At 36.8% G+C, this 130,690-nt stretch overlaps 15 protein-coding genes across 25 annotated transcripts; 12 read left to right on the forward strand and 3 right to left on the reverse strand.

The window, feature by feature from the left end:
- The first annotated feature begins 1,671 nt into the window (after positions 1-1,671).
- Positions 1,672-7,350, forward strand: LOC141607010 (MLO-like protein 9). Its single transcript, XM_074426387.1, has 15 exons — positions 1,672-1,879; positions 2,152-2,209; positions 2,541-2,794; positions 3,387-3,503; positions 3,763-3,823; positions 3,997-4,085; positions 4,219-4,293; positions 4,371-4,459; positions 4,596-4,645; positions 4,730-4,770; positions 4,970-5,143; positions 5,658-5,693; positions 5,783-5,850; positions 6,029-6,089; positions 6,779-7,350. The coding sequence occupies exons 1-15, from the start codon at positions 1,748-1,750 to the stop codon at positions 7,049-7,051; spliced, it is 1,578 nt and encodes a 525-aa protein (XP_074282488.1). The 5' UTR covers positions 1,672-1,747; the 3' UTR covers positions 7,052-7,350.
- A 541-nt stretch (positions 7,351-7,891) lies between these two features.
- On the reverse strand, positions 7,892-25,208 carry LOC141604633 (AT-hook motif nuclear-localized protein 10). 4 transcript variants are annotated; one of them, XM_074423064.1, is made up of 7 exons: positions 25,101-25,208; positions 24,408-24,892; positions 22,749-22,801; positions 21,643-21,774; positions 20,724-20,885; positions 13,909-13,997; positions 7,892-8,158 (listed from the first exon to the last, which is right to left on the reverse strand). In XM_074423064.1, exons 2-7 carry the CDS (start codon positions 24,844-24,846, stop codon positions 8,146-8,148), a joined length of 888 nt encoding a protein of 295 aa, XP_074279165.1. In that variant the 5' UTR covers positions 24,847-24,892; positions 25,101-25,208; the 3' UTR covers positions 7,892-8,145. The 4 variants fall into 4 exon arrangements, with proteins under 4 accessions (XP_074279165.1, XP_074279164.1, XP_074279162.1 ...); XM_074423063.1 differs by having other exon boundaries at positions 7,892-8,296; XM_074423061.1 differs by lacking the exons at positions 7,892-8,158; positions 13,909-13,997 and adding an exon at positions 19,687-20,299.
- Positions 9,828-13,334, forward strand: LOC141604632 (uncharacterized). The gene is made up of 3 exons (XM_074423060.1): positions 9,828-10,195; positions 11,045-11,364; positions 12,408-13,334. Exons 1-3 carry the CDS (start codon positions 9,961-9,963, stop codon positions 13,065-13,067), a joined length of 1,215 nt encoding a protein of 404 aa, XP_074279161.1. The 5' UTR covers positions 9,828-9,960; the 3' UTR covers positions 13,068-13,334.
- An 866-nt stretch (positions 25,209-26,074) lies between the features above and the next one.
- Positions 26,075-29,016, forward strand: LOC141604646 (psbP domain-containing protein 3, chloroplastic). Its single transcript, XM_074423080.1, has 9 exons — positions 26,075-26,307; positions 27,261-27,455; positions 27,535-27,600; positions 27,674-27,760; positions 27,850-27,932; positions 28,019-28,094; positions 28,232-28,350; positions 28,443-28,487; positions 28,583-29,016. Exons 1-9 carry the CDS (start codon positions 26,202-26,204, stop codon positions 28,607-28,609), a joined length of 804 nt encoding a protein of 267 aa, XP_074279181.1. The 5' UTR covers positions 26,075-26,201; the 3' UTR covers positions 28,610-29,016.
- Positions 29,017-30,142: 1,126 nt separating this feature from the next.
- Positions 30,143-36,040, forward strand: LOC141604634 (3-hydroxy-3-methylglutaryl-coenzyme A reductase 1-like). Its single transcript, XM_074423065.1, has 5 exons — positions 30,143-30,963; positions 31,691-31,966; positions 32,091-32,272; positions 34,794-35,140; positions 35,479-36,040. The coding sequence occupies exons 1-5, from the start codon at positions 30,335-30,337 to the stop codon at positions 35,719-35,721; spliced, it is 1,677 nt and encodes a 558-aa protein (XP_074279166.1). The 5' UTR covers positions 30,143-30,334; the 3' UTR covers positions 35,722-36,040.
- Positions 36,041-36,721: 681 nt separating this feature from the next.
- On the forward strand, positions 36,722-38,934 carry LOC141604636 (uncharacterized). Its single transcript, XM_074423067.1, has 3 exons — positions 36,722-37,273; positions 37,825-37,899; positions 38,576-38,934. The coding sequence occupies exons 1-3, from the start codon at positions 37,109-37,111 to the stop codon at positions 38,627-38,629; spliced, it is 294 nt and encodes a 97-aa protein (XP_074279168.1). The 5' UTR covers positions 36,722-37,108; the 3' UTR covers positions 38,630-38,934.
- An 81-nt stretch (positions 38,935-39,015) lies between these two features.
- Positions 39,016-44,474, forward strand: LOC141604635 (AT-hook motif nuclear-localized protein 27-like). Its single transcript, XM_074423066.1, has one exon. It carries the CDS (start codon positions 43,144-43,146, stop codon positions 43,780-43,782), a length of 639 nt encoding a protein of 212 aa, XP_074279167.1. The 5' UTR covers positions 39,016-43,143; the 3' UTR covers positions 43,783-44,474.
- Positions 44,475-46,242: 1,768 nt separating this feature from the next.
- Positions 46,243-54,620, forward strand: LOC141604638 (squamosa promoter-binding-like protein 14). 4 transcript variants are annotated; one of them, XR_012526178.1, is made up of 12 exons: positions 46,243-46,679; positions 47,221-47,925; positions 48,376-48,569; positions 48,661-49,403; positions 49,512-49,589; positions 49,678-49,785; positions 50,435-50,552; positions 50,846-50,981; positions 51,247-51,388; positions 51,866-52,465; positions 53,413-53,907; positions 54,006-54,620. XR_012526178.1 is itself a non-coding variant. In XM_074423069.1 (12 exons), the coding sequence occupies exons 2-12, from the start codon at positions 47,318-47,320 to the stop codon at positions 54,017-54,019; spliced, it is 3,096 nt and encodes a 1,031-aa protein (XP_074279170.1). In that variant the 5' UTR covers positions 46,243-46,679; positions 47,221-47,317; the 3' UTR covers positions 54,020-54,620. The 4 variants fall into 4 exon arrangements, 2 of the variants coding, with proteins under 2 accessions (XP_074279170.1, XP_074279169.1); XM_074423069.1 differs by having other exon boundaries at positions 53,413-53,767; XR_012526179.1 differs by lacking the exons at positions 53,413-53,907; positions 54,006-54,620 and adding an exon at positions 52,613-52,779 and having other exon boundaries at positions 51,866-52,570.
- An 865-nt stretch (positions 54,621-55,485) lies between these two features.
- On the forward strand, positions 55,486-60,435 carry LOC141604639 (pentatricopeptide repeat-containing protein At3g06430, chloroplastic). The gene is made up of 2 exons (XM_074423071.1): positions 55,486-55,890; positions 58,685-60,435. The coding sequence occupies exons 1-2, from the start codon at positions 55,540-55,542 to the stop codon at positions 59,825-59,827; spliced, it is 1,494 nt and encodes a 497-aa protein (XP_074279172.1). The 5' UTR covers positions 55,486-55,539; the 3' UTR covers positions 59,828-60,435.
- A 307-nt stretch (positions 60,436-60,742) lies between these two features.
- On the reverse strand, positions 60,743-66,410 carry LOC141604640 (uncharacterized protein At1g76660-like). Of its 2 annotated transcripts, none has more exons than XM_074423072.1 (3): positions 66,155-66,410; positions 63,239-64,310; positions 60,743-61,362 (listed from the first exon to the last, which is right to left on the reverse strand). In XM_074423072.1, the coding sequence occupies exons 1-3, from the start codon at positions 66,191-66,193 to the stop codon at positions 61,154-61,156; spliced, it is 1,320 nt and encodes a 439-aa protein (XP_074279173.1). In that variant the 5' UTR covers positions 66,194-66,410; the 3' UTR covers positions 60,743-61,153. The 2 variants fall into 2 exon arrangements, with proteins under 2 accessions (XP_074279173.1, XP_074279174.1); XM_074423073.1 differs by having other exon boundaries at positions 63,239-64,305; positions 66,155-66,245.
- A 4,527-nt stretch (positions 66,411-70,937) lies between these two features.
- On the forward strand, positions 70,938-80,987 carry LOC141604641 (filament-like plant protein 4). Of its 3 annotated transcripts, none has more exons than XM_074423075.1 (6): positions 70,938-71,299; positions 74,799-74,930; positions 75,382-75,643; positions 76,083-78,324; positions 78,930-78,990; positions 80,106-80,987. In XM_074423075.1, exons 2-6 carry the CDS (start codon positions 74,808-74,810, stop codon positions 80,538-80,540), a joined length of 3,123 nt encoding a protein of 1,040 aa, XP_074279176.1. In that variant the 5' UTR covers positions 70,938-71,299; positions 74,799-74,807; the 3' UTR covers positions 80,541-80,987. The 3 variants fall into 3 exon arrangements, with proteins under 3 accessions (XP_074279176.1, XP_074279175.1, XP_074279177.1); XM_074423074.1 differs by having other exon boundaries at positions 74,802-74,930; XM_074423076.1 differs by lacking the exon at positions 70,938-71,299 and adding an exon at positions 73,896-74,064 and having other exon boundaries at positions 74,802-74,930.
- A 1,110-nt stretch (positions 80,988-82,097) lies between these two features.
- Positions 82,098-86,631, forward strand: LOC141604647 (ATP sulfurylase 2-like). The gene is made up of 5 exons (XM_074423081.1): positions 82,098-82,791; positions 84,457-84,862; positions 85,246-85,506; positions 85,591-85,677; positions 86,137-86,631. The coding sequence occupies exons 1-5, from the start codon at positions 82,241-82,243 to the stop codon at positions 86,269-86,271; spliced, it is 1,440 nt and encodes a 479-aa protein (XP_074279182.1). The 5' UTR covers positions 82,098-82,240; the 3' UTR covers positions 86,272-86,631.
- A 1,508-nt stretch (positions 86,632-88,139) lies between these two features.
- LOC141604648 (5'-3' exoribonuclease 3-like) lies at positions 88,140-100,308 on the forward strand. Of its 2 annotated transcripts, none has more exons than XM_074423084.1 (24): positions 88,140-88,573; positions 91,166-91,268; positions 91,356-91,432; positions 91,517-91,708; positions 91,816-91,935; positions 92,020-92,082; positions 92,188-92,334; positions 92,445-92,609; positions 93,109-93,186; positions 93,306-93,392; positions 93,815-94,075; positions 94,231-94,527; positions 94,684-94,779; positions 94,975-95,070; positions 96,174-96,244; positions 96,911-97,039; positions 97,110-97,186; positions 97,551-97,591; positions 97,750-97,824; positions 97,930-98,087; positions 98,484-98,588; positions 98,714-98,789; positions 98,888-99,057; positions 99,521-100,308. In XM_074423084.1, exons 1-24 carry the CDS (start codon positions 88,370-88,372, stop codon positions 100,083-100,085), a joined length of 3,453 nt encoding a protein of 1,150 aa, XP_074279185.1. In that variant the 5' UTR covers positions 88,140-88,369; the 3' UTR covers positions 100,086-100,308. The 2 variants fall into 2 exon arrangements, with proteins under 2 accessions (XP_074279185.1, XP_074279184.1); XM_074423083.1 differs by having other exon boundaries at positions 88,191-88,573; positions 98,472-98,588.
- A 1,907-nt stretch (positions 100,309-102,215) lies between these two features.
- Positions 102,216-107,549, reverse strand: LOC141604649 (endoglucanase 10-like). The gene is made up of 6 exons (XM_074423085.1): positions 107,125-107,549; positions 106,124-106,407; positions 105,082-105,516; positions 104,273-104,420; positions 103,573-103,739; positions 102,216-102,919 (listed from the first exon to the last, which is right to left on the reverse strand). Exons 1-6 carry the CDS (start codon positions 107,342-107,344, stop codon positions 102,587-102,589), a joined length of 1,587 nt encoding a protein of 528 aa, XP_074279186.1. The 5' UTR covers positions 107,345-107,549; the 3' UTR covers positions 102,216-102,586.
- A 3,407-nt stretch (positions 107,550-110,956) lies between these two features.
- On the forward strand, positions 110,957-113,901 carry LOC141604642 (putative HVA22-like protein g). Its single transcript, XM_074423077.1, has 6 exons — positions 110,957-111,288; positions 111,762-111,821; positions 111,928-112,026; positions 112,200-112,256; positions 113,078-113,141; positions 113,257-113,901. Exons 2-6 carry the CDS (start codon positions 111,790-111,792, stop codon positions 113,764-113,766), a joined length of 762 nt encoding a protein of 253 aa, XP_074279178.1. The 5' UTR covers positions 110,957-111,288; positions 111,762-111,789; the 3' UTR covers positions 113,767-113,901.
- Positions 113,902-130,690: the final 16,789 nt, after the last annotated feature.

The raw sequence follows: 130,690 nt of genomic DNA on the forward strand, positions 1-130,690 counted from the left end.
CGGGTTATGGTTAAATTTGAGTAAAAATATTGTTTCTAACACCATTTTTTAATTTATTTTTTTTAAAAAAATTATAACATATTTAATATTTAATATATGGGTGGTTGGTAGTGTTGATTTGTTGGGATGGTGGCTATGATGGTCAAGACGGTGAAGATGGTCGTGGTGGTGATGAAGGTGGTGGAAGTTGTTGTGGTGGTGGTGGAGGTAGTGGTGGTGGAAACGGCGGTTGGTGTTGTTGGTAAGGTCGGAGTGAAGACGACGAAGATGGTCATTGGGGTGGTGGAGGTTGTGGTGGTAGAGGTCGTGGTGGCGGCTATGATGGTCAAAACGATGAAGATGGTAGTTGGGATATAGTGTCGATGGTGGCGTTGGTAGGGATGGAGGTGATAGTAAGGGTGGTTGGTATGGTCGAGGTAAATATTGGTTGAGGTAGTGGTGGTGGAGGTGAAGGTGGAGGTGGTGGAGGCGGCGATAAAGGTGGTTGGCATGGTCCGGGTGAAGATGATAAAGATGGTGATTGGGTGGTGGTGACGGTTGTCGCAGTGGATGCAAACGAAGGCACCAACGAAAACGAAGGCGTAAGCAGAGCTCGAGGTGGGGGTGGAGTCAAGCAATGGCGGAGGTGGAGGTGGTGGTGTTGATTTGTAGTACTCCGGTGTCCGTAGCTAATAATTGTTAGTATTAAATTAAATAATTGTGATGTTACGTAGTAGTTAAAAATAGAGTTGCAATGGTCTATCACTCAATTGGGGTGTTCACAAAATGAGACTGAGGGTTTACATTTATTGGGGTGTAGTTCCATAATTATTAAGGAGTATTATTATTACATTCGTCTTGCACGATCTAAGTCAAGCAAGAATTACTCCAAACGTTGTTCGTGTTTAGAGAAACGAATAAGCATCTTTAGTACTCGTATTATTCCTTTTAATTCAGCCGTAATGTGCGTTAAACACATCTAACATAGTTTCGCCTTCATGGCTTCATCCTCTTCAGTTTAAAAATAAGATTATGTAATTTTTTTAAGACTGAAATATATATATTTCTTAAACCTTAAGCCTAGACAAATAGATACAAGAGATAATATAAGAGGATGATACGCGTGGAAGACTAAGGGAAGTTGGGGGATTTTTTTTTCTTCTTTTCTTTTTTTTTTTTTTTACTGAAAATTGGCGTATGAGAAATAAGAAAGTTACCGATAATTTATGCTACATAGTTGAATGGTAAATTTTCTTTATCCTCAAAATTAAACGGCCATGCAATGCTCCGTGATCATTGCTGATTTAGAGAAAATGTAGCCCTAAATTTGCTAAAATAAGAAGAAATATATAAATAATTTATTTTGTTTTACTTTTGTTCTTTAATCACCTTTTCCCCTTGAACAATAATCTTAGTTCTCTAGTTTTCATAGAAAAAAATAAGCTAATTAATAAAAAAAACAAAAGGAAACAAGTTTTTTGTCTTCATAATATTTTATACAAAAACTTTAAAATAAAATGTATTTAGAATTGTTCAAGGTTGCAAAAGATTATGTTAATCCTAGGATAATATTATAATCCGTACATTATTTAAATTGATGTGGTGAAAAAAAAATAGGGAAATTGTATTTTTTTTGGTGTTTGAGAATGAGAAAAATTAATAAGAGGGTGATTATAATTTGGTAAAAAAAAAATTGGGTGGAAAAATTACATTAAAAATCCAAGAAAATAATAATAATAATAATAATAAAAAAAAAATATAAGGAAAAATGGGAGGAGGAGGTGTTGGGCTTAATCAAAGGGATCTTGATCAAACACCAACATGGGCTGTTGCTGCAGTTTGTGCTGTTATTGTTATCATCTCCATTGGTTTAGAGAATGTTCTTCATCATATTGGAGAGGTAATTCTTTTTAATTTACATTCTTTGTGAATTCTATTCTTTGTGAATTCTATTTGTTGAAAACTCGAAAAAGTTAGTTTTTTGTAAGACGGTTTTACATTAAAAAAATGCAAAAGGAATCAAGACATAACTATAAGAGTGGGTATAATTTTTACAATAATCTCGTGTAAGACTGCCTTAAACAAATACTCTGAATTTGTTGTTTAAGAAGAACTAGGGATGCTTAATCTATTAATAATAATAATAATTTCTTTCTTTGTTGTTTCAAACAGTATTTTCATAAAAATCACAAGAAAGCTTTGTATGAAGCTCTTGAGAAGGTTAAAGCAGGTAACACATACAAAATTTAATGTTTTTTTTTCAAGACTATCTTTATAATAATAATAATGACTGTTGTGTGGAAGCGTTGATACCTCTTGTTGGAAGTCTGCTGCGCTGCTGTTCAAAGTCCATAATAGTCCGATATTGTCGCTTTGGGTCGAACCCTCACGGATTTACGTCAGCCAATCTCAAATCATTTTGAGAATATGGCTTTGATGTTATTCTAGTTGTTTATAACAATAATAACAAAACTTCAATGGGCTACCAAAAATTACGTGGATAAAATGATCAGATATACGCAACCTTACTCATAAGTTTGTTGTCTTAAAACAAAATGCAGAGTTGATGGTGTTGGGATTCATATCTTTACTACTTACATTTGGACAAAACTACATAATTAGGATGTGTATACCCATAGAACTTGCAAATACAATGTTGCCTTGTCATATGGATCGAGTTCATTCAGAAGCCCCTGAATCGGCGGCTGAAAGCGTACCGGCTGAAGCTGCTGCAGCGGCCGGTCATCGCAGGCTTTTATGGTACGACCGTAGAATGTTGAGTGGTGGTGGTGGTTCTGAAGAAGTTTGTGAAAAGGTGATTCAATTGTCTTCCCTTTTGTTGATCTTATTTGTTTAGCTAAGTCCACATTTTTTTCTCAGTCTGCATTGGAGAACCTATATTGCTCAGACTCCTTTAAAAGTATTTGACACGGCACACGGATGTGTTTCTAAGTGTTGGACTTGGCCATTTACAGTTTTATGGAAAATATGCATACTTTGACTTAAAATGAATACCCTTGTCCGAGTGGCGTGTATCGTACACGGGTACGTGGGGTAATCTGAAGAGTCGGGGTAGCATGGGGGATATAACATCATCCACTTCGTGAGTTACTAGAGCCTGTCAGGATACCATGTCAAGAAACCATCTCAACCAAAACCAAAAGTTTAAGCTGCTGGTTGGAGACTTGGAGTCTCATGATCGGTTTTATATTCTAACAACATTAATGTTAGGGTCCGTCTGCGTATTATGGCTTATTCGACAATCGTCCTTTCTATAGAAATAAGGTTAAGGTAATTTGTAGTGATGGTGTTGTAACCTGTTTAGTTTATTAGTTGGTCTTGCTTATGACTGTTTCATTTTAAGATCTCTCACAAACTTCTTTTATTTTCACCGCTATTTTGAGCAGGGCAAAATTTCTCTCATATCAGTGAATGGATTGCATCAATTGCACATCTTCATATTCTTTTTGGCAGTGTTTCATGTTATGTACAGTTGCATAACTATGTTGCTTGGAAGAATGAAGGTAAAATGTTCTTCCTTTCGGGTTCGACTATATGAATGAACAATTAGTCTTCTTTATTTAATGATAAAAAATTATAACTAAAATTGATGGTAATTTTTTATTAGGAAAATGTTCACATTTTGTGCGTCTTAATTTCATGGAGCTGTGAATTGAGAATTTGCGATGAAGTTAACCTATTGGTTTAATTATATATATAGTTTACAAATAGTTGATTTTGATTTTTGAGGCCATGGTAAAAAGATTTGAGTTATTTACGCAGATTCGTTGTTGGAAAGATTGGGAACGAGAGTCAATAAACGAGAAAGGTGAAATCGACTCTGGTAAATTGTGTTATCCATTTAAACTCGTTCATTCCTTCTTTTCTAGGTCTACTTGGTTCTTTCTGTCCCTCTCGATCATGGTATTTCAATCAGAGATAAATAAATGATTGTGACGGAGAGTGTATAAACCGTCAAATTTATCTGTGTTACATAACAATGTCGAAAATTTGCAGATGCTCCAAGATTTCGGCTAACTCATGAGACATCTTTTGTTAGAGGACATACCAGTTTTTGGACAAAAAGTCCCATCCTCTTTGTTCTCGTAAGCTATATTTCTAAATAAACTTTCCGTATATTTTTGTATAAGACAGTTTTACATATAAAATCGTACATGCACCGTACCATTTTCAACAAATTTGATGAACCCGATGCTAAAAACAATTAATTTTGAGCAGGGATGTTTTTTCCGGCAATTCTACCGGGCTGTTAGAAGATCAGATTACTTAGCTCTACGACATGGATTCGTTAGTGTACGTTTTTCTAACATTTAAATTAATTTATTTCAATTTTCTCGCTTCGTTGTTTTAAACTCTTGACTATTTTACAGGTTCATCTAGCTCCAGGAAGTAAATTCGATTTTCAAAAATATATTAAAAGGTCTTTAGAAGACGACTTTAAGGTAGTTGTCGGTATAAGGTAATTGCTTAAGCGCCCAGATCTCGTGTCTCATTTACATGTTCCATCTTATGCTCAATTACATTTTCAAATGGGACAGAGATTCCGCTCTCAATGCTGTAGTGAATTAACACGTGTTTGTATATGTTTTTGGCAGTCCTTTATTATGGGCATCGGCGGTCTTCTTTTTGCTACTTAATGTTGATAGTAAGTCTAAAATTATCTTATTTTGTTGGGTTAATCGGATTAAATGTAAATTTAATTTACTAATCATGGTAAAATTTGTTGCAGAATGGGATTTGATGCTTTGGTTATCCTTTCTACCTCTCGTTGTAAGATTCTAATAATTGATTTCCGTAATTACATTATCTTACTGACGCAATTTCCATCTTGGGTCTTTCGAAAACAGCCTCAACCAACACAAGGTTTCCCACAATTTATGGGAGCCATGATGGTGATTGCACGATATATATCATGTTATGAAACGGTCTTATTTGAAAAATCGTATAATGATTACGAGTACAATGGTAGGTGATATTGGCAGTTGGAACAAAGCTTGAAGCAGTAATAACAAGGATGGCAGTTGAAATCACAGAAAGACATGCAGTGGTTCAAGGAATGCCATTAGTTCAAGTTTCTGATCGACATTTTTGGTTTTCTTGGCCACAACTCATCTTATATCTCATTCATTATGTCTTATTTCAGGTATTTTCATGCCACCAACTCCCTTGTGTAAGTCGGTTTTACACTTTTACACGGTGGTAGAGCTAGGGGAGGGCTAGTAGGGGGGCTCGCCGCCTACTGGCCAATAGAAATTTCGAAGTTTTTGGTTCAAGTTTTCGAACATTTTCCAAGTTTACCTTGTACTATTATTCATCCGCCCCTGCTAAGTTAAAATCCTGGCTCCACCACGTACTGTTTTTACACACAGAATTCAGAATGTCCGTATTAGCGAAAAAGTAGTTATGAAAGAATCCGTTTTACAATATCTTGCATGCATGTGTAAGGTTGCTTAATACAAATATTTGTGTTTCGAGTTTTGAAACACATAGAATTCAGAATGCCCGTATTAGCAAAAAAGTAGCTATGAAAGAATCCGTTTTACAATATCTTGCATGCATGTGAAAGGCTGCTTTATACAAATATTTGTGTTTCGAGTTTTGAAACACGTACTAACTCGTCCTCTTTCACATTCCTTGTTTATTTTTTTTTTTTTCAGAATGCGTTCGAGATTACATTTTTCTTCTGGATTTGGGTAATTAAATGAATAAATTTCTTTACTTTTGTGAAGTTTAATTTCCTCGTAGTACTATGTTAACTTGAATGGTATCATCATTTTTGCAGTATGAGTTTGGTCTAAGATCTTGTTTCCATCAAGATTTTAACATGACCATTCTCCGAGTTGCTCTTGGGTATGTAATTTTTCCGGAGTATAACTTTAGTAAATTAGTAATCGTCATTTAAACAATTTCCTACGTAGTTATTCTTATAACGAGTCATTAGAAAGCAACCTCTGTATTTCTAATACGAGTAGTATAAAGCTGCATATATCCGTCCTTCAATTAATACGATTATATTGATCCTTGACAGGGTAGGAGTTCAATTTATGTGTTGCTACATCACATTACCGTTGTATGCTCTTGTCACTCAGGTAATTAATTAAGCTACTTGTACATAATTACTCGAAAATTAGCATTTACTTGGGGAATAGAGCACGGGAGATGCAACGTTGCGCCCTTAACTTAATGTCATGGGTATACATATGTGTAAAGTAAATTCATTTTTAATGAAAGGGTGATTCATGGTGGTAGGCTGGTAGCTAGAGTTGTCCAACGGTGTGGGCCAGATCGGCCCAACCCGGCTTAGCCCGCATTAGTGGGTCGGTTTTTCTAGCCCAGCCTAGCCTGCTCATGTATCCGGGCTGGGCCAATGCCCCAAATTTCCGGCCCAGCCTGCTAAAAATTCAAAAAACACTATATGGGCCCGGGCCAGACACTATGGAGCCCAGCCCGACACAGGCCAGCTCGGCCCTATTTAGTGTCGGGCCTGGACTACAAATTAACAGCCCAGCCCGCCCTCATCCCAGCCCAGTGTACACCCCTAGTGGTAGCATTGCTATAGTCACATTATACAATAATTAAAGCTTTCAAAGCGTGATTAAATACGGGTTTGAGCTGAACACGAGGAGGAGTGGCATGGATTCTATGTCCTACAAACGAGTGAGTGAGCGACCTAGGTTTGGGACGGGTTAGTAAACAAGCCATTAACAATGATCTCTCCGAATCTATACAAAATAATCACTCTAACATGTTGAATTGTTCTTTAATTTGGCTTTTGTAGATGGGATCGACGATGAAGAGGTCCATATTCGATGAGCAAACATCAAAGGCACTAACGAAATGGCGTAAAAATGCAGCAAAGAAGTTACATGATGGAAAACCCGGTCCCATGCCAGTTCAAAACCTTGGTGGAAAACCCGGTTCACCATTGGACTCACACGAAGACCAATTTGCCCAAAGTACCGCAACTATTGATGTACACGAAGATGAAGTTGAACCACCTCCTCCTCCGTATGACAATTCCTCATCAAATAACAAACCCGATTTATTATAAATCATACAGTTGTCGCGATTGAGTATTGCTATAGAAGTTTGATTGAGTGTATACCCAAAGACCGATACAAAAACTATACCACCGATTGTATCTACAACTGGCTCAATTTTTAGATAATTCCGAACTTATAGATTGTAATTAGTTGTCCAAAAAGATTGTTGACATTGTTTTACTCTATGATTGTAATTAGGTTTTCCAATATGCTTTTTAACAAAAGTTTTGGATTGTAGGCATAGTTTTAAAGTATTCTAGGCAAAGTTCTTGAACTTATACAAATATACAATGATTAATGAGTTCTTGAATACAATTGAATTTTATTTGAAGCATATGTTAGAGCTTCACAAAGTTTTTTTTTTTAGATGGAAATCTCTATGCAATGAATCACTTTTTTGTTTAAAGTGAGTCACAAGGGCATATATGTTGCTGACGACATTTAAAATCAGGTCATACTCATCCCTCACGACTTTATTAGCTAAGCTAATTGCGCCTGCATCTTCGTGCATGTAATAAATATGAAGATTAGACCATCTTATCGACATTGTTTATTGATATTTGAAGAAGTAGATTAATTTCCTTTTGTTTATAGACAGAAAAGATATTGGGTTCCTTTTATTTCTTCTTAACACGTGCCCTTAGATCACATTTTAGAAAAAAACGTTATTAAAAACAATCAATGGCTTTGCAAGTGCATAACGACGCACAAAAATATTAGAAAGCAATAAGTCAATATAAACGCCAAGTCGATAATTAGTTTAGTAAATAGTATTACAACCACATAAAATTTCCCACACAGTTAATTAAAAGGTGATAACATCAGATAGTAATAATTTTATCGCGATAACATCTCTCAACCAACTTACGCATATACATTTTCAGTGAAAACGTCTCTCAAATGACTTCCTCATATTCATTTACAACAGATCAATGATTCATTCCATCCACACGTTATTTAAATTATCCGATTTTTACAACGATAACCCAAATACGAAATAAAAAGAATTCAATTTACATGAAAATTTCTTTTCAATCGGGTCGGTTTCAATTCGAGTCGATTTTCAATATTCATTCCAATCCATTGCCATGCATGCCCAATTTTATTGCCCATCCCTAGAGAACCATTAACATTGTTTATAGGGCATTGAGCCTAGTTAGCTAAGCAATGAAGGATGATATCAGCATTATAATGAAAGAGGAAAGCCAAGCTTCCTATTTGGTTGGCTACCATTTGCACCTCGGAATATAAAACTGAAAAAGACATGCAGCCTCCACTTTAGAGTAAGTAAAACTAACGTACCATTTTAATATTCACAAATTATATTCTACTGACGCGATAAAAATGACTATTTTGCGATAAATAGTGACTATTTTATATTAAAAAATAATCGTTATTTATTACTCCCTCTTATTTCAGATAACCGTCTCATTGTGAATATGGCACAAGAATTAAGAAAGTGAGTTTAGACCACACAAAACGGACAATGGGACAGTTATGTGAGTAGACGGAAATGGAATTGAATTTAGACCACACAAGACTTACCAAAAATGAACAATGAGACATTATTGTGAATAGACGGAAATGGACAATGGAACGGTTATCTGGAATAGGAGGGAGTATTATAAAATGATTGCTTTTGCAAAGTGGCTAGTTTAACACGAAATGGTAACTGTTTAATATAAAATGGTCATTTTTTTTACGTCACACTATGCAGTTGTCGTACCCAATAATTACTATTTTTAATATTATATTGGATTTATAGGATATCATGGTAACACCCACACGCATAAATCTTACAACATCTCTGATTTCTTCTGATGACTCGCATTTACTACACCCCCAATCTGAATGAAGTGAGGCTCCACTTTTTCACATTTCACTATTCATCTTTTTTCTTTTATGACAATCAAATCTAGGACTAAATCCTCTCCATCAATTACCAAATCTATGCTCATTATCATTATGGTTCTTTATAGAAAATGAAATAGCATTAGGTAATATTGAGTTTCGGTATTACCTTTTATATACGGAATAAAACTGATAGAATTTGATGAATTTACAGATTTATGTGAGAGAATGGTATCGAGACTTGGTACCATCTGATAACGTTCTATTATTGTTCATTTTTTACAAAGAAATAATTTAGAGTTTCTATTAAAATGAAAAAACGAAATTATTAAGTTAATTTTTTTTTATTATAGAACTAATATCTCTCCCAAAATCGAGTTAGAGAAGTGAAAAATCATTTTGTATTAGTTGATATCAAAAGAGAGACACAAATTAACCAATAGAGTAAGCTACTTTATTATGATCGATGCGAAAACAACGAAAATCACTTATTATCAACATCAAAGTTATATGTCTCATTTATTTGCTAACAAAATACTAAATCATTTATCTAACTAACATTGTTAATTTTTCATTATTAAGCAGGGACGACTTCTCCAACTAACCGACTCATTTTATCATTTCGCTAAACAAAAAACTCATAAATTAATAAAATGTCCCAGGCAAACATCACCCTATAATGTTAGTATATATTACTCTTTTTATCCACATAAATCCGTTAATCAAATCACAAATATAATTCTTTGTAAAACCTAACTAATAAATCAAAATCGTTATTTCTATTGTTAAGCATAGACGATTGCTCGTACTAATCGAGTTATTTTATCAATTCACTAAACACAAAATCCCATAAGTTAAAATATTGTCCCATGCAAACATCACCCTATTATCTTATTCTATTACTCTTTTATCACAAAAAAAAAAAATTAATTAATTCTAATGCTATATATACACACAAACACAACTGTTACCATCTCACCAAAAAGAAACTTGTAACTTTCAACTCTCTTTCTCTCTAAAAAAAAAGTCAAAAAAAGTCAAAACAAAAACAAAAAAGATAGAAAAAATGTGGACAATGGAAGATGTATTAAGTGAATTAAATGAAAAAGGAGAAAATGGTGAAAAAAATAAAGGAAAAAATAATAATGGAATGGCACCAGGGTTTAGATTTCATCCAACTGATGAAGAACTTATAACATTTTATCTTGCTTCTAAAGTTTTTTATAATCATAATTTTACTACTACTCCTTTTCATATTGCTGAAGTTGATCTTAATCGTTGCGAGCCTTGGGATCTTCCTGGTATGTACATTTCTCGAGTTTACTCTATTACATTACTAGTTCGTATTACTAAAAGTTCGGTTTCTGTTTTAGGTTTTCTAATTAACCTTAAATCTTGGTTTTGCCACTTACATAAAAAATCTCGATTTTTCCGAGTTTACTCTATTACATTACTAGTTCGCATGATTAAAATTTTCAATATGTGTTTTAGGGTTTCCTAACTTTAAATCTTGGTTCTGCCACTTAAATTAAAAATCTTAATTTTTCGAGTTTACTCTATTATATTACTAGTTCGCATGATTAAAATTTTTGATATGTGTTTTAGGTTCCCTAACTTTAAATCTTGGTTCTGCCACTTAATTAAATTAAAAATCTTAATTTTTCGAGTTTACTCTATTACATTACTAGTTCGCATGATTAAAATTTTCAATATGTGTTTTAGGTTTCCTAACTTTAAATCTTGGTTCTGCCCTTGTCAAGTAATAATGTATACTGTTTTTTATACGAGAAATATAAATGCGTATTATGAATACTAATAAAAGTAATAATACATCCTCCTTATTTTTCTATTTATTTTAATTTTTCCTCATAAATGAACATGTAAAAGAAGATAAAAAAAATATTTGGTATTGCAAATATGCCATTGTATTTCTTGTATAAATACACGTATTTTTCGTACAAATTAAATGATGAGTTACCCTTAAATGATTAAAATACACATTAAAAACCTAATTTAGCACATAAGTAACCTAAAATTTATTTTAGCTCAATAATTAAAAAGACAGACATTAAAAATATATACTCGTACTATTTAAGGGATAAAACACGTATAAAAATCGACTTATCAAATATAATTGTTTAACAATGCAGAAGGAGCAAAAATGGGAGAAAAAGAGTGGTATATATACAGTTTAAGGGACAGGAAGTATCCTACAGGGTTAAGGACAAATAGAGCGACCGGAACCGGGTACTGGAAGGCAACCGGAAAGGACAGGCAAATACACTCAGGAGGGAACGGAAGTGCTACCGGAGGAGCCGGTAATGGGTCATCATCATCAGGAATGTTGATTGGTATGAAGAAGACATTGGTGTTTTATCAAGGACGTGCTCCTCGTGGTGTTAAGACTCGTTGGGTTATGCATGAGTATCGTCTTGACGGTCTTTTCTCGTCTTTTCGACTCTCGTCTAAGGTATTTTTCTCGTTACTTAGTACTTCTTCCGTTTAAGTCATTTTATTACGCGTTTTAAATTTAACCCCGGCCTAATTTGAGTAACAAATAAAAAACATTTTGTAAAAAAATCGACTATTTTATTTAGGGTCAAGGATAAATAAAGATAATGGACCCTTTAGTATGTTATTGCTCTATCAACCGATATAGGTGTGTGATCACAGTCTTGTTTGAGATCGTTGTATTTATACAATTAAGTTATTAACATGACATTATAATTTATAATGATGCATGCATTATTTTATATATGAATTTTTGTCTATGTGTATATGATTTGTTATATATTTGGGATCGTCATGTCACATTTTGTTAATTCAGTAGGTCTCACTTTAGACAGCCTATTTCGTCTAAAATGAGAATTTGTGTTGTTAATCTACCATGCCAAAGATATAGACTAATCATACTTGTGTGTAAAATAAGTATTCTCGACTATTCTCTTCGTCTCAATCATCTTTTTCCTATTTTATTGATGAAATGTAAGGAGTAATGAATTAAAAGAGAACTTTATGAAAATGCATTATTGATGCAATCAAGCTGAAACATAAAGGTTTTTTTCACAGCAAGTAATTAAGGTTTCATTTCATAGTTCTACTACCAAGAGAATCTCATGGAAATCCAATTAAATTTTTTCAAGTCCCTAGACCTTTTGTCCTTTTCCATAGTTGACTTATTCTAATTAAATTACTCCATAATGTAATGAGTAAACATTTTTACAATTACCCTCTTTAGCTTAAAGGGTAACTTTGAAAAATTTACACCAATATATGCTCCATAATTCTATTAATGATCGGTTTTTCGATAGACGGTTTAACACACATTACGTGCAGAAAACGATGTACTTGTGTAAAACTGTTTTATACATGTAATTATCCTAATCTAATTATATTGTTGATTGAGAGTACCTGTATGACCGAATAATTTAATTTTTTGTATTCAATTAATTCTCAAGTTTATCTTCAAATTTCGCAATTATTATCTAATGAAATTTATGATTAATCTTTCAGGAAGAATGGGTAATATGCAGAATATTCCAAAAGCATGGAGGGGAGAAAAAACACTTTCATCCACCACCACCACCTTTATCACCTTTCCTACGGTGTTTACCACCGTTACTCGATGTCCCAACAACCTCCTCCTCATCATCGACAACACAATCACTTCAAAATCGTAATAATAATAATAATAATAATAATAATAATAATAATAATAATAATAATAATAATAATAATAATAATAATAATAATAAACCGAGTCATTTTCCAACTTATAATGACTCGAATTTCCTACTTCAATCCTTATTAGAAAACCCTCTTCCTAATTTTTCCTCTATGACTAACGACACCACCCCCACCGCCACCCTATTCTCCCCCCATTCCGCCATCAATCCCGCTAATCCGATTGCGTCCACCACGGCCGGCCCCACCGGCATTGACCATCTACTTAAACAGAAGAGGGATATGCAACAATATCAGAATAACATGGATAAAATTTGTCATGGTACTACAAATGATCCATTATTTAGTATGGCGGGTGACGTGGAAGATGATGTGGCGGTTCGATTTGACATGTCATCATCAGTTGCTACATTGGATAGGTTACTAAATCCACATCAGCAGCCTCATCATGTCAACTTTTCTACAGAATCTTGGCCTTTTCATCAATGATGATATATCTATCACTTTTATTAGTTTAATTAATTAGTAATATTGTCACTTAATTAATTAGTGTAATAATTTATAATTAAAATGGTTGGATTTTATTATGTATGGTGCAAATCTAAATTACTTCAACTCAAATGCTAATATATTATATTAAGTGTTGTAATAATTTGTTGTTATATTATGGCCTATGGGCTTAGCTTCTATATAATGTTAGAATATTAGAGTATGGTTCTTGTGACGAAAAATGAGCTCGTGATATCTAATAACAATCTTTTCTTTTTAACATTGTTTTAATCAGTTGTGATACGTCAATTTATGTATGAAATATTACATGATGAATTTGAGTTTATGTAGAAATGAAGTATATCAGTCTCAAGCTAATTAAGGGTCATTAACAATAGTCCATGTAATAAGTAGACATCTAAGTAATATACGGATTACAGAGTAAAAGAATAAACGAAATTATCTAATTTGCGCGATCTTATATATATATATATATATGCATATATTATGCATCATATTGTCGTAGCACGGTGCATGGACCATGCTACAGTGGCGGAACCAGGATTTGAGCTTAGGGGGCGAAAAAATTTAGGGGAGGCAGATGAATAAAATAATAAAAGGTAAACTCGAAAAATTTAACTAAAAATTTCGAAAATTATAACCGCCGGGGGGGCGATATATATTGTTAGAACATACATAGATTTAAGTTGGTTTATTAATGGTGTGTTAGCTATTTTCACTATGTTGAGTCGTTTAAAAGAAGATTTAACGAATTCAAAGCATATTCTAACAGATACGGAGTATACAGTATGTAATTCGCAAGAGAGCACAGTGCACGTACCATGCAGCAGCAGTAGTCCAGTACCACGTCCATAAATTATTATTAACATGGATGGATGGATCATTAATCACTTGCTTTATCCGGTTATTCTATGTAATCATGGACAAAATGAAATAAAGATCAGATGTTACCCTGGCTAGGAAGTGCTACTACTATTTTATGAATTTAATAATTTAGAAAGTTTAAATGAGATGAAATTATCATAAGGAAAAATTTACAAAAATTAAAGAAATAAGGAGAAAAATTATAATTGAGTAATTGTTTATAGAAATTGATTAGTTTTGCTTAGCTTAATAAGTGTGTAAGAATAATACTCATAACATCGGGAGTTTGATTAAGAAATTAGTCAATACGTTCAATACACTCAAAGCAATACAAACTCGCTTCAATTCAATTTAATCCTAATCCAAACCTGAACCATGGTACTCGTTTGAAAGCTATATTTTTTTAGTAATATAGCTCGTAACTTCGTGAGAGCTTGAGAGCTTGATTAATAAATTAATTAGTTAATACATTCCGCGTACTCATTAATCAATCCAAATTCGCTTCAATACAACCTAACCCTAAGCTGAACACGATCCCGATCCATGGAACACGTTTGAAAGCTATATTAGTCATGTTATACACAAATTCTTGTATAGGACGATATTATCTGTTTTAATGGTAAAACGGATTCAAATATGTATCATATGATAAGGTTGATCGTCTAGGAATAACAAACAGTTTATCTTATTATCATCAAGTGGTAATAAATATTGATCCATTTTACCGATAAAACAGATATTACCGTCTTGGACAAGAGCTCGAGTTATGTTTAGAATACAAATGGTTGCTTCTATCTGCACAAGAAACATTAAATGAACCAAGTTCATGTAAACGTAACTCTGCAAGCAATATACATATAAATATCCTCTCATTCTTCTCTAAATCCAGTGAAAAATCCAACAGAAAATAAGACATAAATGAATGTTTATTACCAAAAAGGAAATAAAAAAATAAAGCAGTCACGTGCAGAGCGGCTGAGATATGATATCATAATAAAGAGCTGTATAATCAAAGGAAAGATCATCTGTTTCTGTGTCATCACAATCACAAAATAAAAAAAAGACTTGTGACAAATAAAGAGATAATATCATAAAATTAGTCAAAAAAAAATTGAGCAATAAATGAAAAATGTCCAAGAATTGCCAAAAAGAAAATATATGAGTAACAAGGTTTGATGTGATGGATTTGAAAAGATAGAAAAGATCAAAAGAGTTGGTGAAATTTGTAGACTATGGCAAAGCGTTATCGAGTGGTATTGAGTTTTAATATGATCGTCTCAAATGGCAGTGGCTTGCCCAATCAGTTATTAGTGGCGGAGTCAGGATCTGAGTTTGAACTTAGAGAGGGTAATGATATATGTAAAATTGGAAAAAAGTTCAAAAATTTAACCACAAAGATTAAAATTTTAATCTTTCACGGCTAGTCTTCCCTTATCTCCGCCTCCGCCAGTTACGAGCCTGCCAAGCCTTGTTAAAATTTTAGCTAAAATGTTGATTTGTTTTCGCTCTATTACATTAGTAGTCCGCACATGCTGAATTTCTTACCTCCTAACATACAGAATGTAGCATCTTCATTTAAACGCTAATTAAATTCTGCTATGTGAGAGTGTGACACCTAAACTCACTCACTATTCATGAATGCCGTATTTCATTGCCCTATTTTATCATTGTTTGAAAATAGATTCTGTGTATTTAATAACTTAAAGAACCATCTCTTGCTATAAAACCTACTTAGGTCTAAGTCTGTTCATTTCGGTTGAAAAGAGAGCAAATCGAATTTAATGAGGTTGAACTAAACTGAACTGAATTGAAGTAAGAGATGAGCTGAACTGAATAGAGTTAAAGGAAACTGAAATGAGAGTTAAAAAGAACACGGATCTTTGAATCCAAAAGGTTTTTCTTGTAACCGTCACAAGCTTATGATTTCTCACAACCTCGTTTTTACTTGCTCTTCCACTTGCTCTCCAACTTGCACATCATGAGAAGTTACAAGCTTGTGACAAGAAGTGTCCGTCACAAATGAGAATCTGTGCTTTGAATAATATACTTTTTCCTATTCGAAATAACTGTCCCATTTGCCATTTCCGTCCTATTCACGTAACTGTCCCATTTGCCATATTTGACATGTTTTTTTGACTTTCCTACCCTTGACTCTTTTCTTTATTTAACACCTCAAACACCCCTAAACCATCATATTTAATAATTTTCATTATTTTAATATCATTTCTTAATTTTTGTGTCATTGTTCAAATGAGATAATTATTCGGAATGGGAGGGAGTATGAAATAGAATAACAAGGTTAGATAGTGATGGGATATTGAAAAGATGGGAAGGGAGTGGGTGAAAATGAACCATATTTTCACCACAAATGATGTCACATTAGAAGTTGGCTTTATTAATAAAGGTGACTTTATATTGACAACCCTATTTCCTGCAAATGCAACAGGACTACAGTCTACATACTAGACCCTATAGAGAGAGTACTATGCCTATTCTCTGTGCACACATATGGGTTTGCACGAGTGTGGAATGGATCTTCTCAGTTTTTTCAGTTCATTTATTTACATTTTTTTGTTTTTGAGTACATGTTTTACAACGGCTGGGGAATAAATGCAGAGTTATATGACAACCCAAAATAATAGGGGGTAATAGTATATGGCCACAAGAAGACAATGCATGTGGAGGTTGAGATGGTAAAAGTTGATTCCATTCGAGAAATTTGAGTTTCAACTCGATTTGGCCTCGTTTTTTTCGACTGAGAAGAGTTGAGGTAAACTTAGTTGAATGGAGTTAAATTGAACAGAACTGAATTGAGCTGAAATAAGAGCTAATTTGAGTAGAATTAAGCTAAGCTCAACTAAATGGAGCTTAGCTGATCTGAATGAAGCTGAGCTGAACTAAAATAAGCGGAAATTAAGCCAGAAAGAACAAGGCTTTATTAAAGCTTTAAAATAGTTGAATCAAAATCGATCTGGCCTAATAATGCTAGTCCCGATAACTGACGTCAATATGATTTGTTTTGATCTAACTCGACTAAAAGCAAACTGAGAAGGTGTGTGACAAGGTAGCGATTCTACCTTGTTTGTGACTCGACAACAAATTATCTTATAACGATGGAGCTTGAACACGATTCAATAAAGCCTATAAATTGTTCAATCAAAATCGATTTGAGCCAAGGTCAATGTCGATAACCGATGTCTGTTTTATTTGTCCTGATCCTACTCGAACAAGCAAAGGTGAGGTTGGCGAGTCATGCAATGTCTTACACTACTCATCAAATAGCCTAGGTTCCGTCATTAGCCGATCATCCTTATAACATAGCCTTGTCGGAATGTAACAAGTAACACGAATAGGGATTAAGGTATACAGTAACCAAAACGAAAGATCATAATGTCGCCGATGCAATACTTTTCGAAAGGAAGTATAAATTTAGATACTCATATGGTCATATCCCATACACATTTGACACAAAAAGAAAACCACACAATCTCATTGAAGAAGGCGATATCCGTCACAAACTTGTGACGGATACCGTTTCCTCTCATAAAATACTCATTGAGAGGTGAGTGAGAAGCACAGGGGGTGTCCCACCTTGTCCCCTCTCCCTTTTTATGAGAAGTCTTCAACTTGTAACGGGATTAGCCCGTCACAAGCAAGACGCTTTGAAAACCACACAGGGGATGGTCTTATCTTATACGGAGTACAACCAATTTTGATGATGCACACACACTAACACACGAGCAAAGTATCCAAAACATGTAAAACAAAAAGGTGAACATCTCCAAAAACACATTTTGGGAGAGGTGATAGTAGTGTTACCGTGCAAAGAGGGTAAACTCTGTTGTAAATCCAAACAATAACCGCATCAATCCCAAAGCAATTCATATTTTTGGGGAAAGGGTAAAAACTTACAGCAAGACCCTCTCTTTTCTGGTACAAACCAAGGCTCCAAGTTTAACTTGGTTTTAAACTTTAAAAGTTAAAAGTACTCCCTAAGTCTTAGTGTCTTCATGTAGCATCTACAAACTACAAAGCAAAAACATAGGGTACACATAACTCCACTCGTAAAAATGTCTAGTTTTCGGAATTTGTTTTAAAATTACCGAAAACACCCGTACTCATTGAGTAAACGGTTACAAACTACTTAAGATCATCCCCAAGCAAGGTTAATTTGGTCATGACCTTGCTTGGTCATAGTTAATCAAGTAATTAGCATTGTTAATGTGTGACCAAAGGTAGTTAATTTGTGACCAAAAATAAGAAATGGTCAATTTGTGACCAAGGTTGATCAAAAGATATGGTCTTATTGACTTTCTATGTGTCAATTTCTTATTGGTTGAACAATTTTAAAATAATAAAAAAACAATGATTGAGAATGTTATAAAGTGGATAATGATTGGGTTGATGACCTAGGTCGCGACCTTCTGTTTGAGAGGGTGAAAATGGATCAAGGTTAATAAGGTGAGATTAAGAGTAAAATCGGGTCGCAACCTAGTTAGCGCGACCACTGCTTGGGGATGGTCTAAGAGGAAATGTAAGGGCACCACGGACCACGGTCATACGTAATAAAAATCTGTGAAGAATCATATGTAGGTCTTCTATATCGAAAAAATAGAGAAGTGATCTAGCTTATAATCCAAGAGACTACTCCACTCATTGCCAATTAGTTTTGGATAGAACCTCCTTGGACTTGTAAAATGGACACTCTCTCCTACTCGACAGGTGCGGCTCAGCCTCATGTGCGATCTAACAAAATCCATCGGCTTTTTGAATACTAACAATCGAAATTATGTTTCCATTGGAGTTTTATTTGGTCTTTTGTCTATTAAGATATATCAAGAGTTTATTTTTATTTTTTATTTTTTTTTGGAATCCGGATGCGAGTCGGATAAAAGCACTCTTTATGAGTTTTAACACTGTTGCATTGTCAGAAGTATAACCCAAGACCTCTGATTAACCTAAAAGAACTCCTTACCCGTTAATACCTTAAGGCTTAAACTGAAGATTGCTCTTGATTAAAACCTGTAAACAAGTTATTTCCAAACCCGCTAATCCGCTTGTTTGTGGAATATAAAATCTACATTAGGCCCCTGTCAATGTCCTACTTGGATCTTCATCTCCGCAGAAGAGGCTGCACATTAAATGTGAACTACACAAAACCACCGACCTACCAAAGAGCTACAAGGCCCCCCTTCTTCCCTTGCATTCTTTACATTCACATTCCCCTTTCAATAATTATACACCCACCCACTCGAATGTAACTCTTATTGTACCATAAGTCGATAACGACGTAATACCGCTACTCTTTCTAGTTTTCAGCTCCCTTTTCAACACTCGTGTGTAACTTGCTATACGATAAGTTGATAACGATGTAATACCGCTATTCTTTCCGTTTTTCAGCTCCCTTTTTCGACAATCGAAGGTCATTTATTGGTTGGTAAAATAATAACGGGAAAATACACACAAAGGTCCTTTTCTTTTCAGCTGAAAAGAGCGGAACTAAATGAAACTAGGCTGAGATGAACTGAACTTAATGGAGCTGAACTTAAATAAGCGGAAATTAAGCTAGAAAGAACATGGCCAAGTTCATATATAGCCATATAGGTCGTTTAGTCATGAAGATAAGTCGATTTCTCGTACAAATAATTGATGGATATGATGAAAATTTAGATGGTCTCACAATAAGACCGTTTCACCGTTATACAGAATAACTAGCCTAATTAAATAAAATGAGTAGCATGAAAAATCAAAATATTCCTCGAAGCATCAAAACATAATTAGTGTTAAGCTACATGGGTTCGGAGTTTTAGAAGCAAAATATCACTACGATTTCTCCTCCGAGTATGACTTCATACACGACTTCTTATAAGAAGGATGTCGAGTACATCGGAGCATCACTGTGATTAGCTAACAAGATGCATACATGATGTTTAACAACGAGCCATTACAAAAGCTAATTTCAATATGTCTATATCGCTACACGCTCGTGAACCTACACTTACTACAGACTAATCACTTTTTGGACAGTGAAAGTGATTCCTTAAACTACACAGGCATTTACATTATCATCCTTACTAGCATTAACATAATAATTAGTGAGAGTCAAGCACATAGCTTTAAAGCTACTTCCATGGAAGGTTGGCGAAGTCTGGTGGAGCGGTTTGGTTAATTGGGCTATCAGGCTCATCAGAAGATTCACTCAAAGTCCCATGTGATGGTGGGCTGTTGGGTCTTGGTGGTGGTGGTCCAGTACAAGCGTGAAGCCTAGATGGCGTATACAAGGGTTCCATCGGATTTGAGATCTTTGGTTCTTTCCCCCCGTCTATGATAAAACTACCGACCACCACCTGCCATATATACACACTTTTAAACTGGACACACATTATGGTCAGAGAAAAGGAGGGCATCGCTCCTCTAGGTGATACGAGGATTTGAAGACTCGCCTATGTTACTCCGACACTTCACTTAGCTGCCGTGTTGCGTGTCCGACACCTAGTGTGCCTGACATGATACCGATACCGACACTTTGACACTTCACTTTAGACTAAAAAATTGAAAAATACACACAAAATATCCGTATCCGACACTCAACACGTGTCAGACACGATACCTGTGTCGGGGTAACATAGAGACTCACTATTCTTTGATTCTAGATTTGGATGGAAGAAAGCAAAATGACGCACTAAAATAGATTATGCAGCATTGTGGATGGGGTAAAGTTGTTATTGTATTTAACTTGCATTGACAGAAAGAGCTGAAAAGAGATCAAACCTGTACAGGAGATGCAGCAGTTAACAGACCAGCCACTCCACCTCCTACAACAAAGCCATCAGGTCCAGCTAAGGAAACACTTAACCCACCGGTCCTGCTACGTCCACCGCCATTTTCTGAAAGCATGAAAGAACCTGAGAGCGACAGGATTTCGAAGCGCCCCTGCAATTACAGATGAGAATTTTTTTAATAAAAAAACATAAAAACTGTAGTAGCAGTTCAGAATCCTTCCACAAATAGGAGCAAAGGCCCGTTCATTCTGAGTGGCAATACAGACTACTCCACAAATAAGAAAGAAGGCCTGTTCATACCCAGTAGCAGTGCTCTGTTTCTCCAACATTAGGAGTACAGAAACAAAATGCAGCGCATATAATACAACAACATAAAGGGCTTCTTTCTTTTATTGAAATTCGATTTTGCAACGGCCTCAAAGGCCTGTCAAGACATATTACAAGGCATGAAGGCAATATTATCATCTACGAAAAGGTGCAAGTCACAATCAAGCATGTTCTTTCAGTTAAAAAGTGTAATACATCCAACTACCAAGTGCTTGCAGTAGCTTATTTCTCATGCAAACCAATCTATTTACTCCCTTTCTCAAACAAAAATCTAACAAGCAGCTCGAAGAAATAACCAGGATGAGTGAATTTGTAAGCAGAAAATGCATCCACTCATAAAGACTTTTCAAACAGAAACCTATAGACATATACAGCAGATGTATTACGTCCTTAAATTTGAAGAGTACAGATTTCTCTAATACGGCAAAATTTCTGACCCAAAGCAGTCAGAATTTTAAATTACTTCCAGTTCCAACATAATCTAAATATTTTGTGAAGCAAGTACCGGTAAGACAAGGATAGCTTTCAACATAATAGGTTCTGATTATGCTACAAAAAAAATCATAAGTGACAGCACAAACCTCGTATGTCACTGAGCCACCAGGAGTTGCTGCCTGACTTAGAGTCACACTTGATATGGTACCGATAGCAGATAGAATGCAGATAGCCCTTGGACCATTCTGGGAGAATGACATGATTTTTGATGACACATCCTGAAGCAAAAGCAAATGGCATCTGTAAATCAGTTCAAGTAAGCAAAATAGTCGACTTGCACACCTGAAACCTTTATAATATAGAATATAGCTCATCTCGTTTGGACAATGAAAAACTGAAGAGTAAAATATAACAAACTTGGAGACCTTAAGCAAAAATATAAGCATATCATGCGCACAATTAAATGATTGGTTGAGATCTCGATCATGATCCTATTTACCACCTAAAAATATAAAGTAGCAAGAGAAAGCTCATTAAAAATAAGTTCCAGAAGGGATGGGCAAAAGAGCATCATAAATAGTATGGAGTATTGTATAAGGGCTCCCAAGTCTAAACTTTAATTCCTATGAAGTAAAATATACTTCTGTGACTGTGATATGCTAAAACCTCCGATAGGTAACACCGCCAACATAACAGTAAATTTGAGACATGAACAACTTGGGGAGTTTATCGTGCATTACAACCTATGAATAAATGGAGGAAAGATAAAAAATGGTAAGAGGCATATTGACCTCTCATTATCCAGCATACATCATTCGATCAATTTGCCATATTGATATAAATGACGAGGCTTAGGAGAGTAAGCTGTAAGCATCTGCAGAGTTAAGAAACTCTTCGACAAAACTATTTGGGAGCTGACAGTATGTGTTCAAGCTCGACTTATTCTCAGGCGAGATGAGCAAATTCAGATGCCTTAGTAAAGTTGCTAGTGTTTCGGTAATTCAAATTCATTCATTATGTACATACTATGCATTAAGTAGTATGCACTACAAAATTACAACTATAAAAAGGAAATTAGGTTACGACCCGAGAGTATTTCAGTACTGCAAATTCATTACGTACCAACAACTACAAGTCTTAATGAGCAGCATACTTAAAAAAAACTTCTCATGTTTGTGTCTCTTTCTTTTTGTTTTTTTAAGCTCTTTCTTTTGTTTTCGAAGTAAAACCAAAGAAAAGATTAGGTTAAGACCTCGCCTGTATTCACAGTGATAACATGCGGAGTGAAACCAGTCCCAGGTGATCCTGCAAATAAAATACAAAATCAGCAATGTAAACTAAACTCTAGTGATTTGTTTGGTGGATATCAGATCTCAAATAAAGATATGCATTAATTTTGCTTAGCAGGAAAGACGAACAAATGTAAAAAAACGTTAAGAGGAACAATCCAGATTTTACCAATTTTTTTCACAGCATATAAGGTTCCCCAAGTTTTTAAACATTACACCCAGGTCATCTAAGCTGACGAGGTATATACAATTACACTTAAGTAACCTAAATATCAAATCTTTAACACACGATCATCGACACATACTGCAATCAAGTTTAGGTGAACCAACCATCTTTGAAAAACTTGATTAATTTGTATTACTTATGTTCTCATCGAATTGGTTAAAGTTAACCCAAATCATAGAACAGCCAAAGTAAGATCGTCCAGAAAATTTACTGAAGTACTGAATTTCACTCAACTTTGCCTTATACACCACTCTAAGTGGAAATGATATATGCCTGATGACATCTAGTCTAATTGTGCCATTTGTGTGATTTACGTGCTATTTCTAGCGTGCACGCTTAGCTCTGACTTCGAATGTAGGCCAATGCAGCAGCAGATTGCTCACAACTGCAAGCTTAGCAAATCTTCAACTAATTCAAGTGATCCATCAGTGGGTGATTAGCTCGCACTTGTAAAGCCTTATATTTATAGAGCAAAATGTGTATTATAGTAGACAGGAACTGGATGCCTTGCCACCTCACTAGTCACAAGGAATGACAGAAACAAACAAGAAGAGGTCAACGACTGACCAAATGAACAAGAAATGAGACTAAAACATAATCAGGGACAAAGCTGTAATTTCGCAACAAGTAATAGGAGAATCTTAAATTCAGAATGCAGCAAACTCATGTTGTGTACTACAGTACTTGTGTCTTACAGACCAGAAAGCACAAACATAATGCAACACCTCGGCTTATTTGCATATTTACATGTATTTCCATATCCTAAACAACCAATGGACCATTTTCTATGTTAATTAGCCTCTTCAGTTTGGATCAAATTGCCCATCAAAGACATTCTTAAAATAGAAAGGTAAACAATTGACTGAGACACTCCAAAATGGAATATGTAAACAAATGACCGGGAGGGAGGGAGTAGTTTTCTGTTTCAAAGGCGTGTTCTAGTAACCATATCCTCACATAGTAGCACAAGGTCCCCGTTTGAGTCCTACACTTCAATTTAAGCTCTTTTCCTACACCGATACCAACTTCTGAGTAACAAACTAACATGGAGCGTGCGTCTTAATAAAGCAAGTAGAACTTTAATTTAATACAGAATCTCATTTGAGAGCTTCTTAAGCTTAAGACAACCTCTTTTTATGCAATGCAGACATGCAGTTCATTCAATGCTAGCTAAAATGACTGTTGTAAACTTAAGTCGGTCTTGAGCAAGACTAACCCTTAACCCTTAATCCAATTGCCAAATGTTACTGCAGCACACAATGTCATTAAACAGCTAATAATACCATACCACTACTAACACTGTAACACATAACACAATACACATAATTTGAGCCAAAACGATACTAAAAAACCGAAAATTTAATCAAAATAGCAAGTATGTCAATATATCATATACCCAAATCATCCAATTGTTGCTGCTGCTCATGGACCTGCTTCTTATTAACGGAACCAGGTGGTCTCCCCCCCTTTTTCCTCATCGTCTCGACCGCTCCACCTCCCTGTTCCCCCACCTGCTGCTGCTGATTCTGCAGTCGCACGTGATCATCACGCGCCGTCTCAAACACGCCGGAAGTAAATTCCACAGCACCACCTTCCGGCTGTGGTGGCGTATATTTCCTCGCCCGCCCTCTCTTCTTCCTCCTCTTCTCTCCGCCACCGCCATCGCAACTTACCACATTAATATCAATCCCCTCGCCGTTACCGGCAACCGGCTTGTACACAGCGGCGCCGTCAGAATTAAAGGATAGCTGCATTGTTCGAATTCCCGGCTGTTCCGGTAATGCCGCCGGCGGATTTCGAAACCCTAGATTACCGACGCTTGCGAATTCCGACATTTACTCCTCTTTTTTACTCAATTTTTTTGCTGAATTTGCTACAATACTGCAAATTTCAAGAAAAAAAAAGTTACTGTCTTTCTTTAGTAAATAATGAAACAAATTACTGATAGTAAAGTAAAAACTATGCAGTTAAAAACAGGGTTTACGATAAATCCTAGCTCAAAGGTAAAAAATTGTGAAAGTAAAGTTCAAAATTTTGTACTTTTTTGAGAATTTGGGGGGGAAAAAAATGAGAGCATAGAAATACTGACCTAAATTAGGTGAAAATCAGGCGACGATGAAAGGAATTGTTGGTTGGAGCTTCGGTAGAACTGTAGAAGTGACTGAGTGATAAGGTAAAGAAATGGGACCAATTTAAAAAAACACAAATTCTCATGTTAGACGGACATTATCCGTCTACAGTAGTGGGTCGTCTCATCCATTAAACCCGGTTCATTCCGCTCGCCAAATAAGCGGGTACGGACAAGGTATTTTAAGAAAATTACAAAGGCCTAGCCCATTAACCCGTCCCGCACCCGCTTACAAAGGCCTAGCTTACTATACGAGTTGGTCCTTAGTTTACTAAAGCTCGGATAGTAAGCTCCTTTAAACTATCTTTTTTTTGTTTTATAATTTGATTTTAAAGAATATGTATTTATAATTTAAAAACTGGAAATAATATAAGAGTAGGTCTCCTGAGAGACGGTCTCTTAATAAGCTTTATTGAGAGACCATTGTACAATTTTAAGAAAAAGTGGTACTAAAGGTAATAAAATAGGTACAAATCATGATTAATGATAAAATAGGTACATTTATTATGTAAATAGGTACGAAATTACTATGTTACGATCAATAATAAAAGAGGTACGAAATACAAATAAAAGGGTACGAAAGATTGGTCTCTCAATAACTTAGTGAGAGACCGTCTCTCCCAAGTTTTAGTGATAATATAATAACAAGGTGAGCACAAGCTTCAAATTTATAATAATAAGGTGAGCACAAGCTTCAAATTTTGGAAAAAATTAAAATGGACTCAAATTCGAGTTAATCTCAAGCTTATTAAAGCTCGAGCTGAGATCGACTAAGTTAATTCATCCTTAATTATACCTTGCCGAGTTAGAGCCGACCCACCAGACGGACCCATGAGCCTTACCTTTAAATTTGAACCCGGGTGCAAAGGTCAACTAACTTAATTACTAAGGTTTAAAAATCGTCAACATTAAAATCGCTCTTATGGCGTCCCGGGTGGGGCATGTGTGGTTACTTGCCACAAACCAAATGTGGGACACAATGCACCCAAAAAAAATGCATATCTAAATAGATAATGAAACCAGCAACAACTCTTGAAAAGCTAGGAGGAGAATCCTGTAAAGATGTCAGCTTCTACAATTTCAGCAGCAGCAGCTGCAGGAACATCATCCCTTCTCCTGTCTCCTCCTAACTGCTGCTTCTCCTTCACTTCATGCATTCCTACTTCAGGTTTTACACCTTTATAAATTAAATTATTATACAACCTTCTTTATATGTAGATATAGCTAGGACAATGTTGATGTCTGATAGCTCAGCTGGTAAAATCATGAGCGGTGATATTCTTTACCTGTGTTCGAATCCCGGCAGCATCATATCGCCCTTGTGGTTCCCTTTATACCCAAAAAAAAAAAGATATAGCTAGGAAGCCAGAATCTTTTACCTGTGGGTCTATTTTAATGTAATTGTTTATCATTTCTTATTACGGGGTCTTAAAGACATAAAATTTTCAAAACGTACAAATTTTAATGATAAAAAAACGTCAACTGTCGAAAAGTTGTGGAGTCTCAAGACCCCACAACCATATATGTGGCTACGCCACTGTAATAAATAAATTACGACTCAGTACCACCCTCTCACATACGTTGTGAAGAAACCCAAAGTTCCCACATGTGAGGGTTGTCCCACATTGATAAAAGAGGAGAAGAATTACCACTTTATAAGGCAAGGGGCTACTCCTCTATAGCCAATTGGTTTTAGAGTGGAACCCTCTTGGGCCTCTGTTGTGGACTTTTTCTCCTCCGTTTGGGTGCGGCTCAGGCCCGTTGTTGAATTTAACATACGCGATGTAGCCCCTATACAGTGAATAGTGAGAATTGTATAGGATTAATCAGGTGCATATGAGAGGGTGGTACCTAAACTCAGTATCATCTGTTGACGCTATCTCAATAGAATTTTATGGCTCTTTTGGACAATCTCGACCAAAAGGTTAAGCGGATTAATTGAGACTCATTCAATTGTTCTATATCTTAATACACTCCCTTACTAGCATGCCCTTTGGGCTTGAAGAGTGAATAATGCTCATGCTTGTTCACCCATGTTGAAATTCCGCTTCTGAGATTTTTGAGTCTCTCAGGGTTCGAACTCAGGATTCTCAGTCGAAAACTTAATCTGATCATTTACAGTATATTCACCGAGTATAACAAGAAAGCAGCATACAACATTATGCTGTCATGTAAGGAATCAAAACACTGCATCAGAAGGCGGTATTGAATGTGTTGGCACTAGTAGAAGAAGAGAGGCAATGCTTCAGATGGGCTTTACTGTTGCTTTGAATGCTACCGCCTTGGCTATTTCTTCTCCTGCTCGCGCTCTTGAAGGTCAACACTTTAAACTCTTATCTGTTTTAGTCTCTGATATGGATGCTCATCGGTTTTGTAAGTGACTGTGACAATTCAGATGCTGCTGCTGAATTTCGGCTTTTCTCTGATGATGTCAACAAGTATAATATCTCTATTCCTCAAGGTAAGATTGATTCTGAATGCTTCCCCTTTCTAACTTGTCACGAAAATAATCAGAAAGACGGTTTTATCTGCAGATTGGGAAGTCGGAGTTGGAGATACTGACGGGATTAGATCAATTACAGCATTCTATCCTAACAACGACAAGGGTTCTTATGCAAACGGCAAGTTCTCTCCCTGTTTGAAGTTGAACCAATGAAACGAGACGACAATGTATTTCCTGCTAAATGTCTATAAATGAACATCTCTGCAGTTAGCGTATCTATCACAGGCATCGGTGCTGATTTCACCAGATTGGAATCATTTGGAAAAGTGGATGAATTCGCTGAAAGTCTAGTAATTCTCGTCTTCATTGTTCTTTGCATAAAAATTTCTTCGAAGATCTGACATGGGAATTACCTGATAATCCTAGAATTGTTCAGGTAAATGGACTGGATAGAAGTTGGCAGAGACCACCCGGGATTGCAGCAAAGCTCGTCGACTGTAAAGCCAAAAACGGTAATTATTTAATTAGTCTCACTATAGACGGATATATCAGTCTAAAGTGAAATTTAGCAAAATGTAGACGAGTACTCCGAAAACTGCTCATATCTGTCAATTTTTATTTTTTTTCCTGAATACCTGTGCAAATCTAGGACTATATTACCTAGAGTACACGCTACAGAAACCTGGAGAAAATCGACGACACATCTACTCAGCAATTGGGATGGCAAGCAGTAAATGGTATAACCGGCTTTATACCGTGACTGGACAGGTTGGTCATGTCTGACTTTCACTCGAAGAATTGTATTACGAACCCAACTCATCCTTGATGCTTATTCATTTGCTGTTTGCATATTATTGCAGTTCGTTGAAGACGTATCCAACGAGTACAGTTCAAATATTCAAAAGGTATGTCAAAAAGTTCCGTTCCCACTTATTTAACAGATGATCGGAAAAACGAGTTCAGAATTTTGTTACATTCTATTTCTGGTACATCTGTGCAGGCTGTGCAGTCGTTTCGACTGAACTGATTCAAGCGACAATATTTGGCCAACATTCAGATGCCTTTTGGCCGCGGCTCTACTACTTTACAAGTTTTGAGGATAAAGCTACAAGCCGACAACAACCATTAAAATACAGTCCAGACACAGTTAATAAGATGACGCGAAGATTCTCATGACAAGGCCTAATACGCGAGTTCACATTTTCCGAATATAAAAACAGGTTATTATAATCTAAGGAATTGCTCATTTGCTCTCAACAAGCTACTCCCTATTATTATACAAATGTCATTAACAATGATTATAGTCAAGAGTCAAGACTAAAAGATTATTTATCGCGTCTTTAGTGTGCGAGTTTTAAATTATGTAATATACTCCGTATATAGCTATGGAATTTACTGATATACATATTACAGGCTGCAGTTTTGTATTACAAACTAGAACAGTAAAATATGACAGTACAGGTATGAATACCGAAATTACTGCGCTTTAGCTTAAGACCGTCTTAAATTACAGGTATCGATTTGTGGAACTCCTGGGTTGAGAAAATCAAATTGATTATTATTTGTGAAATTAGTTGTCAAAGTCCTTTGATTGATACCATTTGAAACAGGAAATAAAGGTGTATTATTATTTGTGAAATTAAAGTGAGAAACATGTGTTTGTAACAACACAATTATTGATTTTTAGAGACGTGAGTGTTTGAGTGAGCTGGTCAAAGTGGTCATTGCCCGGTCCGGTCCGGTCCGTTCAACAAACCCTCGAAATTTATTCCGTCAAAGAACGATTGAAACTAGTTAAATCAAGTCGATATTGAGTTCACGAATCACGATCCCATGTAAGTCTAACCTAAGTTTAGTAAAGTTCATATAAGAAGCTCGGTTAAACTTGGTAAATTGAGCTGAATTCGAACTTTAACCTTTAAAGGTTAACGAGGATATAATCTAGACCGAGTTTGAGCCTAGATTTCGAACCTAATCTCAAGTTGATCATCCCCACTACTAGACTTGGAGTAAACTCCTCCTATATGGGGGTAAACTCAACAACTTTAAGAGATTAAATATCATTCAAAATGCATTTCTCAAACCTTATCCAGAACTACATCGTATTTGTATCCGATTTCAACAACGTCTAACTCAAACCTAGTTTCCTTTGTCATCGTCACCAAACTCCCGTCATCTTATACAGATCGCTCTATATAACACACGACATTGTCTCGGATAACCGTAATAACTCTAGAGCTAATACGTGCAACATTGCCCGACTTCTAGAAGGACTGCATTTATTACATAAAAGGTCAACGCGGGCTTTGCCCGTTGCTCTGATGATTCATGATAACTTGACGGACCGCGCCACCGACGCATCGCATCATTCAAATTTCTGCACTATCAACTTTCGAGGGTAGTGGCCTACCATGGTGATGACGGGTGACGGAGAATTAGGATTCGAATCCCGAGAGGGAGCCTGATGAGATACTCCCTCTATTCCAAATTCTTAGTCATTTATTTATCGTTTTCAAATAATTTAATTTAAAATAAATAAATAATTAAGACGGAGATAGTTATCGAACATGTAATGCTTTCACACTCTTAGGTGGTGCCCTCCCACACCCACTGTCCCTCTCAGTTCTCTCTCCCCAGTCCCCCACCATTTCTTCTCTTCTTTTAAATCCCAACCTCTCGTACCATTTCCGACACTCTCTCACCCACCCTTTCCCTCTCTCTTCTTCTATTTCCGTCGGTAACAAAACTAACAATGAATACCGACGTTTCTCGCCGTCGGAAACCTCAACTTCCGACAAAACAATCCGTCGATAACACAACTCTTCCCAAAGCGTCCGACGCTTTACCCTTACCTTTATACCTAACCAACACCATCTTCTTCACTCTCTTCTTTTCCGTCACATATTACTTACTCCAACGTTGGCGCGACAAAATCCGTCACTCCGTTCCTTTACACGCTGTAACCTTCCCCGAACTTTCCGCCATTGTTACTCTCATTGCTTCCTTAATCTACCTCCTCGGATTCTTCGGCATCGACTTCGTCCAATCCTCCGCCGCCGCCGACGCCAATGACGGCGATTCAGCCGGAGAATCGTCGGAGAGCGTCGGCGCGTCGTCGGAGGTTTGTGGCGCGTCGAGGGAAGGGGAGGGGAGGTATGTGAGGTGTGGTGCGGAGGTGGAGGATGAGGCGGTGATCGCGGCGGTGGTGGAGGGGAAGTTGCCGTCGTATGTGTTGGAGAAGGAGTTGGGGGATTGTCGGCGAGCCGCGGTTGTGAGGCGCGAGGCGGTGCAGAGGATTACGGGGAGGTCTCTTGAGGGTTTGCCGGTTGAAGGGTTTGATTATGAGTCGATTTTGAACCAATGCTGTGAGATGCCTGTTGGGTATGATTGATCAATTTCCTTTTTTAATCGCGTTAATTCTTATATGAGACGGTTTTATGATATGTTTATTCCCCGACTTCCTATTTTAATTGTGCTGCAGCTAATTCTATATGAGACGGTTTTATGATATGTTTATTGTTAGACCTCGCACATTAAAGGGAGTTACTTTTTTCATGTTAATGCGAGAAACATGTGAGACCGTGTTTCAGAAGACTTATGTTTTAAATTGTGTTGCGCTAATTTTTATATGAGACGGTTTTATTTTCAGGAGACTTTGTGTTTTAACTGTGCTATTCGGTTGATTTACCGTCTCATTAATAAGTAAATTATCTATATTTTATGTGAAATGGCAAATTCTCAGTGTAAGAATGTTACACAAATAGAAGTATAAAGGGTTAGAAAGTGGAATTGGTCACGAATCATATAGAATTGTTCAGTGGTAGTAAAAATGGTCACAATTAAGACAAAAGAGTTACAGTACGAGTATCAAAAATGGTTTTACGATAAGTTATTGTAATATTGTCTTTTACAAGGAATGGTGAAGGAGTATACGGCCATACGGGGTGAGGTTTTTAGCTGAATGGATTTATCTCATATTAAAATGAACATTAGATGGAGTTTCAGATATGTAATTGATTTGAAATTGCGCTGGAATTTGTGTAATACTTCTATAGGTTGGGTTTCAGATATGCTTATTTTCTGATGAGGTTGGGTTAACTATTATTAGGTACGTTCAAATTCCCGTGGGAGTGGCTGGGCCGTTGTTGTTGGACGGGTTTGAGTATACGGTTCCAATGGCGACAACTGAAGGGTGTTTGGTTGCGAGTACAAACCGTGGGTGTAAAGCTATATATGTTTCTGGTGGTGCTTCCAGCATTATATTGAAGGATGGGATGACTAGAGCTCCTATAGTTAGGTTCCCTTCCGCTACAAGAGCTTCTCAGTTGAAGTTCTTCCTTGAGGACCCCATCAATTTTGAGACACTAGCCATTGTTTTTAACCGGTGAGTAGATCATTTTCATAAATCGTGGTATGTCTTGGTTGAGACGGCATTTACCAAGTCTTGTAGGTTTATGGATCGGTTGATGGGCGTTTTTTTTAATATTGCTTGGAATATGATAATGCAGGTCAAGTAGGTTTGCGAGGTTGCAGAGCATACAATGCTCAATCGCGGGAAAGAATTTGTACATGAGGTTTTGTTGTAGTACTGGGGATGCTATGGGAATGAACATGGTGTCCAAAGGTGTACAAAATGTTATTGATTTTCTCCAGAGCGATTTTCCTGACATGGATGTTATCGGCATTTCAGGTCTGTACCTTGTTTCTTTCCGTTCCTGAGCACTATTTTCATTCAAAATTTATTGTTCCTATATATTTCCGATTGTTCATCGATATGAACTTTGACTATTTAGCTTCTCCCAATATGTACAGATACAGTGATAGATTTTCATGTTTGATTTATCCAACAACTATTCTTATTTTCACTTTAAGAAATTGTATTCGGAACTTTTATGTTTTGTGAAAAAATCTGTGAAACTCAACATAAAGGTTGTCCTTTAAAGTTAAATTATGACAACATAAAGGGATGGAGAGAGTATTATTTACTCGCCAGTAGTTGCTCGTGAATATCATGTTGTGTCATAGAGCGTAAGTTGGACTGGTCGACAAGAATTGACACTTGACATCAGTAAGGCTAATTACTAGAGCTAGTTTTTTCTTTTTTTGTTTGTTTGTCGGAATTTACGACATCTGTTATACGATCATTGTTAGTTGTCGTTTCCATAAATTGCCACTTCTAGAGTCCTAGATAATATTTGTTTCCCCTACTTGGATTAAATGCTGGTAGACTGTCCTCGTCACTTGGTCTGTCTTTCATAATAATTTGTGTTTTTGATGGTTTCTGAGAAGTTCCAGTCGGGTCATTGTCTTACATGTGTATCATCTGGCATATTCCTGGACTTTGACTATTATTAGAAGGTTACGTATGGGTTTGTTTCTAGCAACTGATTACCTTATTTTCAGGACTCCTAATATGAACTCTCAATCCCTTCTCTTTGTAACTCATTTTGCTGTATAAGTAATTAAGGATTGATAATGTAGTTAGAAGTTGGATGAGACGACGTAATTAATTTTATTTATACAGTTGTATCAAAATGATGTTTAGAGACAACATTTACCGTTATGGTACCTTACCTCTGAAGAGTGGGATCGCGATTCTTTTACTTTTTGCTTGTGTCCGTAATATTTCCTCCTGATTCGACCAGTGGTGTTAAACTGTTAATCATGCTCATCAATTACTTCTAAAAGTAATATTTTATGTTCTGCTTCAAATCAGTGTCGGAGCAGTTCTTTAATCATTAGCACCTAAGCCACCTATAAGTCTTTTCCTTGAGCATGATGTGATTGCTTTTGGCTCCTTTTGTCTCATTCATTTGTTTACCTTTCATTTAATACCCCTCAAAAGAATAAAAAAGGTTAACAAATGACTGTGACAAATGGGATACTTCGCAAGTTCGTAGTAGCAAACTCGCAACTGTTGAACTGTCTCAGTCTACTCTATTCAAGTATTGGTGAATGGTGAGATCATATAGCGTAAATAATGGCTACTTTCCCTCAAGTACCACTTAACTACTCCCACTTAACTACTTTTGTTGTTTCTGTTACTTCTCTTTTTTGAAGATTTGATGGCGAGACCATTAATTCGCTCTTTTAGGTATTTTGAAATGCTATAATCTCTCCTCTTCCACTAGCAATAACTGATTGTGAAACTGAAGGTGCTGTATCACTGTATGCATTGGACCCTTATAACCTGCAGTAGTATGAAGATGTTGATATGTAAGCATTAAGGCATTTTAATTAGTGGAATCAGCTATATTAGCTTTTTCCCTTTCCCATTTTGATTGGCCAGCTTGACGGGCCGACATCGGCTGATGTCCAACATGTGAATTTTGCTGCATTCCTGTCCGTCAGCTACAGTTTAATTTGTTACCCCCTTAGAATGAAGTATAAGTCAGATTGGCTGATGTTTATAGTGTGTATATGTATGGTATTGGCAGCATGGTATTAAATCTAGGGCGCAGCATCGCATTTTGACCGAGTTTTAGGGTTACCTCATTTACCATGACCACATTTTGAGACGAATCAGCACCATTTATGGCAATACAACCGATATCAGGTCTGGTCAAGATCAAACTCAACTAATATTTAATACCTATGATTGACAGTAGTGTTAATACCCTATTAATTTGTCAGTTTGCATAATTTGTATATTTTGACACCACAGAATCAGTTCCGCAACCATTTTTCAGTTAGTTGTGCATCTGTCACGTATTTCATTATATTTCTCCTGATATTGATGTAATTCAAATTATTGCATTTTGTATGCCTGATGAATTGGATGATTCAGCGAGATTCTTTTAGCATCTCTTAGATTATTTGCTTCCAGCACCATTAGAAATCTTCAGATTTATTTCACTAAATAAAAGTTTTTCGTTTCGGTATCTTTCAGAAGTCCACCCTTGCTGAACTCATATGGCTTAATAATGCATGCTTGTCCCATGGACCACCTACCTGCCTCTTTTTTTTTTCTTTTTTCTTTTTTGTGTGTTTGCTGTTTTTTTTTTTTTTTTTTTTTTTAAATTCGAGCAAATTGCAGTATTTTGAGGTTACGAGGGTTTAACATGTCGTTAAATGGCAAGATTTACTCGTGTACAAGTCATGTTCAGTTGATCTCTCTCTTGCCATTCGTTGCTACATGGATACAAGAAAAGTCAAGTTGAAAGTGCGGAGTATATATGTTAATAATTGGGCTTGTTATATATCTATTTCAGGAAACTTCTGCTCTGACAAGAAACCAGCCGCTGTAAACTGGATAGAGGGGCGTGGAAAGTCGGTTGTTTGTGAAGCAATCATCAAGGAAGCAGTAGTGAAGAATGTGTTGAAAACCAGTGTAGCTGCCCTTGTAGAACTTAACATGCTCAAGAATTTAACGGGTTCTGCCATGGCTGGAGCACTTGGCGGTTTCAATGCTCATGCTAGCAACATCGTCTCCGCCATTTTTATTGCCACCGGGCAGGATCCTGCTCAGAACATTGAAAGTTCACACTGCATCACCATGATGGAAGCTGTAAATGATGGCAAGGATTTGCACGTCTCCGTATCCATGCCATCTATTGAGGTAATTTTTCTGTTTCCAATCTAATAATCTATTTCCTTTCAGGGTTTCAGCGGACTTTTTCCCCATACGTGTAGATTACAGCATCTATTTTTGCATCGGTGGGCTTATTTCCGAGGGGAAAATGCCGCCTCCAACGGTGATTTGGGAATTGTCTGAACACACAAAACTAGAGTACAACCAAAACAACTAAAATTAAATGCGGCGTTGTGGAGCTGTGGGACAAGCATTTTATACTGTGTTGCGAGTTTCAGTAGCTTATCTGTCTATTTGTCTTTGGCTAGCAGCGGGAAATGGGAAACGAGTCTAAAGCTACTATGTATGTGTTTATTTTTGTATAGGTAGGAACAGTTGGAGGGGGAACACAACTTGCATCGCAAGCTGCCTGCCTAAACCTACTCGGCGTGAAGGGCGCAAGCCGAGCGTCACCAGGAGCAAACGCGAGGCTACTTGCCACCATTGTTGCCGGTTCTGTTCTAGCCGGAGAACTGTCCCTTATGTCGGCCATAGCAGCCGGTCAATTGGTTAAGAGCCACATGAAATACAACCGATCAAGCAAGGATATTTGCAAGGCCGCTTCTTAAATCCCGAGGTAAGTTAATTGGGACGACCAGTGAACACAGAGAGAATCCAATATATGGAAAGAGGCTGGAACATGGCTAGCTGTATAATGGTCCATTATTTGTCATCAATTCGCCGAATTGAGCTGGGTTGTGGTGTGGTGTGTATAGTTGTTCAACTCAGGTGTCGTGTTTTTCGGATGTTGCCCACCATGTTGAAGGGCCAAGGTTGGTTGTCTTTGTTAATGTTGTATAAAGAAGTTTTAATAACAGGCTGTAGATTGTGTAATCCTTTCTGCAGTTTCTGTTGAGGATAATGTTATTCAGTGTGATTCAGTTGTCCCATCTATTTTTATACCCTTTTGGCAATTTTTTTTTTTTTTGGTTGCCTCCTGTCCGTGAGAGTCGTAATCATCCCAAGTTTGATTGAAATAATGTCGATTTTTGTTTCACACGTTCCAAGTCCGATTCACGGTGAATGTTGTATACTTCATACTCCCTTTGTTCGGTTTTCCCAATTACTTGTCAAGCTCTCAAAAAAAAAAAAAAAAAAGAATGGTACCCAAGTCTAATAAGTTTGCTATCAGTTATTGCTACATTAGTTATCAATTAAACTACGGGTCGGCTCGATTTTGGTTCGCCCGATTTCCGAGTTCTATGGAGTCGAGTTTCGGACAATTTTTGTTCTTGGGGGCGGATTAGCTTTTGTCAGTCGACCTTCGACTTGAGAACCAGAGTTTGGTCCGTAACCCGAATTGACCCGACCAATGTAATTTGACCTGGTTGTTTATTGTCGCACGCTCCCATTATTATCCCTAAATAACTTCATAATAACTCATAGAACTCGAAATGACCGACGCAACCCGATGAGACCCGAGTTTTGTCAAAACCCAAAATAACCCGACTCGAAATAACAGAATCCCACGCAACCCAATTCACATATATGAACCATTAATTCCTACCGAGTTATTCTTTACTGGAACTCAAATCTAAAATCCTTACGATATTCATTTAATTTTAACCACTAAACAACATCGAACCAAATGAGCTAACAATTGACACAGAAGTGATCAAAGTAAACGTGGCTAAACTAGACATCACATTCACATATTATCTCCACTCAATCTTTTATTCGTTCATCACAAATTCCCTTCTTGCTCCTCAAGACAATCCTCAAAATTTTACATCCCAAATTTTTCCTCAAAATTCAAACTAAAATTCAATTTTTCAAATTACCCTTTTCAATTCCTCACCCTAATTACCCAAATTAACAATCTTTTTTTACTATTACCCTAAAATTCGTAATACTAGTACAATCTAGCACTATATTTCAAGTTCATTTCTAATGATCAATTGATTTACCGATTGATTGATTGATTGGTTGATTGATTGATTGGAAGTGTAATAAGAAATGGGTAATGAATGGAAAAGGAATTTTGGAAACGTAAGATCATTTATAGGGAATTCAATGGGAGGTTTAAGAGGTGGGTCTAATTTAGCTTCATGGGTTGTTGCTGGTACTTTGGCTTATTATCTTTGGGTTAAACCTGCTCAGGATCTCAAACGTGAACAACAGGTTTGTTCTTTTTAGTTTAATTCTCACTCCATCTCAATTATTTGTTTACCTTTGATCAGGAAGTCCTAATGATTCATATATGTGAATTTGGGTTCTTTTCAGTTTAATACTCCCTTTCTCGTGATCGTTTTGTTTACCTTTGATTAAAATACCGCTTACAGAGAATGAGAACAGTAAACAAATGAATGAGGCGGAGGGAGGAAGTTGTAATGATTCATATATTTGAATTTGTGTTCTTTTCAGTTTAATACTCCCTCCGTCTTGATCATTTGTTTACCTTTGATTAAAATACCGCTTACAGCGAATGATAACAGTAAACAAATGAATGAGACGGGGGAGGAAGTAATGATTCATGATTTCATATTTCTGAATTTGTGTTCTTTTGAGTTTAATACTCCCTTTGTCGCGATCATTTGTTTACCTTTGATTAAAATACCGCTCACATAGGATTAAGAAAGGTAAACAAGTGAATGAGACCTAGGGAGGTAGTCGTAATGATTCATAAATTTGAATGGTTAGATTGAAGTCATGTGTGGGTTTGTGTTGTGTAGGAAAGGGCAGCACTTGCAGCAGCTTCAGATCCTTATAGATATGTTGAGAAACGCAAGCCTATTCCCGATCCTCAGGTAAAATGTGCTTTCTTGATGCTATTGTGTGCTGTGGTGTAGTTTTTGAGATGATTGAAAAGTTTCCCATATGAGTTGTAAATGTATTGTAGCTAATAGCCTTTGAAAGTAGCTCGTAACACCGACAATAACACGTTACCTTAGTGCCCCAAGAGCTCAGGCAAAGCGAATTACAAAATTACAGGGTAAGAAGGGGGTAATGTGTTACAGACTTACAGGGTAAAGGGGGTTCAAAAGTATGCAGCTTTACGCGCGTTAGTAACACCTAGATCTTGTTTCTTGATAACACAAATTGAAAGTTGTGAATTACAGGGTAAAGGGAGTCAGAAGTACGCAGCTCGACACACATTACAGGGTAAAGGGGGTCAAAATTATGCAGCTTTACACGTGTTACAGGGTATATGAGTCAAAAGTATGCAGCTTTTCACGCGTTAGTAACACCGAGAGTGTTTCTAGATAACTCAAATTGAAAATTGTGTCTACTGGCTGCTACTCCACTATAAGAATAGCGCAGTTAAGTTGATGTGCTACTCAAATGGAAATAACTTGGCATTTAAATTATGAGTTCTAGTTTGGTTTCATAAAATAATTTTTTTCCTGCTAACTGGGTGGTGTCTGCACTCTTCTTGTTTCATTTACGACTGCCATTTTGATTGGGGATGGTTGATACTTGCAGGACAACGGTTTGATCTATGGCAACAAGAATAAAGCTAAAGATTCTGAGGGTTAATTATGCTCTTTTGCTATTTTTGTAAGTTTATAGAAGTTTATGAACTTTTCCTGGAATACTGTCCTAGTAGCCCAGTTGCAAATCGATGTGATATCGTGATTTTTTTGCTGATCTTTCTAAGTTAGGTAGTTAGATATAAACTCATATGTTATGTTATAGTTCACCAATAATTACTTGGTGGAATATATATACTATAACCGCTGTTTCTGAAATCTGTGCTGACTTATGAATAAGGGTGATAAGCTTGATGCTGTACACAAATTTTCATCGTATGTTCTGAAGTATTAATCATATTTTGGAGTAGATATGGTGTTTTGACTATTGAGCTTCTTAATTTCATCCATATATTTATCGATAGTGCTCCTACGTTTTGTAATGGGGGTACCTATAACCTGATGCAGCAGAAGTTGCATGTGTAGGTCATTTTTAATTCAGCATACGTTTTTATCAGTCAGCTTTGATTAGCGTGTTATTAGATTATGTGACCTAATTGCACAAGGTTTGTCTTGTTGTCAAACATCTTTCGTAAAACCATATCTTTCTCTTGGTGAGCCATTGTCTAGTAGTCGTTAAGGCGACTGCGAAATATTTACAGAGTATTTAATTGGCTTCAAAACCTTCAGTACTTCTAGATAAGGGGCTGCCTATGTTTATGCTACATGTTCTAAATGACGGGTTGGTTTGAAACTTTTGAATACTCGGGTTTGTACTCCTAATTTGTCTGGTATAACGACACGTCTTGCTGGCTGCAAAGGGCATCCACAATTCCACAGTAATTATCTTTAACCAATAACTTCTCATCGGAAAACTTCTTGGGAAGAAGTCCTTACTCTTACCGATGACTAATCCTATCCTTCACGTTCTTAATGTCGAAATTGATTCCTCAATTCTTTCAATGGGAAAGATGGGAAGTTGTGGTTCCATTTAACAAGCTATTTGAGCCTTTGAGGTTTCTTTATTGTTGGATTTATTGTTTTTGGAGAGATGTTTTTTTATTGGGTGATGTGGGATGACATGGCAGTGGTAATAGGGACGGAGTTTTACCATTTGGCAGTTCAGAATTGAGAGTATAGGTAGTTTAGTGGGTTAGTGTGTTACGGGTTGGCCGGTATGGAAGTCCAGTAAGCTTATCTAATTGGTCATGTGGTAACTTGGATTATTACCGTCGGCCCTAACTTTTATGGCTGTCAGTATATCAAGTTGACTTTGCTGTAGTTCGGAGTTTGACATAAACACTGGCTAGTTTTTTTTTTTTTTTTTTTTTTTCCGGTGACAAGTATTTAACTCAAATAGGTGAAGTACTTTAGATCAAAGATGCGGAATTCCTTGAGGCTTAGACTAGTGGATTTACATGGACGGGAACTACTCGCCACTTTTTCCTAGGAATGGAGCTCTCGTTTTTTTTATTAGCCTTTCGTTTTCTTTACGTCAGATCTATGAACTCGATACAAAATGAGATATATGCTCCCAACCAAATGGAGTACCATCTCCAGACATCTAATTTCCGCTCACATAAAAAACACATGTGATCTTCCTCCTGACCATTCCATTTTCGCTTTCTCTGCTTTGCTTCCTTTCATTTGCACAACAAAGGGCACCATGGGGAATTCGGGATGCAGTTTTTCCTTGTGAGTAGTGATGAATTTATTCTTCACTGGAAGTGAGATTGAAGGTTGTTAACTAGACAAATTAGACAATGTCGGTGTTTTCGTTCGGAAACGAGTTTGTTTTTGTGTGTAGAGGAAGTAACAAAGACAATTCCTTGATGCTGATGCGTTTAGAACCATGTCATGATATAAAACAGGGTTTATGGGATTGTAATTGTGTTCATTTTTGAGGTCCTTTTTTGCGGTCATATTTATGGATTTTGGAATCGGACTGGTGGTTTGGCGTTGCCTCCCGAGTTCTTGTGACTGAATCAAATTAAGGAATAGTGTTACTTGGAGAGTTATTCTTTGAGAACTATTGTACTAGTGATTACACTGTGTCCCCATTCAAGCCTTCTTTACAGCCATAAAGATGATTCTTCTCAGAGCGATCTATCACAATTGTGCTTTGTTCCTTAATTCAACGGCTTTGGCGGATGGCTAAAGATTTGATGTGAACAATATACTATATACCCGTCTCCCAGATTCTTTTTCATGGTATATGTCGGCAAAGGTTGCCCTTTTGGTATATGTTGTGTTGGTTTGAAGCTTGGTCTTAGTATTTGTTGTCGTTCCCTGCCCTGGATATCCTTAATACCTATATACCGGATATATACAAATTCCCGAGTTCTTGGATAGCGGGTTATATAGCTATAGCAGCAGTTTATAGCAGCATGGCACGTCTAAGAACGTGAATTAGTGACTACATAAGTGGCGGGGAAAGATTTCGCTTAGCTGCCACGTAAGTACGGGTTATCGATTTAGATGCTGTCTGAATCTTCCCTATTTTCTTGTTTGAGAATGTTTGACATTATTGAATGGAAAATGGGTAGATGAAATGAATTGGCAAAGATAGAAGGGAAAGTGTCCAATACATTATGGAATCATGTTCACATGGAGTGGGGTTGTATGAAAGATAGTGCTGTATTGGAAATTTGGAATTCAATTATGATAGGTTCCGTCACTCGTCATGTGAAAGCATTATTTTAATTTTTAATAGCGTAACTTTTCTAAAATGTTTTTTAGCGACTATTTTTCTTTTTCACCTCGTTATGTGAAAGCATTATTTTAATAGCGTAACTTTTCTAAAATGTTTTTTAATGACCTTTTCTTTTTCACCTCGTTATGTGAAAGCATTATTTTAATAGCGTAATTTCTCTAAAATGTTTTTTTGTGACTATTTTTCTTTTTCCCCTCGTTATGTGAAAGCATTATTTTAATAACGTAACTTTTCGAAAACCTTTTTTAGCGACTTTTTTTTTTCGCTCTTCCTGCGTCGATTTTTTAAATCATCACTATTCACCAACCACCAAGGTCCTCCTATTTCTTTTTCTTTTCTTTTTTTTTTTTTAAAAAAAAAAAATAAGGTTTTATTTCTCAAGATAATTACTCTTATCTCAAGCAAGCCTTCGTACATTAAAGGGAGCGAAACATTTTGATGAAGATGTCGTAGAGTTTCGGTCAGTAGTTACATTATTAAGATAGATACAGAGTATCTCTTGAGGAACACATGGGGACATTGGACAGCAGACAATATCACCTGATGGCACCTGATGACTATGATATAGTAGGAAGGAAAGTCAAAAGCTATGTTAACCACCCAATATTAAAGGGATCATAACAAGGTTTATCGTTTTCGACATTTCCCGTCACATAATGATCAAAGAGGAAGATTACATTGAATAGGAGCGAGTCGGATGAAAAAACAAAACACCGTGATTCTAACTGCTTTAGTAACAGCCCATCTTAAAACTGACTTGACTAAACCTAACTCATACCCAAAATTACTTGTGGAAGCACACCCAAAGGCGGAGCCAGGATTTTAAGTCAGCGGGGGCGAAAGGGTAATATTATAAGGGCACCTCGAAAAAATTCGAAAGTTTTAACTAAAAATATCGAAATTTTCAAACGCGGTCGCCCCCTGCTAGCCTCCCCCTCGCTCCATCACCTTAATGTTTTGCCCCAAAAGCGGTTTGACTTGAAATAGAGCATGTTTATGACAATAGTCCTGTAGAGTAACTCATGGATAGGGAAAACTTAGTTGTATGTTTGGTGAAGAAGGATTTGGTTGATAGTTATGGGGCGATTTAGGACTTTCTTGAATTTGGATCGGATTTGGCTCGAATCAAGACGAGATCAATTACTGTGCCTGTCTGGTCTATGATCAGCCCGGCCTCATTATTAGTGTATATCAGCATGCACTTATTAATTCACTTTCTTCTGTATAAATTATAATGCATATCTTCAGACAACTGTTTGCATTGTCATATATCCACCTTATAAAACTCTCATTTTTCATTTGTTTCGAACGTAAGAATTTTAAAATCAAATAAGATTATCACATCTTACTCTAACTTCTCTACTGCATGGATTATTTCTCCTAGTAAACCGCAGAACTCCTGAACGATCAACTGATATGCTTCAAAAACCACAGAACTCCTGAACGTAAGTGATTAGTTTTTTTTTTGGTTGTTGACGATGAGTATTATGTAGTCTGTACCGACAGTTGGAGTAGTCTCTTTCCTAGTACTTCCCAAGGTTGGTTTTTTTCGTTCAAAAGAGTCGGGAATCGAACTTAGGAGGCATGAGACCGATAAAGCATGTAGTCTGTAATATTTTTTTTTTTTTTGGTAGTCAAGCCTCCAAGAGTAACTCATTTCTCATCTTCTTACAAAAAATAAGCATTCTTACTTAAGAGTAATACTAGCTATGTCTTCTTAGGTTAAAATTCTGTGCTGAGGAGTCGAAATAGTCGAATTTTCATTGGAAAACATAGAAAAAACTGTCAAAATTGTTAGCCCTGCTAGAAATATAAAATTGCATTTTCTGACTCCGCTACTGGTTTGAGCGCTCTTCCAAACTCGAAAAATGGAGAAATCATTGGACCAGGCAGAACCCAGTTCACTTTCCGGTAAAATGAATCGGGCAAGAGCTCGAGGGCGGCCGACTGGATCAAAGAACAAGGACAAGGCACCCACTGTAGTAACCAAAGACACTTCAAAAGCTCTTGAATCTCATTTACTGGAGATATCTTCAGGAGCTGATATAATGCAATCTTTGGCAAATTATGCTTGTCAGAGAGGTAAAGGTATTAGTGTTCTTAGTGGGAACGGAGTCGTAATAAATGCGACTCTGAGAAACAGTATCGAGAGTAATGGTGTTGTGACCTTAACTGGCAGGTTTGAGATGCTGTCATTGACAGGAACAATTTTGCCCCCGCCTGCACCACCTGGTGCAGGCAGGTTGTCGATTTTTCTGTCTGGAGGTGATGGGAGGGTGGTGGGTGGGTCTGTTGTTGGGCCATTGGTAGCGGATGGGCCTGTTTTACTGATGGTAGCCTTGTTCTCAAATGCGGTTTACGAGAGGTTGCCGTTTGATCAGGAACAGCTGCAGCTGCAGGAGGTGCATCAGGAAATGCACGGGACTGGTGCTGGTGGTGGGTACCCTTTTCCTGGTGGTGATGGTCTGTCGGAATGGGATGGTAATGCTCCACGGCCACCATTTTAGCTTGTTCTTCTATCGTGGTGGTGTTGGTGAAATGGTAGTCGTCTGACTGTTCTAGGCGGAACAGTCAGGTCCAGATTGAAATGTGCCCATCTCTGACACTCCGACAGGAGGCAATACTTCGACACATTTTTCGTCAAAAACATGAACAATTTCACAAGACAGTTGTGGTGCATCCGACAGTAAGAGGCTGCAGCTGAACTGGGGTGACATGGCGAAAAAGGAGCTGAAATATTCCGATAGCAGAAAATTTAAGTGCCAGCAGAAAGAACAGTACAGTAAAATGATATATACTTTAGGCCAAATGTTGCGCACCTTGTCGAGATACTTCAGTTGTTTGACGTGGCCCATATAATCGGAGTCTTCAGTACTCAAGTTAGCTAATAGCGGCGTGACCTGCGCTAGCACCAGGAGTTCAGGACCCGTGTCACCAGGGTTCTGTTGTTAATCATCAACAAAAGGCTTGCAGCATTCAAGTGATCAATAAACCAGAATTATTGATCTTGTACAACTTGTTTGACATCACTCTGACACAAACAACTGGGAGCAGTACAAATACAACACATGCAGCAATGTCAGGTTTTGAAATCAATCAGATTTTTCAAGATTCATAATAGTGTGTGTATTTATTCATGCATGAAAGTCGCAATTGAGTCCTTTACTTTGTTATATCGTGAAATTAAACTTCTTAAGTTTTTCGAGGGATTAAGCCGGTAGGCTCCATAAGTTATGCAAACAGTTTGCGCTTATAGTTTCTTAGGCTCAGTCTGCAGAGTCCAATGTTATTTATTCATCAATTGAACTTTCTTAAGATAGACATTTTCGTCTTAAGATTAAAACGGGTCGAATAGTAAGTACCCCACTTGGATAGATGAGACAAACGGGTCAAGTTTTTAATTACACGACATTTGGAATCATATAACACACGGGTTTAAGACTTGTAAAAAATTTGTCGACTTCAATTTTGATCAAATTCAATGCAAACTCAAGATCGAATTGATATTGAGTCAACTAAACCAAACAAACTTAGGCTAGTGAAACTCACTAAACTCAGTTGAACTTATAAGACCTAAACGGAAGTGAATTAACCTAAAGTTACACAATATGACCTATACTAAAGAAAAACTAAATTTTATAAGTTAAAAGGAGTTTTTGATAACTGCTACCACGTATAATCCAAATACGTATGAAGGATCTTTTTTTCATTTAAAGAGTTAGACCTACCCTAAATCCAATCGAAACGACCCTTGGGCTTTGTTCTAAAGATTTTGGACTTACCATGTCTTGGTCGAGTCTAGGTCCAACATACATGACACGAATCTAGATAATATAAGACCCGATTCAAACCCGACTCACTATCATCTAGATCCGTTAAACGGGCCAGGTGAGCGGCTTACAAGTTCGGATGAAGTACAAGTTATGCCCGTTTCAGGTTTATATGAGTCGGTTTTATACGAGTTTTGGCTTTTCGAGTTGAGTTAGGGTAAGAAGCTAATCAGTTGCAGTTGCTTTAAATACAAATTTTAAATAAATTTACTTATTCACGGTTAGGTTAGGGGTTGCGCGGGTCTTAAGTCTTAACCCTAAATATGCAGTTATTATCGGGTTGAGTTGATTTCAATGTTGGACTAATGGACTAGGCTCTAGGCCCTAATCTTTTGGACTTAATTTTAGCACATTTCAATTCAATTTAATTCAAGTCTTTTATGTTCAGTTCAGTTCAGCCCAATTCAGTTTAGTTCAACTTTTCTCTTCACAAATTAACTCTCACTCCAGTTCAGTTCAATTCAACACCATTAAGATCAGTTTAGTTCAACTTCATTAAATTCAATTCAGATAGTTTTAGTCCAAAAAAACAGAACCTTAATTTCGGACAGGTTCTCCTGTCATTTTTGGAAAAATTTAAATCGATTTTTCGAGTCGGGTCATTGACACTCCCCCTTAACCCCCTTATTGTCCATGACTATTATAATTAGGTCAAAATTCCTTGTCCAAACTCTAACAATTGGTCTCCCTTGTGATGGGTTACCATTTGTGGCGGATATTTTGTGAGATAAAATGGTAACAAAATGAGTTAGTGGAGAAAGGGGACCACATGAATAGTGTTGCAGAGAGAGAAAAAGTGGGTACTTTGTGAGGTAAAATGGTATCCGTCACTCAAAAGTGACGGATATGTGCCGTCACAAGAATTTGTGAAACTCTAATCAAAGATTAACACAACTTCATTAATCAACTATTCACCCATCACCATTCACCCCCCACCCCACCACCACTCACAGAATTGCAGAAATTATCAAAATCAAAATTATTATTCCGTAGTACGGAGTAAAATAATTTGACAATTAAAAAGTCACCGAAAAAGTACTCTCTACACCTCACTTTAAAATTAATAATTTCATCATTATTTTTCCCAAAATTTATTAAATTTTTTCACCTTTTTAATTGTACTATATACTTCTATAATTTTTTTTTTTTTTGGTACGACAACAAGTAGGACAGCTGCCTGCATCATTTCTTATTTCACATTCATTCATCTTTATCTTCCCTTTTTATTTTTCCCATTTTTCTTCTTATTTACTCTTTCTTCAGATCTCTACCCATATATCAATTTCTAGCAAAGATCCAAACTTTTTCCCAAATTTTTTCTTCTTTTAATTAAAAGATCCTGACCCGTAATTTTTTTTCTTTTTTTTTCATTCTTTTTTTTGCATTTTTTAAGCTTTTAGAAATGTTTAGTATTGTATTAATTAATAAAATAAGTTTTTATTAAATATTTGGTAATAATTTTGTAATTTTCTCTTTTTTCCCGATTTTTTTATGGTTTTTTTTTTGGTTAATTTAAGCTTTTAGAAATGTTTTGTATACAATAATGGGCTCCTTAATCCATCCATGAATAAAAGGTAAGTTTTTTATTTTACTTTTGATAATTATTTGGTGTTAATTTTGTAATTTTATTGGTATTTGATTTTGTTGAGATGTAGAGATTTTTGTGTGATTAATTGATTATGTGATTAAATCCTAGATATTTGGGATTTTATTCAATTTAATTTGTTATTTTTAGATAGGTATGCCTTAATCTTTGTGTGACTATTTTTAGCTAATTTTATGTGATATTTAATCTTATTATATGATATGATGTTTATGTACATATGATCAAAATGGTATAGCTAAAAATTAGCTAAAAAATATGTATATTCCTTGATTCTTGTGTTGGGATGTCCCTTTTGTGTAGGCCTAATTAAAAGTTGGTGACTTGATTCTTGGTTAAGACCGTCTTAAGTTAAGATGACACTCACAATCGATTTAAGTAAAACAAAAATAAAAGGGGGTTATGAGCGGTCTTAACTTAAGGCGGTTTTATTTAGTAATGATTGACCTTATTGTGTGTGGTTGAGAATAAAGTTGGTAACTTTGGTAGCATGTGGTTGTAATTTTTTTCAGTGTTGGTGAACAAGAATCTGTGTAAATTGAGTTGAAAGAGTAAAGAGACAGCGATACGGATTGAGTTGTGTGTGTAGTTTAAGATTAGTTGAAAGGGATGGAGGAGGTGACTACCCAAGTGGCACCTTTGTTCATACACAAGAATATCGCGGGTCGATTTTGTAATGGTGGATTGATTGGTAAAAAGAGGACTCATTGTTTTAATAATAGTAATCAACACTTGCAAATTGAGCTTAATGGGGATGGGTGGAACCCTAAAGATTGGGAATGGGATAGCGGTCGCTTTGTGGCGAAAGCTAGACCTCCACAACCTGGCATGCTTGGCCTTAGTACGCCTAATACGGGTACAGTAGATAATAATGCCTCGAGGAGCAGCAATTTGCGTGACGAGGCTGATGAAAATGGTAATGGTCTTCGGTTAGAGCTTGGAGGCGCTAGCATGAGATCTAGTAAAAATAATGGTGGTAATGTTCAGAGCTCTAACTCTGCTGAGGAACCAGCTACTTCGAGACCGAATAAGAAGGTTCGGTCTGGATCTCCGGGTAGTGGTGGTACCTACCCGGTTTGTCAGGTGGATAATTGTAATGAAGATCTCTCGAAATCGAAGGATTATCACAGAAGACATAAGGTTTGTGAGATCCACAGCAAAGTCACTCAAGTGATTGTAGGGAAGCAGATGCAGAGGTTCTGTCAACAGTGTAGCAGGTGTTAACCTTTCTCTTTGCTTATCGTATTCGTTTTCTTTACGAAAATTTGCATTTGTGGTTCACACACTTGTCAAACACATAATGACATTTGTGAAACAAAGATGCAGCTTTTGGTATTTTTTTTATTTATTTACTTCTCATTGTCGTATTTTCTATTTCGAATGGAGCCAAATACTCACTATTCGTTAGTCGTGGTTCTGGATTACCATGAAATAAGGCAAAATGGCTCATTAAATTGGTTGCACTTTTTTTGTAATAAAGTAGCAGTCATTCATAAAACTCGATGCTTTGCTATGGGTCATTCAGAAACGGCTTCTTGTGTCTTTAGCACAAGGGTAAAGATGCGTATATGTGGCCTCCTCCTTTGCTCCATCATTTGTAGGAGTTAATGAGGCACTATGGTAGATGAAATAATTCTTATCTTTTATCGTTATTTTGCTTTTCAAAGGTTCCACCCACTTTCCGAGTTTGATGAGGGGAAAAGAAGTTGTAGAAGAAGACTTGCTGGTCATAATCGACGGAGAAGGAAAACTCAACCCGAAGATGCCACATCGCCTGTCATGCATCCGATTAACAGCAATAGTGCTGGCAGTGGAAATTTGGATATTGTCAACTTGTTGACAGTTTTAGCCCGTGGACAAGGTTTGACTTTTAAGAGTGTCCAAATCATATTCTTCTTGATTCCCTCTAGCTTTCTTTAACTATTAGAGTTCTTATATTTTCTTTAATCTAGGGATTGTTGAAAAGAATGTTTCGAACTCCCAGTCTGTGCCCGACAAAAATCAGCTGATTGAGATACTGAGCAAGTTGAACTCATTACCTCGGCCAACAGAAGCTCCAAGAAACCCTGCTATTCCTTCGAGCACTAGCCCTAACACCTCAGAGCAAGCTACTTTGGGTCAAAACAACATGGATGTAAATCCAGCTCTTGTGTCATTTCCTCAGAGAACTAGCCCTGGTATTTGTAGGGATCAAAATAAATCGTCTCTTGGGTACAAAGATTCTATCCCAGATGTTAACAATAAGCCTAGAACGGATCTGCGGTCTTTATGGAGACGAGAACCAAGTAGTTCTAGCCATCAATCTCCAGCTGAGAATTCAGAACCACTTCAAGACACTCAAATACACCTTCCACTACAGCTCTTTAGTCCTCCACTTGGAGACGATAGCCCGCCTAATATGGGTTCTTCACATAAGTATTTCTCATCCGATAGCTGTAGTCCTCCTGAAGTGAGGTCTCATTCACCATCTGTTCCTATCACTAGAACGCTGTTTCCATTAGAAACTACCCCGGAATTCAATAAGCCTGATAGAATGTCCATTTGCGAAGAAGAAAATATTAACGTTGATGCGAACCCAACTCGAACTTTTGCTTCTGGAGTGACTCTTGAACTCTTTAATATGGGAAATAAGGCTGGGTACACATCATCATCTGGCTCTGATCATTCTCCACCAAGTTTCAATTCAGATCCTCAGGTATGTTTATTCAAATTTATTTTCAAACCGTAAAGATTCCTTTGAAATTGTAACCTGACTTATCTTTACTTCTTTGGCTTCCTGTATACTTGCTCACAAAATGTTCAGAAGGATCGAACTGGCCGGATAATGTTCAAACTGTTTGACAAGGATCCCAGTCATTTTCCTGGAGAATTACGTACTCAGGTTTGAAATCGGTATTGTGACACTGTTTGTCTTTTGGTTCTATTTGAGCAATCATGCCTGACACAGTCGATTCGCTTATAAATTGCAGATCTACAATTGGCTTTCTAACAGCCCATCAGACATGGAGAGTTTCATCAGACCTGGTTGTGTGGTTCTGTCAATATATGTATCAATGTCATCTGCTGCTTGGGAAAAAGTGAGTTGACTACTAAAGGCTTGTATGGATTGAGAGTAATTTTTCCAGGGTAACGGGAAAAGGCGATAGTAAAATAGGAGGTAGTGGCTGGTGACGGTGGTGGCGGTGGGGTAGAGGGAACAAAAAAGACAGAAATAACCATCACATAAAGGAGTAGTAGTTATCCACCTACCCACTAGGGTAATGCATTATCCTCATGTGGGAATAATAGTTTCCGCCACCTTTCAGCGTCCCTTCACTGCCTCTTTATCTTCCCTCCACGCCGCCATCTCTTTGTCAACGTTACTCTTTTTTTGGATGCAAAAAGAGGATGGAAGGTGGATAGAGGGAGGGAGAATGGAGCAATATAATTTTCCTTCCAAATCTTTTGTACATTGGAGGGATTGTGATTTGGATTGATGGGGGGAAATGGATCTTTCCATTTCCCTCTCCCTTCAAATCCTTTCAACTCAACTTGATATCCAAACAAGGGAAATTGTCTCCTTGTTTCCTCCCTCCCTTTCCCCCCAAATGACTTCATCCAAACAAAGGGTTGTTTGATTTTTAGTAAGTCTTGAACCCGGTAAAAACTACTTTGAATCCCAAGCAAGCCCTAAGATGCAAAACACCCCGTCAAATAATGTTTAATGGATGTTTTTTAATGTTTCAGCTTGAAGCAGACTTTGCTCAACAAGTTAGCAGCTTAGTCCAGGCTTCAAATTTGGAGTTTTGGAGAAATGGAAGGTTTTCAGTGAACATCGGCAGACAGTTAGCATTTCACAAGGACGGTGAGTATTCTACATGACTATTTTATGCAAGAAAGAGCTAGTCTTGTATGAGAGAGTCTCCCATGTGACACCAACCTAAAGAAGTATTTATTCCTCAATTATATGGTTAATGAGTTGGTCTCAACTCTCACATGTCAGACCTTGTCATTATGTTTTTGTATTAGAGGTCATTAGGGATAGGGCCATAGAGGAAGTTGCGGGTTTGCATATTCACAGGACTGGACTGTGTATATTGCTGACGATTCAAACCTGTTCCTGACACATTAGCGAACCGTTTGGTTGTTGCTCTCCAGGAAAATTTAATTATTGCAAGCCTTGGAGTACACCAAACTCTCCTGAGCTGGTTGCAATTTCACCTTTGGCCGTTGTAAGCGGTCAATGCACGTCTCTTGTAATCAAAGGCAGGAATTTGACTTCCCCGGGAACAAAGTAAGTCAACTTTTCTTATATTTGCAGTAGTGGTGGACCCAAAAAATTGTAAAAAACGTATGTTATTAAACAGTATTGCTATATAGGTAAATCATGATTTTAAATTTGTTTACTTCAAAAATTGGGCAAAATACATAAAAACAATAATTTTCTGGTGTCCATGGACCTCATGTTGATATGGATCCATCAGTGCACCCCCAAACAGCTGGAGCACCCATTTCTATTTGTCGAGTATTTGAAACTTATGCATCTGATACTTCACTAGGATACACTGTGCATATATGGGTGGATACTCATCAAAGGAAGTATTGGGATCAACCTATCAAGGGATCAATTACGATGAAATAATAGTGAGTGACTTTAAGGTGCATGCCGTCACTTCTGCTCTGGGGCGTTGTTTTATTGAGGTATCAGCTTCTGGAATCTTATTCTTTGTTGTGTGTTTGTTTCACAAACTATGTTGCTTCGACTCTTCACTTGGGGTTTACTCATGTCTGACATGACGCTCGAGGAGATTGATACAAAATCTGTTACTCATCCTTGCCAATTGGACCATACACCTCAAAGAGCCAAAATAGAAGATGATTGTGTACGAAAGTATGAACATACATGATCTTTAATGACTTTAAACCTTATTTCTCAATCTCCCATGTTTCAATTATAAAAAAAACACCGAATATTTTCCTTCTGTTTTTAAGACATGTCCCAGCACGGCCGCACTCATATCCTCATTCTAGTAAGGTATCTCTGGATCTAAAAACCTTAAAGCATGCCAAATCCAATACCTGTTGCCCAGTCTAAATAACATGATCACAAACTGACACAAGTACTTTCTGCAAAATTTAAATCCACAGAAACTGATGCTTTATCAAATGTCTGTACAGGTAGAAAATGGTGTCAGAGGTAATTGCTTTCCCGTTATAATAGCAGATGCAAAAGTATGTCAAGAATTGAGACTTCTTGAACGAGAGTTTGATGAAGAAGAAAAACTCTATGGTGTCATCAGTGACAATCAGACCCAGAATATATCAAGTCCCGGGTCAAATGACGATATCCTATGCTTCTTGAACGAGCTTGGGTGGCTTTTTCAGAGGCAGATTTCTTCTGATATCGCCAACCACGTTTTTAAGCCTCACCGTTTTCAGTACCTCTTGACGTTTTCCATTGAAAGAGATTACTGCGCTTTGGTCAAAACTCTTCTGGATATATTTCTTGAAAGGGATTCTGGAAATGAAGGCTTATCGACAGAATGTATAGAATCACTTGATAAGATGCATCTCTTGCATAGGGCAGTTAAGAATAGGTCCAAAAAGATGGTGGACATGCTCATCCACTATTCAGTGCCTTATGACAATGGTGCTTCCAATCAGCATGTTTTTCCTCCGAATCTCAGAGGACCAGGGGGGATCACTCCTCTGCATTTGGCTGCTTGCATGTCAGGCTCGTATGATATCGTAGATATTTTGACCGATGATCCCATGGAGGTAATTGCATATATCATATGCTTTCTAGCATTTAATTTACAATAGAACTCTATATTTATAAACTCGACTAGGGCTGTAAACGAGCCGGTCTGAGCTTGAGCTCGGGTGGGCTCGGGCTCGGGCTCGGCTCGAAGTTTTTAGCTCGAGCTCGGGCTCGGCTCAAAGCTCGTCGAGCCTAAAAAATTGAAGCTCGATCTCGGCTCGGAAAAAGCTCGATCTCGGCTCGAGTTCGAATCGAGCTTGTTTTATCTTTATATTATTCACTTTTTCGCCTTTTGAATCTAACTAAATATAAATATTTTTAAAAAAACAAATAAGATTGTAAAATACTAAAAAATATTATGTTATAATATACTTATAAATGGCTAAATAACATATAATTTAAAATAAAATTAATATTAAAAGTATATAAATTTTACAAAAAAATTATAAACGAGCCTAAACGAGCTTCTGAGCCGAGCAAGTCGAGCCTTGCTGAGCTCGGGCTCGACTCGAATTTAGCCAAGCTCGGCTCGAGCTCGTTTTGACCTAGCACGAGCCAAGCTTTGACCTAGCCGATTCCGAGGGCTTGTCGGGCCGGCTCGGATCATTTAAACCCCTAAACTCGACCAACGTAACATATGTTACCTTTACTCTTCACATATGGTTATAGAATTTATATTTGTTTTTGTTTTGGAGAAGTGTGCCTGCAGTGAGCAGGGTGCACACCCTATTCTAATTTTAAAACCGAGCCCCCTTGTCTGAAAATCTGAATACTTATTTTTTATATGTACCCATGTCCGAGTAATCTAGTCTGTCACGTGATTCTACGGAGAGGAGGTTAATATTTAGCTAACAGCTGCCATGTATTTTCCAATACAATCATGCATTCTGAATTTCTGATGTTTTAGCAAGCTTCCGGTTTTATTGAGATGTTAATACTCCGTTTAATCTATTCTCTTATGTAGATTGGATTGCATAGTTGGAAGTCCCTTCTTGATGATAATGGGCAGTCTCCTTCTGCTTATGCTATTATGAGAAATGACGATACTTTAAATAGTTTAGTAGCTCAGAAACTGGTTGACCGAAGAAACCTTCAAGTGTCTGTATCAATTGGAAATGAGATAATTGAATCCGCAGTCAATGCTGAGGTGAGACAAAGGTCAAGCCTACAATTAAATAAGAAGCCGGACTCGTGTTCCAAGTGTGCAAAGATGACTTACAATAGAACGCCGGGTTCTTATGGGATGCTTCATCGTCCCTTTATTCATTCGATGCTTGCCATTGCGGCAGTATGCGTTTGTGTTTGCCTGTTTTTCAAAAGTATGGCAGTTCCGTTAACCTGGGAGAATTTGGACTTCGGATCAATGTGATCCAAGGCCAAGTTCCTTGACATTTTGAAGGTAACCTTTGAACAAGAAGCGCAGAGAGGTGAATTAGGTCAAAATGACTGGCGCCAACCGGTGATTTGGAACTCAGTACCACCATACTCACAAAAAATACTATATTAATATAATACTCCCTATAACGCTCGCATATATTAATATATATTTTATGTGAGTATGGTGGTACTGAAATCCCGTCATTTTCAATTGGACGAAAAATTTCAAGTGCAGGATATGGCAATGGCGTTGAAGTAGCGAGATGTTAATTATATCAGACGGGAGCAGTTTTGAGCCAGGTTTATGCTGTAGTGTGGCTCTAGCTTTATGTAATTCTCGTCTCATTGTGAGTTATGCTACAGTTAGGATCGGAATTTTAACCCCGTCTGTTGGTTCTTTTTTCTATTGATGACAATATCTAGACTTTTGAGACTTACTAGTCTTTCCGACTTGTTGAGACATTTTGATGATGACGCCAGTTAACCAATGTTGAAACGTACTAGAAACGGGAAATGGAAGATTTAAAGCCGTCTGTGGACGGAGGGTGCGTGAAGACCGATCTTTGCCTTGTGGAAAGCAACTCTCCTTTCTCTCTTGTTTTACGTTCCTGTGTATCGCTATTTCTTACGCTTATTTATCCCTTGTTCAGGATAAATTGTAGTTTTTTGTCAAAAAGTTCATGTAATTTTAATTGTAAAGTGGATATGTAGGATTCATAGGTAATTTGTTGTACTTTGGTGTATATTAAACTAATTTTATTATGTACAAGTAATGAAACAATAATTAAGCACCAATGGAGCTATTCATATATTAAGAGGTTTCCTTTTTTTGCTGGGTGTACTCCGACCATTCTCAACCTACAATATCCCATGTTCCGAATGTGCGCATCTGTGAAGATGTACCTCGTAAGAGGTGAAGTGGTGAACCAAGGGACGGGTCTGAGATCTACTGGACCACAGTGAGGGCTTCCTACACCGACTCCCAATACTACAAAGAGGGATTATCAAATACCACCTCAACACTATCAAAGTTGGCTGGCGTGAGTGATAATGTAAGTTAATCGCTTGTAAAAAAAAATAAAAAATAAAAGGTTGGTTGGTGTGAGTGATAAGGGCTCTCATCTCTTAAACAAGTGGTCAGAGGTTCGATTACTGACTCTTGCGAATGAAAAAGCCAAACTTGGGAGGGGTTAACTCATTAAATTGCGTTCAGTACCGTGATGTCCTAACATTATACAAAGAATAACTGGGAAAGGGAAATATGGAGACAACGGGAGTAGTGTATATGAATAAGGGTGTAAATGAACAAATCTAGGCTCGGGATCGGCTCGTGAAATTTTAAGCTCCGGCTCGTAGCTCGAGCTTGATTTGTCATATGTTCTTTTCAGTTTCTCATTTTAAATATAAGAAAATATTTTATTTTTTTAAAAAAAAAGGCAAACATAATTATAAATTCCCAAATAACATATTCCGTATAATTTAAAAATATTAAAATTATACTACAAAATTAAAAACGAGCTTCTGATCCGAGCCTTTGAGTTCGGGAATTGGGATCGGCTCGGTTTTAGATGAGCTCGGCTCAAACTCAAGTCGGGTTTGACCGAGGACCGAGCTTTGACCGAGCCGATTCCGAGCCCCTCAGGCCGACTCTATACATTTAGAGGCAATTAGTAATTCTTGCAAGAATAGCTCAAAACCTTAGCATCATCCACAAATGGCGACAACTTGTCTCTCTTCACTATCATCTCTAATTACCAGTACAACTCCTGTATCTCACCATTCCAAACCCAATTCAATGTCTCAATTTTCAAGAAGACGATCATCAACGACAATCATCAGGTGCGGAACCGTGTCGAAACCGATTGAAAAGAAGAGGGTTTGGAAGCGAGATGAATTTCCAGCAATATCTGAGAAATTAATTCCTGGTTTTCCAAACAAGAGAACTCCTATTAAAAATGTTAAGAAGAAGATTGATCGAAAGACGAAAGCTGCTGCTTGGGCTAATACTGTTACTGAAGCTCTTTCTGAACGCATTGCTAATAAACAGTGGATTCAAGCTCTTCAGGTTTTTTCTTTTTATATTAATTTGACGTAATTTACAATCCGTCTCATTCTAGACGGACACTACCCGTCTAAAGCTGTAGACGGATAGTGGCCCTCTCACAAAATGCAAATGGACACTACCCGTCTAAAGCTTTAGACGGATAGTGTCTGTCTAAAGTGAGAATTTGTGTTTTAATTACGGGTCTGTGAAAACAGTGTTTTTTAGCTGTAAGCAGTGGCGGATTTTGGCGTAAACGACGGTTAATAGTAACATGCCCTTAGACTTAGCTGGTACTGAGTATTGTCGCGGCATTAACAAAAAGTGTAGTGACATTATCATTTCCCTTAAATTATTCATTTTGTGGGTTGATATTTAAGACTCAGTCATTAAGTAAAGGATGGCGGCTGATAATTTTACACTATACTCCCTCTGTCCCGGTTATTTGTTGTCCTATTCTATTTTATGGTGTACGAAGTATTAGTCAATTGTTGTCCTTTCTATTTTAAGATTGCATTTGATGAGCAATTTGATCCTTCACCCTCGATTTGGTTTACTTGTTATCTTATAATTGCCCCCCTCCTCTTTCCTTGGTTTTTGTGTTAAAATCAAAGGACAACAATTGACCGGGACGGAGGAGTATAGTATTATGGAAAACCAGCTGGGCCAGGTACTCTCCCGGTCAAGAAACCATCTCAACCAAAAGCTTAAGCTTATGGTTGGAGTCCCAAGATTGGTTTTATACTAACACTCCCGATATAACTAAGGTCCTCCATTGGCTGTGACTCTGTGAGACAGGTGGAAACAATGTCTTTATGTCGTTAACTACGATATGGTTACATTCATCCGAACCCTTTTAGCATGTCATGTACTTGAGCGGAGCCTTAATGTTACTCCAATAGTTTACGTTTACTTTATTTTGTTAGGGGAAAATAAAATAAACGTCAACTATTGAGGGGGATGGAGGGAGTATATTATTACATGGTTCAAAGTAATGTCAGGAAATGATAGGGTCTTGAATTAAAATAGGTTGTATGAGAGGACATGTTGCTGTGACAATAAATGATACAGTATAATTTAGCTGATAATCATAACGGATTTGAATCGTTTAGCCGTTAGATGCTGATTACAGACAGCGTGTTTAATTTTGATGTAATTGGTCCTTGAATGAATAGTTGAGGAGGATAAGTATTCACCTATATGCAATATTGGGTATTCGGATGGCTCTGTTATGAAAACATCGGCTAAAGCTCTAAATTAAATTTACAGTAGTCAACTCAATTGCGGTAAATGAGCTCAACCATTTGATTTGGATTGATGTTCAATCATGATGCGTTGGTGATGAACAGTGTTATGGTAACATATTTGTGCTAGTACAACAACACTACCCTAGTGACTCAAGGGCTCCTGGCTCCTGCCTCCTGCCTAAGGCGGTATGCTTAAATAATATGGAAAGGCTGTTTCCGAGTATGAGAGGTGCACTTAGTTTAATGAACCATTTTGTACTATTCCATCAGTTTCCAAAGCTAAAAAAATGGAGTATTTAGTATTGGATTCTATTGAAGTGAATCTCAGATGTTTGAGCCAATGCGTTAAATTACTGTAGTAAAGATAACGGCGCTTACTGAGGCATAAAAAAGTATTTGGAGGTTGTAGCAGAAAGGTGATAGGTTATTTAAGCAAGTGGTGTTGTCTACTGCGCCATCTTTTTGGCCAGGGGCGGCCAATGATATTTGGAGGCCCTGTTCTTTATTTTATTTAGAGGCCCCAAATAATATGATTGCGAAAAAAAATATTAGTTTTACTTTTTATTTATTTTTACCATGATTAATACAATGTATAAAATGCTAGTAGACTAATTTATATCAAATCAACATGTTTCTGTTGGTTTAGTCGTCCTTGAAGTGTTCATTAAAAGTTTTTGTTACTCCTTGGTGCAAGGATCGACCCCTAGCAAGAGCTACTCTTTAGAATTTAGAGAAGCAACCCCTACTGAAATGTCTACATTTAAAGGCCAAAAAAATGCTTGCAAGAAGATTTGAACTCAAACACTCTAGGTATGCAAGTTCCAATTAAACCACCAGACCACTCCAATATCATGTTACCTTTCAGTCTTGAAAATATATATTATGAGGCCCTTTCCTCTTTGGGCCCCGGTTCAAGGAACCGAATTGCTCCCCCTATGGGCCGCCTCTGTTTTTGGCTAATGCATTTCATGACCGTAAGGGCGATTAGTTGCCTAATGTAAAGTCCTGTTTGGAAGGCTTTTGTGCCCTTCGTTACTATCAGATCTTGTACCATTTCACGCAGTTGATGCCTTTCAACTACAATACTATGAAATATCCCCCTCAACTGATGCGGCAGGGGAATTCATGGTATGTGTCGTAATCGCAGTAACACTCTTGTCTGGGGTGGTAACATTTAGTGACACGGGGGACACATTCCATGTCATGGTTTATCGCGTCTTCTTTTTGTTTCAGTCATATGAGGCATATGAGATTAGCTTTATATTTTACTCATGATATGCCAATTAAGTTTAATTTTTCCTTGGGAAGTGTAAGCTAAGTATTGACTATGTAAGTCAAATATCGGCTAATTTTTGCAGTCCTTTACACATCGTAAAATATTTGCTTCACATGCTGAAAATCCTTTACTTAATGCCACACACATCGTGCCGTGCTTCCGATAAATAGTACCATGCGAAAATGAGGCTTGTTATCTTTGTTGGTGAATTCACTATTTTGTTCCGTTACTATTCAGAATATTCTAGATGCTTCTGTTATTTGGTCGTTTTGAAATTGAATTTTTGATGGCATAGGTGTTTGAGATGCTGAGAGAACAAGACTTTTACCAACCGAAAGAAGGTACCTACATGAAACTCCTTGGACTACTTGGGAAATCCGGACAGCCTCACCGTGCCCATGAACTTTTTTATACAATGGTGGAAGAAGGGATTGAGCCTACTATTGAGCTTTATACTACATTACTTGCTGCTTATTGCCGGAGCAAATTGATTGACGATGCGTTCTCAATTCTTGCTAAAATGAAAGCTCTTCCACTTTGCCAGCCTGATATTTTCTCTTACAGTACCTTAATTAAGGCTTGTGTTGATACATCTCGATTCGATTTAGTTGAGTCCCTCTATAAAGAGATGGAACAACGAGGAATTTTGCCCAATACTGTGACCCAGAACATTGTGCTCACTGGATACGCCAAGGCGGGAAAATATGACGAAATGGAGAAGGTCTTATCTGACATGCTTCAAAGTTCCACTAGCAAACCTGATGTTTGGACTATGAATGTTATCCTCAGTGTCTTTGGTAACAAGGGTCAGATTGAAATGATGGAAAGATGGTATGAGAAGTTTCGGGATTTTGGAATTGAACCCGAAACACGTACCTTTAACATCCTTATTGGTGCCTATGGGAAGAAACGAATGTATGATAAAATGTCAACGGTGATGGAATACATGCGAAAACTTGAATTTCCTTGGACAACGTCAACTTACAACAACGTGATTGAGGCATTTTCTGATGTTGGAGATTCAACGAACATGGAATTCGCTTTTGATCAAATGCGTGCAGAGGGTATGAAATTCGATACTAAGACCTTTTGCTGTCTTATTAGAGGATATGCGAATGCGGGTCTTTTTCATAAAGTGCTGAGTATTGTTCAGTTGGCTGGGAGAATGGAGATAGCTGAAAATACGTCATTTTTCAATGCCGTACTTTTTGCATGCGCCAAGGCGGAAGATTTGTTAGAAATGGAACGAGTTTATATGAGGATGAAAGAGAAGCATTGTCAGCCGGATGTGACTACTTTTTCTATCATATCCGAAGCTTATCAAAAAGTAGGTATGACGGATAAGATATATGATTTGGAGCAGGATATGGAGAAGATCCTCGCTCCTGGTATTAGAGACGAGTCTAGTGAAGTACTGGACCCTATGCACGATGTCTGATTGCTCCGGGAGCGGTTTAAGTCAGGTTTATACTGTAGTGTTGCTCTAGTTTTACGTTATGCTCATCTCATCATGAGTATGCTGCTGATAGGATCAGAATCTTAACCCCGTCTGTGGCTCTAGTTTTATGTTATTCTCGTCTCATCATGCGTACGCTGCTGATAGGATCAGAATCCTAACCCCGTTTAGTTCTTTTATTCTATTGATGACTATACTTTAAGACTTGCTAGTCTTTCCGAGTTAAGACACTTTGAAGATAACGCCACAAAGCCAACGTTGAAACGTATAAGGGACGGGAATTGGAAAATTTTAAAGCTGTGTAGGGACGGAGTATGTAAAGATCGATCTTATCCTTTGAAGGAAGTACCTCTTGTATTCGTTATTTCATACGCTTATTTATCCCTTGTTGAGGATAAATTGTAGTTTTTGTCCGAAAATTCAAGTAATTTCAATTGTAAAGCGGATGTGTAGGTTTCATAGCTTATTTGTTGTACGTTGGTGTATACGGAGTATTAAACTTATTGTTTTTATGTACAAGTAATGAATAATAATTAAGCACTGATCTTGGCATGTTTTTCTATTGAAGAGATTACTGATGAAGCTATTCATATTGAAGAGATTTCCATTTTCTGCAGGGTGAAAGAGCCGATTACGATTTTCTGTGATCTTGGCATGTTTTTCTAACCTTGTATGTGTCATAAGTATTGGTTTTGCGATCTTGATTGTTACGATACACACTTCTTGATAGCTTAAATTTAGTCGTAATCCAGACTTAACATCGTGCTTCAAACTGCAAAATGGAATACGAATTTTTTTCATTGGCAAGTGACGGTCACTTTTATATAGTATAATTGTCACACAAGTGACTTCTTCAGTAACCTCAGAAGCTAAAAGCCATTAGATACAATCTCGTACAGATACCAAATTAACAAATACGATCAGCTTTCAAGTATTCGTACTTCTTACAATGCACTTCCATCAACCCCGGTGTACAAGAACTAAGCTAATAAACAAGCCTACCTAACCTTCCAAAAAAACCCGGAGGCATGACACGTCAAATTAACATTAAGCCGGTGACTTGGCGAGTATTGTATGAAACTGTTAGGTTGTTATACATCTTTCAGTGAATTATAGGGTTAATGGGTTGTGAGACCGTTTCATATGCGTTCTTGTAGCATGGCAAGGCTGCTCAACTATAAGTTAGATCACTCTACGCTCTGCCGATCACATGTAAGCTAGCTCCCGCCAGCAGATTTGGATATTGAAGGCTTGACCAGCAGGAGTGCTCGTGTATGTCAGATACGATGCACAAGTGTTGGAAAGAAACTAATGCCAAGAGAGATCTCCATACTCACGTAAGCTTCGACCTCGCCTGTACTCGATCTCAGCATCAGAGCAGGATTGACCCATGTGATATTTCCTGTTTTTACGGGATTTCCCCATCCCTGAAAATATATCCTCGTCGTCTGTCAATACGATGTTCTTTGGTGCCCTTTGGTTAGAGGCATTCCCAGGATGCTCATCTGGTTCATTCTCTGAATCATATCACAGAAGAAACATTAATTAACGCCAAATAGGAATTTAAAGCGTATGATTCCAATGAAGAGGAACGCGGTTAAAATTATACAATTTGGTTTTAGTCGAGGAATAGCTACTTTCAAATTCCTTGCAAAAAGCTCTGTCTCCATACTGTAACGAATCGCATAACATGAAATACCGAACAAACAATGGTAATCAAAATGAAGAAACAAATACTATGGAACCAGAAGTTACTACTCCCTCCGTACCACACCAAAGGTAACGTAGGGAAAAGTGGAGTATTTAAGAAAATGTGGAAAAAGTAAGGGTAAAGAGGGAAAAAATAGGTGGGGTACTGTGATGCTCGGACTCTTCACCTGACCCTGAGGATCCGGTGGACAGGATCCGGACATGGATCCTTGACGGATCCTTCTATGAGAAATCGGTGTGAGAGTGTTGTTTTTAACATCTGTTTTGTACAGCATCCCTATAACAAGAGTGATCTTCAAGAGTAATCTTGACATGAATTTAATGCTGTAATAAAGTTTTCATTCATGTTAAACATGAAAAAACTACTTTTCCTTTCTTTTCTTTGACTTTTTTAACTAATAATCAATTTATTTTCAAAAAAATAAAACAATAGCCGAGTCCAAATTCAAATTAGGATCCTCGTATCCGAGTCCTTGTTTTTGAGATTTCAAGGATCGGACCCTCGGATCCGTGTCCGTGTCGGATCCTCGTATCCGAGTCCGAGCATCATAGGTGGGGTATGTAATTGTGGGTTTAATTGTGGGTTAGTAGGTGGGGTATGTAATGGCATTTTGTGTAAATATCAAATGGGTATAAGGATAACTTGGTAATGTTGTGGGCCAAATAAGGAATGTTACCTTTGGTGTGGTACGTCCGTTTATAGTAAGTGTTACCTTTGGTCTGGTACGGAGGGAGTATTTCTTACTAACCGATGTATCTTGAACGATGAGCACCTTAGCTTTCTAATTCCAATTAATAGAGTATGCTACAATAAGGACACCTTTACTTTAACAGATTCAGATTTCAGCGGGTCAAACAATCGTAAAGGAAAAACACCTCCAAAGAGTAGCACAACCAACATGCATAATAATCAGTTCGTGCATTCAGCCTTGTCGTAATGTGGACCCATCAGCTCTCAGCCACTCAGACGCAGAGAAAAAGAAAAGTGGGCATACTGGGCATATTCAATACTACTACAAGTACCAAGAGTCGAGAGTGTCACTATTTGTTAATCCATTATCCATACATGTTATAGCTGAAAGGCAGAACATAGGTAAGACGGTCATAAAATAAAGTCGGGAGGAGGATTCAATATTCCGTGGCAAGATTTTAAAGTTCGAGTTGAAAATTGGTCTCAAACCCTTAAAACACACCATGTGTAACATTCTTACTGTATCTTACAGTATGACAGTCTTACCCAAAACGTTTGGTTGCAAAAAATACTTCACTCGATTTATCACAATACTAGTCTTGACAAGTTATTTGTCTGCAATTTTTTCACTGAACATGCACCACGAACCAACAAGTCGAAAGCTCAATATCATTATTGCTCAGAAATGCATACTAGGGAGCAATTAATGTGTCATGGCAGCGAAAATTAAAAGGGTGAAGATCATACATCTTGAAGACGTGAACCACATAACAATTCAGTATTCTTTTTCCAGGTTTGAGACTTTGAGCGAGGGGTGGTAGAAAATCCGTACCATAGTAAATTTCTTTCTATTCTTAATGACAATCATATGGTGTAGCTTCAAAGCCAAACTACATAACCAAAAGCCAATTTACAACACACTACCAGCAGCAGTCCGAAACACAAACATCAACTATTAACAATTATATTAATATCAAGCCAGAATGACTCACCTTCAGATCGGTTTGATGAAACTGATTTTGCAGGCTTTTGACCAGGTGAATAGCAACCTGGCATTCTTGACCTGGATCCTCCATGTCCCCATCCAAGTAACGGAGTTTCTTCAACTTGTGACTTGGTCGATGTGCAGGGATTCATCGTAAAAGAATCGTCCATAACGTCAGCTATTTCCACATATTGACTGGTAGTGATCATTTCATCTGCACTAAACCCAAAAGAGGCTCTGTAAGCTTCAACCTCCTCAACATCTTGCTTGCTATTCTTGTTTTGCTTGCTTGGATTAATAGTACCACCACTAGGGTAAACATCTGAGTCCTTCGAAACACTGAGTCGTCCCACAGAGTGTGGTTGGTCTAGATAGAATTGTGCAAATGTTGCCGGGCAGAAGAAGTTAGAATCGTGAGATTTGGCACCATTTTCGGCACGCCATCCAGAACCATTTCTTGTATAATTTCCGGGTTTGGGGGAATGAGACGAGTCCCACGGAGAAGCACAGTCGCCCGGGGTCCTTGAAATGGGAGACCTAAGAGAGCTGGCAGGACTTTCAGGTGAATATGGGTATGTGGCTTGAAGATCATGTGAACCCACATAATTAACCTTCCCCGCACTTTTAGATGAAAGGAATTTTGCGAAAGGGACATCCGGAGAAGATGGTGTTGTTAGGTGAGCCAGCTCGGGCGGTGGGGTAAAAGGAGCAGTAGAAGGTTCAGTCGTGAAGGTCGAAAAAACGGGGGGAGTAACCAGTTGGGTTTCATTAGAATACGGCCCGGTTGCGTACATAATGGGGGTGGGACAACCAGTTGAGTTGGCAGACAATGATTGATGGCAATTGGGTGACTGAGCTGTTGAAGGAATGCCCGAATTGCTGAAAGATGCGGGTGAAGACGGCGGAGCTAGAAGATGTGGGGCCAGTGACGTTGCTTGGTTCACGACACCTTGTACACCATTAGACTGGTTTATTGAACAGTTACCATCTGGTGCCCTAGTAGCAGGCGCAATACGTGTCCCACTCTTTTGCACTCTGAAACAAGGGAGTCCACCCCAACATCCACCCCATTTCCTTCGCTGATCATAAAAACAGTGTCAATATCTATAAATTGATAACACTTGACCAGCAATACAAACGACAAACATGTCAACTGGTAAAGTCACTATGTTGTGGTACTCAAGGATAAAAGCCCGTCAGCATGAAAATTATCCTTGTGCCTTACCTTACACCAAAACAATACTAAACGACAACATAATTCGAAAACCGCTGTTATAGCCCTAGTATCATTGGACCAAAATCATACAACTATGAATCCAGTTATATACAGTAACACAAAACTTCATATGATTAAAAACTTCCAAAAAACAATTGCAGATCTGTTTAAATGATATTTGATAAATCTAAATCAATAATCAATCCTTTTTCACACAAAAATCATCAGTTTATCAAGATGTTTCCTGGGTAGATGTCATTTTCTACTCACCTCAAAATGTCGTATTCAGATAGTAATATAAATCAGAGAACAGTCATGTCATTTTCGAGAATTGTCATAAAATATTATTAACAAATAATTAATCACAAACCACACAGTTCGAGAATTTATCATTCCATAATGAAACCCTTTAATTACCATTGAATTGCCAAGCAGTCATGTCATTTTTCACTCAATGGAGCTATGAGGGCTAGCAGGGACAGTCGCCCCGCTATGAAAAATTGAGATTTTTAGTTAAAATTATCGACCTTTTCCTAGTTTATCTTATTTCATTAGTAACCCCCCACCCAACCCCAAAAGTATCGTCCCCTAACGACAAATCCTAATTCCGCCACAATCCTAACATCTAAGCAATGGAAAGGTTGAGATTTCTAGTTAAAATTATCGATTTTTTTTCCCTAGCTTATCTTATTCCATTATTAACCTACCTCTCCCCTGCCCAAAAGTATCGTCCCCTAACGACAAATCCCGGTTCCGCCACAATCATAACTTCATGGGAAACTTGGGATTCTTGGTCGATTTTTTTTTTCTAGTTTACCTTATTCCATTACTACACCCCCTCCAAATTATCGCCCCATAACGACAAATCCTGATTCCACCCCAATCATAACATCTAGACAATGGAAAAGTTGAGATTTCTAGTTAAAATCATCGATTTTTCCCCCTAGTTTATCTTATTCCATTATTAACCTACCTCTCCTCATCCCAAAAGTATCGCCCCCTAACGATAAATCCCGGTTCCGCCACAATCATAACATCATGGGAAACTTCGACTTTTTTTCTAGTTTACCTTATTCCATTACTACACCCCCTCCAAATTATCGCCCCATAACGACAAATCCTGATTCCGCCACAATCATCATAACGTGTAGACAATGGAAAAGTTGAGATTTCTAGTTAAAATTATCGATTTATTTTCCCTAGTTTATCTTATTCCATTATTACCCACCTCTCCCCTGCCCAAAAGTATCGCCCCCTAACGACAAATCCTGGTTCCGCCACAATCATAACATCATGGGAAACTTGGGATTCTTGGTCGATTTTTTTTCTAGTTTACCTTATTCCATTACTACACCCCCTCCAAATTATCGTCCCCTAACGACAAATCCTGGTTCCGCCACAATCATAACATAAACATAAAGGTCTAGAACTACAGATCCAAATTCCAATGAACAAAATCACAAATGTAATAAGTAAATACAAGAATTCAGGAAAACAAGCAAAAGGGTTAGCATAAAAATGAGCTAAAAACAGATCTAAGTAAGAAAATACGTAGGTCTTGCTTAAGACGGTCTTAAATTACGACCTCTCACAATCATCTTTTCGTTTTAACATTATTTAAATCGATTGTGAATACATCTTTAAACATAAAGACCGTCTGAAACAAGAATTTGCGAACAAAATACAAGAAAGATTAGTGATTTATACCCTTTCTGGATGTTGAAATCTGGTTTGTTCTGAACCCATTTAGTGTAAATTTTGTTAAATAAAAAGAAGATTATAGTTTTATTAATGCAATTATAATACAGTTAACAAAACCCAGAATATACAATTTGAATTTGTTGCTGAATATAATTTGATAGAGAGGTTTGGATGGATTGATAGTTGAGTGATTTGGAAGGTAAAGTGAGCAAACAGTGATCTCAAGCTTATGCAAGACTAGGGACTGTAGGGACTAGGGAGTACTGAGTAGTGGACCAATCTATTACATTTATCTGCAGCTCGTCTTACTATAGACGGATATATTCGTCTTGTTATATCCGTCTATAGCAAGAGACGCGTCAAATACCTTTTAAAGTAGTAACATTTTTGGGCTCCACAACACAAGTTGTTGTTTGTCTTATGCGTAATGTGGTATGCTGCTTGACCCGTTTTTAGTTATAGACGGATAGTAGCCGTCTATAATGAGATTTTGTGATTTAACTGTCCCCATCAATTATTTACGTTTATTTTTTTTAATTGGTCATATTTATTTCGATTTTTGTTTTAAGTAAGTACGGTTAAACGGACTCAAATGAATAGGTAGAACAAAAGCATAATATATTGGAATACATAAAGATCTAGATTTGAAAACGTCTATTAGTTCGGTTTCGAGTCGGGTCTCCAAGAATTTGGGCTGGGGCGGATCATTTCGAGTTCTGGATATTTTTGGGTGGGTTATTTTCAAGTTATTTAAGGTTAACGGTCAATTTATGATTGGAACAGTTAAATAGGGTCGAGTCATTTAGGTTTGGGTCATATTCAAGTCCTTGATTCGGGTGTGGGTCGATTCGGTTTTATCAAGTTAGAGTGTGTGCCTGTGACAGGCTGATAAGACATGGTTCCCAAATGCCAACTATCCACAATTGTAGTTTAGATCCGCCAAACGAGTCATTTAGGTTGGGTTTAGGTTGGATCAACAATTTACCAAGCCATTTTTCAGTCGGGTCACTTCGGATCGGGTTATTCTGGGTCGCTTTTAGTCATTCCGGGTTAGAATTTCGCATTAACTAAGTCATTCTGGATCTATCGGGTCATTTCAAACCACTTTCAGATAGGGTCGTTTGAAATCTATCGGATCACACTTTTCGGGTCATTTTGGTTCCCAAATCGAGTCATTCGGATCAAATAGGCTTTATGAAGTTTACACAACACACCAATATATTCCGTTTAAAATTTAAGCCTGGTTGTAGTGGGCCTGGTTTAAAATTAAGCTTGATTGGGCTTTATTGAAAGCCTTTACTCGGTTCATGTGGGCTGTCATACGGACCTCATACGAGTCAAAGACCGTTTTGTCTCTTAAAAGGAATACAAATACTTTAATACTTTATTTAAAAACTAATTGAAAATAATTCAAATAATCTAACTAAAAACTAATTAAAAGGAATAAAAATAAATTTAAAACTAATTAAAAGGAGTTTTTTTTTTTCAAGCTTTTAAAGAGTATAAAATGCGTATTTAAGCAATAGGTTTTGCTATAATATAAATTCATAACAAGATTGAGACCTTAGGTAGAGGATGTACTAAGCTCATAACAAAAAAAAAAAATCGATGGAAGGAGGGCATTTGGTTGGAGAAAATAATAAAATGAGAATGTGTCATGTAAAGGTATTAAAATTCGTATTATCATATAGGCTATACAAAAAATAAATATCTGACTATATATATGACTGTCAGTCTATCATGTTATATTGCACTACACAAGATTTTAATTCGACAAATGTTTGTATATAATTCTCTTGTTCCCTATATATTATGCAACTCAATTAATAGCAGGAATATCAATTATGTTGTGTGCATACAACAACAGTTACGTAGTACTTCATCACAATATCATCTTCCTATTTATGTCATTTTCATAGATGAGATAAAAGGATATTATTGCATAAAACTAACGAAAGATTTGTCATATATACGCAAGTGAGAACATATTTGACTCATTTTTATCTTAAAGCAGATACTATATAATAAAATAAATATTAATAAAAATAAAAAATGGGCAAATCAAGTGGAATAGATGGATCATATGTTTGAAATGATGGATGATTAATATGGTGGAGCAAATAATGCACGTACATTCCTTACTACACACACCATATATAAGTAATGATCAAATTAACAATAAAGATGATATAGAAATAGACTAATTAGACCTAGTACTAGTACATATAATTATGTTGATAAAAAAGACGACTTTTTTGATACACTACCTTGTCAAATTTAAAGATCACAAATTCTTATTTAGCGCAGATATATTTGTCTCTGAAGTTTAAACGAGTTAAATAGTATGAATAAAATAAAATAAAATGCATAGAAAAAATAAAAAATTTGCCTTATATATCCTAATAGAATAATATTTAACTTGTTTTAATGTCGGATACATGATTAATTATGTTGACAAAAAGGACGACTTTTTGAGACACACTACCTTGTCAAATTTAAAGATCACAAATTCTTATTTAGCGCAGATATATTTGTCTCTGAAGTTTAAACGAGTTAAATAGTATGAATAAAATAAAATAAAATGCATGGAAAAAATAAAAAATTTGCCTTATATATCCTAATAGAATAATATTTAACTTGTTTTAATGTTAAGACGGATACATGATTAATTATGTTGACAAAAAAGGACGACTTTTTGAGACACGCTACCTTGTCAAATTTAAAGATTTAATCACATTTTATTCAAACATATTTCATCATTTGATGTTGTAGCTAGAAAAAGATTGATGCCCCTTATGTCACTAACCCACGCTCCTACAATTTCCTATCACAAATTGTGTGCTATGATTGAATAAGAAAGCTTGTGTTTTTGGTAGGTAGAATGGTTGTGTATTAAGTCGAGTAGTTAAGGTCATCGATAATTTGATTGATTTTAATAAGGAAGTTAAGTCGGTTTTTAATTTAGAGGGACGAGTGCGACAGAGGTTGATGTGTGAAGTGAAACATATGATTTTGATTTACCTCGTGTGCTATGTTGATTGGGACTCGATTAGATGAGAAAAAGACTGAAATAGGCTTAAGTGTTACAACAACGGGCATACTTAATTTAACGTTTGAAAATAAGAAAAAATAAGTTAGACTGGTGTATCCTTACATAATTATCTTGTTTTTATTTAATCTCAGTCTTTGCCTAAATAAATGAGTGCAATAAGTATAACATTTTATTGTTGGATCACGATATCAAAACTTTTGTCATGTGCCATTTGTGCATCACTCCACTAATGTCGGAAATTCGGTCATAATCTAGTAGGTTATGTTTGGAGAGTTGTTCTATGGTTTAATTACCGAGTTTTACGACTTATTTTATAAATTACAGGTTATAAGTTGGTGATATATTGGATTATAACGACTAAATTAGCAAGTATTATCTTAAAGAACGATGATAAGCACAAACAAACAAATAAGTATACACATCAAACATCAATATCTTACTCATTGATTCCAATCAAATGTTATATCCAAACGAAATACATAGCACCCAACAATCCAAATAATCTATACACTTGATTACACAAACCAAACACTAATCCCCACTAATCAATTACGTATAATTGTGATTGATCACCATCCAAATACACAAATCCTTTCTAACACGAATCTACCATTAATTTTTTTTTTTATCATTTTAAATGTTTATATATTTGGAGCCTTTGTATTATTTCTTAAGCAACACATTCGTATAATTGTGATTGATTTTAACACGAAGATCAGGGAAAAGGGAGGAGATCATTTGTGAGAATGACAAGTTGACAATAGGTTACGTGGATGGTCAAATTAACCTTCAAAAATATTCCTTATATAGAAAGTTAAACAAATAAATGAGACATCTAATTATGAAAAGGTAAATAAATGACTAAAACGGAAGAAATAGTTACTTTATTTTAGCCTTTCCCTAAACACCACAAGCATGATAAATAAACAATCGATAAACATACACACAAACAAGAATACACACTGAGTATCAATATATAACTCATAAATTTTAATCAAGGTTATATCTATATCAACACAAATTCTTTTCTACTACAAAAATTTCCATTTTAAAAGTAAAACTGATCCAAATACGTATCACATAATAAGGCTATTTATCTAGGTAATAACAAAAGATTTATTTGATTATCATAATGTGATAATATTTAAATCCGTTTTACAATTAAAACAAATATTATCGTCTTTTGGACTTAATTTCAGTTCATTTCAGTTCAATTCAGTTTTATTCAATTTAGTTCTGTTCATTTTTGCACAAATTAATTCATAATTCAATTCAATTTATCTTAAATAAATTTAGTTCAATTCATTTCAGCCGAAAAGAACAATACCTAATTAACAATCAGCCCACATAATCTACACTTATTTACAAACCCAAACACTAATCAAACAATCCCCACTAATTGATTAGAGATAATTGTGATTGATCACCATCCAAATATACTAATCCTTTCTAACATCAATCTACCATAAAAAAGTTGACTTTTCATTAAAATCAACAATAGGTCTTGATATAGACGGGTGGGGCGAACAGACGGGTAAAGACCTCTAATAAAATGGGTATGGGGAACAAGGTGGGGCACCCCCATGTGCTTCCAATTTATGGCAAATGGGTATTTTGTGAGACGAAATGGTATCCGTCAATACATATAGACGGATACTGTCCGTCTATAATGAGAATTTGTGTAAAATCAAATATATTTTCAATTTCTCATCAATTTTAAATGTTTGTATTTTTGGAGCCTTTGAAGTGACACCTAAACACCTCCCTCCCCTCTCTACTCTACTCTCCCTATTTTTACTCAACAAACACTACACCCACACTCCTTCCACTCCTCTCTTTTCCTATCTCTCTCTATCCTATTCTTTCTCTCTCCACCACAACAACCACCACACAAACCACCACAATAACCACCCTATAATCTAACTTCCCACTTATTTTTACTTCATTATTAAATTAAACTCCTCATTTTTTCAAATAATACTTTAGATCTCTTAATTTTTCTTCATTAGTTAATTAATTACTTGTATTATTTCTTATTATTATATTATTATATTATACTCTCTGCTCATTGATTGAAGGCATTTACCCCAAATTAATTGGTGAGTTCTTCAAATTTCATCTTATTTTTGAGTTTTAATCACATGGGTATTCTTAAATTTGCTCTAATTTATCTTGGTCGATTTTGTTTTTTCAATTTATGTGTTAATTTTTCTGGGTTTTTTTTGAATTAATGCTGTATATTGTTGTTTATTAGTTTATTTATTTTTCATAAATAATCTGTAGCTTTGAATGTTACTTAAATAACTCAAATTAAATGCTTATTATATTCTTCTGAATTCGAATTTTCGATCTTATAATTAATCAGCATCATTTATTTATTTTACCAGAGTAGTTCAGAATATTTAATTTTAATTATTATTGCGGTTAATTTGAAAAATATTCATTTATAGTAAATTGTTCGTACATTGATTGGATCTTTCTATTTTCAATTTATGGAAGTTTTGTTGAATTAAAGTAGTAATTCAACTGTACTCTCTAAAAAAAATACTATAGCGGTTTCTACTATAGCTAGGTCTAGATTTCATAGCCTCTCTGATTTTGTTGGGTAAAAAGTTAAAAAGAGCACTGTTATGGACGGTCTCTTTCGGGTTTTTTTCCGATCATATCTACTCACAAGTCACAAACTACAAACCGATAAAATAATACTCCCTCCGTCTCAATCACTTGTTCACCTTTTTTATTATCTGTGAGTGGTATTTTAATCATGGATAAACAAATGATTGAGTCGGAGGGAGGGAGCATATAGTGTCCCACTGTCCTGTGTCCGCGTGCATCTGTCATCCATATAAGCAAAATGTAACGATTTTATTTATTTATTTATGAGAGCGGAAGGTTGGCCGAGTCAATAGTTTACGTTTTTCTTTAACTCAAAATTAAGTAAATGTAAATGATTGACTCGCAAAATGTAAGGTTTTATTTAGGTTGGTTTAGTGGAAACTCGTAAGAGAAGGTCCTTAAGATTGTTCAAATATACTCTGTTCGTCTTGGTCAATAGTTTATGGTATATTTACTCGTAAAATAAAGTAAACGTAAATTATTGACTCGGGAATGGACTGTACTACTAATTAAAAAGTGAGACATGGATTTGGTATATCAAATCAATAATGAGTGAACATTTACAGTGTCTGAATGCAAGAAAAAGGAAAAAGGAGAGTTGGGTTTTATTACTTTGTCCTTGGATTCCCGAGAAAACCGTGGAAAAAAAAACAACACAGTAATTTAAACAGTGGAATTGTAGTATTGTAGAAATCCCTTTTTTAGTGTGATTTTAATGTTATGTCTTCAAATATTTTTGTTGTTTTTCATGCCAATAAATTTAAGTACTCCCTAGTCCCTACTCTTACTCACTGCCTACTGTCCGGTTGCCGAGTCTATAATTTACGTTTAATATATTTTGGGAGATTAAAATAAAGCAAACGTAAACTATTGACCGACCCGGAAGAAGTATTTTCTTTGAGCTCTTCGTCAAGTCATTTTAGATTGATGGGGTTAACTGTTAAGGCCGTGTTCTTTTAGACTTTATTTCAGTTTTGATCATTTTTGTTTAGTAATTAAATTTTATTTACTTAAGTTTAGTGCAGTCCAAAAGAACAAGACCTAACTGGGGTTGTCGAGTCGACTCATAAATGACGAAAAAACATTTAAATTATTGCATTATTGATTCGTACACCCAATTTTTTTGATATGTGTTTAGCCCCCTAGCTTTAGCCTTTTCCTCCAGCGTTGCTTTCGAGTTAGTTGGGTATTTGATCTTGTCGTCATAAGGTCATTGATTGAGCGATTATACGATTGTTTTAGGAAAACGGAATAGAATGAAATGTTAAAATTTTTGAGTGAAATATGAAGGAACTGGGAAGCGCAATATATGGGATGAGTTTGTTTTTGGTTGGATTTTAACACTTGGGGAAATATAAGTGTGTGTGTCTTTTTCTGTCCTTTTACTCCCCTGGCCATCTGCATTAAAGTTTGTACATGTGCTGTTTGCTTGTGGACTACAGTATTAAATTTCTTTGGTGGTTGAGTTTTTGTTTTGCTGTACTGAAATAGTTGCTAGAATTCTGGGAAATAGGCCAGATATATAGACTAATGTAGCTAAATTTTTATTTTTGTTTTTAGTCTAATATTAGTTGTAGTTAAAGATTAGTGGATTATTTGCGAATATTCAATGCAACGCGCTACAGTTCATAGGGTCAGTTGTTGAGGAAATGGAACGTTGTAGAGATTGCTATATTGGTGCGTAAAAGTAGTGACCATTCCGCTGTCCAGTGGTGATGCCAAAGAAGCAATGCTTTCTGCATTGCGGATTTGTGCTTGTTAAGAAGTTAGTCTATGTTAATGGTATGGTAGTACATTGTGTTTTGTAACGTGGTTCACTAATGTCTTTATATCTTAGAGATGAATGGAAGTGAAGGGGTTCATTAGAAATTTGCTCGGATCGCTTCTCTTCTAGCCAGAGAGTTGAAAAAAGATTTAGTAGCCTACTATCCACAAATTATTTGGAGAAAGGTGGAATAGTCTATAAAAAGCTTAACATGGCTAGAAGAGAAGCGATCCAGGCATGATTTTAGGCAAGAGAAAAGACGATTCACAAACTTTAGGCAATATTTGATACAAAAGGGAAAAAAAGTGTCTAGACTTGTTCGTATGAGGGACACGACTGACGAGGACGTGCATGATAGAGTACTAATAGAAACAATTTGGTGGAATTAGGCAAAAATCAAAGGTGCTTCACAAAAATAGATTTGACATCATCAAGCAATTATAGGAGGGAGTTAATACGAGTATGCAGACTAGTGTTGGGAAGGTATAAAAGCTCCTTTATGATTCTTAGAGTGCATTAACGTTTTGCGCTCAGTCATTTTATTGTCGCCAGAATCCTGGACTTCTGGATAAATATATTAGATTAATTACGGTGTTTGTACACAATATTGTGTTGATTGATTTGATTATAAATGTTGAAAGTAAGGGTTAACTTTTGGATGCTGAGGTTGCTTGGAGTGTAAATTTGGTGAGGTTAGGGGAAGAAAGACAAGGGGAATCGTTTTCAATGGAATGACCGTCAGTGCTTTTGTCTATTCTATCATCATTTTTTATTCAATAGAATGGGAAATCAGATTGAGACTTCGGATCCTCTTCGTTATATTTCCCAATATTATCTATTACTACTTTTATGCTCTTAAAAATTCTGTTAAAAAAGTTTTTTTTTAATTTCTTGGTCTCTTCCTGGTCTTTTTTTTATACTTTTTTTTTTTTTTTTTTTTTTCTTTTATACTTGTTTCTCTATATATGTTATGTACTCATATTCCTTAAATGTTGATCAAACTTAAAATCGATTAACCAAGTCAAATGTTAGATATTATAAATGGGAACGAGGGAGTACTTTAGAGCCTTTCATGCTGTTGCATGCTTTTGTTTGGAATAATCTGCTTTATCTGCATAAAGTAAGTTGATGTGGGTAATATGTAGCAGTAACCTCAGTTTAAGCGACATTTAAGTCAGTTTCATAGTGCCTAACTTCTGTAATGTGCTGGCAAAAAGCAGTGAAATATGGACCGTCGAAGCTGGCCGTGGAAGAAAAAGTCATCTGAGAAGTCAGCTGCAGAAAAGGCTATTGCTACACTTGATTCTGCTGGTGCTTCTTTGCCTTCTGGTGGATCTCATGCTGATAAGGTTTGTTTCTGCTGTTGACCTATGACAGTCTTCCTGAGTTCTCAAAATGTATGATTCACAAAGAACTTTTGTTTTGAAAAATGACACAATATTGAAGAAAATGATTTACCCTTAAATATTAGTACAGTAAGGCTGTTTTACTTCTGAAAAGTAGGCCCACAGAGAATATAGAAGGATTTACGAATCAACCAAACAAGAAAAATCAAAGATAATTATGTAAATGTGAATCGAAGGGAGTTAAATTTCAGTCAATGCGACACTATGGTTTCAAGTGTTATTAATTTATATACTTCTGGTTTGATATTTTTGAGTTATAATGTTAGAAACTAGTTGAGCTGTACTAAAATTATTGGGATCATTTTCACATATGGTTCTATAACTGTATCATTATTCTTTTTTTTTTTTTTTCAAACAAACTGACATCTTTTATTTTCCGTCTTCTTTACCCCAGGATCATAACAAAAAATCAAGCTATGTTCAAATTTCCGTGGAATCTTACAGTCATTTGACTGGATTGGAAGATCAAATAAAAATCTATGAGGAGAATGAAAAGATGTTTGAAGATCAAGCAAAAGCGTATGAAGACCAAATGCAAACATTAGAGGAAGAAATTGATGAGCTAAGGGAGAAGCTTTCATCTGCCAATTCGGAGATCACTACTAAGGAAGAACTTGTTAAACAGCATGCGAAGGTTGCTGAGGAAGCAGTCTCAGGTACAGTCCTAGATTGTTTCGTGCACGGGAATTAATAGTTTTGCCGTCGGGAATAATAGTTTTGCTGGGCTAAAGTACTGTCTCTTTATACTTAATTAAACAGTACCCATCTGCCTTTTTATATAAGCCGTTCACATTTCACTACACTTTCTTTGAAGTTAAATATCTTACCTCTCCATCCCTTTTATATCTTCCCGATTGGACTTTTTTGGTCAAGCGATGTCAGCTCAACTTTGACTAATAGTTCTCTCATTATACAAGTCAAGGAATACAATTCCACCGCCCCTCCCTTTTCCTCCCCAATTGTTATGCAAACACACCCTTGATCTCAAACCACACTAGAACGAAATAAGCCGTAATATTTATAAATAACAGAGATGTAGTATTAGTTTTTTTTTATCACCGTAAGTGTATGAGGATTAACTTTTCTCTTCTTCAGGTTGGGAAAAGGCTGAAGCAGAAGCTTTAGCTTTGAAAAATCATCTAGAGTCTGTGACCCTAGCAAAGCTCACTGTAGAGGATAGGGCAGCCCATTTGGATGGAGCTCTTAAAGAATGCATGAGACAAATAAGGAACCTCAAGGAAGATAATGAAAGGAAGCTCCAAGAAGTTGCAGCCACCAAGAACAAGCAGTATGATATAATGAAGCATGAATTGGAAACGAAGATTGCTTGCTTGGATCAAGATCTGATGAGGGCTGAAGCTGAGAGCGTTGCTATTTCCAGGTCATTGCAGGAGCGTTCTAACATTCTTATAAAAGTCAGCGAAGAAAAGTCAAAGGCTGAAGCTGAGATAGAACTCTTGAAAAGCAATGTTGAATCCTGTGAGAGGGAGATAAACACTTTAAAATATGAACTCCATATTGTCTCCAAGGAGATGGATATCCGCAATGAGGAAAAAAACATGTGTGTCAAGACTGCTGAAGTGGCTAATAAGCAACAACTGGAAAGTGTCAAGAAAATTGCCAAGTTAGAAGCAGAGTGTCAGAGGTTACGTGGGCTCGTAAAAAAGAAGCTTCCTGGGCCTGCTGCTTTGGCCCAAATGAAGCTTGAAGTGGAGAGCTTGGGTAGAGATCAGGTTGACTCGCGCCTCCGAAGGTCTCCTATTAGGCCTTCAAGCCCTCAGTATTCATCTAATCCTCACATGTTGTCAATGCCTGAATTTTCCCATGACAGTGTTCAAAAATTCCAAAAGGAGAATGAGTATCTCACTGAACGGCTTCTTGCCATGGAGGAAGAAACAAATATGCTCAAAGAAGCATTGGCAAAACGTAACAGTGAACTGCAGACTTCTAGGAGCATCTGCGCCAAGACTTCAAGCAAGCTTCAAAGTTTGGAAGCTCAATTACAAACATTCAATCAGCAAAAGGGTTCAGGGTTTAGGGTTCAAGCTGAAAGATCTTTTAGTCAACATAATAGCAACCCTCCTAGCTTGACTTCCTTTTCTGAAGATGGAAATGATGATGCAGTTAGTTGTACAGAGTCCTGGTCTTCTGCTTTAATATCAGAGAAGAACAAGGATAAATCTTTGAAATCTGAGAACGGGAGCCATTTGGAGCTCATGGATGACTTTGAGGAGATGGAGAAACTGGCTCGTAATGATTCAGATTCATTTTCAGGCAACTCACCCAGTAAGACCGTAGCTATAAATGGGGTTGTTACTAATGATAAAGAACAAGTCAGCCTTAATGGAGATTTGGCTGCAAACATCGAAATGTTGCCGTTGGTGAAATTGAAGTCAACTATATCCAGGGTTTTTGAATCTGTCTCGAATGAATCTGATCTGTCTAAAGTTCTAGAAGATATTCAGCATGCTGTGCGGGAAGCTCAAGATAATATACATCCACACTCTATAATTTGCGTCTTTGAGGAAAAACACTGCTCGGATAGCACAGTTGATCATGTAAATGGAAACAATAAGGAACTTAGTCAAGAGCTAGAAGCTGCCATTTCTCAAATTCACAGTTATATTGTGTTTCTTGAGAAGAAAACTAGAGCAGTCCATGTTGTATCTAATGACGGTGATGGACTGACCCATAAAATTGAGCAGTTCTCTGCCACTTTCAACAGGGTATTGTGTAATGAGATCAGCGTGGATGATTTTATTTTGGCCTTATCCGATGTCATGGCCAAAGCCAGTGAGCTTGGCTTAGATTTCTTGGGTTACAAATTAAATGAAGCAGAAGTAGATAGCCCTACCTGCATTGACAAGGTTGCATTGCCGGGAAACAAGTCGCATCAAGGCGATAGCTACTCGAATGGTTGTGGCCCTACTTCTGATTCTTCTTCAAATCCTGAGGTTCCTCAGGAAGTAAATATTAAATGCTTTGTGGAGGAAGTTGAACAGTTAAAAGCTGAGAAAGCTAACCTGGAAAGAGAATTTGCCAGCTGTTCTCAAGATTTAGAAATGGCTAAATCTCAGTTGAAGGAAATGGAACAAGAACTATCTGAAATCAAAGCGGAGTTGACGTCCTCTAAGAATGTGAATAGCTTGGCTGAGACCCAACTGAAATGTATGGCAGAGTCGTACAAAACTCTTGAGAAGCGAGCTGAGGAATTGGAAGGTGATGTCAATGAACTGCGGGAAAAATTGGAGTCTTTGAACATTGAGCTCGAAACTGAAAAATCAAGTCATCAAGATGCTGTAGCCAGGTGTAGAGACCTTGAAGAACAGCTGCAAAAGTTAGTTCTGGTTTAAATCTTTTTAGAGTAAATTAGAAATTACTCCCTTTTACATACCGGTTTTTTAAAATCACTCCCTTTTATAATTTTTTTTTTTTAAATTACTCCCTTAGATGCATTTTTGTCAAAAATTGCTTCAAACTCCAACTTAAGTCACTTATTCCGTCTGTTTATGAACTTACTACGTTTGTGACTTGGCCAATTTATACTTTGAAAGGCATAACAATGGATAATAAGTTCAAAAACAGACAGAATAAGTCACCTAATTTGGAGTTTTGAAACAATTTTTGATAAAAGGGCATCTTAAGGGAGTAATTTAAAAAAATATATATATAAAATAAAGTTATTTTAGGAAACCCTTATGTAAAAGGGAGTAATTGTTAATTGACTCATCTTTTTATTACTACTCCCTCATCCCAATTTTATTCTGTGAGGAGTATTTTCATAAAAAGTAAACAAATGAATGAGACGTAGGGAGTACTTACTATTTACAAACTCTAGTATGTTAGCAGTGTTTTTGTATCACAATATTACTTTAATTTACAATTGTATTGCAGTTAAAGTACTCTGATTATCTAACTTGTCAGTTTTGTCTTTCTCTAAAGGAGCGGAGAGTGCGCGGTGTGCCTATCATCTGCTGCTGAAGCCGACATTAAAGCCAAACAGGTAAGGCACTAATTAAATCAATTATGCAGTGACTTGAAGGTTCATATTTTTGCTGGTGTAAATTTTTCCATTGTTATCAGCAGGCTAAAGACTTGGTATTCTTTGGGTTTGAATTTGAATTATGACGTAAGAAAAAAAAAATGACTCATTAAAGTGACTACGCTTCTTTTTATAGTGAATTAGGCAATCTATTTGATGCAATTCTAGACGTAGTTTTCATTATGGGTCATCCCATTTCTTTGTACTGTTATTCAGGCTGCATATATCTGATCCACCTTTACCCAGCTCTTTACGGGATCCCATTGTTATAGGACTTGAGATGTTATCTCCCTTTGTCTCTGAGTAGATGAAAAATTACCCTGGAAATATATGTAACATGCCTTTGTAGTATAATGGCCCTCGAAGAAACAAATGTTAGCGCGTGATAACTTATGGATCAGATTATTCACCACTAAACTATCGAGCTTAAGAGGGCAAGTGATAACTTGTGTACGAATATGTACTCCATGTTATCTGAAGAAGTCAGCTGGGGTCAGATGTCCTGGCCCTCCTCCCAATGTAGCAGTAATCTGTCGTTAGTGTTAGTAGTTGGGTATGCGTCAAGTGCAAGATAAACGAGCATTTTCCTGAGTTACCAATTATACCATGGTATTGAATTTGGGTTCAGACATACACAATTGAGTTATAAATGTTTTTTAAGGTTAGGCAGTATCTGCCGCATTTATGGATCAATCACCTGAGATAGACCAACAGGTCTACAATTACCAATATTGAGCATGTTGTGTCGACGACATTATTACTCTGGTTCCCAGAAGGCTCCCACAGATAAGCATCATAGCATGGTAAGGGCTAGCTAGCTAGCTGTATGTAGCCTGCCTGAGAGCTGAACAATGCAGAGGGGCTGTTTCCACATGGCTCAAAATTGCATCGAGACTTGCATTAAATGACACGTAGTTCACAATAAAATGAAGCCTAACGACATTTTGTTTTATTACATCATAATCGAACTCAATGAATAGCGAGTCTTTGGTGTCTATTGATAAGTGATAACAATGAACATTTTGGACCATGTTTGATACCTAAAGATCGTCTATTTCCCCGTTAATGAACAACAGGAAAAAGAGCTGGAAGCTGCAGCAGAGCAGCTAGCAGCATGCCAAGAGACCATTTACCTTCTCGGCAAGCAGTTGAAGTCAATGCGCCCTCAAACAGAACTTTTGAGTTCGCCCAACAGTGAAAGGAGCCCGAAAAGACACAGTTTTAATGAATTTGACCAAAGTCCCAGAGGCATGGATCGGGTTGAGATGGACACTGCCACTTCCCCTACTCTTCAAAGGTTAGGGTCCGAGTCACCTGTAGGTCTTTACAATGCACCATTTAGCCCATCAAACGGTGAAGGAAACATCACCAGGTCACCTGCATTCTCGAACCATCCAAGGCACAGTCCTACCAAGTCAGCATCTTCTTCCGCTTCTTCTACTCCGACACCAGAGAAGCATTCGCGTGGTCTTACCAGATTCTTTTCGTCAAAGGGGAAGAACAACAATTAGGCTTGCAACATCTAATGATCATTGGTAAAACAGAAAACAACCGGCCATTTGGTAATTTTCCAGGTGATGACGGCCGCCTTCCTCACAGAATGCAGTTTAAAAAACCGCTCAGAAATGATATTGGAGGTAGATGTCCTGAATGATGGATTATGGAGAATTTCAAAAGGGTAAAATCCTATTGGAATGGAGGAAGTAAGAAATTTATACTTATAGTAACCTCGAGCTCGGTTCTTTGTTTAAAGGGCTACATAATGTATGGAATGTTGCTGTATATAGTGATGTGCACATCCATCTAATTTTTCATTTCCCTCCTAAAATTGATCTTGATGAGGTTTGATGAGCTCAATATGGAGTCATGGAGGTGTTTGCATTGTGCTTACTGTATGTGACTGTGTTTGTGCATAAAACTACACATGGACTTTATGAAGTATTTATGATTGCGATTTCCGAGTGTGGATATGTTAGACTTTGTATGTCGGCTTATCGAGTTGAGTCATTATCGGATCATGCACAAAAGCACTCTAGTTCGGATGGGACAAATCGGATGCACATGTACAATTTGTACAATATATGGTATGTACTTTATTTGATGATAACTATAATAAATACTGTATAATAATATACTTTACAACGATCTTATACAAAATCAACTGATTCGAAAAACCTCCCAAGTCCCACGTCCATTCCCAAAGGGAGATTCTCAACTTGATGCAAACACTCAACCATGCAAGTAGCACCCCTAGACCACATATTCTCATTGAAGACATGACATATCCGTCACAAGCTGAAGACGGATATCATTTTACCTCATAATGTACCCACTTTTTCTCTCTCTGCAACACTATTCATGTGGTCCCCTTTCTCCACTAACCCATTTTGTTACCATTTTATCTCACAAAATATCCGTCACAAATGGTAACCCGTCACAAGGGAGACCAATTGTAGACCACAATCAAAAATAGTCCGCCACTTTTCCACTTGAACACTTTGCATTTTGCAATATGGATGGTCCTCACTCCTCCCTCAATGTATACTCCACTTTCTTACAACATGTGGTTAGCTTTTTAATGTAGAGCATATGCCCTAGTCCTCCACAAAATGTACACAATAGTTGCATATCATGATACCTAAAATACAAAAGTGTTAAGGTGACACTTAGCTAGCTTAACTGGTAACATCATGAAAGATAAAGTGTTCATGATCTGGATTCAAAATTGACAATTAGATTTCTACAAAATTGACCTTGTTTGAGTGACCCTTGAATCGAGGACCCGAGCAGCAGTTACGAACTGATCATTATCCTCAAATAACTTGAAAATAACAGATTCGGAAATGACCCGAAGAAATGAGCCCGACCCAAATTCTCGCAACTCCGAAAATGAGCTGACTCGAATCTACCTGACCTAGTTGACCTCCTAATATTCGCCCTCTAACTTTCTTTACATAAAATTAAAAAAATTAAAAACTGTTTTTTAGCGTTTTCGTTATTCTTTTCGACTCAATTTCCGACTAAACCGAATGATATAACAAATTCAAAAAAATTGCTCACATCACAAACAATATTCATTTTTCTTTTCCTCCAAATCCACCGGATCACTACAAAAACTAAAAACTTTATTCTCCCAATACCATTATTAATTCCAAATAGTCTTATTGTACTTCCCAATTTAATTAAACAACAAAAAAAAACCTTAAAAATCATGTCTTTCACCATTAAATCACACAATTCAAGCTACCAAAATTTCCAAACATTTACACACAAAAACCCCACTAAAAATTTCCCAAAATACATCTTCAAAAAACCCAATTTTTTCAACCAAAGTTACAAACTTTCTTCAGTTTCAAAACATTTAACAATGTCTACACCTCAATTAACCAAAAGGGTAATTAAAAGTTCATTAATTGACCCAGATGGTGGTAAATTAATTGATCTAATTGTACCTAAAAATGAGAGAGAATTAAAGACTAATTTAGCTCAAAATTTGCCTAAAATTAGGTTAAATAAAATTGATTTAGAATGGGTTCATGTGTTAAGTGAAGGTTGGGCTAGTCCTTTAAATGGGTTTATGAGAGAAAATGAGTATTTGCAAAGTTTGCATTTTAATTGTTTAAGGTTGAATAATGGAGATATTGTTAATATGTCTTTGCCTATAGTTTTGGCTATTGATGATGTTGTTAAGGAGGAAATTGGGTTGTCTAATGATGTTTCTTTGGTTGGTCCTAATGGTGATTTGGTTGCCATTTTGAAAAGGTTTGTAAACTTGTTCTCGCTCTGTCCCGATTATTTATTTACCTTTTATATTTATTGTGACACTAATTTTAATCATGCATGGAGCAAATTGGGTGACGCTATCTCATTTTCCGTTTTAATATTGTTGCTTAAATTGTGTTATTTTTTTTCTTGGCATTTTATTTGATTATGATGATTAGAATATTAATTAACTATGATGCATATATTCATGAAAATGGCTGATGTTTTTAGTTTAAGCTTTGTGATTGTATGGTAGTTGGTAGAGGACTGGATTAGTGCATAATTTTGGAGATAAATTTCCGTCTCAATCATTTGTTTACCCTTTGATTAAAATTCCGCTCACAGTGAATATAGAGTAGGTCTCCTGAGAGACGGTATCTTAATAAGGTTTATTGAGAGATGATCATTGTACAATTTTAAGAAAAAGTGGTACTAAAGGTAATGAATAGGTACAAATCATGATTAATGATAAAATGGGTACATTTATTACCTAAATAGATACGAAATTACTATGTCACGATCAACAATAAAAGGGGTACGAAATACAAATAAAAGGTACTAAAGATTGGTCTCTTAATAACTTAGTGAGAGACCGTCTCTCCCAAGTTTTAGTGGTGAATATAAAAGGTAAACCAATGGTTGGGACGGAGAATTTCATAGTTGTTATAATACACTAAGCTGATCTCTTTGGGTGTGCTAGTCCCTTTTACTGTGGGTAGTACAAGACTGTTTATTATGGTGTCGAGTTAGCTCGAATATAACTTTGAACTACAAGAAGAAGGATAGTTGTCTTCATGGAGAATTTGATAAGTCTGCAACCAATTTAGTTTAGTAGGCCGAAAACTTGGCAATTAGTTTCAGAAAAACCGAAATGAAAATGTATTGGTGGCATTCTTTTGAGGCAGAATTGTGCAAGGAATGCTTAGGTCTTTTTGAGAAGTTCATACTGGTGAATGTTAATATAGGTTCGTAATTTATGATGTTTATGTTTCGGAAAGTGACGTTTTTGGAATAATGTATGCTGATTGCTGAGTGAGATGGTAGTGGATGATTGATTAGTTGACTGTTTCAATGACTTGTATAAACTCTGGAAGTGTTTTTGTTTGTCCACTGAAGATTGCTTGACATAATTTGGTGTTGCGAAATATGTCGGTGTTTTGCTATTGGCTGTTGCTAATCTATATAATTGACTCAATTTTGGACCGTTTTTCTCTTAGAGAATCATTATATTAAGCGACTTCAATGAGTCGTCCATAAAGAATATTTCTTATCATCACCATGTCTGTTCACAATCTTGGTCAAATCGGTTTCATTTCTTATACTTGCAAGTCTTAACTAGCGGTCCTGAAGGAATTTATAAATTACTAGTGATCCGAAGGTTTATTTATATTGGAATTAGCGTAATTGTGTAAACTTTGAAGTGAAAGAGCAGGAGAGTCGAATGCTAAACAAGAACTGTAACTCACAGCTTTTTATTATCGAGCTTGTTCTATCTGTCGAGTTAATCACCTGTTTCATTATTTTTTTTTCCGTGTAAGAACATTCCCCTTAACCCTCCAATGGATAGATTGTTTCTGTCACATTCGTTGCTCTCTTAGAACATTTTATATTTTGCATTTCATATTTTGGAAATTCGACAGTCTTATTTGTTACTCGAAATTGCAGCGTTGAAATATATAAACACAATAAGGAAGAGAGAATAGCTAGGACTTGGGGAACTACTGCTCCTGGATTACCTTATGTTGAAGAGGTAATTACACCGGCTGGAAATTGGCTTATCGGTGGGGAACTGGAAGTGCTTAAGCCAATTAAGTACAATGATGGTCTCGATCACTACAGGCTTTCTCCAGATCAGCTCAGGAAGGAGTTCGATAAGCGTGAAGCGGATGCAGTTTTTGCATTCCAGCTACGAAATCCTGTTCACAATGGACATGCGTTGTTAATGAATGATACACGTAAGAGGTTATTGGATATGGGTTATAAGAATCCAGTTCTTTTGCTTCATCCGTTAGGCGGTTTCACTAAGGCTGATGATGTTCCATTGGATGTTCGGATGGAGCAACATAGCAAGGTAATATTTCTCATCTATCTCGGTTCTTGATGTCTTTAGCTAGTTGTATACTGAGAGAAGTAATCATTCAGATTTACCTGTTTTGTCTGCCTTTTAGTGTGAAGGAGCCACCTAACCTATAACTTTACCACCTAACCTAAACAAAATAAACCCGTAAGGTTGGCTTATGAATCGTCCCCCGGCTTTCTCCTACAATCTGATTTATTTGCTGAAGCCATGAAGGAATGTTGAAATACCTTTTCAGACGGTATTGTGTTTTTAGGATTGTTTTTATGTTATTGACACACACTAATGTAAACGAGTGCCTTTAAAAAGATAAATTTCGATACTTCATCTTCCCGTTTTCCTGCTTCTTGTAAAAACTAGTGTTTACGTCCTGTCAGGTTCTAGAAGATGGAGTTCTTGATCCAGACACCACAGTGGTGGCCATATTCCCGTCTCCAATGCATTATGCTGGTCCAACCGAAGTACAGTGGCATGCTAAAGCACGGATAAATGCAGGTGCTAATTTTTACATTGTGGGTCGCGACCCTGCTGGTATGGGACACCCTACAGAGAAGAGAGATCTTTATGATCCTGATCACGGGAAGAAAGTATTGAGCATGGCACCGGGACTCGAGAAGTTAAACATCCTACCCTTCAGGGTGAGTTTGGACTTCTTTATTTCGTTTCTCTTCCCTATTTCAAATAAATTTCTATCTGATTGACATGATTCAATACATCCGCAGGTGGCAGCTTATGATACTGTAGCAAAGAGAATGTCATTTTTCGATCCTTCTCGTGCTAAAGATTTCCTGTTCATTTCTGGGACCAAGGTAATATTATTTAATCTGCTGTATCTAAATTTAGGATCATGTGTTGCCTGATGTTGGTTGCTATTATATCAGATGACATTTGTTGAAGAGGGTTAAAATTGTGGTTTACGATGTTGAAAGTTGTTTTTGCTCCATGCACGATACAGTTAATAATAAGCTTGTTGAAGTAATGAAGTTGATTCAGAAACAGAAGCACTGTTTCGGGTTTATCCCGTCTTCTGTAGTCCTGGTTCTAATAGAGTACCCCGTATGTGTGGTAGGATCACAAGGGCAGTAACTCTCTCCCTTTCGAAACTTAAAACCTTAGTTAAGCGAGATCAACCCCTTACCGGTTGAATTTATACACCGTAAATTGCTAATGGAGTAGTCAAGTCTTTTAATGATTTTACATTTTTTTTCTTAATTTTTGTTATCAGTTCCTTTTGATTTTCATGTTCATTAACTGTTTTTCTTTTGAAGATGCGGACGTATGCAAAAACAGGAGAGAACCCTCCAGACGGGTTTATGTGCCCTGGGGGATGGAACGTATTGGTCAATTATTACGCGAGCCAACAAGAAGAAGAGGCTAAGCAACCAGCTACCGTATCTGCCTAGACAGGCGGCTTTCTTACTTCCAACTAGTTCGATTTCAGGTGGTAGAACCTGTTAAGTGTTGAACACTTTGAATAACTCAAATTGCGAAATGTGATGAAGGAGTTGCGAACATCATTTATTCACTTCGGATGTAGAAGGCAAAACCAGAGACATCTCATGTACAACGCGGTTTTTTCTTAAATTTTTGAATGTTGTATGGAGTAGTTGTTTATAAGAATAGTCGGAGTAACATAAGTTATGCCTTAAGTGTAAAAGACGGTACTCATGGCCCGGGGTTCAAATCCCGTCATCATCATATTTGCTCTTGTGACTTCTTTCAAGGCCCGAAAAAGTAATATTTAAGGTGTGAGCTTGACAATATTATTTTGATTTTCACGATGAATAATATTTAAGTTCATAATCAAATTTTACAGTGAAACATAGATAATATGTCGAGCCATTGCCTTCGGGTGTATAGAAACATGAAAATGAATCGGAGGAAAAAAGTAAGCTTGATTTGAAATCGAGAGGATGTAGTCCCTAGGGCTATAAATGATCCGAGCCGGCTTGTCGAGCTTTTTTCCAAGCTCAATTCGAACTCGATAGTGATAAAACGAACTCGAGCTTCAATTTTTTAGGCTCGATGAGCTTTGAGCCGAGCCCGAACTCAGATCGGGCTCGTTTACAGCCTAGTACCTAATATGGGCTGATATACTTGTCTAATAAAGCAAGAATTTGCGTTAAATTAAATTATCAGGTATAAAAAAGTTTGAAATTGCTTTTAATATTATTAACAAGATAAAGTAAACAAACCTATCCAAAACAGAAATGCGTAAATTATTGACCGAAAAACTTAAAAAAAGTGTAAACTACTAATTAAAACGAAGGATGTATAAATTAGTCCGACTCTAAAACCGGTTCAAATAATCCAAACACTTACTTTTATCAAGCCAAAAACTCAGCATCACACAAAGAATCTACCCAAAATATCCAAAAGCCAGAATTGTACAGCCTAAAAATATCTCACTACGTATTCCTGCAGTCTTATTACTCCTATATACTGTAAAAGAGCACGAGACAAACCTAGCACTCTTCACTCTACAAATTTACCATCTTACCCTCACCCCCTCTCAAAAATACCTCAAATTCTTATATAAGACCGTCTCTATATTATAAATTTTAGACCTGGCAAACAGATCAGATCGTGTCGTGTTCGTGTTCGTGTCAGTATTAAACAGGCCACCATTACCTCAACCCTAACCCGACCCAATTATATACACGGGTCATTCATTTCAACCCTAACCCGACTCATTTAATTTTTCTATAACCCAACCCGAACGGTTTAACCCATTTATCTTTCAGCAGGTCATTTTTAACCCACTTAACCCGTTTAACCCGATAAACTAATGTAATAAACTACGCTTTATAACCATATTATCCCAATAATGATGAATCAAAATGCTAATTTTTAAGTTGTTTTGTTGAATTATTCACTCAAGCCAAATATATTATGACAATTTTAAATAAATGAATTATTCGCGTCGAGTTCGTGTCAAAAGACAACAACCCTAACCCGACCCATTTAAGTTTCGTGTCGTGTCGTGTCAACCCAATTACTTAAACGGGTCACAACGGCTTGACCCTAACCCGCTAAATTCGTGTCGGGTTCGTGTTGTGTTTTCGGGTCGTGTCATTGATTGCCGCCTCTAATAAATTTGCGTAAAATAGATTTATAGTAACCGCTTTTAGTTTAAAGTGGATTTATGGTAATCGCCTCTTTTAAATTTTAACTAAAATCACTAATATGTTGTTTTTGAATCGATTTTAGGGGTATTATCAGTGGTAAAAGTACCTCACAGACGGTATTTACATAAGTAATTTTTTGTTTATGGATCGAGTTAACTCTATATTAGTATAAAACCGTCTCAAAAACAATTTCCAAAAACACACTAACAAAAGGACACAACCGTCTATTCATCCCATCCCGTGCTCCTCCTATTACCTCACCGCCGCGATATCCTAAAATCTCACAAAACAAATTCCAGAAAATTAAAATTAGGGTTTATCTCTCTCATAAATTAATCAATTAAATTAGGGTTTCCGATTTCCAGCGAAAGGTATGGGAGTTCCGGCGTTTTATCGGTGGTTAGCGGAGAAGTATCCGTTGATTATCGTCGATGTTGTTGAAGAAGAAGCTGTTGTTATTGACGGAATTAAAATTCCGATTGATACTAGTAAACCTAACCCTAATAATCTCGAATATGATAATCTTTATCTTGATATGAATGGGATTATTCATCCTTGTTTTCATCCTGAAGATCGGGTATGCTTTTTTTTTATTTTTTATGTAATTTTTTGTTACGTAATTTTGTTTATGTTTATTCTGTTTGTTAAATTTGTGGTTATTTTGAGCTGGTTATCGATTACGTAGGTGCATTGTTTGATTTCGAGGCGTAAATTGTCGATTTTTGTTGATTAGTAATGTTGTTATAAGTTTTAATTTATTATTTTTGGTTGTTGTTACGGTTTCGAGTTATTGTTCGACTACGTAGTTGGAGTTTTAGCTGAAAAACTGTATGTTTTTGGCTTATTGATTAAGCGGAAATCTTCGCAGCATGCGTTAGTGGATTACGTAGGTGCATTATTTGGCGAAAAGGCGTAGATTGTGGATTTTTGTTGATTAAGGATATTGTACTAAGTGTTTGTTTAAGTTTTTTTGGTGGTTGTTATGGTTCGAGTTGTATTTTGACTACATTGGTGGGGTTTAGCTGGAAACTGTATATATTGGACCATTGATTAAGCGGAAATCTTAGCTTGGCGGCATGGTGGTAGAAGATTACGTAGGTGCATTGTTTGGTGAAGAGGCGTAGATTGTGGATTATGGATATTGTACCAAGTGTTTACTTTTAAAATTTTGTGGTGGTTGTTACGGTTCGAGTTGTTGTTTGACTACATTTGTGGAGTTTTAGCTGAGAAGCTGCATGTTTTGTATTATTGATTAAGCGGAAATCTTAGATTGGCTGCATGGTGGTAGTTCACTACGTAGGTGCATTGTTTGGTGAAGAGGCGTACATTGTTGAATAATGGATTCTGTTCTAATTTTTTTTCAATTTTTGGTGGTCGTTATTGGTGGGGTTTTAGCTGAAAAGCTGCATGTTTTGGATTAGTAATTTAAGCGGAAATCTTAGATTGGCTGCATGGTGGTAGTCACTACGTAGGTGCATTGTTTGGTGAAGAGGTGTACATTGTTGAATAAGGGATACTGTTCTAATTTTTGTTCAATTTTTGGCGGTCATTACGTTTCGTGTAATTTTTTGACTACACAGTGGAGTTTTAGCTGGAAAACTGTAAATATTGGATCATGATTAATTGGAATTCCTTAGTTTAGCAGCATGGTTATTATTTTGCTTGAAATATAGAGAGATTCCTGGAATGCTTGTAGAGTTGTAGGGTTTGTAGCGTTGCACTTAATAGTTTAGGTACTTCATTGTATCGAATAAGAGCAACAAATAAAAAGGTATCTGCTTGGAGAGCTAGTTTAAGCTTCTTGCGTTACAAAAAACAAGCCTTTTGATGTTGGTAGGTGCGTAAGCTAGTAGGTTTTCACTGAGTTATGGGTTTTACTTTGTTATTATGTTACTTTTTGCCCAGATGTTAGATTAGATTCTTTTCATTTCGGTTGAACAATTTACACTTTAAAGCTTCCAATGTGTGTCATTCACTATGATGACCTTTTTCATTCAGAGTGACATCCTTGTCGCTTTTAATTTGCTTCACTGTGCTCTGGTTTTGTACTTTTGTTGCATTTGTGTAGTGTAGGTGTCATAATCAGAATTAGTATGTATTTGTGTTCTTCATAAAAACAAAGGGACACTAAAGCAGTCTGACTTTTGTAATTTTTGACGGATAATTTTAGGATGTGACATAAGTACTTCAGCGTAGGTTTTTAGATTATATTCGCGGGGTTTGAAATAATTAAAAAGTGGAACACCTGGGTTCTGTTTTCCAATCCTGCACATTCTACTTGATGATTTTAGAGGCTTGACACTGTTTGGTGTCTGGCAGGTAAGCCAGCCTTCTTTACGTGTGTGGTGGGCCTATAATTTTATTCTATTTGTTTAGGTTCATTTTGGTTAACTGGTCTTATATTCTGGCGTTTTCTAGAAGGTTTGTTAGGTCGTTACTCGTTACCCTGTGCCTCAGCAACATGAAGTTGACACTTCTTCACTCTGATAAGTTGGTTTTTTTATGGGTACATTTTTTATATGTGAAGACATTTGTTATGGACACAATGAGGTGATGCTCGTGTATAGAAAGACACGAGGTATCACTTTAGTGAAAAACACAACTACATACTTTTGCTCTAAAGCTCTCGTGAGTATTAATATCTACATTGAGAAGAAAGTTGAAATGCTAGCGAGAGTATATGGACTCTAACTATCTAACAACTTCAGAAAGCTGAACCCGAACTCTTGATGCATATAAGCAATATCTTAAAAAACATAACGATTCTTTTCGATTCAAATATACCACAAATTGTTGGAGGAATCACCTTACCAACTTCGATAATCCAACCCTTTTCCATCCTTTTCTTCGAAGCAACTCTTCGATGGGATATTAATTGTTGTACGAAAGTAATACATGTTCACCACATCTTTTGTAGCACCCTGTTGGTGGCCACTTGTGTAGGCCTCAAGTCACTGGATATAATCATTAGTAATTGAACATTCATGTTTTGTCGTCCTCCATGATTGTGTCATCAATGGTGTTTTGAAGAAACCCATTGCATAAGTCCTTCAATGGAGAAAAATATGCGGACTAATATTCATTGGCAGTTATAGTAGTTTTCTTGATGCATTTTACCTCATGTGGTTTGGACTTAGTACTTTCTGAATCCTTTCTCTTCTTCATGCAGGCTTCTCCGTCAACCTTTGATGAGGTGTTTCAGAATGTTTTTGACTACATAGATCGGCTATTTAATATGGTTCGCCCGAGAAAGCTCCTATATATGGCAATCGGTTAGTTTCAGCTCTGCTTGATATTCCAAGGTTTTTATGTGCGTTATCATCCGGAAATCACATTCATCTAACATGATCTGCTTTCAGATGGTGTTGCTCCTAGAGCAAAGATGAACCAGCAGCGTTCTAGGCGGTTCAGGGCTGCTAAAGATGCAGCAGATGCTGTATGTACTTTCCTTGACGGTGTTTTTTCCTGTTGATACTATGGGTGGTTTACATGTTCATTTCTATTTTTCGTCTTTGTTTAGCTCGCTGAAGAAGAACGACTGCGTCAGGAGTTTGAACAAGAAGGCAGAAAGCTTCCTCCTAAGGAGTCGTCGCAAACCTGTGATTCCAATGTTATTACTCCTGGAACAGAGTTTATGTTTGTATTGTCTGTTGCGTTGCAATATTATGTCCACATGAGGCTAAATAGTGATCCAGGATGGAAATCCATTAAGGTAGTTCTTTAATTCTCGGATTGTATGGTGTTTATTGTCATGGTAGTTGTGTCAGTGAGTAGTTGTTTTACTGGTTTCTAATCATGTCTGTGGTTGATTTTTACAAGGTTATATTATCTGATGCCAATGTTCCTGGGGAAGGAGAGCACAAGATCATGTCTTATGTACGTCTCCAGAGGAATCTTCCTGGATATGATCCAAATACAAGACATTGTCTCTACGGACTGGTAAATGCTCTTTTAATTAGACATATAGATTTTAAATCGTGCTCCCATTAAAGTCATCTGATCTCTTCTGATGTTATTGAACAGGATGCCGATTTGATTATGTTGGCATTGGCTGCCCATGAAGTTCACTTCTCAATCCTGAGAGAGGTTTGTAACCGTAGATTTATCCTTATGTGGCTGGCACAGTCCATTTGAATGTTAATTTCCAATGTTGTTTGTCTTCTGACACACACTTTCTATATGTCAATGCAGGTTGTATTCACCCCGGGACAACAAGATAAGTGCTTTTTATGTGGCCAGGTCGGCCATTTCGCTGCAGATTGTGAAGGAAAAGCAAAAAGGAAAGCTGGAGAATTTGACGAGAAAGGTGAAGCATGTGTGCCTAAAAAGCCTTTTCAGGTATGTCTTTCGTCACATCTTTTAAAAAATAGATGTCTTCCACTGGGAAGCATATTATGCTTCTGTTCTTTTTCGTATATTTTTCTCCTCATAGGAATTCTTTGTTGCAGTTTCTCAATGTGTGGACATTAAGGGAATATCTGGAGCATGAGTTCAGGATTCCCAATCCTCCCTTCAAGATTGACTTTGAGTGCATTATAGATGATTTCATCTTCATTTGCTTCTTTGTTGGCAATGATTTCTTACCCCACATGCCTACCTTAGAGATTCGCGAGGTTTGTTTCAGATGTACATCATATGTTACTTTACATTGTATGAGTCTGTATTCTCATTCTATCATAGTAATTGTGTTGAAGATGATAATCTGATGGAGAGATTATTTGTCTGATGGTAGCCTATGAATTGTAGATGGTTTAGAAATAGGTCCTTTCTTTATTGGTGTTGATCTTTCATTTCATTTCACCTTGTTAATTTTTAGCTTTATACTTGACTCTGTGATCATTAATCTACAAGGTATATAGGTCAATGACCTTGAACTCCACAGTTGTATTTCTCATTTTTACACGCACTATGCAAAGAATAATAGTTCATGTGGTTATAGTTATCCATGACGCGAACTTTATTCTTGGTGTGTGCGCCAATTCTCCTGAAGGGCATTTGTGACACTTTATGCTTATGACTAATGACAGGATTGATTCATATGAGACATTAGTTTTTCTGTTTGTATGGCATTTAAGCGGGCAGCTTATTACCTTTGCTATGCTTTTGTGACAGGGAGCTATAAATTTATTGATGGCTGTATATAAGAAGGAATTTCGTGCATTGAATGGATATTTGACAGATGGAAGCAAGGTATTCACTTTGAGTTATTTCTCGGGAAAGCCTGCTCTAGATATGACAGCTTAGGTTTCTGTTTTTGTTTTGTTTACTGGATGGCTTTTTGAACAGCACTTGTGTATTCTTGTTTGCAGCCTAACTTGAAAAAGGTTGAGTATTTCATACAAGCTGTTGGGTCATATGAGGACCAAATTTTCCAGAAAAGAGGTCGGATGCAACAGGTTAGTTTATCAATGATGGGGAATAATTGTGGTTGTGGTTGTAAGAACGCTGATACTTGGAAGCTGATACTCGGAAACAGCCTCTTTGTGTTGCTAACACAAGGGTAAGGCTGCGTACATCCGACCCCCCCTTACCCCGCAATTTGCGGGAGCCATTTTGGCACTGGGGTAATGTTGTTGTTGTTGTTGTATTTATGTGAGAGAGGATGGGAAGATGCATATGTACACTTACCCCTTTCTTTTGACTAGATTTGAAATTTATTAATTTCCGTATTTATGGTGAATTACACATTTATACTGATCTAGTGATTATTAGGAGTATTATCTTAGTAAATTCCACGACTGGTTGATGTTTGATTTATTCCATATGTTAGTAAGTTACAGTTTGCTTACTTGCTAAGTTACTCTGTTTCACTGTTCAGCGGCAAACAGACAGGATAAAACGGGAAAAAGGTCAGATTAAAAGAGGAGATGATGCACAACCTCAGTATGTACCTGAGTCTTTGGTTCCAGTTTCACGATTTCATGGATCACGTCTTGCTTCAGCCCCATCAGCTTCCCCATTCCAGAAGGGGCAGAATGGCAATTCAAATAATTCTAAGCCTCACAAAGTAGCACATTTATCTTCATCAGCAACAATTGGAGCTGCTATTGTTGAGGCAGAGGATAGTCTTGAAAATGAAGTATGTTTTCCTGCTGCAGGAGATATCCTTTTTTGTACCTTTGTCTCTTCATCCTGTTCTTGTAGAGCATGGGCTTGAAAAGTTCTCTGTTCTCTGCATTTGAAAATGTAGCTTAGTGGATTGAATGATTGATTGCATTTGTCACTTATCTCTAGGAACATGAAAATATCGAGGTTCTGAAAGCAAGGTTTAAAGAGTCTATTAGGATAAAACGGGGAAAAGGTCAGATTAAAAGAGGAGATGATGCACAACCTCAGTATGTACCTGAGTCTTTGGTCCCAGTTTCACAATTTCAGGGATCACCTCTTGCTTCAGCCCCATCAGCTTCCCCATTCCAGAAGGGGCAGAATGGCAATTCAAATATTTCTAAGCCTCACAAAGTAGCACGTTTATCTTCATCAGCAACAATTGGAGCTGCTATTGTTGAGGCAGAGGATAGTCTTGAAAATGAAGTATGTTTTCCTGCTGCAGGAGATATCCTTTTTTGTACTTTTGTCCCTTCATCCTGTTCTTGTGGAGCATGGGCTTGAAAAGTTCTCTGTTCTCATGCATTTGAAAATGTAGCTTAGTGGATTGAATGATTGATTGCATTTGTCACTTATCTCTAGGAACATGAAAATAAGGAGGATCTGAAAGCAAGGCTTAAAGAGTCTATTCGTGAGAAGTCAGATGTATTTAACTCGGACGAACGAGAAGAGGACAAGGTGTGCCCTAATCTTATTTATTATTTTGAATGAAAGCTGTTTCATGTAAAAAGAAAAATCTGGGTTATCTACTGAAGTGATTTGTTGATCCAGCTGAGCAGAGTGCTGTTCTTAATGATCATTGTAGATTAAAACGTGGAACTTTCCATTGCCCAAGTATTTGGCTTATTATCTATTATTGTGTTTTGTCTGCAGATTAAGTTAGGGGTGCCTGGTTGGAAAGAAAGGTACTATGAGGAGAAGTTCCATGCCAAGTCTCCTGAAGAGATGGAGGCTATAAGGAAAGATGTGGTAAGTTGCATGTAGTTAATTGCCACCAGCATAGTTGCGTTTTAGATTCTTCTTTAGCTACTGTTGCCACATGTTGTCCTTTATTATATTCAAGTGTTGATATTTACAATCGTATACGCCCTTGCAGAATGATGTTTATCAAGCTCTTGGGCATTTTATTTGTCATTGCGTTGCAACTCATCTTCATTTCCTATCTTATCCTTTTAAGCTATCTGTTATATACTGATTGAATGTGTTATCCAGCCATTTCCCAAAAGTCCAAGGATCCAAATTATGCTTTCTCCTCATATACCATTGCTTTCTATGACTTATAGAGGTATTGGATAAGCGGGGTAATGGGTGGAGTGTATGCAACCTTGTCATAATGGACATGTTGATAATGAAAAATACTTGCTGCCATCTAGTTTACAGTTAAAAGAAGCATGATTTCTTTAATGAGTGGCTTTGATTTATACTAGTAAGTAGTAACTGGGTGACATGTTACGGTAAACCACATGATGCTGATCTATGATAACTAACTCATGCCAACCGGCACCACACACAAAACACCCTATTCCCGCCTACGACCATCAAATATCTCCACATTTCCTCCCCAAGAACACCAGATGCAACTGACACCACACACAAAACACCGAGAAGGAAAGCTTTTGGATATGGATGGGTTTAAGCGCACTCAAAGGAAGTATGTTTATTGTAGACAACACAATCATGTTGGACTAGCTCTTTGAGTTCTTCACAGGTTTCTGGAAGGATTTTCAGTTTTACCACCTAAAAGTTTACTAAACTGGCAGTTTAAGGCAATAAATGTTTGTCATCCTTGCTATGGCATGAACGTAAAAATTGATGAATAACACTATTTTTAAAAGGGCTTTAGGAAAGGATGTCGAATACTTGCATTACTAGGACGTATCAATATATTTACACGAAATGAAACACATTTATGAGAAATGTGACCATAGGGTTGTAAAGTGAATATTCATGACAACCATATTCAGCATGGGAAGATTTGACGTTTTTCTTTCTTGGTGCCTTGCAAAATTCTTATCTGTGTTCCAGTGCATTTACTTGATCAGTTTTGAGCTTAGCATGTGTTACTTTTGCAGGTTTTGAAATACACGGAAGGTTTGTGCTGGGTCATGCATTATTACTATGAGGGCGTAAGCTCATGGCAGTGGTGAGTTTGTTTACTTCCAACTCTTGCTGTTTTTTTAGTTTCCTTACAGTATGACGCCTTAGAGCTTCCTATCTCCAGGGCACTGCAAAAATTCTATTGGCATTTGTTCTTGAGCATTTCGTTACAGTATCTTAGTTTGTTTAGTAGATGTATTTGAGCTGCAAAGATTGTCATCTCCCAACCGTGTTTAGGGGCTCTGTGAATGTGTTCAGATATGTTTTTTGACATAATTTTTTTTTTTTTCCATTTACTTGGGAGAGTGGGGATTCTATTTCGAGTAACCTTTTAATTGTCTTCTTTTTGGTTGTTAGCTGTCTGTTTATATGTTACTGTTTGACGGGTGCTTAATTTTGGTCTGTTGGATAGAATAGATTGGCTGCATAAGAATGTTTATATTTAAGTCTTACTGATTAGTCGGTGAAACGAAGGTGGCCTTTTTGGGGGAGTGGGGAAGGGAATTATGTCGTATATTTTTTAGTTAGAGCATCTTAATTTGTTTGATTCTGATTTTTCTCTTCCAGTTTGGTCTCAGCCTATAATATGTAATTATGTATAGTAAAATATTTTAGCATTGTAATTCACTTACATCTCAATTCTCAAGTATCAGAGATATGCTTCAGTTTGCAACTTCTTATGCTTCTCTTCTCATGGTTTTTTTGTATATAGGTTCTATCCATATCATTATGCTCCTTTTGCTTCGGATATCAAGGATATTGCTCATTTGGATATCAGTTTTGAGATAGGCACTCCTTTCAAGCCATTTGATCAACTTATGGGAGTTTTTCCTGCTGCAAGGTTTACTCCTCACCCATTTCTTGATTTCGTACTTGTGTTACTCAGGTTCTAACTATGTTACTTGTTGCAGTGCCCACGCACTTCCACTGGAGTACAGGAAGTTGATGAGTGATCCTACCTCCCCAATTATTGATTTTTACCCAGGAGGTATGTCTGTAATGGAGTACAAATTAAATACCAACTGTAAACAATTTGAACTCATGTTGTTTGTGTTCAAATGTTTATTGAAGAATATGATTGCACAGTACTTGAGGTTAGAAAAATGAAACTAGTATCTGCAGTTAATTTCTGTCTTCTTGCTATCTGTTTTTGTGGTGAAGAGCCGAAGAGGAATTCTTTGATGCCTAATGTAACGTCATGATTGATGAAGGATTAAAAAACCTTTGTCGATAAGTAGTGTAGGCATGTAGTTAGTGGCCTACAGTTCCTACAGCTACAAATATTTTTCTCTGCTTGATGATCTCCATGCTTAAGATGTTTCTGTTAATCATTCACTTTCTCAATTCTTCAGATTTTGACGTGGACATGAACGGAAAGCGGTACGCTTGGCAGGTGTGTTGTCTCTCTTAGTCCTTCCAGCGCTCTAAATATTTATGTATATAGTTCAACAAAGCCTTAGTTCCATAATGATTAAAAGGCGGCCAATATGGCTGGTCATTTTAAATTTTGATGTACATGCTTGTTGAAATATCTTGTTTGAAATTGTGCAGGGGATCGCGAAATTGCCCTTCATTGATGAAGATCGCCTCCTTAAAGAGATAGCAAAAGTCGAGCATACATTAACGGTGCGTGCTATGAAAAAACATACATGCTTTGGTTGTTGACAATTTGCTGCTACATGTCATCTGTGTGTTTTTTACCTTGACAACGTGCTGTGTATCTATCTCCAGGAAGAAGAAAAGAAAAGGAACACAACCATGTTTGACATGCTATTTGTAGCAGTATCCCACCCATTGTCTCCATACATATTTTCTCTTGATGATCGTTATAAGCAAATGAGTGATTCTGAACGGGCAACAGTCAAAGAGAAAATTGACCCTAAAGCTAGGTACGTACTGATTGTTGCGATTGTAAAGGTGTTGGCCTCTTGCTTGAAATAACTGCGGACACTTTCCATTTACTTTTTGACGAATTGACCAATCATTTCAGCAGAGTTGGAATAAATTTGTTCTTTTTTGAAGTGTGACCTAATACATGCTTGTATATTTACTAATAATGATGTGTAGCTTGAATGTGGATATTCGGTCCTATACGAATTGACCAATCATTTCAGTCATTTACTGGGCATTATGCAGAAGTTTACTATGATATGGCAACAGCTTATTAAAAGAAAAAAAATGTGGATATTCGGTCCTATATTGTTGATTGGTGGTTGAAAACATTCTGCATATGATTTTTGAGATCAATATGCACGTTTTCTGATTTTATTTAGGTCTACTTGCAGTGGGGGAATGAACGGTTATATATGCCTTTGTGCCGGAGATCCATGTCCACCCATATTCAGATCTCCTGTTGATGGAATGGAAGATATTGTAGACAACCAAGTCATGTAAGATAATAATGCATTTCAGAATGTTATATTAGCTACATGTTTATTTTTTATTTTTTTTTGACAGTTAGCTACATGTTTATAGAAAGTGTATTTGATATGTTTATTTCATGCTTTCCATTCAGTTGTGCGATATACAAGCTCCCAGATTACCATAAGCACATATCGAAGCCACCTCCAGGGGTTAAATTTCCTGAAAAGGTATATACTTGCCTACTCTTGAGTGTGCAAAGAAATTTTATTTGTTGTATTTTCCCGAGTCGTCTTTGTTTGCTTTCCTGAGTTATTTTTCATGACAGGTTGTTTCAATGGGAGATATCAAACAACCAACACTATGGCATGAGGACCATGGAAGGCGACATTATCAGCAAAATGGAAATCGACATCAGGACAATGGAAATCGACATCAGAACAATGGAAATCGAGAGCATCAGCAAAATGGGGGGAGACGACATACGGAAAGTGGAAGGTATAAACTTCTCTTTGGGCAACATTCCCTTTATCTCAATCATATTGTCCCACTCTTGAGTCCTTGACTTTAGTAGTCAGCTTTGGATGTTATTTTTGGGCAATATTTACTAGTTACCTCGTGCAAGTTTTGTTTCTTCCTCGGTCTCAGTCAGCTCTTACGTGTTCTTTTTATGGGTATCTCAATGAATTATTTGTGTGTCCTTGTTAAACATATTTTTACCTTGTTATATATTTACCAAGTAGCCCTTGTAGAACCCATCTGCAAGTAGACCCTTAAAAGTAGAAGAGTACAAGGGTAACTCTGTAATTTGTTTTAATATGTTGGAGTAGTGGTTGGACTGTGTAAAATCAAAACGTAAAGAGTTCATTGGGACGGAGGGAATAAAAAATAATATGAGATGCTCCATTGCTGGAAGGGGCGAAATTTTGGGTTATGTTCTTAACGATTTTTTTCTGTCTAGGCCGAATCCGCCTGGCTGCATATCTGGTCGTCAACTTGGAGAGGCAGCCCATCGGTTGGTTATTAATAGCTTACAGACAAGGGCTGATCACAGTGGTGTTCCAATACCCGCCATGCCTCCAGCGTTTCCCCCGCCGTATGTTCAAGGCTACAGCACAATGAGACCGCCTACGACAGGCTATGCAGGTGGGCCCCACCTACGACATCCGGTTCCACTCCAAAACGGACATCCGCCGTTCAGACCTCCTATGCTACACCATCATCCTTATGCAAGGCCTCCTCAGCCAGAATTTTATCCACCCGAAGAATACATCCCTAGGGCTGTGGCTCCTGCTGGGCCTGGACCATTCCGTAATCAAAATGGTTATGCGGGTCATTCCCAACAAAGTTACGGAGTTGGTGGCTACAACCAGTGGGGCGGAAGGCCTCCTATTAACATCAATGGTGGTAGAGGATATGGTAACATCAATGGTGGTAGAGGATTTGGTAATAATTCCCAACATGGTGGAAACAGTTTCTCGGCACTGAATCGAAGACCACCACCATCAAGTCATGGGCGACGGTAAGTTGGTTCCGATCCTAGTTAGATATAGCTAGGTTAGTGGAGATGGTGCTGTATAATCTGCAGCAATGTATTGTAGCATTTTTTTCGTTCTAATTTATTGAAATTTTTCATAGTTAAAAAAGCCTTTTTTTTTTTTTTTTTTTTGTAATAGTTTTGTATGATTATTGTGATATTTCATTTGGCCAATTCTCGGAAATATATTTAAAGCAATTTTTTTCCAGCAATTTTTTTTCCCAGGCACGCGTGATTGGTCAATTATAATGTTTTGTATTTTGTTTGGAATGCTAATGTCCCTAGTGGGATATGGTTCGGCTAAGTCGAGTTGATTGTGATTTGATTTAGGATCGGAGTTGTGAACAGGGATTGGGAATTCGCCACCCATTTTTCCGACCTTGCGAAACTTTTTTCTCTTCACATTTGCAAATTTTTGTCTGATCTGATCTCGCTTCTTTTTTTTTTTGTTCTGATCGTCCTCCTTCTGACCGGTGTTTTGGTAAGGTGTTTGGTGTGGCTTTTTCTGAGGTCGTTCCGTTCCGCGTTCCCCTGTCCTGTCAGCGAATGCTATGCAAGCGCTCCAGGGGTGTTTCCCCTCTCCTTCGCCCCTTCCCCCACCCCTGTTATGTACCGGAGTTTTGTACGGTCGTCAGTCTTTTGTTGTGTCTTTTGTTGTGTCTGGTCGATGAGCATAGCTCATCTGGGTGGTGTTTTCTGTTAAGTGGTGGTGATTTTGGGACGATCTGGTGTTCCCCTCCCCCTCGCCCCCTCGCCCCCTCCCCCCACCAGATTGGTCCCATGTCCCGGTCTTTTCTTGTCGGTCTGTTGTGCGTTTGGTTGGTTGAGTTGCTTGTGTGCCGATGGTCCTGGGGGGTTTCGTTTGGAATTTGGAGTCTCAGTGTCTGGTGTTGTGATTGGCGGGTGGGCCGTGTCTTTGTGGGTGGATTGTCGCGTCCGGCTGCTTCTTGGTTGGAGTGAGGTCAAGGTTGATGGGGACTGCTCCTTTCTGGTTGAGGCGTGTTGGGTAGGGTGGAGTTGGGTTTTCGGTGGTGGCGTTGGTTGGGTTAGAGGTGGTGGTCTTCTCGTTTTTTAATGGTGATGCTCTTCCTTTTCCTGTTTTGTCTTTTTTTTTGCTAATAATCTCCTTATATGGGAGTCTTTATCGTCTCTTTTGTGGTAAGCCAAGGCCTTTAAACGGTGATGGTGCGGAGGTGCTTGTGTCTCTGGGGTTTCGGGCTACTCATTGTATGGTGGTTTTCTTGGTCCGTTTGTCCTACGATCAATGGGTGCGATTTCTAAGGTGTAGGAGTTTTATCTCCGCCGAGGGCAGACTCTCTCTTGCTTCTCATCTTTTCTTTCTACGTTCTTTTCGCAAGAGCGTAAGTGCACCTTGTCCTTGTCACTCCATTGTTTGTATGTATCGACGGTATTTGGAGGCCTACTGTGTTTATGAAGCTGATATCAACGTTCGTGACCAAGCTGTCGTCTTTTGCATTTCTTCAATCGTTTATCTTGCTTATCCTAGTGTTGTAGTTGCTCTTTTAATTAATGGTTATGTTATCTCTATGTATGTCTTTGTAGTGCTAGATCTAGATGAGAAGTGTCTGGTGCTACCCAGTCGAGTAGCTTACTTTGTATTATCAATAATGTAAGTTATTCACCTTCTGTCAAAAAAAAAAAAAACTACTCAGCCATTTAATATTTTACTGTTAGTAGTCTCCCTATAAACTCTGTGTCGGATGTGTGGAGAAGGATACGCGAATAAATGTCAAAATTCATCTGTTATTGCGCCTTTTATTTGATTCTAATTCAGACCGTTTTGTCCAAGATAAATCGTTTTGATAGTTACTTTAAAATTATATTCAGTTTTTTTTATGAGTTTGCCAAAATTCGGGAGTTCTACTATCAAACATTATTAGACTTCGGCAAACTTCCTCCCTCCGTCGCAGTCAATAGCCCTTTAATTTCCCTTTATAAAATAAAGCAAGTACAAGCTACTCACTAGAAAGAGGGAGTACATGGAAAAGAAAATGGGAAACAAATAAATTGTGCAGATAAATTACTTGCTAATTTTAACCAATTTTTAACAGAATCCATTCAAAATTTAGAAGTTTTTTAAGCTTTAACTTCGAAAATGAAAAACAAATAGAGTCAGAACTTGATTCACTACAATTGCGCGGTACATAATTTCGAGCAGACCTCAAACAGGACGAGAAAATCCTCAATTAATGCAACAAATGCATAAAACTAAAAACAGCAACACTCTTCAAAACAATGCTACATGAATAAACTACGCTTTAACCGCCTATCACTACGACAACAGAAGGCCCATAATGTGGGACAAATTCTACCTAGATATTAACAATACAAATACGAATCATAGAGCGGATGGGATTTGACAAACCCGGCCTCTCGGTCAAGCAATGTCTAATCTGAGTCCGCTAATGATCACCTCTGAATACAAAAGATGTGGTCAAAATGTATTTATAGTAATAATGGGTTGAATCTTCAAGTGAAAGATTGAACAACGGAAGAAGTGGTAATCAAACCGGAGAGGAGGCCAACAACGAGGGCATTGTTGTATGTGCTTGGTTCAGTTTGCATGGAATTATTGCGGGAATCAATGAATGTTTCGTTCAAGAATGGTCCTCCAACAAGCGCTCCAACTGCGATATTTGGGTTGGGTTTTGTCGAATTTAGCCATATAAATCCATCGTCACAACCTGTTTTTGCGTCCGCTGGAATTGAGGCACCCCTATGGTGCACATACTGTGGATATTTATCTCCGTAACCAACAAGAAAGCTTAGTTTCATAGGATTCTTCCCTAGGACATAATCAGCCTGCACAAAAACCATAGCAACCAGAAATTTCAGATATTTATTCTATTCCGCTACATCAATATATTTTCCCGCTGTCTAAAGGGCCTAATAAATGGCAATTTTTACTTTTCGTAGAAAAAAAAAAAACAGGCTGTTTCAGGACCTGTAAATCTGTAATGTAAATCAGAAGACTATTACAGTGTCAGTATTTACAACTAGTTTAGATCCTGCGCGCGCAATGAATGCGCGGTATTTATAGAGTTTTTATTTTTAGAAAAAAAAAATTGAGTAATGTCATGAAATGTATATATTTTTAAACAAAATTAATGAAATTGTTTATAAATTTTTTATTAGCATAGTTTTTAGTTACGGGTTAGTAGACAAAGAACGAATTTTTTATCACAAAAATCTTAAAGACAAATTTTAAATAAGGGATTATATCAAAATAGGAAAGTAAATAAGAGATTTTATCAAAATAGGAAATGTGCTTTAGGCGGGAAAATTTGAAGCTTTTCCTATTCTTTTAGTATATAGGGGATGAAAAGAAGCGCGCAACCAATTTTAATTCTCAGAGAACCAAAAATCGCAATCTAGATTATAGACGTCAATGTCGATCTAGTGAATCAATTGAATGAAACTAGAGTACAGTTACAGGGCAAGGGCAAGAAACACACCTGGGATATTGCAAACTTTCGGATTTGCGAGGGTTTGTAGGATTTTCCACTGCAAGATACACTTGCAGTTCGAGAAGAAAGCATGTAATCACTATAGACCACGGCCAAAAATGCAGATGCAACAGGATGCTGAAGAGCATTCCAATCACTTATCCATACCAGACCACCTGAAAAAACAATCCACATGTTCAGTACAGAATTTACAGATAACTTACAATAAGAGCAAATTCACTTTATTTTTTCGAAATTATTACCTATCTTTCCACTTTTATTAGTGTCAACGACCCGCTATTCTTTGATTCTCGACTATGAAGGAATGAAGCAAAATTACTCACTAAACAAAGAGGAGCAATGACATTATTACAAGTGCTACAGGATACGGTTATCCACGATATATTTTCACCTGCCTTGTCACCACCACGCTCGAAAGGGCATTCTATGTATAAGAAGAGATCCAATATAGGTAGTAGCGCATAAAAACCCATATCACACGCTCAATATCGGGTTTCAACTAACATCTAGGCCCTCTTATTTGGGAATATCGGGTTTCAACTAACACGCTCGAAACGGCATTCTATGTAAAACACAAACTTTTCTTTTGTCTCTTTTATTCTTGAGGGGAGAAGGGGATGTTGGAGAGGCGGAAGAGGAGGTGGAAGTAAGAAAGTCAGATACGTTATAGACGACATCAAAAGATTACCGTCAGTTCTGCTAGATGTTGCTGTTGGTGAATTTGGTAGCAGACCACATATAACAGCTTCAGCAGTTTCTCTGTAATTCTGAAGGCCAGAATTTGCTGAGCTTGAAAGGTCCTTTGATCCAAACATAGTTACCCTAGAAAGTAATACCTAAAAAGCAATAAATCAAACGTTAAAGTACAGTGATTAGCCCCAGTCGCCAAAACGTAAAAGTGATTATCATGTTTTCTCATCAAGTTCAATGCTAACATAAATAAATAGTAAAACGGCGTGTAGTAAAGAAGGATGGCACCGCAGATCACCAAATGAAAAGCCGTATTGTGAAATAGCCAAATAGGCAACATAAAAGAACCATCACATGATTATTATAAAGCCAATAAGGCAGTTGCAAAAGATCGGAGCCAATGTAAGCCCGAGGGGAAAACAATTTATTCCCTTATGTTTCTCAATGAACTAAAATGAGATGCCGATCAAGTATGACAACTCGAGATACTCACAGAGTCACAGTTATATATGTTATTAACTGTTAACTAGAAGAGCATTTAGAATTTGATGCAATATAGCCAAATTAATGTAGCAATCTATCTAGAATTATAGCAAACAAGCAAGGTTTCTGGTTGGCCAGTCAGTTCCAACTGTAAGCTGTGTCATCATAAAGCACAAACCGACTGTTTTTCAAAACTAGGTATGCGGTATGCCTGTTGTGCAAATCTTGACTACCAGAAATAAAAATATAAACCACGCTTTTGAGCAAACACAAATCAAATGAAAAGCTGTAGTATTAAATATTAGCCACGACAGCGAAACCAACCTGTGTTCCTGCAAGTTTGTTGTCCCAACTAAACCACGATGGACTTCCAAAATTAGCGAATTCCTTCCCATTGTCGTTTACATATTGAAGATAAGTATTATCTTTAGTGGCATGATAGAGCCAGCTGGCAGCCCACAAGAGCTCATCTCCATAACCTGTTGAGTTGTAGTAAGTTGCGACTTTAGGGATGTTTTCACTGTAAGATCCCCTGTACTTGTCCGCAAAGTTAAACAGCTGCTTAGCATGCTTCAAAAGGTTGCTTGAATAGTCAGAGTTACTTGTCTTGAACACAAGTGATGCGGCAGCCATAGCAGCTGCAGTCTCAGCTGCTACTTCTGTCCCTGGTGTAGATGCGTTTATTTGTGTTAGAGGCCTTTTCTCGGTCATGGCTTCAGGTCGCTCCCAACATTTATGGTCCAAGTCAGGATCACCAACCTATATTAATCATCATCATCACCATGACTCATTAATATTATTGCATATTTTACTAAACATTCCCATCAGAGATAACCAACCTACACGAGTTATAGTTGTCGTCTTTATTGTTATCATTGTTATCCTCGTCCGAACATAGTTGTTGGTGTATTATCTATTACCCAACCATAGAGTACTATGCATTGAACTTTCGACTATTTATATTTACGGTACCTGTGTCACAGTCTAACTAGCCATCCAATAGTTTTATAGTCATATTAATTTGAGCAAATACATTTGCTGTTAAGCAAATAATAATTCTACAGTAATTATTGCATGACACGGTCTTACACTGTGAGACGGTCCCATTATGTTAAAAGAGAACTCATTTATTATAATTAAACGAATAATTTTTTTTTTATAAAAATAATCCTTCTCACTGTGTGAGACCGTGTTATTCCATAATTTGTGGTGATTCTAACATGCAAGAGCTCACCTGCAGAGTTGCAGACAAAGGCATAACAAAGTGAACAAGTAGGAGAAAAATTGCATACAAAACCTAATTCTAACATGACACGAAGCAAGCCTGATACTCAACACCAGAAATGAGCCACAAACTCCGAAATACCTGAATGTAAAGAACATTATCTGTAGGATGTGCATTGATGAGATAGTCGGTTATCCACTTAAGGTTATCTTGAGCAGGTTGCAACTGTTTTACAACAGCCATTTGATCCCCATACTCGAGGATTGCCCACGACAAGACAGTGGCAGTGAAAGCCATAGGAAAACCAAATTTCATATGATCACCAGCATCATACAATCCCTTCGTGAGGTCAAGCTTCGCGGAATTACCATCCTTAAGGCCAGAATCTCCCCTCCATGGTATCTGATTGTCCACCAACTTTCCAGCTGCAAGATCAATGTATAAGTATCCTTTTCAACCTAGATCTAGCAACATTAACTAAATAAAAGTAACAAAACCATCTAATTTACGGTCACATTGCACGAATCCATCATCTAAAACCCTCAACAACAAGTAAATTACCATCCCACTTGCAAAAAATCGACAATTCACGAGACGTACAATAAAATGATCATTCAGGTCCACAGTGCAGTCACAATAAAATGATTGGCACGGAGGGAGTAAATAAAATAATCAGTGCGGTGTCATTTGTTTATCTTTGATTAATAAAATACCCCTCGGATTAAATAAAAAGGTTAAAACAAATGATTGGGACGGAGGGAGTAAATAAAATAATCATAAAAGAACTGAACTTCCACTTTACCATACATGAAATGCAAAATGTATCCTAAAAGCAATGTAACAGCAACTTTAAAACAATCAAATCAAAAGTAAAAAAAATAAAAATTTAAAATTCCATCCAACTAACACTCCCATGGTTACATTTACCATACTCAACATTAATGAACTACATCTAACAATAACAAGAACAACAACATTATCCCAGTGTCTCAATAGCTCTCGCAAATTGCAGGGTAGAGGGGTCAGATATACGCAGCCTTACCACTACGTCAGCAACACAAAGAGACTGTTTCCGAATATAAAACAATAAAGTATAAAAACATACAAGAATGTAAAAAAAAAAAAAAAAAAAAAAAGCTCACATTTTTGGATATCAAAAAACTGCATAGACAATTTAAGAGCATCAGAGTATTTAGTAACAATAGCACCAGGTGGACCAGGGACAGGTTCAGGTTTACCATCACCAGAATGATGAATTTTTGATTTAATATAAACACCAATTCCTGCTGCAATTGCTGCTACTACTATTAACACTAAAAACCAACCTAAACAACCTCCTTTTGAACTCTTTTCACCCTCCATTTTTTACACTTTTACAGTGAATTTTTAGGGTAAAGATTGAATTTTGATTGGTACCCAGTAAAGTTTACAATGTGATTAGATCTGGGTTGGAATTTGTTTTGGGTTTGATTCTTTGTTTGTGTTGTTGTAAGATCAAGTGCAGTGTAGTAGTATGGTGGATGGTGAAGGAAAAAGTGTGTTTTTGTCAGCTGAAATGTCGGTGTTCAATTGGCAAACACCTTTTTTTTTTGTTAAGACGGTTTTATACAAGCACGGTTCTTATTAAAAATGGTTATTTAAAACGGCTTTAGCATCTGATTAATATAGAGATGGAAATAAATGAAGGTTGTGAAATATGAGAGGTCTTAAACAGCAAAAAGAGCGGGTTTTTGTTAAAACAAGTGTACGTCCGGACACCCGGCCCTAAGATGGTCTTCAGCAAAACCAAATATTACACAAGAATTTTGTAAAACGGAGATTTACTAATAACTATATTTGGGTTTTGGCAAATTTCTCATTTAAGACGGGTATATTCGTTTTAAGTTTAAAACGGATTTTTATAGATGATTTAAATGTTAGTGGGATACGTTTATACAATAATGTAAAACCGTCTTACAGAATGTGTAGTTTGATGAGTTGGATGTAATGTAATGGTACTAAAATGGAGTATTAATGTTGACTGCAAAAGGGAAAGGTTAGATAGATCTGAGGAAGAGGTGCAAAATGTGGAAAATAAGCAACCGACACTATGAGTCTATGATTAATTAGGTGATTAGTAGTAGTCATCTTTGAGGTCAATGTAGTTAGTTGTCTTAATTTTGATTCTTTATTAGTTTCTTCTACTTGTAAACAATTTAATTCTTTATTGAGTAGTTTCGTCTAAAAGTTAGTGAGTGAATGTACATGTGTTTTTGTGTAGAGGGAGTGGGGTTCATAGACTTGGTAAAGCTGACTCGATTGAATGACCCGATTAAATAAGATTGACTTAAGAGTTGAAATTTACAATGACCCAAAATTACCTGGCTCGAGTATGACTTGAAATTCGAATATACCCAACTTGGGTCAAACCCGACTCGAACTTTGATTGACCTAATGCTGACACTAAATTACCTGATCTGTAGTTTATCCGATCCAAAATTACTCGACATGACCTAAAATAACCCAAAATTACTAAGATTAGAGTATGTCATACTATTAGTATTCTATACATCATAATTCGTAAGTATTTTAGTAACTAAAGTGTTTTAACCTCGATTGTCAACCAAGTCTTACTAGTTACTCTGACAGTCGGCTCATTTATTTATCTTTGATTTTGGCAAATGTCAATTATTGGATGACAAATGAACCAGATGTCCAAATTGGGTGTAAAGATTAAATTGTGCATTAAAGACATTCTCAAAATAGAAAGTTAAACAATTGACTAATTTATTAAGACACTTCAAATGAAATAGGTAAACAAATAACTGGGACGGAGAGAGTACTCCGTTTTTGAATCCCGCCTGCTAAAGGTCGTCGACAATTTACTAATTATCGTCGACAATTTTAATGAACTTCCAAAACTACCCCTCCCTCACACTCCCCCTTATATTTTTTCCGTCTTGTTTTGTTTTCGTAAAAAAATAATTAATAATTACTAATAAACCCCGTTCGGGGATAGTTCGTTTTATTTTAATTTTTTAATTTATTGAAACTTATTTTAATTAGCGATTATCGATCCACGCACCCAAAACTAATTTAAGACGGAAATTAATAATTTTAAAAAAAAAAAAAAAAATTGTTGAAAAAGGGCCTGGATGAAGAAATTTTTCGTCCAGACCAAGGTCCGGACAAAGAAATTTTTCGTCCAGACCATGGTCCAGACAAAAATATTTTTCATCCAGACCCAGGTCCAGACGGAAAATATTTTCGTCCAGACCCAGGTCCAGACAAAAAATATTTTCGTCCGGAAAAAAAGAAAAAAAAAATCCGGACGAAAATATTTTTCGTGGATTTAAAAATATTTTCCGTCCTGGACCTGGTCCGGACGAAAAATATTTTTGTGCGACCATGGTCCGGACGAAAATTTTCTTTGTCCGGACCTTGGTCTGGACGAAAATGTTTTTCGTCCGGATTTTTTTTTTTTTTTTTTTTTTTTTTGAAAAAAAAAAATCATTTTCTAACTTAGATTAATTTTTGGTGCGGTAATCGATAATCGCTAAGTTCTCGTTCATGTTGTTAATTACAAATCCCGCTTTTTTTTTTTTTTTTTTGAAAAACCGTCTTTTTTTTTTGTTTGAAAGATTTTAGTGAGACGTTAGTGAGACGGAAATTGACTTGTGTTTTAGTGAGACGGAAATTGCATTTTAGTGAGACGGAAATGGAGTTATTTTATGGAGGGCAAACTTGGAAATTTACATTAATTGTCGACGAGAATTAGTAAATTGTCGACGACGTATAGCAGGACCTAAGAAAGATAATAGATGACCCAGTCCAAAATTAGTGGCCCAAATTAGACAGGCCTAATACCCAAAGAAAAATAAAGAAAACCCAATTCTTATTTCCCACTTTATCCCAAATCTACAAGAGTCAGTCGCACGCACGTCACAAACTCACAATTCACAAGTCTACATATGTCGCATCTTTCGATCTTTCCCCTACGGTGGCAGTGGCGGTGGTGGTGACGGTGGAATGCTGCATTTGTTAAATCTCGGTCGAGTCGAGAATTTTTAGTAGTAGTTCAATATAAGATCCGTCAAGAGTTTTTTTTTTTTTTTTTTTTGGCAACGTGGAAAAAAAGTTCTTATACAAATGACATTTGACTCGTTGATTGTGGACAGTAATATATATTGTCCTTCGTTTCTCGTATATTGTGGAGAGAAACCGATGATTTGTGTAAGACTTTAGGAATACACTCGTAAAACACGTCAACGTTCTTCATTCCACGGCCGATCGGCTTAGTAATCTGCTATGCAGACTTGGTAGCATGTACACGGTCCATTTGACAAGGATATAGTATGTACAATGTACCCCTTCGCTATTATGAATAGGTGTATTATACATCTTAATCATTTGTTTACTTTTAATTAATATATTTCTATCATTATACGAGTAATTACTAGCGACTTGGTAATTTTATTCCTTTTAGTAAAAGGAAATAGGAATGTCCTATGTTGACATTCTCACAAGGATATTAGGAAAATAATAATACGGTAAATCGTCAATTAAAATATACAGAGTACATAATAATATTCATCTCTTTTAACCTATTTACAAAGGCTAATAATTTTCGAAATGCTAAATGGCAATCAAATGATAGTTCGGTATTTCGTACACTTCTGAATGTCGTAGATTGAAATTCGAATTGATAAAGTCCGGCCAGAACCACACATACAAGTTTTATTCGGTTATGAAGCCAAAGCATTACAATAAACTTTTATTATTATGCATAATTAGTCACAGATTTGAATTCGTTCCCGTATAAATGTATTGACCATGTAAATATATCGCCATTCAAACCGAATTCGACAAACATGCTAATAACTATCAAAGAATATTTCTACAACATTTCTCAATCTCAAATATATAACAAAATAGAATTTTTCAACAACTATTTTTTATTTAAAATTAGTAAACTCAAAACAAAAACATTTTATTACTAAAAAAAATATAAAAAAGAAAAAGAAAAACAGAGGGCCCCAGATTAACAACAAACAGAATTTTCAAACCGCAAAAACAGCAACAAATAACAATTCTAAAGAAACACAAACACAAAAACAAAAAAAAAAAAAATCATTCATTCCTTTTTTTTCACGGTGATTCATAGTAATTCTTCTCCGCCGGTTTCGCAACGGTTCACCGTCGCTACACGGCGGAGATTTCCGCCACCGCCACTGCCTCTCATGTTTCCATTGATATAATAAATCCTCATTTTTCTTTTATTTATTTTCAATAAAGTTTATTTTCATTGAGGATTAATTTTTGTTAAGGTACGTAATTTTTGTATTTGTTACGTTAATTTGTTACAATTTATTTCATATACGAATTGTATCGAATTTGTTTCATGCATTTACAAAACTCAGATAAGATTGTCGTATACGTACAATATCATAATACTACAATTTCATTTATTGTTGACTTTACTAATAAATGTTGCATATACGACAGATCTTACGCAAGATTAACCGCTTTTAATATTTTTATTAAGAATTTACCCGTCAATAAATGTGAAATTTTGTACGTGCATTGACGTTTATATATATTCCCCTTGACCTTGGTTGACTTTTATCGTCAACCGATATGAAAATAGTTGTTTTGATAAATCGAACATAACAAAAAAAAATTATGTATATATTTGGAGAAACTAATGGTCGAATTGACCATCAAAGGCGACAATTAATTTGATCGAGATTATCAGATTGTTGAACTTTAACTCATGAATTTGTCTTGTTGATTATTTCAGGAATAAAAAAAAAAAAAAGAAAAACAAAATGATTGGATTCTTTTTTACCAGAATACTTGTGTAAGTTGCCTGGTCAAAGTCAAATTTATTTCGGGGTTATAAGTTTTCAGTTAGTCTCTCTTGTGACGGAATATTAAGCCTTGTTTAATTTGTTGTGCTTTTGCAGTATGATTTTCGGGTACATGTACCCGGCATACGAGTGTTTTAAGTCCGTTGAGAGGAATAAACCCGAGATAGAACAGCTCCGCTTTTGGTGCCAGTATTGGTATAAATACTACTCGTACTTTCGACAATTTTGGATTCAAATTTAGGAAATCGATAAATTTACATATCCGTTTTTTGTTTACCAAAAACTAATTAATCATTGATTTTAGAATAATATTGATTAGTTATTTAGTTATCGATGTTCTTATGTTGTTCATCGGTGTATTTTTACAGGATTTTAGCTGCTGTATTGACGGTTTTTGAGAGGGTTGCTGATACCTTCGTCTCATGGTATGTAGCTTGTGGTTCTCGGTTCTGAATAGGGGTGAGCAAATTTAGGTCCGGAACCGGAGACCGGACCATTTGGTCTGGACTAAATCTAGACCAATTTATTTTGGTCCGGTACTCGGTACTCGGTCCTCAGTTTTTCAAGGTTTGGTCTTTGGTCCAGTCCGGTCCAAGAACGGTTAATTTAGGTTCGGATCAAATGGAGCCAAATTTCATGTTTTTAATGACGTAACATTAAAATATCACTAAAACTTGGGAGTTCGTACCATTTTATTTATATTTCGTACCCCTTTTGTTGTTGATAGTAATATAGTAATTTCGTACCTATTTACATAATAAATATACCCATTTTATCATTAATCCTGATTTGTACCTATTTTATTACCTTTAGTACTATTTTTTCTTAAAAGTGTACAATGGTTTCTCAATAAAGCTTATTAAGAGACTGTCTATCAGAAAACCTACTCTGAAAATATTATGAATCAAATTAATATTTTATCTTCAAGAGACATTATAAATTAATATTGTCAATGATTTTCATAAAAATAGTCGTCTAATTATTTAAATGAATTTTATTTAGCGGAATTAAAATGTAATTATCGTATAAGAAATAGTGAAAAAACTAATTTTAGGTCCATTTCGGTCCAAGACCGGGCCGGACCAAATATTTCGGGTTTGGTCGGTCCAAGACCGAAAGTTTTAGGTCCGGTCTTCGATCCACTAATAAATTTTTATTTTCGTTCTTCGGTCAGGTCTTGGACCGATTCTCAGCCCTAGTTCTGAATTCTGATGTCGCTGTAAAACCTGCAATTTTTTTTTACCAGGGTTCCGATGTACTGTGAGGCGAAACTGGTATTCATTATTTACCTGTGGTACCCAAAGACAAAGGTATTATCAATCAGAGCATCATATATTCATTGCATTCAGATTCAGAATGTCTGGTTTAATTTCCGTCTCTATGAAAATGTCTTACGCTCTTATGTCGACTGATAATTTGTTTCAGGGAACAAACTTTGTCTACGAGTCCTTCTTTAAACCTTTTCTTTCGAAGCATGAGACAGTAATTGATCGGAATTTGCTGGAACTGAGAACTCGAGCAGGAGATTTAGCTTTCATGTACTGTCAGAAAGCTGTAGGCTATGGTCAAACCAGAATTTTCGAGATTTTGCACTTTGTTGCCTCGCAATCTACCCCTAAGCCTCGTTCTACTAAGACTCGAAAGCCTCAGCCACAAGACGAAGAACCAATATCTCCGACTACAAGTACATCTTCTAGTCAACGGGAAGACGAGATGGAAGACGAGCAGACATCTGTTATGTCTGCTGTCCCAAGCTCACTGAAAAAGGCAGCATCAGTGCCATTTGCTCCTAACAGTCCCAGACGACCGGCTACTCCGAAAGCTGATAAGCCGCGAACGGCTAAGTCTCTTAGTCCGGAAGATGTTGTAATGGAGGACACTATTCAGGCTACACGAGGCCGATTGCGGAAGACAAACTCTACTGTAAATAAATGACAGGAATTGCCTTATTGTGTTTTTATATTTTCATTTTAATGTGAGCAATCTGGTTTTTGCTTGGCTGTTGTGTGACAATTTATAAAAAATTGGGTAAATTGATTATTACTGTCTTATATAATTCACTTTTTGAAATTTACTCCCTTATATAACTTTTTTTAAAACTTACACAATTTTTATCAAATATGGCTCTCATTTAATGATCCCAGCAACAAAAAAGAGACTAGCTTTTATTTTTATGACGATATTGTCCTTAGCCTTACTTTATAAAAGATTTTAACTGAACGAAGGGGAAGAAAATGATTTAACAAATTTGAGAGAAAGAAGATGAATTTAACAAATTTGGGAGGAAAGGGTGATTTAAATTGAGCATATAATAAGGACATGCTAAATATAGTTATTAGTCAAATTTCCAATTTTTGACGGAATATTTCTCTTTTCCTTTGTCGGGATCATTAAATGGGAGCAATATTTGATAATAGTTACATTTGATGGGAGTAAGTTTAAAAAGAAAATTATATAAGAGAGTAAGTTTTAAAAAGCGAATTATATAAGGGAGTAATAATCAATTTACCCTAAAAAGTTTAAAAATTTTAAAATAAAACTTAAACTTTAGGTGCACTGATAAATGGCGAAATAATTAGTCTTTTGTAACGCGGTTTACAATAATATAGAGTTAAACGAACCCTTAATAGATTGTTAGGGGGTGGGAGTAGAGCTAGCCATCAACACGGGCTGACCGGTCCGCCTTGGCCGCCATTTAATGCAACTTAGTGTCACGGTCCGGTACTTTTTCCGGATCGTGGCGCACACCCTTGCCCGTCTCAAGGCAAGATGCCAGCGACAAGGATCTTCGTACTAGTGAAGGATCGCTCACTAGCACGATACTCGGGTCTCGGCAACACTCGACAGGATTGCAACGAGAGCGTCAAGCACTAGTGTTTGTCAATCACTTGGCATTCGTAATCGGTCTCGGATGTGTGAGTCGGGATCCTAGTGTCGATCCAAAAAACACGGCTTGTTAGTAAAGTGAAGGCAAAGAGTCATTCACAACAAAGCAACAACAAGCAATACGAAGGCACAAGGTAGGAAGCAGATTTTCATTCACTAGTACTCCCTAAAGAGGAAAATATGATAGTTACATCCTGGTAGCAGGAAACATTGAAATTTCAAAACTAGTGTAGAATAGCGATATACCTATTTATGGAAAGCTATTCTAAAACTATGCAGTACTAAGAAAGTATTTACTACAAATGTACAAAGGGAAATGAAATTACATAAGCATAAATAAATCTAAGGGTTCGAAGTGTGCGGATCGTCACACTTAGCCCGACCCAGCCTAGGTCCTAATATTTCAGCCCGGCCCGCCATTTTAGTAAAAAAAAACAAAATACTCCCTCCTATTCTAAATAATTGTCTCATTTGCCATTTCCGTCTATTCACATAACTGTCCCATTTGCCATATTTGGACATGGTTTTTTTTACTTTCCTACCTTTAGCTCTTTTCTTTATTTACCACCCCAAACACCCGTAACCCATCATATTCAATACTTTTCATTATTTAACTCATATATTTTTACCCCTATACAATAATTTTCATTATTTTAACTATATTCCTTAATTTTCGTGCCATTGTTCAAATGAGACACTTATTCGGAATAGGAGGGAGTAATTGATAAGACCCGCCAGCATGGCCCGCCCTAACCCGGATCAAGCACATCCCAGCCTGGCCCGACCCTGGCATGTCCCGGGTCTACCCCATGATCAGCCCGGCCCAAATACAGGTCTAGGTGGGGGAATGGAGTAATATTTCCATAGGTGGGGGAATAGAGTAATATTTCCAATTCCAGAAGGTGCATTGGCCATTGTAGGTGTGCATGTGATGGCCTGATGGTTTCATCCATTACTTAACAAAACATAAATGAGACGGTGTCATTGGATGGTACTCATTCGAGAATCACTGGGGTATAATCATAAATTGTTTTAGTTTTTTCATTTTCTTTCACTTATTTTAAAATTATAAATAAATTAACGACAAAGGGCAATTTAGGAATTTTAGAACTCGTAATTAATTATAATTTGTTGTTTCTTGAGAAAAATTAAACAAAACATTGTTGTATAGATCTACGCCAACATTTTGTTGAAACTTGAAAATCTACTGTTAGTATTGAATGCTTTAAATTAGGAGTGCATGCTTCCTGGTCTTGTACGTGTTCGTGCTAGCAGAGAATAAATTCAAAAGTTTTGGTTGCTAGAATAAATTCATCTGGATTCAAAAATTATAAAAATTAAAGGCGACAATTAATTCGATCCAGATGAATTATATTTGTAAAGAGATTATAAAAAATTTAAAATTATAAAAATTTTATAAGGACAAACATTAATAACGAACTTTAATTTCATTGCTAATAAAAAGTCCGTTTTTGATTACAAACACTACAATACACTGCAACAACTAAATTAAAAATTAAAAACAACATAATTTTTTAGGATTACAACCCATAACTAATATTGCTAAAAACATAATTAAAAAACTAAATAAAATAAAAATTCTAAAAAAAAGCAAACCACAGATTTCATAATCCCCATTCAACTTGTGTCTTCCAAGGAGCGGAGCGGAGCCCTAACGAGGTAAGATGAAGTCGATGAAACGCGGGAATAAATTATCCGTAAACGTAATGGAAAAAACCTCAAAGGCTGACAAAGTCTGTAAATTCGTCAAGCAGAAATCTCTTTTCCTATCCCCAGTATCATACAGCGTCGGAACCAACCGGTAGATCTCCATAGGTTGTGGGTTATTAGCAGGATAGATAAAGACACCAAAGGCATCTATCCCTGGGTTATTAGCAAGAACCCTCTCAAATAACCATGCAAACCAGTTGAAAACGCGTGCAATCAAATTATCAATATCGGGACGCGGGAACATTGTGCACAAACTTCAAATAGTGACAAGTTTTGCAAATGAGTCAACCAAAAGTTCGTAAAAACATAATTTAGGGTAGGTTTTGCAGAAACTAATTTGTAGGTGATAACGGGTTGTGGTGGAGGTTGAGTAATATCATTTATCCCAAAAAAAGCCAACTAATTCATCAGGCGTTTCTAGACCACTTAGATTGACTTGTTCAAACCGATATAATTGAGAAAGTGAAATAGGGTCGTTCGAACCAATAACAACTAATTTAAGAACAGGAGGATTATAACTTGTCGGAACTAAAAATTGATAAAGAATCATCCCTAGTGTTGTCAATATAAATGCTACACAAATCCTTAAACCAGAATGAGTTTTGTTGATAATTAGTGTAGTACCGACGAAATAAGTTATTCCTAAACTGGGTAGTAAATATTACCACCTAGCTTACAATCGAAAAACATTTCTATACCTAAGCACCAAATCATTAACCCAAAAAGGGCCAAACATTGTTTTTATCTTTAATCAAAGCCGCATTCGGTAAACCGGATAAGAAAAGACATACCAAAAAGATAGAGCCTTGAACAAAATGACCCCAATCTCTCTGAATTTCGGATTTTATTTTGCTTTTGGTATGTATGCGGCAAAATTGATATGAATCAATAACGCTACGATTCCTAACTAAGAAATTGTCCTCTTTCGATGATGCCTTCAAAAATCACGATGGAGCTAGTATTGATAAGACGGTATCCCAAGACATTGCCAATTGCATTTGTATTTTGTAGTTCGTTTTAGGCATTGTCAAAAGTTTGCAAATGAAAATATAGAAATTATTATTTAAAAAAAAATTAGGTTGAATTAATTACATCGATCAACTGTTTTTAATGAAATTACAACAATATATAAAAGGTAGATAAATGATCGAGATGAAGGGAGTAAAATAAAAAATAAAAAAATAAAAACATTAATAACAATAGTTGTTGCAAAACACTAACAAACATAACAATATTCGTGATAAAATACTAATAAATTGTGACAAAAGTTTAGTAAATTGTGATGAAACAAATCTTTCCAAAACTTATTTGGTATATCAGCATGTACCATTCCCTTTCCATTATCCTGCAGAGAAGAAAGACAAGTGTACGGCACAGAATTAGACACATAATTGCATAGAATGCACAGAGAAAATGTGGGTACAGGTGAATGAGAAATTGAATCACACACCTTACAAGTGACCCTGTAAAATGAGGCGGCATTTTTTGGCCTCTTAACTTTCTTCGCTGAAGCGGCATTTTTGGCCTGTATTTTTTTATCCGAGGCTTCGGTTAGGTGATTGGTGTTGTATGCAGATAAAAGTAGAAGGTGAAGGAGAGGGAGAGGCACGTGACGAGCCTTAGTAGATTTAAAACCAGCATACAAAGTTGGATTAACACGTTTTCTGGTTAATGGTTAAAACACTTTAGTTAGAAGCTTATTTTGCAAATCTAACCATTTATTAGAGATGGTTGTAACAAATAAAATTTTATTTTGATGTATATAGGACTAATATGGCTTAGTACTTATTGTTCGAGTTATTTTGGACCAGTTTAAATTTTATTAAATGTTAACAAATTTTATTGTGAAAGCATAGGAAACATTTAACGCAGAATTCAAATTCAAATTCTTGATAAAAGCCATCATTTTATTGCAAAAAATAAAAATAAAAAATAAATCAAATACTATATAAAATCATAAGGGGGAAATTAGGCATGCATGAATATTTAGAGTGCAGAGGGCAGCTTCCATTCTTAGGTAAGTAGACTTCTGCACAATTAAAAGATCCGTTTTTTTTTTTTTTTTTTTTTTTTGGTTAATCATATATGGAGTACCTCTAAATTCAGCGATGAAGGGAATGACCTAAAATAAAATTTAATTTGTTGTTATTACCCGTTTAATCAATCATTTTGTTTTATTACAAAGATTTATTACTGTTGCCGTTTTGGGTGAAATGACGGCTTGTTTTTTGTGTTGTGTTTGTCCGTTCAAGCATTGTATGGTGTGTTTTTTTTATGATAAGAGGCACTTCTTAATCTTTTCATGTTAATAATAAGTAGCTTTAGAGTACTCTTTATAAAAAAAATAGTCACCTATTAATTATAAAATGGTCATTTTCCCTCCGTTACAATATAGAGATTTTCGTTACTATAACTTATACTGTTAAAAGTTGCACAATTGTGTCAGCAATCATTATGTTGTTTTGTGTTCGCTTTTAAATTCCTTAAAAACTCAGGAGTCCTTTTGTATTGAAAGAGTGTACGTGAACTTCATTTATTTTTACGAAACTATCTTTTTCAATTTCTTGTATACAATAATTAGATTTAAATTTAACTAAATTCAAATGCATTGAATAATTAGACGGCTGTTTTTATGAAAATACTTGTTAATAATAAAATGTTCATTTACTTTCTAATATTACAATGATTAGTGTTTGAAAACACTAAATTCTGTTCATCTGGTCCGGATTTAAATTAACCGATCTTAGGCTGAACAAAACCAAAGAGCAAAACTTCAAAAATGAGGATCAATTAAGATCGGACTGAAATAAATTCAGCAATTCATGGACTATACAACCAGTTGTATATGTTATACAGGGTAGAATCTGAGCTTTGTGACAAAGTATTCGAGCTTTATGTTAAAGAATATGAGCTTTATTAGAAAATATTGAACTTATCCATTTACATATTAAAAACATGAACTTTAAATTAGCTCAGAAAGAATACATATAAGCAGCTCAGATTCTTATACCTTGTTGTGCCAAGCTTATGGTACAACTGAAGGTATAATCCTATTTGTGTAAATTCAATCGGTATTTGATCCATACCAAATAGTCCGATTCGATCCATTTTCCCGGTCGACCTAAACTCGACTTGGATAGTACAGTAATTGGCACTTGGCGAGTGCGAAGGGACAAATAGTAAACGTGGCAACAATATTTCGATTATGAATATGAACTGCAAAACTAAGCGTGAAGATGAAGAAGGTTGAAGAAAAATGGGAGCATCATCTTCAAAAAATGGAGAAATTCAATCGAATGAAGTTAGAGATTTGGAATCTCAAGTTGTTTCTAATGGCGTTCTATCTATTCTTCGTACTTTCTTCTTTAAATTATCCGATGCTGACTCCGTTTCTCTCTCTTCGCTTCAGGTAGTCAATCTTTTTAGTATGATTTTAATGTTGTTCATGTTGAATTCTTTGATTTTGTTGCAATTTTGATTATTTTAGGTATTATCATGTGTTTTGCGGTTCTAATGTTTCGAATTTATGCTGAAATTGGTGATTTTATGCAGAAATTTATGTCGAATTCTTCACTTTTGTTGTAATTTTGATGATTTTAGGTATTGTCGCGAGTTTTTAGCTTATGATGTTTCAAATTTATGCTGAAATGTGTGAATTTATGTGGAATTTGTTGTAATTTTGTTGATTGTAAGTATTTTCGAGAGTTTTGAGCTACTAATGTTGAAATTTATGCTGAAATAGGTGAATTTAGGTCGAATCCTTCGGTATTTGTTAGGCGTAATATTAGGCAAGATATTAGCATTGACTAAGCAAAAATATTGTTAAGTTGTTAAGGTAACAAATTGATATGATTCTCCTAAATTGATGCTAATGTATCATACTCCCTCATATTCTTAATAACCCTCCCCTTTTATGGAGGGCACGAGAATTAAGGGAGAGGAGTATTACTCCCTCCATTCAACTCCACTTTACAAGTTTCATTTATCACGTTTGCCAACGCAGCTTTTACACGATAAATATCGTTAGCTGCGTATTTGCAAAAATTATAAAAATTAGATATTTTTAATGTAATCTTAAAGAGGAATCAAATAAGATCCCACATGAATACATTTTCACATATGTATCGAGAGAAAATTGAAGTTGAATGTCCGCTTGTGAATAGTGCGCAAAAGAGAAAGTTGCAAAGTGGAGTTGAATGGAGGGAGTATATGGTAAAGTATTGTAGTGGGGTAGGAGATTTGAGAGAGGGAAGGTATTGTATGATTAAAATAAGTATTGTTGTGGGGTAAGGTGATTAAAATAAGTATTGTTGTGGGGTAAGGTGATTAAAATAAGATAAAGTATGATTATTGTGGGGGTATTGTTGTGGGTGGAGTGATTAAAATAAGTATAATTGTTTGCCAAATAAAGAAATAGGGAGAGTATTGTGAATAGACGAAAAAAGAAATAGAGAGAGTTATTTAGAATAGGAGGGAGTACTATATATTGCCTAAAGGCCAATGAATGAAATCAACAATTGCAACCTAATATTTTCCATCGTAAAACTTTCTGTCAACATGGTATCGAGCCTCGTTTTTTTCCTCTCTAAAAAAAAAAAAAAAAAACAACCCAAACCCTAACGCCGTCATCTTCTTGCCATGGCTATTGGTGAAGATGCTTCACAAACTCAAGCGTCGACTCAAAAAATCGACCCATTGTCTCCCTTATTTCTCGGTTCTGGAGACATCCCGGGTATCAAAATCTCTCAAGTTCAATTAACTAGTCATAACTATGATGATTGGAGTCGTTCGATGCGAATGTCTCTTAAATCACGTCGTAAATTTGGCTTTTGCGACGGGTCTATAAAAAAACCAACAGACGAGTTCATGCTTGGACAATGGGAAGTTGTTCATTGTACCATCGTCCAGTGGCTTCAAAATTGATGTGAATTTAGCGGAAGCGGGAATCTCATGATTTTGACTTGTCATTGTAATTTTTGTATTTTTTAGAGAATTGGAAATAATGGGAAAAGAAAGGATATTTGTCGTGGTTAGACCTATAACCACGCCAATATTTGAATTGTTTGATGCTCGTCAAACAACTCGACTTAAACTCGGGATCACGTCCCTTATCTAAGCAAGGTGCGAAATCGCGTTTCGACCTCTTGAGCCCAAGTACTTGTGTGACAACACAAATAACCAAGACAGGAATTTTGAGAATTAACTCGATTTTTATAAAACAACACATATGAAAAATAAAACTTACAAACTAGGCCTTATATAGCCTTCCTACACGGTTCACTAAGAGGGCTTTAATGCCTTCTTTGAACCATAATTCCAAGGCTAATTTATTCTATCCTAGTTTTTCTACAACTTATTTAAATGTTTTATGGAAAATTAAACTACAACAAAAACTAGAAGGAAATACAATTAACTAGGAAAGGATTAAATGGAGGTGCATTGATCCTTTTCTTCTCCTTTTCCCACCCTTGACCGTGTGCCTCAAGCTCCTACACGTTTTTTTTTATTTTTTTTTTTTTATTTTTTTTGCATTTCGTGATACGGTATTTTTCGTAGAATTTTTATTCGGGGCATCGTACCATATTCACATCAATTCCTCCTTCTTTTAGAAGAATCGTCCCGATTCTTCATGGCTCCCAATTCTTCGCCGCTTCCTTTTTCGAATTGTATTTTTAAAACGTTTTGGAAGTCGTGGTTGTAAGGCCTTAACTGCGATCCTTGAGGCGGCCGTGCTGCCCTCATCACTTGATTCGACCTTGTTGCTTCCAATTGATTCCTTTATCCACGGCGCTATTGCTTTGCCTCGGCCCCTTCTAGCATACGGATTTAAACCAATCCAATCGGTCTCCTCGACTTGTCTTTCCAAGGTTCCTTGAGTTGCCATTGTCTTACTCCCGCTCCTTCTAGCATAAGGGTTCAAACCTATCCAATCGGGTTCCTCGATTTTTCTCTCCACGGCCCTTGAAGTCCCGCCCATTGTTGGTGGATCATTAGTCCGAACTCGCCTAAGAATGAACTTAAGGCTTCCTTGTCCCTTTGCCTCAAATCGATACATGCTTGCAATTTTAGTTGGCTCCTCTACTTGTGTCGTGAGCCATCCACCACGGCAAGTCTCAACTCGGGATGGCAAAGGGAATCCGTCATTTTGAACGGTCACGTCGATGGTGGGCTGGTTGGGTGGTGCGTGACCCGCTGGTGGCTCGGGGTCACGGCCTGGTTGTGCCGCGGGTGGCTCCGGCAAAGGTTGCTCGTCACCAAAGTCGACATTGGGGATTAGACCATTTCCGTGGCAGCCTTGGTCGTCGCGTGTGACGGGTCCGAATTCATCAATGGTTGGGCCGATTAAACCCATATCGTTGCGGTTGTTGGGGCCATGTTCGCACCAAGCATCGTATTGCTCTCCTATCTCACGTTGGAGCTCCGACCAACGAAGTCCGTCCTCATCATTGTATATGTCGAAAATAGGTGGTAGTGAAAGGTCGAGAGATGGTTGGTTGAAAAGAGAATCGCATTCCACAGGATCTTCTATGCTCAAGATATCCGAGAGCCGAAGCTCTGATACCACATTTGATGTGAATTTAGCGGAAGCGGGAATCTCATGATTTTGACTTGTCATTGTAATTTTTGTATTTTTTAGAGAATTGGAAATAATGGGAAAAGAAAGGATATTTGTCGTGGTTAGACCTATAACCACGCCAATATTTGAATTGTTTGATGCTCGTCAAACAACTCGACTTAAACTCGGGATCACGTCCCTTATCTAAGCAAGGTGCGAAATCGCGTTTCGACCTCTTGAGCCCAAGTACTTGTGTGACAACACAAATAACCAAGACAGGAATTTTGAGAATTAACTCGATTTTTATAAAACAACACATATGAAAAATAAAACTTACAAACTAGGCCTTATATAGCCTTCCTACACGGTTCACTAAGAGGGCTTTAATGCCTTCTTTGAACCATAATTCCAAGGCTAATTTATTCTATCCTAGTTTTTCTACAACTTATTTAAATGTTTTATGGAAAATTAAACTACAACAAAAACTAGAAGGAAATACAATTAACTAGGAAAGGATTAAATGGAGGTGCATTGATCCTTTTCTTCTCCTTTTCCCACCCTTGACCGTGTGCCTCAAGCTCCTACACGTTTTTTTTTATTTTTTTTTTTTATTTTTTTTGCATTTCGTGATACGGTATTTTTCGTAGAATTTTTATTCGGGGCATCGTACCGTATTCACATCAAAAATACAATTGACACGTCCATTCTCGAGAGTGTGCCTTACATCGAGGATGTCGCGGCTGTATGGAGGGACTTGGAGGAACGTTTTGCTGTGGTCGACGGTACGTCCATTCATTCCCTCAAAACTGAACTTGGTGAATGCAAGCAACGCAAAGGTATGTCCGTTACCGAATATTACAGTAAATTAAAATCACTTTGGGATGCTCTTGCTATACACGAACCTCCGTTCGCGTGCAAGTGCGGTCGATGTACTTGTGACATTGCCAATCAAGCAATAAAACGCCTCGATAATGAACGCCTTCACCAATTCTTTATGGGCCTTGACCGTAGTTTATATGGGCAACTTCGCAATCAACAGTTCCAACTCGACCCCTTACCCACTCTTAATCGTGGTTATCATGTCGTGTTACAAGTTGAACGCCTTCTCACTGATGTTTCTTCCCCTGATGACGTCTCCGACGTCGTGGCCTATGCCGTTCCTGGTGCATCACGCACCCCCACTGATTGGAAGGCACTCCGTGAGAAGGAGAAATTGGAGCGCAAGAAATTATTTTGTACTCATTGTCAGATTCATGGGCATGACATCAAGTCGTGTTTTATTTTGCGAAACAACTTCTCTGATTGGTGGGGCAGCAGGCCTCGAACTTTAGCTGAGTTGCGTCGTCGCAAAGACAGTCGGGCTGCTTCAACTTCGGGTACAGCTGCTCCAAATGGCGACGGGCTGGTTCATGCTAATGTTGCCCATACTGCCTCTTCATCCGTCTCTTCCGACCGGTTATCTGGTATGTGTATTCTTTGGATTATAGATACCGGTGCATCTAATCATGTCACAGGTAATTTATCTTTATTCAAAGATAGCATGGTGATTCCTCCGCGACCGGTTGGGCTGCCAAACGGTAAACGAATTATGGCTTCAAAAATGGGGACTATTTGCGTTAATAATAGTATAACTCTTCAACGGGTTTTATTTGTTTCGCATTTAACTTGTAATTTAATCTCGGTTTCCCAATTAACAGCTGATATGGACTATGTGTTACAATTTACTAAGGATGGTTGTCTTATACAGGACCGTATCTCGAGGACGATGATTGGAGCCGGTGAGCTTCGGGATGGACTGTTCATGCTGCAATCCGGGACCCAATCCTCTTCCATTCACACGGTGGGAACGGCTGGGGCATATGAATTGTGGCATCAACGACTCGGGCATCCAGGCGCTAGTGTGGTTAAATTTATCCCGTTATCTCAACCTATTTCATTCAATAAAAACTTGGTGTGTGACGTGTGTCATCTTGCCAAACAGACTCGTGCTAGTTTTCCTTTGAGTGACAATATTGCTTCTGAAACTTTTGCCTTAATTCATTGTGATCTTTGGGGGCCTTATCGCACTCCGTCTACTTGCGGTGCTAAATATTTCTTGACTATTGTGGACGATTGTTCGCGTTCTGTTTGGGTATATTTACTTATCGCTAAGACAGAGGTTACTAACATGTTTATGCATTTCCTATCCATGGTCAAGACACAATTTTCTAAACAGGTGAAGGTGGTCCGTAGCGATAATGGGAACGAGTTTAATTGTATGGCTGAATATTTTTTGACGCAGGGCATACAGTTTCAAACTTCTTGCGTTGGCATGCCTCAACAGAATGGGCGTGTTGAACATAAGCACCTACACATCCTTAATGTGGCTCGTGCTTTGCTATTTCAGGGTAACCTTCCAAAACGTTTTTGGGGTGAGTGCGTCCTTTCAGCAGCTTATTTAATTAATCGGACGCCTTCTGCTCTCCTTAATTCATAAAACACCATATGAAATATTGCTTGGTGTCCCTCCTTCTTATTTACATTTACGAGTCTTCGGCTGTCTGTGCTTTGTTCACAACCAAAAAACGAAAGGGGATAAATTTGAGCCTCGGAGTCGGAAGGGTATTTTTCTTGGGTACCCACATAATAAGAAATGGTGGAAGGTCTATGATCTTGAATCAAATACTATAGTTATTTCTCGCGATGTTGAATTTTGTGAGGATTCGTTTCCTTTTCTTGAACCGGGTCAGCCCAATGCCCCATCTGTCTCGGATGACACACCTCCCAGCGAGCCATTGGACACCTCGCCTCCCTCTGATGATGTTCCTGCCACCGTTCCAGACACAAATATTGAAGAGCCTTCCTCTACTTCTATCGACACAATAGTCGAAATGCCCACAACATCCTCCTCTGCCGTTGATGAGCCCACTACCACCGTTGATACTACCTCTGTTCTTGGACGTGGCCACCGTCTAAAATTCCCGAATTCCAGGCTGTCCGGTTATGTTCTTGACACGACAAACAGTCCATCCTCCCCTCGCTCACCGCAATCTCCCTCATCGCCCTCGGGTACTCCGTATACTTTAGCAAATTATATCAATTGCGATGAATTTTCTCCTCCACATAGACATTTTCTCGCAGCTATAACGGCAGGATCAGAACCTCCACCTTTCAAAGTCGCAATTCGTGACGATGGATGGTGCCGGGCTATGCAAGAGGAAATCGATGCCCTCGAACAAAACGGGACCTGGGAGCTCACGGACCTACCACCCGATAAGAAGGCCCTCGGGTGTCGTTGGGTCTATAAAATCAAGTACAAATCTGATGGCTCTATTGAAAGATTGAAAGCTCGTCTCGTTGTCTTTGGCAATCATCAAATCGAAGGCTTAGACTACGGGGAAACCTTTGCACCTGTCGTTAAAATGGTCACCATTCGTACTTTTCTTGCTGTCGCAGCTGTCAGCAAATGGGAATTACATCAAATGGATGTCCATAATGCTTTCTTACCCGGCGATTTAAATGAAGAGGTATATATGAAGCTTCCTCCGGGTTTTAGTCGCGGACATGATGATAAGGTGTGCCGTTTGAAAAAGTCCCTTTATGGTCTCCGTCAAGCCCCTCGTTGTTGGTTCGCTAAATTGGCTGGGGCACTACGCGAATACGGGTTTCGTCAGTCTTATTCTGACTATTCCCTCTTCACTTACTCTTTTCACAAAGTTCGTTTACATGTTTTAATCTACGTAGATGATCTAGTGATTGCAGGTAACGATTCCTCGGCTATCTCTACTTTCAAGGAGTACTTACACCGGTGTTTCAAAATGAAAGATTTGGAGGTATTGAAATATTTTCTTGGTCTCGAAGTGGCCCGGAATGCAGAGGGTATTTTTCTCAATCAACGAAAATATACCCTTGATATTATATCCGAAGTCGGTCTCTTAGGCGCGAAACCCGCTTCTACTCCTATGGATATTGATCATCAGCTGAGTACCTCCCAAAGTCCGTTTTTGGACGAACCAGAACGGTATAGGCGTTTGGTTGGCCGTCTCGTTTATCTCGCCGTCACACAACCCGACTTGTCGTTCTCTGTTCATGTTCTTTCTCAATTTCTTCAAAAGCCAAGGGAAGCTCATATGATAGCCGCTCTACGGGTAGTTCGCTATCTAAAAGGAAGTCCAGGCCAGGGTGTTCTTTTTCGGTTCGATAACACTTTCTCCGTGTCAGGATGGTGCGATTCTGACTGGGGTACCTGCCCTCTTACTCGCCGCTCCGTAACAGGCTGGTTTGTTTTCCTTGGTGACTCTCCCGTATCTTGGAAAACGAAAAAGCAACATACTGTATCTCTCTCGTCGGGCGAAGCTGAATACCGTTTCATGGCTGCTGTGGTGTGTGAGCTAAAATGGCTCAAGGGATTACTTGCTAGCTTGGATGTGCATTTATACGCCCCATGAATTCTTCTGCGATAGTCAGTCGGCTATCCACATGGCTCAGAATCCGTCTTTCACGAGAGAACGAAACATATTGAAATCGATTGTCATTTCGTTCGTGACGCAATCACTGATGGTCTTGTCAAACCGTCCCATGTCTCGACTAATGAGCAAATCGCCGACCTCTTCACCAAGCCTTTGGGTGTTCGTCAGTTTCACTATCTTCTCCGCAAACTGGGCATTCTTGACCCTCATGCTCCAGTTTGAGGGGGGGTGTTAGGCGTAATATTAGGCAAGATATTAGCATTGACTAAGCAAGAATATTGTTAAGTTGTTAAGGTAACAAATTGATATGATTCTCCTAAATTGATGCTAATGTATCATACTATATATTGCCTAAAGGCTAATGAATGAAATCAACAATTGCAACCTAATATTTTCCGTATTGTTGTAATTTTAAATGATTTTAAAAGAATTGAATGTATTTACACTTTTACAGAGAATTCAACCTTCCTAAATACAAGATTCATGACTTTTGGGATTGTTGCATTGATTGTTTGATGCCTTGAAAGAATTAATTAAAATAATTGAATGTATTTACACTTTTACAGAGAATTCAACCTTCCTCAATAAAAGATTCCTGAAATTTGACAGTTAATTGCAATGAAACTGAGTAGAAAGGACTTTATCGTCTTCGCGAAATGTTGGCCTTGGTTTCAAACAGTGGTCTGCCAAGAAAATCCCAAGTTCTACCAAGCTAGACTCGCAGCTGAGATGAGACTACCAGATATCGAGACTGAAAAACTGACTGGGAACACGAGTACCGTGTTTCCCTCGTCAGGGAACAAGGAGGTAGTTGATGCGCCTGCACCCACAACAATGTATTGATGTTGTAAACGAGAACGATGAAGTTATTCTTAATAAGAGGGTATCACAAGACATTGACAATTGTATTTGTATTTTATAGTTCGTTTTAGGCATTGTCGAAATTTTGCAAATGAAAATATAGAAATCTCTATTTTAAAAAATTCTTCTAGGTTGAATTAATTACATCGATCAACTGTTTTTAATGAAATAACAACAATATTTAAAATGTAGAAAAAGGACCGAGACGGAGGGAGTATCATAAAAAAGAAAAAAAAAAACAATAATAACAATAATCGTTGCAAAACACTAACAAACATAACAATATTCGTGACAAAATATTAATAAATCGTGGCAAACGTTTAGTAAATTGTGGTTATATACATGACAATAAATATATTTTGATGATATTTTATGACAATATACGTATTGATTATTGTTATTGATGTATCACTTTTTTTTTTTTTGAAAGGAAGAACGTGAAATATCATTAACTTGGTAAAACAAGAGCATCAAGCTCTACAAACGATTCAACACGCTCCGGAATCGTTCTCACCCAATACCGAGTAGAGTAATCAATCGGTAACAGGTGGGCTAATTCGTGAGCTACGGCATTACCATCACGACGAGTAAAATTAAAGCGGATACAACCGAAACTTCTAGCTAATTCACAGACCACATTCCCCAGTTTACCAAAGTAATTGGACGGGAAGAACTTCGATTTTAGCATAGTGATCAGCGCCAAACAGTTTTATGACTTTTTTACCATCCATCCATTTTTTTTTTTTTAATTTTTTTTTTTTGAGAAGATGGAAAATTTTGTAGTGAAGAAGAAATAGATATGAGGTGCAAGAATTGAAGGAGTGCCTGTGTAGTTTATATAGGAAACATTTATCGTAAAATTATAACTGGGAAAATATTTCATTTTATTTTTAAAAAATAAACAAAAGTTTAGGAGGGATATAAGACATGCATGAGATGTATGCAGTGCAGAAAAACCATTTCCGTTCTTGGGTAAGTAGATTTGTGTACAACACAAAATCGGTTTTTCATTATTATATATCCGTTTAAATAATGTAAATTAGGTTTACTTTATTTACTGTGAATTGACAGACAGGTAATAGATAATGTAGTACAGTTGTACAGCTAAGGCGTCTTCAGTGTTGTTTTAACTTTTGTTGTATTTGGACTAAAACGTAGATGTACAATTGGACACAAAGGCATGTACTACACCGTATACTCTACTTTGTTCAATTGCTTTCTTGGTATCGTTTAAGACAGTTAGATGACTTAAATCCCAAATCCGTCGTTTTAAAATTAAAATGGCTTAAATAATCTTTAATTTGGTTAGATATCATTATATCAACAGTTACACCTAAAATTTGTTTCAAAATTAAAATAGATCAAATAACCTTTAATTTGGTTAGATATCAATATTTAAATCCGGATAGCAATATCAAAATTTTTTCTTACTTGTATTATGGTGGCAAGTGGGTCAATTTGATCAGGTTAGTTCGAACATGTTATACATTTTGTACTATGCCGGGTCGAGTCATTTCGGATTTCTGGTCAATTTCAGGTGATCTATTGTCAGGTCACTTCGGGTCTGGTCAATTTTGAATGTCGGGTATATATAGAACATTTTGGGTCAAGTTATTTTCTGGTTAATGATTAAAACACTTTAGTTAGGAGCTTATTTTGCAAATCTAACAAATAAAATTTTATTTTGATGTATATAGGACTAATATGGCTTAGTACTTATCGTTCGAGTTATTTTGGACCAGTTTAAATTTTATTGAATGTTAACAAATTTTATTGTGAAAGCATAGGAAACATTTAACATAGAATTCAAATTCAAATTCTTGATAAAAGCCATCATTTTATTGCAAAAAAAAAAAAAAAAAAAAAAAAAATTAAATCAAATACTATATAAAATCATAAGGGGGAAATTAGTGCCTAGGTTGCACGGACACGCCTAGTTTTGAGCGTTCCCGTGTCGGACACCGACACTCGTAGGACACGCCTGAAAACGTTCTGGACACGCCTTGAACCGTGTCCCCGGCTTTTATGTTAAAAGAAAACGTGTCGGACACGGTTCAACATGGTTGGACACGGCCCGTGTCCGATGGACACACCAGATAAGCAGTTTTGAAATCAAAATCTCACTTTATCAGTTATCACGACATCCCACTTTTCCTTTTTCCCCTTACATCTCATGGACACACCAAATAAGCAAAAAACTGAGTTGTTATTCCGACTTACCGAAAGAAGTTTAATGAATAACTATAATGGTGCAAATGATGATCTGTGAACTCCTTTTTTTTTAGCTTTTGTTGAGCATTGTTTGTCCAACTTATTTCTGGTGCCTTTTAATATTAATATATTTTGCGGAAAATATTCGGTTTGATAACTATGGCGA

This window comes from Silene latifolia, chromosome 10, assembly GCF_048544455.1.
Source record: "Silene latifolia isolate original U9 population chromosome 10, ASM4854445v1, whole genome shotgun sequence".
Lineage (NCBI taxonomy): Eukaryota > Viridiplantae > Streptophyta > Magnoliopsida > Caryophyllales > Caryophyllaceae > Silene > Silene latifolia.

Excerpts from the sequence above, each read along its gene's own strand:
- LOC141607010 (XM_074426387.1), top strand. The coding sequence starts at position 1,748 with ATGGGAGGAGGAGGTGTTGGGCTTAATCAAAGGGATCTTGATCAAACA. Across the intron at positions 2,795-3,386 it reads CTGAAGAAGTTTGTGAAAAG|GGCAAAATTTCTCTCATATC; the intron begins GTGATTCAATTG and ends TATTTTGAGCAG. Across the intron at positions 4,294-4,370 it reads TACGACATGGATTCGTTAGT|GTTCATCTAGCTCCAGGAAG; the intron begins GTACGTTTTTCT and ends ACTATTTTACAG.
- LOC141604632 (XM_074423060.1), top strand. The coding sequence starts at position 9,961 with ATGTGGACAATGGAAGATGTATTAAGTGAATTAAATGAAAAAGGAGAA. Across the intron at positions 10,196-11,044 it reads CGAGCCTTGGGATCTTCCTG|AAGGAGCAAAAATGGGAGAA; the intron begins GTATGTACATTT and ends TTAACAATGCAG. Across the intron at positions 11,365-12,407 it reads CTTTTCGACTCTCGTCTAAG|GAAGAATGGGTAATATGCAG; the intron begins GTATTTTTCTCG and ends TTAATCTTTCAG.
- LOC141604633 (XM_074423061.1), bottom strand. The coding sequence starts at position 24,846 with ATGTCGGAATTCGCAAGCGTCGGTAATCTAGGGTTTCGAAATCCGCCG. Across the intron at positions 22,802-24,407 it reads GCAACAATTGGATGATTTGG|GATCACCTGGGACTGGTTTC; the intron begins GTATATGATATA and ends TTTTATTTGCAG. Across the intron at positions 21,775-22,748 it reads TCACTGTGAATACAGGCGAG|GATGTGTCATCAAAAATCAT; the intron begins GTCTTAACCTAA and ends CTTTTGCTTCAG.
- LOC141604646 (XM_074423080.1), top strand. The coding sequence starts at position 26,202 with ATGTCAGCTTCTACAATTTCAGCAGCAGCAGCTGCAGGAACATCATCC. Across the intron at positions 27,933-28,018 it reads ATGAATTCGCTGAAAGTCTA|GTAAATGGACTGGATAGAAG; the intron begins GTAATTCTCGTC and ends AGAATTGTTCAG. Across the intron at positions 28,095-28,231 it reads CGACTGTAAAGCCAAAAACG|GACTATATTACCTAGAGTAC; the intron begins GTAATTATTTAA and ends GTGCAAATCTAG.
- LOC141604634 (XM_074423065.1), top strand. The coding sequence starts at position 30,335 with ATGAATACCGACGTTTCTCGCCGTCGGAAACCTCAACTTCCGACAAAA. Across the intron at positions 31,967-32,090 it reads CTAGCCATTGTTTTTAACCG|GTCAAGTAGGTTTGCGAGGT; the intron begins GTGAGTAGATCA and ends ATGATAATGCAG. Across the intron at positions 32,273-34,793 it reads GGATGTTATCGGCATTTCAG|GAAACTTCTGCTCTGACAAG; the intron begins GTCTGTACCTTG and ends TATCTATTTCAG.
- LOC141604636 (XM_074423067.1), top strand. The coding sequence starts at position 37,109 with ATGGGTAATGAATGGAAAAGGAATTTTGGAAACGTAAGATCATTTATA. Across the intron at positions 37,274-37,824 it reads ATCTCAAACGTGAACAACAG|GAAAGGGCAGCACTTGCAGC; the intron begins GTTTGTTCTTTT and ends TGTGTTGTGTAG. Across the intron at positions 37,900-38,575 it reads AGCCTATTCCCGATCCTCAG|GACAACGGTTTGATCTATGG; the intron begins GTAAAATGTGCT and ends TGATACTTGCAG.
- LOC141604635 (XM_074423066.1), top strand. The coding sequence starts at position 43,144 with ATGGAGAAATCATTGGACCAGGCAGAACCCAGTTCACTTTCCGGTAAA.
- LOC141604638 (XM_074423068.1), top strand. The coding sequence starts at position 47,318 with ATGGAGGAGGTGACTACCCAAGTGGCACCTTTGTTCATACACAAGAAT. Across the intron at positions 49,404-49,511 it reads GTTTCAATTCAGATCCTCAG|AAGGATCGAACTGGCCGGAT; the intron begins GTATGTTTATTC and ends CAAAATGTTCAG. Across the intron at positions 52,466-53,412 it reads TGACCGATGATCCCATGGAG|ATTGGATTGCATAGTTGGAA; the intron begins GTAATTGCATAT and ends TCTCTTATGTAG.
- LOC141604639 (XM_074423071.1), top strand. The coding sequence starts at position 55,540 with ATGGCGACAACTTGTCTCTCTTCACTATCATCTCTAATTACCAGTACA. Across the intron at positions 55,891-58,684 it reads AGTGGATTCAAGCTCTTCAG|GTGTTTGAGATGCTGAGAGA; the intron begins GTTTTTTCTTTT and ends TTGATGGCATAG.
- LOC141604640 (XM_074423072.1), bottom strand. The coding sequence starts at position 66,193 with ATGGGTTCAGAACAAACCAGATTTCAACATCCAGAAAGG. Across the intron at positions 64,311-66,154 it reads GATTTCAACATCCAGAAAGG|CGAAGGAAATGGGGTGGATG; the intron begins GTATAAATCACT and ends TTTTATGATCAG. Across the intron at positions 61,363-63,238 it reads TTCATCAAACCGATCTGAAG|AGAATGAACCAGATGAGCAT; the intron begins GTGAGTCATTCT and ends GATATGATTCAG.
- LOC141604641 (XM_074423075.1), top strand. The coding sequence starts at position 74,808 with ATGGACCGTCGAAGCTGGCCGTGGAAGAAAAAGTCATCTGAGAAGTCA. Across the intron at positions 75,644-76,082 it reads TGCTGAGGAAGCAGTCTCAG|GTTGGGAAAAGGCTGAAGCA; the intron begins GTACAGTCCTAG and ends TCTCTTCTTCAG. Across the intron at positions 78,991-80,105 it reads CCGACATTAAAGCCAAACAG|GAAAAAGAGCTGGAAGCTGC; the intron begins GTAAGGCACTAA and ends AATGAACAACAG.
- LOC141604647 (XM_074423081.1), top strand. The coding sequence starts at position 82,241 with ATGTCTTTCACCATTAAATCACACAATTCAAGCTACCAAAATTTCCAA. Across the intron at positions 85,507-85,590 it reads TAAACATCCTACCCTTCAGG|GTGGCAGCTTATGATACTGT; the intron begins GTGAGTTTGGAC and ends ATACATCCGCAG. Across the intron at positions 85,678-86,136 it reads TGTTCATTTCTGGGACCAAG|ATGCGGACGTATGCAAAAAC; the intron begins GTAATATTATTT and ends TTTCTTTTGAAG.
- LOC141604648 (XM_074423083.1), top strand. The coding sequence starts at position 88,370 with ATGGGAGTTCCGGCGTTTTATCGGTGGTTAGCGGAGAAGTATCCGTTG. Across the intron at positions 94,528-94,683 it reads AGGATAGTCTTGAAAATGAA|GAACATGAAAATAAGGAGGA; the intron begins GTATGTTTTCCT and ends ACTTATCTCTAG. Across the intron at positions 94,780-94,974 it reads ACGAACGAGAAGAGGACAAG|ATTAAGTTAGGGGTGCCTGG; the intron begins GTGTGCCCTAAT and ends TTTTGTCTGCAG.
- LOC141604649 (XM_074423085.1), bottom strand. The coding sequence starts at position 107,344 with ATGGAGGGTGAAAAGAGTTCAAAAGGAGGTTGTTTAGGTTGGTTTTTA. Across the intron at positions 103,740-104,272 it reads AACATCTAGCAGAACTGACG|GTGGTCTGGTATGGATAAGT; the intron begins GTAATCTTTTGA and ends TTGTTTTTTCAG. Across the intron at positions 102,920-103,572 it reads GAAAGTTTGCAATATCCCAG|GCTGATTATGTCCTAGGGAA; the intron begins GTGTGTTTCTTG and ends GTTTTTGTGCAG.
- LOC141604642 (XM_074423077.1), top strand. The coding sequence starts at position 111,790 with ATGATTGGATTCTTTTTTACCAGAATACTTGT. Across the intron at positions 111,822-111,927 it reads TTTTTTACCAGAATACTTGT|TATGATTTTCGGGTACATGT; the intron begins GTAAGTTGCCTG and ends GTGCTTTTGCAG. Across the intron at positions 113,142-113,256 it reads TGTGGTACCCAAAGACAAAG|GGAACAAACTTTGTCTACGA; the intron begins GTATTATCAATC and ends AATTTGTTTCAG.